Source organism: Urocitellus parryii, chromosome 7 (assembly GCF_045843805.1).
Source record: "Urocitellus parryii isolate mUroPar1 chromosome 7, mUroPar1.hap1, whole genome shotgun sequence".
NCBI lineage: Eukaryota > Metazoa > Chordata > Mammalia > Rodentia > Sciuridae > Urocitellus > Urocitellus parryii.
In genome coordinates, this window is record NC_135537.1 from 120,096,361 (window position 1) to 120,240,539 (window position 144,179).

At 45.8% G+C, this 144,179-nt stretch overlaps 2 protein-coding genes across 6 annotated transcripts; both read right to left on the bottom strand.

The window, feature by feature from the left end:
* Positions 1-3,438: 3,438 nt before the first annotated feature.
* Positions 3,439-90,867, bottom strand: Epn2 (epsin 2). 4 transcript variants are annotated; one of them, XM_026380326.2, is made up of 11 exons: positions 90,721-90,867; positions 89,402-89,454; positions 53,494-53,618; positions 51,865-52,629; positions 27,734-27,846; positions 25,901-25,993; positions 24,778-24,952; positions 11,366-11,539; positions 10,697-10,783; positions 8,098-8,313; positions 3,439-6,077 (listed from the first exon to the last, which is right to left on the bottom strand). In XM_026380326.2, exons 4-11 carry the CDS (start codon positions 52,457-52,459, stop codon positions 5,779-5,781), a joined length of 1,752 nt encoding a protein of 583 aa, XP_026236111.2. In that variant the 5' UTR covers positions 52,460-52,629; positions 53,494-53,618; positions 89,402-89,454; positions 90,721-90,867; the 3' UTR covers positions 3,439-5,778. The 4 variants fall into 4 exon arrangements, with proteins under 4 accessions (XP_026236111.2, XP_026236110.2, XP_077656520.1 ...); XM_026380325.2 differs by lacking the exon at positions 89,402-89,454; XM_077800394.1 differs by lacking the exons at positions 53,494-53,618; positions 89,402-89,454.
* Positions 90,868-119,858: 28,991 nt separating this feature from the next.
* LOC113175950 (ubiquitin-like protein ATG12) lies at positions 119,859-120,484 on the bottom strand. Of its 2 annotated transcripts, XM_026380343.2 has the most exons (2): positions 120,322-120,484; positions 119,859-120,184 (listed from the first exon to the last, which is right to left on the bottom strand). In XM_026380343.2, exons 1-2 carry the CDS (start codon positions 120,482-120,484, stop codon positions 120,123-120,125), a joined length of 225 nt encoding a protein of 74 aa, XP_026236128.1. In that variant the 3' UTR covers positions 119,859-120,122. The 2 variants fall into 2 exon arrangements, with proteins under 2 accessions (XP_026236128.1, XP_026236127.1); XM_026380342.2 differs by having other exon boundaries at positions 119,860-120,484.
* Between the last annotated feature and the right edge of the window lie 23,695 nt (positions 120,485-144,179).

Here is a 144,179-nt window from a genome sequence, read left to right on the forward strand (position 1 = left end):
ATAAGACTTTTTTCTTTCATCATTTCCTAAATAATACAGTATAACAACTATTTTTAAAATATTTTTTAGCTGTAAATGGACACAATACCTTTATTTATTTACTTTCTATGTGGTGCGGAGGATCGAACCCAGTGCCTCACACATGCAAGGTAAGCACTCTATCATTGAGCCACAACCCCAGCCCCATAACAACTATTTGTATATCATCTACATATATAATAAATAATCTAGAGATGATTTAAAGAATATGGGATGATGTGCGATTACTAAACCACTTATGTAAGAGTATTTGTGGGTTAGGGAGTGGCTGGAACACATCCTCCACAGATACTGAGGGACAATGACTATACTTGAATTTTCTTGTCTGTCCAACTGTTCGTCTTTCCTTCAGTCCATCTTGGTTTTAGTGTGCTTCAAAATAAACTGCAGACTTCAGTATACCAGTTGCTTTCTATTTTAGCATGCTTATCATTAACGAGAGTTCAAAATTGTTCTTTTTGTTTTCTTTTTTAAATGTTTATTTGGTTATTGATGAACACACAGTATCTTAATTTATTTTTATGTGTTGCTGAGGATTGAACCTAGTATCTCACACATAGGAGGCAGGCAATTTATCAGTGAGCTACAGCCCCAGCCCTTGTTCTTTCTTTCTTAAAAAAAAATTTTTAGTTGACACAATACCTTTATTTTATTTTTTTATGTGGTGCTGAGGATCCAACCCAGTGCCTCACATGTGCTAGGCAAGTGCTCTACCACTGAGCTATAGCCCCAGCCCATTTTGTTCCTTCTTTTGAAGATTTATATCCAACAAAATACATAAATCCTAAGTGTGCTACATCTGAGTTTTGACAAATGCATACCCCGGTGCTGAGGCAAAGAACATCACCATCAGCTAGGAGAGTCCTTGTGCCCCAGCTAGTCACTGAGAACTATGCAATGGGGAACTTTGGAGATTGACAGCTTGAATATGTGCCTGGGACATGGGAAGTAAGATGGATGAGTAACCATCTACACGAAAAGCAGTCGAGGCATATGGCTCCTTGGTTCACTCCTGTCACAATAATGTGCTCACCAGACCATTTCCGTTTTCTCCTGGGCACACTTTGGAAGACATTGCCCAGGCCTCTTGTAGATCCAGACAAGTGGTTCTGACCAAAAAAATGCTCACTTCTTAGAGGTCTGACCTACTTAACTGCCTGGGTAATCCTTGTTCCTGTCAACAGAGTGAGCCCTTTGAACTATGGGTTGAAGATGGCAGCATCATGAAGGAGAGCTGGGTGTAGTAACCTGTGGCTCTGGAAGCTGAGGCAGGAGGATCGCTAGTTCAAAGCAAACCTCAGCAATTTAGTGAGGCCCTAAGCAATTCAATGAGACACTGTCTCAATAAAATACAAAAAAGGGCTGGGGATGTGGCTCAGTAGTTAAGTGCCTGTGGGTTCAATCCCCAGTGCAAACAAACACAAACACGAGTCTCACAGTTCCCAGCTGTTGGGCATTTTGTGAGAAAAACACTTTTATTGTGTTTAGCCTCAAGGAGTTTGAGATGTGTTTGTTCCTACATAGCCTAGGCATGATAATTGCTATTAGGGGTAGATTTCTGCTGTAACCAAAAACAAAAACTACTCTAAGGAGCACCAATTGGGCAGTCAGGAACTGAGCACAGATAACTGGATGGACAGCAGGAAACTCATACCACACAAGCAGATGATGTCACCCAAGATGAAACTCGGTTTGTGCCAAATCAACAACTCTAGGGGACAGAGACAGATAGTAGAATATACAGTGGGAGCTAGCTGCTGTCAACGATGTTTGTACTCAGGAAAGAACTGACCACTTAGCAAGCAGAAGTGAAAGGGAACAAAAACAATCTCAAGTTTTGGGTCAAAATGTTGAAAAAGGAGACTGTATCTAGAACCAATGAGGAGATAAGATCGAAAATTGCTCTGAATAATAAATTCCTAATAAAAATTACTACTCATTTGAACAAAATAACTAGTCTTTCATTCAGTTGGATGAGGAGGTGGCCCTCCCATGGTGATCCCATAGACCCGTGAGGACTACCATTAAGTTGAGGGAAGAGTGGGGGAAGGGCAGCAAGGGGATTTGGCAGCTCCTGAGAAAGAACTTTGTGTGCTCCTGTAATCTACTGCTGTGTTAACAAATTACCCCCAAACTCTACAATTTAAGACAACTTATTATTGTTGTTCATAGTGATACTATGCTCACTCTTAGGTGCTATTATCTGACAGCTTATCTGGGGTCACTGCCCAGAGCACCTCAGTTCTCCACCACTTGGCCTCTCCACGCATTTGAACTTCTCATAGCCCACTAGCCAGGCTGCCAGTAGGTCATACCATGAGGACCAGCCACATGCAGGCCCTGCTTACCTCTTGTCTGCTCTCATGTCCCACTGGCCACTCCAAGTCTGTAGGAGAAGACCATACTGGGAGACGCAACCACTGGAGGATCAAAAGTAATTCTCTAACCAAAAATAATGCAATTATTTGCATGTGGAACTGATGGGAAGCAGAGAGCTCAGAACACTGCCAAGCAAGACCCACGAGCCTGGTACACTACCTTTGACATGACAGGTCTTGACCAGGAATGTCTACCCGCAGGCAGGGAGCCAAGCCCCCCAGCAGCACACACTGATGCCCACCTTGGCTATAGCAGGCGGAGTACAAAAAGGATGGGCTATTCCTAGAGGACAGAGCCTGGAGTCACGGAGGAAACTGGTCAGGAGACTCTTCCCCTACTACCTCCCTGCCAAAAGAGATACAGCTTTATCAGGTCCTTTCCTGTCTTCTAGACAGGTGACCTCACAGGTCACTGCCAAGGACCAGCAGCTGCCAGTGTCCAACTGGAGCCTACTATGGTCACTTACCCCTGCTGCACCATTTGCTGCTGACAGCGGGGAGGGCGCAGTGACAGTCCTGCCTTGCTGGAGAATGTGCTGCACCCCCCAGAGATCCTTGACTTCTGAGCTGGATGCAGAGATGGAGGGGACCTTCTGGTCTATGTGTGGGAAAAAGAGTAAAGTATTTGATGACACATTAACCAAACCAGTTCCCCACTCCCCTGGGCTCAAAATAAGTCTACCCCAAATGATGAGGTAGCAGCTTCTTCTGGGAGGCCTCTAAGGTAGACGGAAGCCAGGCCTTGGGAAAGGCACACTTGCTGCCGTCTCCTTCAAAACAGGCCTCCACTGGAACACCACTGCAAAGGGGCAGGCAAAGGAAGGGGCAGAGGACTTGAGACCACACTTCACAGCACCCCAAGATGGCAGGCCTCCCCCCAAAGAACACTTGGACTGGGTGATAACCTCATTGATGGTAGGCCAAGCTGTTTATGGGCAGGAATGGGCTCCCTAGCCTGCCCAACCCTCTGTGGCATAGGAGGGACCCTATGGAAGGCAGAAGGACACAGCCAGAAACCGCATCATGATACAAATGATAAATTATATTTATACAGTAAATAAGTATCAACAGTCAACACAAGTTCAAAACCAGCCACTGGCCCACAGGGAAATGGCTGGGTGACTTCCTCCACCATGGTGCTCATCAGGAGGGGGCACAGTAGCATGTGTGCAACACACGTGGCAGCAACTGGTGGCTTCATGATCAGTGCAGTGGGCAACAGGGACAACGTGCACTCAGGATGACCTGTAACAGGAGCGGGGCGGAGGGAGGGCTGCTCTTGGGTGGCCCAGAGGCTTGTTAGGTTGGGGCCTCAGTCACATAAGGAAGGACTCTTGTCTATTACAAAAGAATCACTGACCCCAAGCAGTCTGGTATACCACCCTGTACGCTGGCCCAGGCCCTGCACCTTTTGAGGGAGAGCACCATCCTGGGCAGGCGCCCTGCCTCGGCATCCCATGGTGCCCCCCACCCTCCCCAAGCAGGAGAAACCCAGCCACCTGCCTTCCTGGGCAGCAAATGCACCAAGGCTGGCCTCAGGCCTCCAGTTCTGGGAGGAGTGACCCAAGCAGGCAGTCCTCACTCAGAGCTCGAGTGGCCTCCTGGCAGCCCAGAGACCATTGTGGATCCCTCCCATGCTGGTGCTGAGGGTGGGATCTCTTCCTGGAACAGAGAGGGGCTGGCAGGTGGTCGGCTGCCTCTAGAGCTGGGGGTGAGAAGTCCAAGCTGGGACTCGATTTCAGAAATATCTGCCAGGCAAGTTGCCAGGACACAGGATTCGGGGGAATGTCCATTCCCTGGGGAAAAGCAAGTCTTTTCTAATTTATAATCTGGGACTTAATACTTTTCTTTACAGTGGTGGATGGGGTAAGGACAGCAGGAGGTTGGGAGTGGGAGATATTAGTGCATGTTAAAACTCGATCCTATGTGAGAATGATTTTTTTTTTTCATCTCGAAAATAAGAGATGATTACTTCTCAAACTGCAACCTGTGCCTGGAGTTGGCAGGTAGATGGATCAGGGCCAGCCCTGGTTCCCTGCCTCTATCTCAGCCTGGGGACCATCCCCCAGGGACCTCTGGGACCTGATCCTGTCGTTAACCTGAGCATGGATCGAGTCAGAGGAGAGCATGGTGACAAAAGGCTAAGGGAAATTCCACCACTTCAGATTCCCACTGTAAACAGAAGTCCCTAAATCCCTGCATGACAGTAATTAAAAAAGGAATTAGTTGGTAAAAACTGGTGAGTCACATTCATAAGTTAGTTTTTTTCAATTTTCAAGATGGCATATTGTTAAGAAATAAAAGCCTCTCTCATGAACTAGCCAAAAAGGCTGAGAGTCAACTGGTTTTTGTAAATCACCAAAATAGAGAAAGGAAAAGGCAACTGGAGGCTGTGAGTTTTTGTTGCTGTTGGAGGTTTTTTTGTTTTTTTGTTTTTTTAAATAAACATCATCTTTTTTGTGTAATCAAATTTTCATACTTTCCCCTATAAAGAATTTGCTTTAGTTTTTCCATAAGGCATATTTTTGTCATCCAAACATCTCTTCCTTTTTAAATTTTCTTACAGTTAAAACCATAAATAAGAGGATTTAAACCACTAAAATGACACGTGCCAAGATCTTAAGTCAGCCTGACCTGGTAAATTCTATCAAAACTAGACAGTTAAATAAGAACCACGTTATAAAAATATTAGCCAAAAAAAGACTATTAGATAATTCTGCAAACTCAAATATGAAACTGTACTAAACAAAATATGTGCAAACGTGTACAAGCATAGAGCCACGTGGCAGGGTTATGCTCAGGTTAGTTTTAAAGCTTGCTCTAGTGGATTTAATTCAAGAGTTGTCCACGGTGGTGTTTACTTTGAACTCACACACGAGTCAAAGAAAAAGAAAAATATGCACAACCACTCTCCCACAGGTCAGTGTTGAATGGGAAGGGTGCTTCATCCCATTCACCTTGGGGACAGCCTGCAGTGCCCCTAGGGCTGCGGGGTGGGAGTAAAGACGAGGTGACTGTCCCAAGTTTGGGGCTAGGCAGTAAGCCAGAGACCCTTGGGCTGAGGCTGGGGCCAGAGCAACACTGATGACTTTGCTTCCTTGTCCAAGGCCTCAGAGGAGCTTGGGAGCTGAGCACTTGGGAGGCGGCGGCAAGGGCAGGCCTACCCCACACAGCGTGGACAGCTATGTGCTGCTCAGTCTAAGGGTCGGGGCCATAGGACAACCCTTCAACAGGAAGCTGGAACTGAAAAGCCCTAACACTCCACACTCTCAGCCGCCACCCCACAAACGAGAGTCCCTGCTACGAGTCCTCTGGCACTGGTACTCCAGGCTTTCACTCAGGGAGGTTGGAGCCTGGGGCACTAGAGAAGGAAAGGGTTGGTTGTGCCGGTGGCCTGAGCTGCTGATGGGGGAATGCCCACGCTGCCCACCATGTTCATGGCTGCAGGGCCCAGTGATGTCAAAGAGGAGCCACCAGCCCCCAGAGCTGGATGTGGGGCTGCTGAGGTCATAGGGGCCACAGCCACGGGCTCTACTCCTGAGCCAGGCCCAAAGGATGCGCTGCTCCCCAGGACTGGGCTCCCCCGCAGCTGGTTCAGCGTGAGCGGCTGGGGCTGGTTCACCTGGAAGGGGTTGACTGGGGCCGAGGCAGCAGCTGCACCTGGAGAGAGAGCAAGAGGAACAAGGACTGAGCTTTTCGGAGAATACTATCCAGCACAGCTACCCTCCACAGTCAGCTCTGGTCTAGATTCTGAGCTCCAAGTCAGGGTTTGTATTCTGTTCCTTGCTATGCCCTCAGGGCCCATTACAGTACTGGCTGAGTCCAAAGGAGGCACTAACAAACATCCCCTGACCACAGGGATCACACAGGTGAGAAGACGACAGCTGTGAGAAGCTGTGTCTTATCTGGGGTCACAGAGCTAAACAAGGCACTTCTAGGACAAACCAGGCTCAGAGACTCTAGCTCCTCTGTAGGGCTGGCACCCAGGACACCATCAGCAGTAAACAGCTGCCTGCTCCCTCATTCTGTCTCCCCAGCTGTGACCACAGATGTCTGGGAGAGAGGAGGGTGAGTGGTGGGGAGATGCGGGGAGCAGTACCGAACTGCAGCACATGACCTTCGGTGAATACACGGCACCGTGGGCCCTGTCCACTGGCACTCTGAAGGCTCAGGGAAGTCCTGACATCAAGAAGCTGAAGAGCCCTGTACCACCCAGTCCCTAAACCTCCCTCACACCAGAAAGTCTCTTCTGCTACTAGCAAAACATCTAGTGATTCTTTGCTGAGAGACATAGCACTACCAGCTCTGAGTGTCCAGCCTGGCTGTGTCCAGAAGGCATGCCTGTCAAAGGACAGCCTGAGTCACCACCATGGACACAAGGCTGCTACTCTCTGACCCATACTGGGGGAGATGAGCTCCTCCTCCTCGAGCCTGCAATGGGGGCTTTGTAAGTCAACCCTGATTCACGGTAGAGAAAACAAAAGACTGCAGAGCAGTAGACCCTCACTAAGTGTAGAGCCCAGGACCATGTCTCTGGTCCATGTTAACTACAAAAATGACAGCCAGGACTACCTGCATGGCCTGGAGAATGGGCCTGGAGAATGGCCCTGGATTGCAATAGGGCTGCCCAAACCTGTCTAACTTGTCGAAAGCTCCCAGACCCTGGATGGGTCTCAGATGGCCAAGCTGCCTCAAGGCCCCAACAAGGTGCTCGCAGAGAACTGATGGACATGGTCAGCTCCTCTAGGCCTCTAGGGGCTCCCTGGCAGAAGGGGACAGGAGATTTTCTGGACAGAGAGACACTCCAGGCTGGCTGAGGAGCTCATGTCCTAATCTAGCTTCACCTAAGGGGCCACGCTCCCCTGTGGCCACATCCTCATTCATGAGGACCTCAAGCTGGGTAGGTCCCAGGAACTCCAAGTATAGGTCAATCTGTGCAGCAGGGAAGAAATTCCTAGAAGAGCAAGTCATTTGAGCTAGGTGCTGGAGGAAATCTAGGCTGAGGGAGTGGTGAATCACAGCAGGGAGGTAATGAGGGGTCCTAGTACAGAGTTCAGTGGAGCCAAGGGCATGTGGTCCACAAGAGAAAAGAGGGTGGGGCTAGGCTAGGGAGGCCTTCGCCAGACCTCAGTGATCCTGGATGCTGGATGAAGCAGCCCGGAGCCTGTTCTGCAGCTAATGCAGAGCCCCTAAGAGGACAAGAGCAGAATCCTGCACCAGGGTCTGTGGTGAGGGTCTCTGGGTCCCAAGGCTGGCTTATACTAGAGGGCCAAGTTAAGTTCCCCCTCAAGGAGGGATACTGTGCAGCAAACTTTGGTTGTTCTTTGCCCCAGCACCCTGCCTACTTCTATCTGACCTCATAATGGCCCCTGCCTGAGGGTCCTCTGCCAGGGGCACTGAGTAGGAAGAGCTTCTGCTCAGTGCTCTTAACTAAGAGGAGGAGCCATTTCCCCCATACTCTCCCTGCTTTAAACAGCAGCTTCCATGCCCCACCCCACGTGGCCCTGGAGAGAGGAGACAGCACAGGTTCTGGAGTTCCACTTCCTCCTGGCCACAGGCCATGCAGCCCTAGGTGGGGCACAGCAGGAAGAGTCCCCGAGGTGGGAGAGTCAGGTTTAGAGGCCTGCAGTACACCCACTCTCAGGCAGAACAGCTGGATATGGCCCAGACATGTGCCTACCTGGGGCCAGGAAGGGGTTGAGGGACTGGGCCGCTGGGGCGGGCCTGGTCACCAGTGAGTCCAGGTTCACCAAAGCCGCGTTGGGGCCCAGGAAAGACTCGGGTGTTTTCCGGGCACTGATGGGCTTGCTTGAGGCAACGGTCAGGGGCTGAGACTCAAAGGGGTCAGGGCTTGCAGTTCCATTGTTCTGGGATGGCAGAGAGGCCACAGACTCAGCTGCAAGACAGGGACACAAGTGGCAGAATGAGTGTAGGGGTCTAAGACCATGAACCTAATGCTCTCACCCCCATAAGCATCAATGCCCAATGCCTTGGCTCCCAGGATACATGCAGCTGTGTTCCCTGCAGTCCCTTTCCAGCATCCCCAAATGGAGACAGCCAGCCACGGGCCGTTAAAGAAACCACATATCCATATAACCCAATAGGGACAGAATGATACATAACGAGGAACAAAGAAAACTATCAAAATGGTTAAGTGGAAAAAGCAAGATACAAAAAAGTACATACAGCACAATCCTCAAAAAATATTAAGATGTTATTTGGGGTTAGTGATAAGGCCCAGATAATTTAATTTTTTATATATCATGTTACATTTTCATTTTCTAAGTTTTCAACAGTGAAACATTATGTTCTTTATAGCAAGAAGAAAGTAAACTATGTTTTGAAATTCAGCCGGAAGAGGGTGTGCTGAGACAGGCCAGAGGATATGACTGCTTGCTGGCCAAGGGCTTGGGTTCTCCAAAAGGGTCATGCTCAGGCATCCCACTTGTAGGGATCCAGCCCAAGGAAAAAATGCAAAATGTGAACCAGGACTTAAGTAGACAGGTGTTTACCACAGAATTATTTGCATTAGCACAATTTGAACTCAACCTAAAATTTTCTCCCCCAAATTGATAACTAAAAATATTGCTGAGCCATAGAGGGAAAAACATATATAAATATATACATATATGTATATGTTTTATTTCTATTTCTAATATATTTTAAAGTCATGAAAAAATGTTTCCAATTGGTTATTCCATAAAACTCAGGAAAGCAGGGACAGAACTCAATTCTGATAGCAGATCTGAACAAAAAAGACCAATAAGAGTTCAGAAAGATACTGGAGGGAAATATAGTGGCTGAGAAAAAGATGATTTTATAGGTAATTTTTGTTTTCTTTCATAAACTTTTCCAAATTTTCTACAATAGGAATACTTCTCTAATTGGGAACAAATATTTATAAGTCAACACTTAACAATGGCCAAGCTGCCTTCTCAGAAGCTCAGAGGGAGAGGGTGGGCAAGGACAGATTAGGTTGCACTATGACCTGCACGGATTATACCCAGGGGCGCTTAACAACTGAGTCACATCTCCAGCCCTCTTTTTAAAACATTTATTTAGAGACAGGGTCTTGCTGAATTGCTTAGAGCCTAAGTTGCTGAGGCTGGCTTTGAACTCACAATCCTCCTGCCTCAGCCTCCCAAACCACAGGGATTACAGGCATGCGCCTCCACACCCGGCACAATCTTGTTGTTTTAATGTAGCAAAAGAAAAAAGGTGAAAACAGCAGGGTTGTTTTTATTTTGTTTTTTGGGTACCAGGGACTGAATCGAGGGGCACTCGACCACTGAGCCCCATCCCCAGCCCTATTTTGTATTTTATTTAGAGACAGGGTCTCACTGAGTTGCTTTGCACTTCACTTTTGCTGGGGTTGGCTTTGAACTCGTGATCCTCCTGCCTCAGCCTCTCAAGCTGCTGGATTATAGGCATGTCCCACCCCAAGCCTGGCAAGCAGCAGGGTTTTAAAGCTGCCTCTGGACCTTGGCTGGGAGCCCCTAAGCCCAGGGGCAGGGGATAAGGTGGGGATAGGATTGGGCTGCTGTTCCTTTTATCAGGCCAGGGATTGCAGCTGAGGGGGGGCTTAAACAGAAGGGAGAGGCTCAGAAGGGTAGGAAGGAGTAGGATGGGCAAGTGGGAAGGACAAGGGGAAAGCCAAGGACAGAAGTTGCTGTATGGAGCTTGGAGATAAGGACCAAGATGGACAGAGACTGCCTAGCTCTGTCCTCAGTCTACACAGGGTACATGAGAGTACACCCCAGGACTTCCCTACTGCAGCTTCCAGTCAACCTCAACCCCCATGCCCTCCCAGCCCAGCTGGGTCTGGAATGGATCAGGGTCTCCTGGGCAGAAACTGCCATCTGAGGGAAGTAGACACAGACCATCCCCATTTATACTCAAGGAAACACCTCTGGGAAGCAGGAGGTTGGTGGAAGGAAGGTAACGAGATGTATCAGACCTGGGATGAGTCCACCCTGGCAGGGAGGCCAGAGTGAACACCTGCATGCAGCCTGGGGCTCTGGCCGACATGGATCACAGCCCTGGGAGAAAGGCAACCAGACACAGAACACGGGACTCACCTTGAGGAAAAGTTGAGAAAAACCTCAACCTCTCATGACTTTCCAGCGTCAATGTGTGAGTTCATGAAACTATAAGCTTCAGGCTCTTAAGATCAAAGTACTGAGAAAAGGCATAAAGTCACTGGGTTTCAAGAGCTATTATTTCTGCAATAATGAAGCTAGTCAAATGCACAGAACAGTACAGAAACCACCTTTACCTACCTGATTTTTTTGAAGTTCGGAGGTTGTCAAATTCAGAAAAGTCGTCTTTAATTGTACCATTGAAATTACTGAACAGCTCAAAGGATCCTGGAGGGACAGAAGCCAGTGACTGTGGGGACCTCACAAGACCCTGCAGCACTGCAGTCACCCAGTTTACATCCCGAGGATGGGAAGGCCAGGGGGGCATTTCCCTCTTTACCCTACCTCACAGGGCAGAACTAGAACTAAGAGCTAAAGACAGCAGATAGGCTCCAGTCACCTGGCTGGGAAGGTGACAGCAGGGAGAAGGGAGCCTGTCCACTTGCCACTGCCTCGATGGTCCTTACCCCAAACATAAGGACAAAGGTACATTTAAGCTGTGGCTGGACGCTGGATGCTGATCTGTAGAAGTGACCTGAAGGAGTGCCCAGGGTCAAGAGTACCCATGGCTGGGACCAGAACAGACCTCTCAACACCCTCGTGGGTGGCACACCTGGAGTAAACTGTGGAGCACACAGAGGGGCCTGTGAACTCTCATTCGTACTGGGGTGTTTGGATCTGGGAATCGGGACCCGAGGTCAGTGTAGGGCAAGCAGAGAAGCAAATGCAGCAAACCAATGGGCAGCTGCCAAGGAGCCAGATGGAGCTGCTGGGTGGAGGCTTTCAGAGCTCCAGCAGGGAGGCGCTCACCCGAAGCAGGTATGGGCTTGGTAGCTGAGGCTACACCCCAGGCATCCGTTGTTTTCCCAGCATTGGGGGCAGGCTGTTGCGGAGCTGCCCAGGGATCTGAGGTCTTGGGGACTGTTTGTGTGCTGACTGTGGTGGGCACTCCCCACGGGTCCACAGAGGCAGCTGGCTTGGCACCTGTAGAAAGGTGGGGTCAGAACTCAGAGATACCTTCAGAAAGTTCTGAGCAGCTGGGGTAAGTGGAAAAGGATACTGTGGGCCACAACTGGGTCAGTGCCCTGTGCCAGGTGAGGTGGCCACCAAAAGGGTGCTCTCTCAGACTAGCCAGGCTGGCGGCCAGGGCCCAACACCTGGGGAGAGAAAGTGCTGGGTGGGGAAATCTAGGACAGACCCTCTGGTAGGGATTGGAGAGGAAACAGCTGGGAGATTCTCTGCACATTCTCTTGCCACACAGGGGCAAGCAAGGGGCTCTCTGAGACAATGCCAATCTCAACAGACTATGGGGAACCACAGGAGCCTGTCTCCCCAGAACCCAGGCTCCCCTTCAGTCAAAGAGCCCCAGAGCCACCCACTCTGTCCTGGTTCTCCAAAGGCACCTGAAAGTATCCTCTCCCAGTGCTTTGAGTGGTTTCTGCTTCCTAAAAGGTATGAATACTGAATTAAGAGGAACAACAAAACAGCGAGATACCACCAGCTTAAGCCATTAGACATTTTCAGATGGTGAGTGACAAAACTGATTTAATGGGTCACAAGTGCCTGGCGTGCATCTAATGCTCAGCATCAGTCCTGTCTTGCAGCCACCATGCAAGCACACACGTGAACTAGACCCAGCGTCCCCTTATACTGGAACACCACAACAAACATTCAGACACTGCTGTCACCACAGCATTACACCCACACCTCACTCACTATGAACTGTGTATTAGCCATTCTCTTTCCCTTCTAGTTCATAATTAGGGATACTTTTAAATGCTATGCGCTTAGTTGTGCCTACTTTCTAAACTTCATATAAATAGAAATTGATTATGCTTTTTCGTGGCTGGCTTTTGTTCATTCCACATTTAGGACATTTATCTGTGTTGAGGTGTAGCTGGGATTTGTCATCTGAGTGCTGTGTAGTATCCCTTTCTTTAAAAAAAAAAAAAGCCACAGTTAATAATTCTGTTAATAAAGCCACTGGGTCATTTTGTTTTGGTTCTCATTCACATCCTCTGGAACAGGTGCATACAAGATGACTGTGGGGCCACAGGTCCCTTCTCCTTCACTTGGTAATGCTGAAGGCACCTCCACAATGGTTGTTCAAATCCACACCCCTCAGCAGGGAATGCAAGTCCCGTTGCCCTGGCAGTTGCCTCATAGCCTCTCTGGTGCTTAGCATCGTCTTACTTTTTCATTTGTGTTAATCTGGTAGATGAGAAATATTTTATAGTAGGGTTTTCTGTTTGTTCTGTGGTGCTGGTGCTAGGGACTGAATCCAGGGCCTCGAGCATACCAGGCAAGTGCTCTCCCAAACTGAGCTACATCCTAAGCCCTTAAGGTGGTTTTGATTTGCGCTTCTTTATTGCTTAATGAAGTTGTGCATCCATCCATATGTTCATGTGTCATTCACGAGTCCTCTAATAAGGTGCTTGTTCAAGTCTTTCCTCTACCTTCCTTTGCTTTATTGACTCATCCCAGCAACATGGATTAAAATCTGCTTGGGACTTTGACCAGAATTGCACTGAATTACAGATCAATTGGGGGAGAAGTGTTATAATAATATTGGTTTTTTTAAAAAAAAAAAAAGATCACAGGATTGATTTGTTTACTTAAATCTTTAATATCTTTTCATGAAATTTAATTTTTTTAAATTTTTATCCTCTATCTCCATAAGGGGTTTATATGATCTTTGTAAGATTTATTTCTAGGAACTTGGTATCATCCCTGGGAAGTAATCTCTTTTAAAATTTTGTCCTTGAATCTAGCAATCTTGCTGAACTCTAACAATTTTATAAGCCATTTTAATTTCTAACTCTAATAATTCTAATAACTTAACCTAATTATCTGCCAAATTTTTTATATTACCTGCAAATTTTGACTGTCTAGCACCTTCTTTCTTGTCCTTTACAAATTTTCTCTTTGTTTTACTGCACTGAGTAGAAACCACCAGTTACAACATAAAGTAGAGGGGCAGATCCCTGATATCCTTGGTCTTACTCTTGATCTTACAGGATCAATTTCAACATTTTAGCATTAAGTATAATGTTTGCTATAATTTTTTCTCCTTTTAGAAGTGCTTAATCAAGTTGTGAAGCTCCCCAATGTTCCATTTGCCAAGAATTTTCCAACTAATAGCTAATAAAATGTTATCACATTGTTTCTGCTTCTATTAAGATCATCACATGATTTTTCTTTTTTAATCTGCTAATATGGCATATCAGTAAGTTTTCTGATGACTCAATTCTTTTTTGGGTACCAGGGATTGCACTCAGGGGCGCTTAACCATTGAGCCACACTGCAACCCTTTTCTTATTATTTGAGACAGGATCTTGCTAAATTGCTTAAGGCCTCCCTAAATTGCTGAGGCTGTCCTTGAATTTGCAATCCTCCTGTCTCAGCCTCCCAATTAGACGAGTGTACCACCACACTCAGTGTTGACTCAGTTCTTACAAACCAAGTTTTTCATGATATACTTCATCTTTTTGTACATTTTTCTGGTTTCACAATCTTTCCTTAGAATTTGTGCATCAATATTCATAAGTGAAAGTGGACTAAAATGTTTGTTCTCACACTACGGTCTTTGTCTGGTTTTGTTAAGGTTATGCTAGTCTCATAAAATGAGCAGGAACATTCCTTATTTTCCTGTTCTCTCATGATGTTAGATACAGCTCTCTGGTTAAATCTGGGGATGTGGGTTTTAAGTACTGATTCAATTACTTTCTTGATGATAGGACTATTTTCTACTTATAGGTTTTCTATTATTCTTCAGTCTGTTCTACCACGTTTTCTTTTCTATTTTATCCATATCTAAGTTTTTTGATTTGTAAGCACAGAGTTGATCAGATAGACTCCTGCTATGTATTAACTTTTGTCAGTGGTGGTTATGTTGTTTCATTCCTGTTTGTGCCTTTTCTATTTTTATAAAATTAATCCTACCAGAGATTGACTTATTTTATTACTCTTCAATTGCCAACTCATTTCTGGATACTATTATGTGTTTATGATCTATTTCATTAATTTCTGTTCTTCTCTTTGAAGCCCCCTTCCTTCTGCTTTATTTTGGTGCAATGTCACTATATCCTCATTTATTTTGCAACTTTCTTTATTATTAATGTGAACACTTAAAGATGTAATTTCTTTCTCTTGTTACTTCTTAAACTGTCCCCAAAATTGTTATAAAAATATATAAATTATTTGGTTCTAAATATTTCTGATTTTCATTACAGTTTCTTCTTTCAGTCAAAAATGTAGAAGTGTTTAAGATTTCATCTCACTGCAGTCAGAATGACAATCATCAAGAACACCAGACAGTAATAAATTCTGGTGAATCTCAAGAGAAAAGTACAGTCATACACTGCTGATGGGACCGCAGACTAGTACAACCATTCTGGAAAGCAGTATGGAGGTTCCTCAAAAAACAGGAATAGAACCACCATCCAACCCAGCTGTTCCACTCCTTGGTATTTATCCAAAAGAACTAAAATCGGCATACTAGAGCAATACAGCCACCTCAATATATATAGCAGCACATCACAATAATCAAATTATGGAATCAACCCAGATGCCTAACAGTAGATGAATGTATTGCAAAAATGTGGTTGTATATACACAATGGAGTTTTACTCAGCCAAAGAAAGAATGAAATTATGGCATTTGCTGGTAAGTGGATGGAAATGGAGAGCATCATGCTAAGTGAAATAAGCCAACCTCAGAAAATCAAGGCTCAAATGTTTCCTTATGTGTGGAAGCTAGAGCAACATAAAGGAAAACAGGAGGGGAAGATCAGATATCATAAAGACATAGGGAAGGTCAGTAAAATAGAAAACTGAGAGGAAGAAAGGAGGGATGGGAAAGGGGAGGAAATGTGGGATGCGTTTTTAAAAATCATGCTATATGCATATATAAATATAACAGAAAATTGCACCTTTATGTATAAGTAGAAAGAACCAATCAAAAATAAATAAATAGACTAATGAAAGGAAAATCAGTAGAGTAGAAGTATAAATTTAATATTTGGGGAACAGTGTTAATAAAGTTTTCTCAAAAAAAAAGAATTACAAGTGTTTTTAAAATTTCAAGCACATGGTATTTTCTACTTATCTTTTTGTTATAAATTTTTAACATGTAAGTGCTTTGTGATCAAAAAATGTATCTTACATGATCCCAATTTTCAAAAATTTGTTGAAGATAGCTTTTTCCTTTTTTGCAAGTTATCTTGCATATAACTACAAAAAATATGTGTTCTCCAATTATGGGGAACAACAAATTCATCAATTTATAAGATGTGCCACTCAAAATTTTTTTTTTTGTTTTTACTATACTGACTTTATTTTTGGAACTGCAGATTGAACCCAGGAATACTTTACCACTGAACTACATCCCCAGCCCTTTTGAGACAGGATCCTGCTAAATTGTTGGGGCTGTAAACCTCCTGCTTCAGTCTCCCTAGTAGCTGAGATTACAGGTATGTGTCACTGTGCCCGGCTACAATTTGGGGGTGAGGGAGTAGAACTGGGGATTGAACCTAGTGGTGCCCAACCACTGAGCTATATTCCCTTTTTATTTTCAGACAGGGTTTTGCCAAGTTTCCCAGGCTGGCCTCAAATTTGTGATCTTCCTGCCCAGCCTCCTGAGAAGCTGGGGTTACAGGTGTGCTGTTTCCAGCACATTTTTTTATTACTTCTGAAATATTCTCCTGCATTATTTCCCATTTCCAACACTCTTCATTCTATCCTGAAGATCTGAGTTTCTAATCTGGTTGTTTGATTGTTTGTTTCCTGTTAGCCTGAAGAACTCTCCTCAGAGTCTCTGTGCTAAGGGTAGGAAATTTACTCTAAATTTTCTTAGAGTTCTGTTACCAGGAGGTGCCATCATTTCACCTTCATCAAATACAGAATTCTGGAGGCTGACGTTTTTGTAATTGTTTCCAAATTGAAATGACCTTTTCACCACCATCCTCAGAACAATGATTTTGCTAGGAATGGATGTCTAGGTAAACAGTGTTTTTATTCAGACACACTGAAGACACTTCCACTGTCCTCCATGTCTGTCATGGTCTGGCTGTTATTTAACTGTGCTTCTTCCTACTAGATGGCCAACTCTCTGGGTAACTTAGGTACTCTCTTTCCTTACAGTTTCCAATGATAAGGCTAGGTGGGGATCCAATAGGCTTTCTGAATCTGAGTAGCCCTTTCCATAATTCTTGAAAGCCTCAGTTATTATCTTCTCAAACATGATCTCTTATGGAACTCCAAACAGATGCAAGTTAGACATCCTCATTTCCTCCACCGCCTGCCCCAGTCCCACTGTTCCCCAAGATAATGAAGGCAGCTCTCTGTCTGCTCTTCTGGCTTCCCTCGCCCTTCACCTTCTACCTTCTCTTCCTGTGTTCCTGACTTCTCTGGAATCTTCCACCTCCTTCTTTTAGACTATCACAGAGCACCAAATCTACTTATTTACCTATGGGCCTCTGATCAACTGTGAACTTCTTGGAGTAAAGGGTAACTCCAGCCTGTGACAACCTGGCTAAGCTGAGGCTCAGGGAGGGCCAACAGAAGAAGGCACAGACTACACCTCATGTTAGGAGCAGGGAAATATTCCCCTGAGCTCAGAGAGCTCCCTGGACTCCCATCTCTACACATGCCCCTTATCAGCCCTAGCATTACTGCTCCTGCATGGCAAAGAGACTCCCTGGCTTTCATGAAGATGAACCCACTACTAATTATCTTACCAAGTTTTCAAGTTTCTAAATGCCAAGGGGCTTTTCTCTGGGCCTATGAAACCATCCCAAGACACTGTCCTATTGCCTCTTTAACTTTTGGCTGGATCAACTGGCAAACCGAGGAGTAGTGCAAGGAGAGTGAGGAAGAGAATGCTGCCTTCACTCCTCCCCAGGCTTGCTGTCGTGACCACACCCAGGAGCTTGAGACAGCCAAGGGGAGGGTACCTCCATCTGCAAGCTTCCCTCCCAACACTCCATGGTCAACTTTCATTTTTTCATTGCCTGCCAACTCCTGTTTCACTTGCTCCTGCCCTAGGGCCCATCACCTTTGCCAGAGGCTCCAGAAACCCCTCTTTTCCCCCTAGAAGTTCCTTCTGAACCTTCACAAAAAAGTCTTCCAGCATCTCATGTAGAACCACCTCCCCCAGGGCTGAAATTGCTCTCCAAGGTCCACTTCTGCCTCACATGATGAACAGCTTTTCAGGAAACTGAATCTGGCCCTTGCTGGAACCACACTGATGGGACTGGCCCTCACTCTACTCCCCAAGAAGGCAACTAGCTCTACCGTGGCTCTCCTTACTGACTGGAGAGAGGTAATGTGGTAGAAAGGGCTCACTGGGGAGAGAGTTGGGATGCAAGCCAGAAGAGCTATGTGAAGTGTCTTCAGAACTGCCTGTGATACAACAGAGAGGACAAAGAATGCCACCTGTGAGCCATGGGAACATCAGCACGACTTGCTCCTCTTCATTGCTCACCGGCACCTAAAGAACCACAGGAGCAGGAGAGAGCCTGCTATAAGCCCCACATTCTCTCAGCTGGGCTGCCAATGGAGATCATAGGTGAGAGCTTCAGCTTCCCCTGCAGCCCTAACCACACTGGGCACATCCCCTGTGCAACTGGACAGTTGCTGTCCTTCCCTTATTCTTGCCTCTGTCAGGGGATGTGCCCAGATTACTTCTAGCCCCCACACCCTCATCTCCTGTGAGGAGACCCTAATAATCCTTGGGAGAACTTTCCCTCACCTACTCCCAGTCTGAGGGGAAGACACACTACACTGGCAACTTGGGAGGGTTCTTGGGGGCTCAAGTTAACCCTAATCCCGTAAGTAGTACATAAGCTGCAGAGAGATCTTTATTTTCTATGCTGTGTGGCCAAGAGGGCACTCAAGATGGCCACTATGCTTGCAGCAGAGCAGAACTTGAGCTCCTAAAGCCACATATGGACAGAGGAGAAAAGTAGATTTGGGGGGACAGCGGAGTCAAGCGGATCTGAATCTGGATGAGCATGATGGCCTGAAGACACAGCCACCTGGCTCCTGTCTCCTAAAGCTGACTGCCTCTCCTGACATATACCAAGTGGGTAACTGACAAGGAAGGCAGGGCACCACCACGCAGCCTCCATGCCATCCCATCACATGCCACCCTAAACATTTGGAGCCCTCTTTTTGTGTGTATATGTTCAGTACTGAGGATGGAACCCAGGACCTCATTCATGCTAGGCAAGAGCTCTACCACACAGCTACATCCCCACTCCAACACTCATTCCTGCTTAGAGAAGGGTGCTACTGTCTGCCTTAGAATGTGCACTCCACAAGAACAGGGGCTGGGGCTGCTTTGCATACACTCAGAACTGTGTGAACACCAGGTCTATCAGGAATTGGAGGGAAATAACAGAGAACTGAGAAAAGTCAGGGTCTCAGGAGTTCATCTGCTCTAACCCATCAGTGACCAACAGTGACTACTTCTAGCAGATTCTGATTATATACCTGATGAGACTGCTCCTCATCTCTGTCCTGGCAGTCTAAATGGGGAGTTAACAAAGGTCTCAGATTGAGTGATGTTCACTAACATGGTGCTTGGGGGCACTAAACCAGAGTTTCTCAACCATGGCTGTCCTCGAGAATCTCTTGGGGGACTTTAGTCCCCTCCCCAAATAGTGAACTGTTCTATTCAAGCCATATTTGTTCAGCATTCCCCAACCCCAGCCCCAGCCCCACGACAGTCCCTGTCTGTGAGAGAAATAACAGACACAAGCCACTGCACCAGCCTGCAGACCCTGGGCAGCCCGCAACCAGTGAACAGGACAGGAGGGGGCCAGAAGACAAGGTGACCCTGTCTTCCTGGGGAGGAACACCTAAGCCACATCTTCAAGAATAAACAGAAGTTTTCCAGGCAGACAATGAGACACAACACAAAGATTACACAGTTGAGGGACCCAGATTGTTGCTAGGCCCAGACTGGCCTTGCAACTCTCCTAGGCCATGCCCACCAGACTGGGCCCTTAGTTCCACCTTGAGCCCTCAGCAGGTATGCATGTGCAAAAGTAGGATTTTTTTTCCATCTGGACATACTCTTGCACAATGATGATCTGAACATACAGTTTCCCCCAAACTGATAGGCTTGTATCTTTAAAACAAAGTGTTTTAACATTTCTAGAAAAACTCTTTCCACCCTGAATGCTATGACGCATAGCTGCACCAAAAGGACGTTGTGCTCTCTCCATGAGTCAGCAGGATGTGGAGCCCCTGCCCACCTGAACTCAGAGGCAAGGCTTCTACGTGGAGGGCCCACTGTGCCATGCAGTCCACGTTGTAATTTTTCTAGAGCCTCCTCTGACACTTGCAGTTAGTTCTCATGGCTCTGTCTGCTTTAGAACCTACTACTGAAATGGCCAAATTTTAAGGATCAGTAACCTGTGCAATGCATACTGTTGAATTCAACAAGCTCAGCCTCAGAAGGAACTCCCACTCCACTGCTTGCAGGAACAAAGTCTGTCATAAGTCAGAGGGTTTCAGACACAGAATGATATATGTGCTCAGTTCAGATCCTGGCCACCCCCAAATCACCAGATCACCATGGATAAGCTGCTTAGCCTGGATGAGCTCTATCAGGCTTCCATTCTGCAAATGACACAAGAGACACAGAAGTACTGAATTCTATGAAAGTTTCTGGGTTGAATTTATACAAAATGAACAAAGTACAGTTGACACAGGTAAATGGTTCTGTGGCCAGACAGACTTTCTTCAAAGGTGGCAAGGGGACAGATAACACACCCTCCTCCTTCCAAGGGAAAGCAGCCAGCATGGAGGCCAGGGTTCAGCTGGTCCCCAGGGAACCCTGCTGGCTTGGGGAGGCTCCTCCTCCATGAATGGACAGTAGAGCCATTGCAAGGCTCCTCTGTGCTCTCAGCCTCACAGCCTCCATGGGGTTCAGGCAATGCCACACACCCAATAAATAAATGCTTGTTGAAAGCTCCAGTGAATGAAAGGAGGATGGAACACAGGTCTGAAAGATCAAGCTGTTTCCGGCCTCCTCTGTGGGGTCCATTCACAGGAGCAACATCCCACCAGCCCGGTGCATCTCGCAGATGAATATTCATGTGCACAGGGAGGCAGTTATAGCCATGCAGAGGTCACCAAGAAGTCAGCAGCACCACCTGCTGCTGCTGGGGCGGAAGACAGGGCTCTGTCCTAGTCAGGATGGTGGGCAGTGGGGTGGGCAGAGAGGAGGCCCGGGCTGGCCAAGCCTTCTGAATCACCAGGCTGTGAGGCCTCCTCAGACCAGGTGGCTGCTTTGTGTGTCTAGAAGAAAGGAGGAAGTGCCCTGCTGACCTGGCAGGCTCCAATTTCCCTCCTCTTGGCCCTTAGCATTTCCTCCCAAGGCCACTTGGCCCAGCAGCCCCCTGTACTGCTTTTGGAAAAAACTGGTAATGACAGGGCCAACTACAAATGGTGGCTTTGAAGGGGCCAGGGAGCTAGCTCAGTGGTACAGTGCCTGCCTGGCATACACGAGGCTCTGTTTTTTTTTTTTTTTTTTTAAATATTTATTTTTTAGTATTTGGCGGACACAACATCTTTGTTTGTATGTGGTGCTGAGAATCGAACCCGGGCTGCACGCATGCCAGGCAAGCGCGCTACCGCTTGAGCCACATCCCCAGCCCGAGGCTCTGGTTTTGATCCCTAGTACAGCAAAGGAAAGGAAAAACAAAAAAAAGATGGACAAGTGGTGCTTTTAAAAATGTTTCTTTCATGCTGAGGGTGCGGCTCAGAGTGCTATGGGAACAAGAATCTAATCTTTCTAATTTATGAATGCATCTCAGGACTGAGGGGTGGCCATGAAAAGGCACACGATTGGATTTTACCAGAAGGTGAATGGTAAATCCAACCACACTTCTGCTCTGGAGCTGGGGAGATGACATAAGGAGCAAAGTGCCTGAGAACATGCAGCCCAGAACCTGGAGCTGGCTGAGGCTGTTCTGCTCTGGTAGCACTGCCTCTGAGAAGTCCTCCAAGAATGCTGTGTTATAGCATCTTTTCCTGTTGAAAGCAGAGAGTTGGGACTGTAAAACCGGCTCTGCACAACACTGAGAGAATGATGGCACAGCTATGAAATGCCTTATTAGTGCCACATTATTTGGATTTTTCTAAAGGCCTGGAAATGCTCACGACACACAGCACAAGCTGTAGAAAAATACATGTGTGCATAAATATACACACACACACATGCAAAATCATACTGACAACATGGCCTCAGCTGTGTAAAAACATAATACCAGAAAAAAAAAAACAGGAAGCAAATAAGCTCACATTCTAACAATGGCTCTCTCTTGATGCTGGAATTGGGGGTGACTTTTCCAGGACATGCCAGGGCCACAGAAGGACTTTGTGGCAATCCAGGATGAGGTAATAAGGCCAGGATGTGAAACCATAAGCATTTAGCCTACATCTAATTTGCTGTGGGACCCTGGAGAAATGAATAGCCTTTCTGGGCTTTGATGGTCTGTTTCCTTTTCCAGTCACTGGTTAGAATGCCAAGTATATCAGAACCAAGAAGGCCCTGAGTGGGCAAGTAGCAAGAAATGGCAAACAAGCAGACAAAAGCCCCATGAGGCCATATTCAGAGAGATTTTGATGAACCAACCAGCTGATTTTTTAAAATCACTGACAACATTGAAACATTAATAGATTTCAAAATTTTGGATTTCAATCTTCTCTTTCAAATCTGGATTCACAATTACCAGAAAGCAGAAGCAGCCCAAATATCCATCAGTTCCTGAATGGTTAAACAAAAAGTGGCACAGTCATCCCATGGAATATTATTCAACCACAAAAAGGAATAAAGAACTACCATCTGCTACAACATGGATGAACCTCAAAAGCATGCTAAATAAAAGAAGCAAGTCACAAAAGAGCACATGTTGTATGATTCTATTCATATGAAATGTCCAGAAGAGGCAAATCCTTAAAGACAGAAACCAGTTTGCTGGCTGCCAGAGGCTGGATATGAGGTTTCTTTCTGGTGATATAAACATTCTAGAATTAGAGAGTAGTGGTAAGTGTACAACATTGTGAGTGTATTAAAAGCTACTGGGTTGTCTACTTTAAAATGATTTAAATGGTGAATTTTATCTCTATTTTTTAGAAACTGAAAAGCAAGCCCCAGGTATTGCTTATTCCCACAGGATACTCAGTGCCTCTCCTCAGTGGCCCCTCCTCCTCCAGCATATGGCAGCCTGACATTCTTCTAGCTTCCCACCCTGGAGGTGGTACTGTCCACACCCACCAGGGAGACTCCACAGTTGGACCTCAAGGATTCAGTCCAGGACCCAGACCTCTTCACCAGTCAACAAAAGGACACGACATAAATTGGTCCTTTAAAAATTACTCTTGTTCTGTCTCCCCCGACCAGTTGAACTCATCCCTGGTAAACAAATCAACAGAATGCACAAGTAAAGTGTGAAAGCCAAGTCTCCCTCCTACTCCACCACCATGGAGTGCAACCTTCCTCAACCTCCCTGGCTCTTGGTCGCCGTACTTTCTTCCAGGCACTGATAAGCTCCTCCTCAATGAGCCATCACACAACCCTGAAAGATATTGCACAGTCTTTCCCCAAAACATCCCATCCATGACAAAGTGGCCATTGTTTGACAGAAGAATCATTTTTCAAATTTATAAAGAAAGTCAAAGAAACTCTCTGGAAGGGCCTACTGTCCCTGGGACACACTGTGTATAGCTCCAGCTGACCTGCCTCACACTGTCATGTGTGCTCAGCAAGACCACGACCACCACAGGCTCCCTAGTGCACAAGCACACAGGCCAAAGACTGTGAAAACCAACTTCTAAGCAGCCCTGGAATTGGTTCAGTGAGTGAGAACTCTGGATAATTCCGCCTACCAAAGTGGGTGTGGGGCTCTGTGTGGTCACCAGGGCCAACAGCAATGCCAAAGGGCTGACACCACCTTCTGGACCAAATTCAAGCACTCAGCAAGGCTGAGGTCTGAGTGACCTAGATGCCCCCCTCTCCCCTCAAACCTCCCCTGCTGCCCACTTCACACAGCATAGGTTCCTGCACCTGTAAGACTCTAGCATACCTCGCCTCGGGCCTTCTGATGAAGAGAAAACAGCTGACTCTTACCACCTGTCACCTGTTCTTTACTGGAGACTCTTGGAAGCAGCCCTCCTCCAAGATCCTTGCCTCTGCACACCCTCAGGCCTTTTGGGATGCCTCCCACCCCTGAATGCCCTCAAAAAACCTCTGTGGACGCCTGACTCCACAGAACAGCTCTTCTGCTGTGTTTCTATTCTACCCGCACCTGACTGGAACCTGAAAGAAGGGACCATTCATTACCTGTTCGTCTCAGGGTCATCACATGGCAGGACAGAACCTGGCACTTGGCACACTTTAGCAAACATCCAGGGAACTGAGCTGAATACAAAAGATGGTTCTAGTTTGGGAAAACAAGGACTCTCAAGAGATACAGGCAAGATGCCACAAAATATGCAGCTCAGGGTTCCTAGAAAGAAAGCCCCCAGATCAGCTGTGGCCAACACAGTTCAGAGCACCAGGAAGTTCCCAGAACACCAGGCCAGGAAATCCCCCTGAAGCCTGCAAGGCCAAGCCCCTGCCCAGCAATTAAAAAATTCATGTGCCAGAATCATCACCGAGAGCAAACTAATTCTGTCATGTTCCTGTTTAAAATCTCCTGCCAGATATTCTCTTATACTTAACATTAAGCAAAACTTAGAAATTCACTTACTCTATTATATTGATTCACTATTCCCTTAAATAATAAGTAAGAGCTATAGCAAATGTATCCCCTCTTCATTAACAGCAGTTTTACTTACAGCAACTTGATCTAGATGGTTCATGCTCTGTATTGCTGCTTCTTAAGCTGGGTGCTGGGTGTGATTCTGAAGCAGAGAGAGCTGATATGTGTCCCACAGTAGGGACAAGTCACTTCTAGTGTGTGTGAGGCAGGGAAGAAGCCAGCATTTCTTTTATCCAAGCAGAAAACCATTCAAAACACCAAGAAAGAGTGCAGTGCCTTGATCCCCAGGGAAGAGGGCAAGGGCTTCCTGGGCATCACTGCTAGGAACTGTACAGCCTGTACCCCCACCACAATGGACTAGGACAGGTGAAAGACAGCACAAAGCCCTGCCCTGTTCCCCTCACCCATCCAGCAGGCAAACACAGGAGACCAAGGATGGAGTCTTTACCAAATGATGGCCAGGGGTCCGAAGTGCTCGAGGGAGCCGCCGAACCACCCCAGGGGTTGGTCTGGTTAGCAGAGGCTGCTGGGCCCCAGGGCTCCGCTTTCTGGGCAACAGGGCCTGAACTGGGGAGAGCATCCATTAAATCCAACAGTGTGGTCTGCGGTGGGTGGGAGCCGTGCTTTTGAAACAAAAAGAAGGGGACAGTTTTACTTTGTTACAGTCACATCAAGTACCCATGCATTAGCCCTCTTACTATATATAGTAGAGCCCCTTCAAGAGGGGCCCAGCAGGATTGGGAAATTAAGCCATTTCCTCTCCTGCCCCATCCTCACCAGCTCTTCAATATTACTACTTCCTGGGACAGCTCTGTTCCAGACACACCAAACTATTTCCTGTTTGCCAAATTCCTCACAGGCTTTCAGGGTCCTAGGGGCTCTGAAAACTTCCCCCCAAGATGGCACTGGCTTTTTCCAGGGCTTTGACCTACCCCAAGAATAACATCCCTCTCTGCTCAACTTGCATCTCAGATGCCAGCCACCACTCTGGCCCCATGACCCTCTCTCCTGGGGGGAGGGGATGCTCCCCCCACTCCCATGAATACCACATCCATCATCCCCATCCCTGTTATGACAGGGAAGGCCACTAGAGCCCCCGTCCTTGTGGTGGCAGTGGTGGGGTCTGTATCCTTACTGGACAACAATGATGATGAGCTTGTCAAAAGCAAAGCCATGTCCTGCTCATCTCTATGTCAAAGTGTGGAAGCCTGGCACAGACCATCATAGTGCCAATGATGGAGACCAGCACTACTCCAGGGCTTATCCTGGCCCAGGAGTGCTCCAAAGTATTGCCATTAAATTAATTTAACAGCTACCTTAACTTCAGGAGGCAGGCACCATTGTCATCCTCATTTTATAGATGAGGGTACTCGGGCACTGGGACACTAAATGCCTTCTCTTAATTTGGGTATTTTCAGTATCTCCTTACTTTGCTCTTGCCTGCCACAGACATGCAGGTTATTTGTGGACTCTGGAGAACCCACTGTGCGTCCCACTCACCTGCAGGGTTCAGGGATATTTAGGGCAACAACTTGCACATCTCAAATATTTATCTCCCAGCAAGCTCTTACCTCTTTTTTTTTTGGAACTTTGACTGTGTCTCTTCGGCTTTCTTCTAGGGCCATCTGTAATCTGAGGTCATCACCCCGTCTGAGGCGTTCTTCCTGTAGAGGGACAATGAGACCTTGAAGTTGATGGTAATGATAATAACATCACAAGAGAGAACAAAGCCACCCTGGCCAGCAACAGGAAATGCATACTGTAGTCTGTGTCATTTCAAAGGACTATGTAAAGTCAACTGGTAAAACATAATTACTTTCCAGTCCCAAGTGTTCGTACTTAGCAGGCTCTTCCATTATTGTACCAGTGTGACTTCAACCTCCTTGAGGTCCCATCAAACTGGGGAAAAAGAAGGCTTAATCTAAAATATTTTTTCTCAAAATGAAAACGGCTTTATAATTCTTAATACTTACAGAAGCAGTAGGTCTTATAAACCATACATCTGACTACCCAGGAATGAGTCAGAAAGAGAATGAAAATCATACATCATTCCATTTCCCACTGCAGATGCTCCCAGAAAATAAGTGCATAATTCTGTGACTAATTTTAACAGAAATGATTCACTATATTTATTTAAGGAAAAGTCACTACATGCATAAGATAGGGTTGCCCTAGCTTTATTTGTTTGTTTTCAGTATTGGAGATTGAAACCAGGGATATTTTGCCACTAAGCTACATTTCCAGTACTTTTTATAAGTTAATGAGACTGGTCTCACTTGCTATTCTCCTGCTTCAGCCTCCTGAGTTTCTGGGATCATAGGCATACACCACTACATCCAGCTTGCCTTTGCTTTTATATATTATAATCATTAATTCTATCATTCCCTATATTTTACTTGTTAAAATAGTAACTAAAAATGGATCCAACTATCTGCCCATCCCTGTGCTTCTCAGTGAGCACTTCTGAGCACCTTTCTTCCAGGGTGTGGGCCAGAGAGCCATGTGCCTCTACATGGATAGACCACTGTGAGGACACAGGCCATGAATGAAAAGGTCTATTGTTGTTGAGCTTGAGGATATTTCAGTTACAGACACACAAAAAACGCCAGACAACCATCCCAACATTTTTCTCTGAAAGCCAGCTTCTAAATGAGAGGTATCCCTGAGCTACTCTGGCTCTATCTACACTTTTTTGAAAACTGCAACCAAAGTGATAACTTCTAATGTTACTTTAACTGCTTCTTCCCCTTTTCCCCCATCTTAAAGTAATGCATGCTTATTAAAGAAAAAGGGGTACTAGGGGGGAAAAAAATCCTAAAACTACAACATGGGACTGGAAGTGTGCCTCAGAGGTAGACCGTTTGCCTAACATATGAAAGGATTTGGGTTCCATCCCCAATACCACCAAACAACAAAAATAAATTAATAATACATACTTCTGTCATAGAAAATATGAGCACTTTCATTTCCAGGAAAACTTACTTCTAGCCTTCCCCCCACCCCGCCGGGCACCTGCCATTTGCCTAATTGCCTCCACAGGGGCTAGGCCTTCCTTTCTGTATAGCCTGCATCTCTGCGCCTGACCTGCACAACCCTGGAGGCTATGTTCACTCAAGGGACCCTGGACACTGACTGTGTCTGCATATGTGAGTTTGGGAAGCACTTTTTCTTATTTTCTCCTTTGGCAATGGCATTCCTGAAAACCTTTCCTAAATGTAACTTTGCACAGGCCTCTTTCTGCACTGGGGTCAGTGGATAACAGGAACACACTTGTAGCCATATGAAGTAAACTCACCAAGCACATCAGAAAGTCTTGAAGATGGACTCCCTGGGAACCACCAGGAGTCCATGCCCCATCCCCTGTCCAGAAGTCACTGCAGTGAAGGCACACCCGGGGCACTAACCTGCTCAGCCACTTCTCTGCTCATGGCAAGTGCCAGCTGCAGCTGCAGCTCCTCTTCTCCACTCGTCTGTGGTCGAGCCTGCTCCAGCTCAGAAGACACCCGGGGGGAAGTGGCTGTGGAAGAAGGCAGAGTTACCACAAGCAAAGACAGGGCTGTCCCTCTCAAGCCTAGTAATCCCCTATTCAGAGCACATCCCATTCTCAAACCTTCATGATTTGGAAAGAGCCCAATGATACAGGAGGAGGATAGAAATGGACTATGGATATTCCAAGGTTAAAATCAAGTGATCATCATCAAAACTGGCATCACAACTACTCAAGCCACACGGCACCCATGGAGAGCACCCATGGAGAGAAGAGTCTCTGGGCTGTAAGCCCCAGCTGGCAGTCAGGTCTCAGGAAAATCAGAACTTTGGTCTTCACTGCTCCAAAGAGAGGGACTAACTCAACAGAGACCACGATAGTATTCTGGAAGTGCTGACCTTAAAAATCTCCTGCAATCAGGAACTGGGCACTGGGCACCAAGGCTCCCTTCAAGTTGTAACAAAGTTTGAGAGCTGTACTTCCCATCTTATAGTCTTAAGGACTGGTGAAAATACAGCCCACCTATTTCTGTGGTTACCCTGAACATTTTTGTTTTGAAACACTGTACACAGACTAGAAATGAACACAGGTGCAGGCATTTTTGTGGAAGGTACTCAGCTAGTTTGAACACTTATAAGCAGCTCTGGAAAGACAGTTTTTACTAAAGGGATGAGATGTGAATTTCTAGCAGATATAACAAACCCCCAGTGAAGGAGTCTTTACAATCACAAGACCTAGAGAGGGACTCCCTGGAAACATGCCCGCACTCCACAGAATGCTTGTGGATCAGGGAGTGTAGATGCCTCCAGGAACTGATGTAGAGTTTAGGGAACATGAGTCTAAGTGTTCCATCCTCTGCTCCATCCCAGCTCTTCTAAAGTTCTCAGAGCAAGGCCTGAGACAACGTGGGACTGGAAGTGTGATGGAGCTGCTGGCTCAGCAGGTTCCTGGCTCTGGCCTCCCCTGGATTCTGTGCAGCTCAGAGTACCCACCTCCACCTCCTGCTCCTGGGTTTGCAGATTTAGCCTCCCTCCAGGATATATCAGCCCTCAGGCTGGGCAAACTCTCTCCATCCCTCAGTGCACTTACCCCAGACTGGCAAATACCTACCTGCTGAATGATGGGCGGATGGACAAAGAATTCAATTTCATGGCTTAGGGGTAGTTAGTTGAAAATGTTGTAATTGTGTATTAGTTTACTTCCCTCTTTCATAATATGCATACTAGCAAACCTAACCATCAAGATTTGCTAACCTAAATATTGCTTCTACATTTCCATTCTAAACGTGCTTCCTAGGATCTGCTTTCTTTGGGGGAAAGTAAAAGGTCAGGAATGACTCATGACAAAGGCAGTTTCTAGATGGCCAGGCCCTGGCTACAGTGAATGAAACAGGAGAAGAGAACTAAATGCAGTTTGGGCCACAGAGTTAATCCACAGAATGACCAGGCCAGGTAGCCAGAGAATGCCTCAGGCAGAGGGCTGGGGTGGGATGGGAGACTGTAGACTTTTCTCTACTGTAATATTGCCAAGCAATTTTACTTTGTTGTGAATTTTTTAAAAACATACATCAATAAGATTTAACATGGAATAATACTGGGCATGAAGCATGGTGTATTTGTTGTGCTTTATTGTCATCCCCTGGACCCCCCAAAAAATGTCAGCAAGCAATTACCTCATGTCTCCACTAATCAGTACCAAAAAGCAAATAAATAAATAAATAAATAGGCAAAAAAAACCAAAAAGCTGCAGTTTAAAAAAAAAAAAAGGTTATTTCTCTAAATAAAATAAAGTCAAACCCCATCCTAGTACATTACTTCAATTATATTTTCCACTGTTCTTTAGAAAACAGCTAGATAGTTCTGGAAAGTCCTTTGAATACATCTTAATAATTAGATTTCTTAACAATACACTGAAACAGTTTGGGTTCATTTTGTTTCCGAAGTCTCGATGCCAGCTCAGGTAATGGCTTTCCTATGCTCAGGAAACAAAGATGCTGCCACCTTGGCTGAAGGGAAAAGGCAGCCAGATGTGCTGGGGATACTTCTGGGGGAACTCCCATCCACTAAGCTCTCTGTTCATGTCCTTCATACCCAGCACCTTCTTGATGGCCTCTCTGATGATAAAGAATCTAAAGTGTGGTTCACAAAACCCTAGATTTATATAAGACACAGCATCTGACATGCCCCATTTTTGAACAAATGAAGATCACGAGTGAATAAAGGAGAATGCCCCTTACCAACCTCCAACCCAGAAAGAGTACTGTGGAAAATTAGCATCACCCTGGCAGGAAAAGCTGCTCCTTGCCCACATGGTCAGAGTCAGCTTGTGGTTCTGGGCAAGACCTGGTCCAGCAATGAGGCCTCCCTTGCCCCTGAGCTGTGAAGCACACCTGCAAGGCCAGATTCAAATGCAAATGTCTAAGCTGGTTTCTACCATCACCACCACTGGAGCAGTGAGAATAATGCAAAGCCGGCAGAATCGGAAATAGTTCACCACATCAATGTGGAGAATCAAGACAAAGGGTATTCCCCCTCCACACTGTGGTTTTTATAAACGGATGCAGAGCTCTCAGCTCCACAGGTGGCAGAATTCACAGCCACCAAACCCTAAATATCAGCTGCACACAGCGGGTCTCCAGCAGAGATGCCAGTGCTTTAGTGACAGCATCTCAGTCCACAAAGAGCCTCTTGTGCCTGGGCACATGACAGGGAACACAGATGTCATTGTGAAACAGGCCTGAATGGACCCTTCTGACCACCTGAGCCTGGCCCTGCTATGAGGATCCGAAGGCTCACAACTCACAGGGACCCAAGGAAAGAGCAAGAGCCACTCTCTATATGCTGACTGCTTCCTCCCCGTCACCCTTTGGAGGGAAGAACAGGAATTGCTAGTTTATGTTAATCATACCACCAAATGCATCATGGACCTTCTCCCATCTAAGACAGGCTTCTGTGTTACCAGCTCCACCTGGAATAGCTTCAATGTGGCCAAGAATTGTAACCACGGGTGGGACCACTTTTATTTTTTCCAGTCTGTTACAGAATATTTTCCTCAAAATTCAGTCTGGTAAGAAAGATACAAGAAACACCCTGTTCAGATGGGCCAGGATCTCCCAGATTCAATTCCACCCTGCCTGATCCCAGGATACCCAGGTGGGACCTGGGTGCCTGTACTCTGTGCTGTGAGAAGGTTTTCCTTTCCCTCGTGTGCTCCTAAAACTGAAGTCAAGAGATTTCGTAATGAAGATGATTCAGTTGGCTAACTTCAGGTACTTTCGAAAGAAGTGAATTCAAATTGATTGGAGAAAAAAAAAAAAAAAACAGGAAATCGCTTCTTATCAGCTATATTTTGCAATTTTCCTAGAAAGTACTGAAGCCACTCACATAATATTAAATAAAGGGAACAGATACTGTGTGTGGGACAGGAGCTGTGAGGTCCCCAGCATGCCTCTGTGAGCCTCACACAGACCCCAGGGGAGGCAGAGGAGGGGGCCTGACCCTGTGTGTTCTGGGTTTGGTCTGGTGATGGTGGGCACACAGGTGTTTTGAGCAAGACTGCAAGGTTGTCAAGCCTCAAACACCCAAGAAGATCCATGTGTGTCCAAGTGATGCTGAAATCCCTTCTGCCTCCATGCATGTCAGCTGGGGAAAGACCAGCTAGTAGAAAGAGTACTATCTGGACAAATCTTATTTCTACCATTGACCAACGGTGGAACCACATCCAAATGGCTGACCTCTCTGAGCTCCTACTTCTGTGAAATAGAAACCAACACTGTTTATGGGAGGGGTTAGGAGTACTCAGGACCCAGCTAGACCTTTCCCCAGGATCTGAACTTTACCCCAAGCTGGTACCCTCTTCTCCAACCCCAGGATCCAGAGCACTGTCAGGCACCCACATATTCCACCTCACACAGCAGAAAACCTGCCTTCCTGGCCTCTATGGGAACAATTTGGGCTCTAGCCTGGCTGGTCTCTGACCTTCTCTTTCTGCGTGGATGGTGTCCCTTAGAGGAAGGGAAGGAGGAGCCCACATTGAACCCAGGACCAGCCTCCTCCATTGGATGAACCAGTCTCCAGTCCAAATTCCTTCCTCATTACTGAACTGCAGGGGAATCCATACTCAGTCTTCCTCAATGTTGTGACATCTTCCTGTGATCCCCATGTTACTCCTAAGTCAGCGATGACTTCGGCCACTGAGGACACTCCCACCCAGCAGCTCTTGCCTGAGCTGAGGCTTCTAAACACAGGGGATCTTCCAGAGCCCTCACTTTGTCTAATCACAGGGAGGAGCAGAAAAGATTGCTTTTAATTAAAAGAGATATGAGAAAATAATGTTACTGCCTACCCCCAGTAACATTAAATAAAAAAAAAAAAAAGAAAGAAAAAGGAGGAGGAGGAATATAAATACATGGGGGAAAAAACAAGGAGGTATAAAATGAGAAGCACACTAAAGCTGGATCACAGCCAGATCAGTGTCTAGCGGTAGGGCAGATGTAAGTTACAACAAAGGGACAGGCCATGACTGCCTCCTGCCATGTGGCCAACCCAGGACCCCCAGTGGTAGGATAGCTGCCTATCAGGTGATGTCACATCACCACCTAGGGCTGCCCCAGCAAAATGCTGATGTGAGTGGAATTAAGGCTCTATATCTGATTTCCAGATCACAGGAAGTTCAGGGTGAGAATCAAACTAAGCAAGGCAAGAGGCAGCAGACAGAGACTCAGGCCAGGACTAGACCATAAGCCTGTCGGGGCCCTGAAAAAACTAGGATGAGCTGAAGAGGCAGGACAACCGAGAAACTTATAACCCTAGGTGTTCTTGCTTTGGGCAAACCAGTGGCAAGACACTTTAAGGACAACTATGAGTTCTAAATTTGGCCTGGGGAGTAGGATATTACCAATTCCTGACTTTTTGAGGTGTGAAGTGATTTTGTGACTCTTCTGGAATAGACACATCCTCAAATTTTATGGGTAGGGAGTGACGATGCCCATAACTTATTTTTTTAATACTTCAGCATAAAAGGCAATGAGGGCCGCTCCTCTCACCCTGCTCCCACAACACTGCCCATAGGAAGCAGCTATTCATTTTCCTGTTGATTCCAGGACAGCTTTTTACCACATGCTCTGTATGTGGATGGGTGGGGTGCACTTCCATTCCTGACACTCACTCACATAGAAGGAACTGCATCTATTCTTCAGTGGTAGGACAGCTGCCAATCAGGAGACATCACAACACTGCTTTAGGACTGTTCCAGTGAAGTGCAGAAATGACTATAATCCAGGCCATAGATGTGATTCCCTTATCTGTGTTCTGCATTTCCTCCTCAGATCTGACCTAGGCTGAGCACTGTCAGAGATAGTACTTATTAGCATGGTAGTTGAGTGGGGATGCTCAGGCCCCAACACCTGGGTTTGGATCTGGGCTCTGCTACTTCTTAACATTTGGTCTAGGAGATTAAATTCTCTGTGCCTCAGTTTTCTCATCTGCAGAATGGAGATAGAGTACCCATCTCCTGGGGTTATTGTGAGGATCAAACAAATTACTATGTGAAAAGCAAGTGACATTCCTACAATGTTCATGGTTCTCTTACTGAACTCTCACTCTATACAGACCAGGGCTGAGGCTTAGGGGCCAGTGACTTGCCCAAAGTTACCCAGCTGGGGAGCAATGGAGTCTGACCCTGAAAGGCTCACTCTTGGGGTTTTTTGTTGTGTTTTGTTTTTGTCTTTTTTGGTAGTTTTAGGAATAGAACCCTGGGCCTCATGCACGCTAAGTAATGCTCTACCACTGAGCAACACCCCCAGCCCTATCCCCTATCAACCCTTTTTACAGATGAAGAAACGAGGGTTCAAAAGGATAAAATGGCTTGCATATAGCTGACCAGTGGCAGAATAATAACTCAAAGCCAAATTTTAAAACCTGAATCCCACACCTGTTTCCAGCACCCTGAAGGAGATTTAAGGCCCTCAAGTTGGTGCCACTGAGGTATACTACACCATGCCAGGCCCTCCTCAAGCCTGAAGAAAGGCCCTGTTCCCATGAGGCTTGTGGTCCAGTAAAGCAAGATCAGAAACAAAGCAAAAGAGAAGAAGCAGCAGCCGGGGAGAAAGTCTAGGAGAAGACACTGAGACAGAGATCTGGGGGTCAAGGGGTAGGGGTACTTCTGCTCTGACTCTGGTGTAAGCAGAGGGATCCCCAGGGCACATGAGGGAAGAGTCTTAGAGCTTCCACCTTCAGAGGGGCTGTTGGAGGCTCTAAGCAGAGCAGCAATGCCATCTGACTAGTCTGGGGGGAAGTGATGAGAGCCTGGGCCAGAAGTGGCTTTTAACGAGTTGCAACAGGAAGCTGGATACATTTAATTGAGATTCCCCCAATACCTGCAAATGGTCTGAACAAATGGTCGAGCAAGCCCACAAGAGACTGTCCAGTGTCCTGCCTGGTCCAGCTCAGTTCTTGGTCCAGTAGTCTGCTCCATGTGGTGCTACTGTATGGAGCCGACTCAGCACTTACACAGTGCTTACTTCTGATCATGTTTTGGGGGGCAGAACTGGGTCTCCCACGGAAAATATGTTGAAGTCCTAACTCCCAGTACCTCAGAACATGAACCAATTTGTAAACAGGGTTGTTGCCAGTGTAATTAGTTAAAATGAGGCTACAATGAAGCAGAGTAGATCCTATATTCTGTATGATTGGTATCCTTATAAGAGACACAGAGGTGCAGACAATGAGGGGAGGATGCCACAGGCGATGGAGGCAGAGACAGGAGTAATGCACCAGCCACCACCAGAAGCTAGGAAGGAAAGAAGGAGTGACCCTGCTGATACCTTGATCTTGGACTTCCAGCCTCCAAAACAGTGAGATAATCCATTTCTGCTATATCAGGCTACACTTAAATGGAATTTTGTCAAAGCAGACCTAAGAAGGCAACCAAAGTCCTTTCCAATATTCATCTCAAGGCGTTCCCACTGTCTCATACTGATATGAGCATCCTTGACATGCAGGGAACAGACTGTCTTGTCCCCTGGTGCCAGAACTATAGCTGCCCATGGGGCTGGGGATGTGGCTCAAGCAGTAGCGTGCTCGCCTGGCATGCGTGCGGCCCAGGTTCGATCCTCAGCACCACATACAAACAAAGATGTTGTGTCCGCCGAGAACTAAAAAATAAATAAATAAATATTAAAAAAAAAAAAAAACTATAGCTGCCCACCTCATGGTTACCTTCCCATGCTCCCCAAACACCTGTCACACTATGCTCTTTCCTGCCTTGAGCCCTGTGCCTGCCTGGGCTGCTTCCTTAAGACCATACATTTTCACGATGGTCCCACAATGGGAAAGAGAAGCACATCCTCATCCCTAAAATCCCTAAATGCCACCTCCATTGTTACCTTCTCTGGCTGTGCTACTAACATGGTCTCTCACCAGACCAGGGCCTCCACAGGGCAGGAGGTCATCAGCTATAGTCACCACTGGCATAGGCCCTAGTGGGCTTGGAGGGTTGGCTGGCTGGTGCCCATGCAGTGATAGCTCTGTAGTCTTCATTTCCAACTGTGCATTTCACACTGCCCCCAGACACCCACCTTCCCACGTGACTGTCAGCTCTGAGAAGGCAGGGGCTGCACTGACTTGTTCCTGCACAGAGCAGCACCCAACTGTCTATCAGCTGAACTTCAAGTTTAGTTTCTGCTGAAAACTAATAATGGCTGTTACTTTCGCATTACTACCCTGGGATGTTGGCACTGCCACCTCAGTTTATAGACAAGAAAGCTGAAACCCCAGGAGAAAAAAAGGCAGATCCCAAACAATGGCCACGTTTAGTCCCCAGTGTGAGGGAGACGGGGGAGGGGAGACCAGAGACAAAAGGCAGTCCTTCTGTCTGCATGATTCAAAACCCATCCTCAGTCTGAATAAAAAGCAAGTCTGTGCTGTTCTCTCTGAGCTACAGATTAAACTCTCTCCCTTACAGATCACCAGCTTGTTGGGTAGGAAAGGAAGGGCTTGTCCAAAACATGAAGCACTTTTTCTCAGTGCTTATTACCCAAGGGTCTCTATGCTATGGCTTCTGTCCACAGTAAAAGTAACAAAGGCACAGTGTGTACCTCCTTGGGTGGCGCGCTGGGTGGGAACCTCATGGTGGCTGGGAACCAGTGGCAGGGAAAAGAGACCCTTCATGCCTTGCCTTAGGGGCCCAGCTCTCCTGATAGGAGCCAGGGTGGGAAAAGGGTCACTGGGCATATTCAGCACTAAGCAAGAATAGGCACCCAAGCTTATGAACACACATCAGGTGCAGCAAGAACTTCAACAACACAACTTATCTCTTTTTTTTTTTAACTACAATCATAATCTTAAAGAAATTAAATGCCTATATCACTTTCTTAGAGTAATATAGGTTGAGTGTTCCAAATCCAAAACTCTAAAATCCAAAACATTCTGAGCACTGACATTAGGCCCCAAGTGGAAATTTTCACATCTGACCTCATAGGAGACAGACAGGTCCTGGTCAAAAACACAGGTGCACAAAAAATACTGTACAGAATTACCTTTGGGTTATGTATATAAGGTGTCTATGAAATATTTTTATAAATGAGTTTCATGTTTAGAGTTAGGTCTGATGCATTTGGATAAGGGATATTCAATCTGGACTTCAAAACAGGAAATTCATTTTTTAAAATCAGGGTTTTTTAATTTTGATAATAATTTCCATCTATTAAAATGGTAATCATTTTAAAAATTATAGTACTTAGCCAGGCATGGTGACACACACCTGTAATCTCAGTGACACAGGAGGCTGAAGCAGGAGGATCACAAGTTCAAGGTCAGCCTCAGCAACGCAGTGAGACCCTCAGCAACCTTGTGAGACCCTATTTCAAAATAAAAAATAAAAAGAACTGGGGATGTAGCTCAGTGGTGAAGCAATCCTGGGTTCAATTCCCAATACCAAAATTAAGTAATTAATTAAAATTTTAAAAATATATTAAAAATTATAGTATCCACTATGGGTTCTGGGACAGTCAATAAGCACTCCCATCTGCTACTGGAGACACAATCTACTAAGAAAGCATTTGCAATATTTCAAGAAAGAAGTTTGTTTATATACTTCTCCCATTAATTTCACTGATGAGAATTCTACATAGAAGAAATAATTAGAAGAATCCTTAAAGCTAGATATTGTGGTGCATGTCTATATTCCCAACTACTCAGGAAACAGAGGCAGGAGAATTTCAAGTCCAAGGCCAGCCCAGGCAATTTAGGAAGACTCCATCTCAAAACAAAATAAAAAAAGGCTGGGTAGCTCAGTGATAGAGTACTTGCCTAGCATACATGAGGCCTTGGATTTGATCTCCACTTACACACACACACACACACACACACACACACAGAGAGTGAGAGAGAGAGAGAGAGAGAAAGCTCTGCACAAAGTTTACAACAGATAGAACCTGAAAATAACTCTGATAGTAGGATGATAATGGATAATCCACTTCCGGAGCACCTCCTATGCAAAAACATATTGAAGTGCATGTAATTCACACAATATCCTAGGAGAACGTACTATGGTATATCCATTTCACAGATTAAAGGATTTAAAATTGGAGAAGTAAAGTAACCCAATCAACGTTTACCTTTAACTTGGTGTGAATGCTGGGCATGCTGGCACACCTGCAGTCCCAGCAACTCAGGAGGCTCAGGCAGGAGAATCACAAGTTTGAGGCTAGCCTCAGCAACTTAGTGAGGCCCTAAGCAACTCAGCAAGAGGCTGTCTCAAAATACAAAAATAAAAAGGGCCAGGGATGTGACTCAGTATTAAAGCACCCTGGGTTCCATCCTTGGTACCCCCCACCCCCCCAAAAAAAAACAATCTAGGTGTAACTTAGTAGCAATATGGAAAATTCAGAGAATTAGAGAAAAACAAAAAACAGTCTGCAAAACTGTCTTATTCCAGAGTCACCTGAGTTGTACCCTCTTAAGCCCAGTGTCAGGGGAAGACGGGGACTCTGCTCCTGCACAGCTCCACCCTCCACTCACCTGTCCAGTACCTTGCCCTGTGCCTCGTATTCCCTCATACACACACACACACACACACACACACACACACACACACACAAAGGGTGAGAACAGCTCAGTGGTTGCAGACATTCTGCACCACCTGTCCCAATATCCCACACAGCCCTAGGCTGAATCTGGAGAAGAACCAAAGGCTGACCTGGGCTGGGGCTGAGCTCTGGCAGGTGTCTTCCAGTAGCCTTGGGCACCTGAGTACACTATTGATTGCCTGCCTGTTCTACACTGAGCCCACCCAAGGCAAGATCTCAGTTACCCGTTGCAAACCCCAAGGTAAGATTTCAGTTACCAGCTGCAAGCCCCTCAAAGCTTAGACTGGAACCAAGCATAGTGGAACACACCTGTAATCCCAGTTACTCAGGAGGTTGAGGCAGAAAGATTGCAAGTTTGAGGCCAGCCTGGGCAACATAGTAAGACTGTGTCTTGAAATATAAAGCTAGGGGATGTACCTCAATGGTAGAACACTCCCTGGGTCCAATCCCCAGTTCCACAAAAATGAAACAATAAAATTTTTAAAAAGCTTACGGGTGGCCCTGAAAAACCCAGATTAATATTTTGGGAAATGTCCTTTAAAAATAGCACAAATACTGTCATTTTATCTGTGTAATATACATTTTAGATTTGTTTTTGTAGGACACTCTTCCAAACTGTCATTCAGATGGGTCAGTACAGCTGACTTTAGGGGTGCAGACCCTGACCTGGCCTTTGGTTCTTCTCCAGATTCAGGACCTGCTAGCTGACGGGTATGACAAAACTGCACAGCCTAGTCCAGACATGGAGGCACACACCTGTAATCCCAGCAGCTCAGCAGGCTAAGGCAAGAGGATCAAAAGTTCAAGGCCAGTCTCAGAAACTTAGTGAGGCTCTAAGCAACACAGTGAGAACCTGTGTGAAAATAAAATAAAAAGGGCTGGGGATGTGGCTCAGTGATTAATGCCCTTAGGTTCAATCCCCAGTATTAAAAACAAAACAAAAACACTGCACAACCTGGAAGCTCCCAAAAGCCCTGGGTTTCAGTTCAGGCACCTGGGACCCTATCACTGAAACCTGCTGTCTAGTATGAACATGAGGAGTGACCAACATTTACACATCAGAGCAAGGACAAGTTAGGAACCTCCACCCAGTGGAATACAGCTGGCATTCTGCATCCGCAGGTTCCCCATCAGTGGATTCAACCAAACTTATTTTTTTTTTTTTAAAGAGAGAGTGAGAGAGGAGAGAGAGAGAGAGAGAATTTTTAATATTTATTCTTTAGTTCTCGGCGGACAACATCTTTGTTGGTATGTGGTGCTGAGGATCGAACCCGGGCCGCACACATGCCAGGCGAGCGCGCTACCGCTTGAGCCACATCCCCAGCCCTCAACCAAACTTAGATTGGAAATTTCAGAAAAATAAATTGTACAGACTTTCTTTCTTGTCATAATTCTCTAAACAATAAAGTAAAACAACTATATAAATAACATTTATATCCTATTAGGTGTTATAAGTCATCTGGAGTTGATTTGAAGTACATGGAAGTATGTGCATAGGTTACATGCAAATACTATGCCATTTATATAAGGGACTTAAGCATCTATAGGTTTTGGTGTCCACTGGGGGTTGATAAGCCAACCTTAGCAAAAGTGATGTGCTTGTCTACACATTGTGTGCAGCTGTAAAATGTTCACAGGGTAATGATGTTGGATTCATTCTACTGTCTTTCCTATCCCCAGACCCCCTCCCCTCCCTTCACGCCTTTCCAAATCCAAAGTAACTCAATTCTTCCCTAGCCACCCCGACTATTGTGAATTAACATCCACATATCAGAGAAAACATTTTTTGGCCTTTGGGTTTTTTGGGGGATAGCTTATTTCACGTAACATGATATTGTCAAGCTCCATCCATTTACCAGCAGATGCCATCATTTCATTCTTCTTTAAGGCTGAGTAATATTCCATTGTGTATATATAACACATTTTCTTTATCCATTCATCTATTGAGGGACACCTAGGATAGTTCCATAGTTCAGCTATTGTAAGTTGACCAGTGTGATTCTACATCACATACAACCAGAAGAATGAGAAGTTATGCTCCATTTATGTATGATGTGTCAAAGTGGATTCTACTGTCATGTATAACTAATTAGAAAAAAATTTTAAAAATTGCAATAATGAAATGCAATATCATCAAATTGAACACATAATATGGGGAAAAAAATGTTTACAGGGTTATGTAAGAACCAGAAAAAAAATGCTTCTGTTACAATGTCATGAGACAAAAAGCAGGGATGCAAAGTTACACTCACAGCGCAACAGCAAGGGTAGAAAAGAACAGGCTCAGGCCTGATGCAAGCACCGTGGCACACACCTGTAATCCCAGCAGCTCGCTCGGGAGGCTGAGGCCAGAGAATGGTGAGTTCAAAGCCAACCTTAGCAAAAGTGATGTGCTAAGCAACTCAGTGAGACCCTGTCTTTAAATAAAATACAAAAGCTGGGTGTGGTTGCGCTCTCCTGTAATCCCAGCCTCCAGTTCAAAGCAAACCTCAGCAAAAATCGAGGCACTAGGCAACGCAGTAAGACCCTGTCTCTAAATAAAATACAAAAAAGGGCTGGGGATGTTCAGTGGTTCCGTGCCCCTGAATTCAATCCCTGGTACAAAAAAAAAAAAAAAAAAAGAATATGCTTAGAAAAAAAATACACCAACAAGTAATAGCAGCTGCCTATGTAATAAGATTACAAGGATACTTTGTATTTTTTCCCTGAATTTTCTACACTATCATGAATGCACCTACATTAATTTTACAATGAAAAGTGAGAATTACTTCATGTCCACACCAGGCTTACCAGTCAGAAATGAAGGTGGTAACTGGGTGAATACATTTTAAGGGTGCTGGGCTGAGCTCTCATTAGGAGTCAGCAAGAGGGCTGACTCCAATTTGTAATGCCAATCTCCAAGCTGCTGAGAATTGAATATTGTCTGCAGCCTAAAACTTTTTGAAATGGTCCTAAGCTGAAGTGAGAGGCGAGGAAGACTGCTCCAACTGAATATGGCATGACATGGACTCTGTCTCTGGAGGTATTTTCCAAAGCCTCAATGGAACACTGTAGTCACCTGCCACTATGATGGGCGTGGGAGGTAAGTCTGATTTGAAAGGTGTAGCCACAGGTGAGGTCCATGCTTTGGAACCATTTAAAAGCTCCTGGGCAGCCAACTTGAGAGCCAGTAGTATAGGGAAAAAAGGAAGGGCAAAATAAAGAACAGTATTTTTATTCCTAAATGATAATAATTACAAAACGTGTAGGGGTGCTGAACTTGAACTTAGAGCACTTAAAAACCACACAAATATGGCAGTGTACTGCTCAACTATGGGAACACCTTCTGAGAGATGTATCCCCATGTTGGCATCACAGAGTAAACTTACACAAACCCGGATGGATGGTACAGCCCTATCCATACCTCAGCTACATGGGCTACTGTTCCTCAGCAACAAACCTGTATAGTATGTTTCTGTACTGAACACTGTAGGCAACTGAAACGCAGCATAAGTATTTGTATACATAAACATACCTAAGTATAGAAAGGACCTGGCAAAGACACTAGGTGAGGGCAGGATATATACCTCAGTAGCAGGGTGCACGCTTAGCAGGTGCAAGGCACTGGATTCAATCTCCAGCACAAAGTAAAAAAGAAACAAAATATACTAGATGATAGAAATTTTTCAGCTCCATTATAATCTACAGGTCCACTATCATATATGTGGTCTGTCATTAACCAGTATATGACTGTATAGAAAATGTTTCTGTATTTCTGGAAAAGCTCTTAAATGTATTTTCAAAAGAATAACACTCATGCCTGGGACTTACAGCAACAGAAATAAGCACAGCATATAAAAGGATCACCACAAAAAAAAAGAAAACAACTAAGATTTATTTGCAGTCATCATTCAGGATGTATTTACTAAGCACCTCTCTGGCTCAGGCACGATGCTGGGATGCTAAAGGCACAGCATGGGCATGCAGGGTCCCACTTCAACAGTCAGCTTGTGCAGGAGACAGAAAACAAAATTAACAAGACAATTTAAAATAGTGAAAAGCACTCTGAAGACATTAACAGAGGAAAACGTGAGAGATTATATTCAAATTTTATTTTATTATATTCAAAATATGATCTACCTATGCATGCAAAAAGAAATCTGTCTTTACAATTTCCCTCCTATTTTTATTCACATAACTGTAAATATTCTCTTAAAATTTACTACTAGCTGGGGCTGGGGTTGTGGCTCAGTGGTAGAGCGCAAGACTTGTGCTATGAGGCACTGGGTTCGATCCTCAGTACTACATAAAAATAAATAAAGTTATTGTGTCCATCTACATCTAAAAAAATATATATTTTTTTTTAATTTACTACTAGCAAAACTGCTATCCTGCCAAGTCCATGGCAGTCAGGGGCTGTGTGACCATGTTGTCCACTGGCTAAAAATACTTCCTTATTCCCTACCATATTTATTCAGTTTATTAACAATGGTTTGTTACCTATACTACAAAGAATGCTTAGAAGAAATGTAGATGAATATTATATCAATGATTTCAAGTTTCCATGGAACAAGTCAATGTCAATCATATTATTAATAATACCCAATCTGCAATTTTGATGGCCATGTTTTAACTGAAAATAATGCCATCCTCTGACCATTAAAGAGCACCATAAACTCTAGGTCCAGATTAAGAAGCAGTTTAAATTGTACTCCAGCTCTTAAAAAATTATAAAAACAAGAAATAAAAGCATTACATGAGATAGACCACAATCCTGAAATTTTAACAGATATATATTACATCTCCCTATTTTGTAGAAAAAAATTTTTTAAATGTAATGAAAGGAAAGGGAACTGGTATTCTCCAAAACCCCAGGTGAAATTCTGGCTTTTATCACTTAGACTGAGTGGTTATGGAAGTGATTTCATCTGAGTTTCTGCATTAACCACACCTGCTCTCTCTACCTCCTTAAGGAAGGGTGTGAATAGACTCTTCCTGAGGGAAAAGAGAGGCCCAGGCAAAGGTGATCCATGGGCCTTCTGGCTCTCAGGAAATGATGACTCAGCAACTCACAACATCACACATTCAAATCCCACTTAAGGCCCAAGCCCTTGTGGTAAAAATGAGCATTTTGTATCTGATGTATGGATAGATGTATCAATAAAACCCTTACCTCAAGGGCATATACATGTTACTGACCAGCATCCTCTGTGATTCCATTTTCCACTTGAAGAGATCAAATCTTTATAGCACAACGATGCCCTGCCCCTGCCTCTGCCTCTACCCCAGGACTACCTGCTCCAGAAGACGCAGGACTCCCAGAACATTTATTCCAACAAAATGAATGTCAAATGAGTCTCAATTCCCACCAAATTTCTGGTCCATTCCCAAAGGACCCTGAAGTCTAGGTACCTTTCCCACTGGCAGCTGTCCCTCTTCCTGGCTAGTACCACCTACTGCTTCTCTGTTCCATGTTCCTCTCCACCCTCAGCCCTTACCTTGGAGCTTCGCTGTCCACCCTTCCTCTCTCCTCCCCCCACACTCTTACGATCCCTGGACTGGCCCAGACACCTTCCAAGATCCATCTCAGGAGCACATCTGAGGGATATGCTGGCTGGGTTTTTCTAACAATTACTATGCTTTCTTTCCCATATCCTCAGGTTTTTCAACAACAGGCCTATATAAGACTTCCTTTCTCATATACCTACTTACTGAGCACTCTTGTATGTGAACAAGCTCCAGCTCTACTCCCAGAGTTTCACCAACAGGTGGATACCAGGATGTCAGAGGACCTGCTGACCCTAGAGACTTGCCATACACACACATGAAACACTGTACAAGAAGCCTTCAGATTCTCCAAAGGTACTTCCTATGGGGTTTAAGAACAGCTATTCACCATGGAAGAAACACAATGGCCATGCCACCCTTCCACTCCCAGAGAGATGTGGAAATCCCCTTCGCATTCCTATCAAGCCACTAAAGAGTAAGACACAGACTGCAAGACTCCAGGCTCAGGTCTGGATGCAAGGGCAGCAGATTTGGGGCAACCAGAGGAAAATACCCATCATAGCCGCTATGCATGCTGTTCTGAGGGGCTGCTCAGACCCTGCCCCTCCCACCTGCACAGTAAGCACCTGCCCTCCTATACCTCCATCTAGACCCTGAACACTTGTGTCCAGAAACCACAGAGAATATGTCCTCTTTGGTGTTTGTGGCTAAGAAGTTCAAAGTCAAATTTGGATCCATCTCTAACAACTGTGTATGACTCTAGCTGTTTTATTTTCTCACCTTGTTTCAGGCTGTTCTGATTCACTCTAGGACAATAAGGATTTCTTTTTCTTTCTTTCTTTTTTTTTTTTTTTTGTACAGGGAACAAATCCAGAGGTGCTTTACCACTGAGCTATATCCTCAGTTCTATCTGTTTATTTTGCGGGAGGGAGGTGGCTGGAGACTGAACTCAGGGGGCATTCGACCACTGAGCCACATCCCCAGCCCTATTTTATATATATATATTTTTTATCTTTTGCCCCACTTTATTCTGGTATGTATTTAATCCTATGGCACTGAATGTGTTTTATAAGCCAACTCAAATCCTTTCTGAAGTGAAGCAGGGCAAATACATTAAATGACCATAATCTCCAGTAATCACTTGGTAAGTACTGCCGGGAGGTGTGAGGGGTGCAGCCTTGGCATGAGGAGCCCGAGGGTCTGAAAGATTCCCTGACATTTCCCTACAACACCAGAAACACACAGCTGGCTGAATGTACCAGCTAGAGTGCCAAAAGCATCACCCCAGACAGAAGGGGCTGTCACACAATTTCCAGATGACAAGAAGCAGGTGGCAATTCCCACATAGGGCAAAGCCCATCATCATCACTTTGATTGTAGGATTTCAAGCTGTTCTGGTTCACTCTAGGACAATAAGAATTTCTACTTTTTTTTTTTTTTTTGGTACCTGGTACAAATCCAGAGGTGCTTCACCACTGAGCTACATCCTAAGACCTATTTGTTTGTGGTTTTTGGGAAGGGGACACTCAACCACTGAGCCACATCCCCAGCCCTATTTTATATATATATATGTTTTTATCTAGAGACAGAGTCTCACTGAGTTGCTTAGCGCCTCCAAGTTGCTGAGGCTGGCTTTGAACTGGAGATCCTCTTGCCTCAGGCTCCCAAGCCTCTGGGATTACAGGCATGTGGTACCATGACCAGCTAGTCCTTTTTATTTTGCTTCTTGCTAAGTTGCTTAAGGCCTTTCCAAGTTGCTGAGGTCTCCAACTTGTGACACCCATGACTCAGCCTCTGGAGTCACTGAGATTATAAGCCAAGTACCACCACACACGGCCTTTATCTTTTCTTTACCCTTTTAAAGAACAGGAATGCTGGAGGTTAAAACTCCCACCAAAAACTCCAAAGCATTAGGCTGGTTCCTGATGCATCAGGACAACTGTGGCTCTTGGCTCCAGAGAATGACTCAGGGAGCCCAGCCAAAGGGGGATGCAATTACCAAGCTGGGCTCTGCTTCATTCTACCAGTTTTTAGCAGAAGCCAAGACAGGCAGGAGGAAGAAGCGATCTCTGACCTGACAGCATTCTTAATCAGAAATAGCAGAGATCTTTTTTCCCCCCAAGCCTTCATCTTGACTCACAGGAAAGATTCCTCCATTCAGCTCTACCGTCGTCGAGGTAGGTTCCTACTACCACAAGAACTTCCACAACTTCTTCATGGCCTGCTGAGTGCTATGGCAAGTCCTACAGAACATGAGAGGGTAGCCAGAACCATGGGTGGGGAACAGGTGTATTGTTCACAGCCAGGCTCCAGTTCAAGCCAGATGCCATCTCTGTGATCTTGGACAAATCCCTTCAACTCTCTAGGCCTGAGTAGCCTCCTCTGCACACATCCTGAGCACCAACTGCATACCAGAATCATGTGTGAGGGGCAGCCAACATAGGCAAGCTGAGGCCAGTGTACCCTAAGCCTTCAAGTAAACATGAGTGCCAGAAGTGGCCAAAGAGCTAAAGACCAGAAACACCATTCAAGTACCAATAACTCTCTACCTGCATCTTCATCCCAGAATTTTCTACCAAACTCTAAGCCTCCTGCCATCTCCTCTTGCATGTTAAGAAGATATTTCAAGGGACTGGGGTTGTGGCTCAGTGGTAAAGTGCTTGCCTAGCACGTGTGAGGCACTGGTTCAATCCTCAGCACCATATAAAATATAAATAAATAAAATAAAGGTATTGTGCCCATCTACAACTAAAATAAATTCTTTAAAAAAAAAAGAAGAAGAAGAAGAAGAAGACACTTCAGCATATTTCTCCCTATGCCAGCTCCCCTCCCACACAAAAAAACCTGCCACAACCACAGCTATCTTTACTCCCAGATACTCTGTCCAAGGGTCTCAGAGCTGCCCCCAATTCATTTTCCCTTCATGACAGTCCAGGCCTCCAACAAGTCCTCTTGGATATTCTTTATAATATACCCAAGACCTGAACACTTCCCAGACTTCTGCCATCCACTGGACTATAGGCACCATCATCTCCCACATGGATGAGGCCAGTGACCTCCTTACCAATCTCCTACAGTTGCCCTGCCACATACCCCGCTAGAGGGACACTCCTAAACCTTGTCACTCAATTCAGACCAAGCCTCCCTGAGTTTCAAAGCCTTCCCCTGGCTCCTGATGTAGTAGACTCTTAAAGGCCCCATATCAGTCCACCAAGCTGGACTATGTGGTCTGTGACAAGGAAAGTACAGTGAAAGTATTTAGCAAATTTATAGCCACTTGACATTGCTACAGTATACAAACAATAACACAAAATCCTACAGCTGAAATGGACTGAGAATTTAAGGAATGTTTCCTACCAGTGTAATCACTTGGTAAGCACTGCAGTGGTTTAGTCAGAGAGACCCCACCCTACTACACTCCCTGCAGGCCTGAGGCCCAGGGCTCTATCCTGACCCAATCCACCACTCTCCCTTACTCAGCTTGTCTCCCTGGCTACCTTCTAGTTCTTCAAATACCCTGAGTACACTTCTGCCTCAAGGCTTTTGCACTGCTGCCCCCCTTCCCCAATGTTCTTCCACAAAGCTAACTCCTCCTCCTTCGATGCTTGTGCATACTGCAAACTATCTTCCCTGCTCCTCACAAAAACTTTAAAACATTCCCAGAGTTTTTTTATTGCTGTTTTTTGTTTGTTTGGGGTGTGTGTGTGTGTGTGTGTTTGCTTTTGCTATTTTCCAAGCATGCATCATCACGTAATAGGCTATTTAATTTATTTATGTTGTGTTTTCTTTTCCATTACCATGTAAGTGCCATAAGGAGCTGGGGGCTCTGCTCTGTGCTTGGCACATGGTGCCTGGCAGAATGGAAATGCAATAAACATTGCAATGGAAGAATGTTGGGGCCAGAGTGCAGGGTTGGCCAGCAGAAAGACAGAACACAAAGCCTTGTGTTCAAGTAAACCTGAGGACTGAGGTGCTTCTGTGGGAAGACATGGACCTGCACAGACTTGAGGAGTTGAATGGGCAGAGCTGAAGGACAGTGACCGCAGTTTACCAGGGAAGGCTTTGTCTGCCACAACAAAAGCTTAGAGATGATCCTGCAGGGAACCCAGCATGTAAAGGGGCATCTGGCCCCAGGGCCAGAGTAGTATTTATTTATTTGTTTGCTTGTTTGCTTATTTTTGGTACTGGGGACTAAACTTAGAGCATTTTACACTGAGTTTCATCCCCAGTCCTTTTTTTCTTTTTCCTTTTTTGAGACAGGGTCTCATTAAGTTGCTGAGATTGGCCTCAAACTTTCAATCCTCTTGTCTCAGCCTCCCAAGCTCCTGGCTTTATAGGCATGTACAACCACACAAGCTCAGAGCATCATTTATAAAAATGAGTGATGGATTGGGGGAGGAGGGGGGCAAGGAAACCACTTAGAAGGCTACACTGGACTGAGGCCAAGGAATGAGATTGAGGGACAGAATTTGAGAGATTTCCAAGGTCAGATCTACAAATGTGTGAGGGCAGTGAAGGACAAGGAGGATGAAATGAGATCTGGCTAAAGAAAGCTGTCCTCAAACACCATCACATCACTGTCCATTAGGGTAACAATCCAAGGCTTGAGAGACCTTCCAGCTGTGGCTGTAGTACAAGGTGGGCTTCTCAGCAATCTGCCTCCTCTGCTCCTATACCCCTCACAAATCCCTCTCCAGAGTCAAAGCCCCTGTTTTTCATAAGACCTTTTTCTGAATAGCTTGTATTACTCTGACTTCTCCACTGCTAGACTTCAAGTGGATGTGCTCCAAGGAAATTCATAAGTACACATATCTTAAGCACCTACCTTACTCTCAACACTTTAGGAGGCTCCAAAAGAGAAGAGAAAAGAAACATGGGACAAGGCCCCATCCCCCACCCGTGACAAGGTAGGTGAGAGATGTGGACAGAACCAAACAGTTAAGGATGGAATGCAATTCCACGTAACACTTTTTGCCCAAAATTCATCTGGTGCATGAAAAAGAAAAACATACTCATTTTTATCTTTAATTCATACCAGAGATGAAGAAGAGGAGACATCCCATGGGCTATATACCTTGAGCAACTCACCAGATTTGGGGGGTGGCTATCCAAACACAGGGAACCACACAGGCAGACTGGAGGTACCCAGAAGAGGAGGCAGCAGGCCTGATCTTAGTATGCAAATGTCCCAAGAAAGCCAGCTGACCAAGGGGAAAGCCAGAGGGCAGCTGAACCAAAAACTAATCATCAGGGCTCAAAACAGACCTTATTGATTATTGAATGGGTAGAACATAGAAAATCAGAGGAGCTCCATGGAGTTCTGCGGGAATCTGCCAGAACAGTCCCTTAATCAATAAGGAAGAAATGGACCTATAACCCATGGGCCTTTGGGTAACTCTTCAAAACAAGCTTTGATCCTGACATTCTTGATGGTACAAACCTAGTCCTCCTTACATTGTCTAACATCATTTTAAGAGAAGCCAAAATCATGGCAAAGCCAAACTCCTATATAAACTGTTAGGGGAAGCCAGGGGCATGAAGGAAAACATTCCAGAATTAAATATAGTGATCACACAATCCAAATCAAACAAGCTATTGCATTAATGAGGCATGAAGGAACAGTAACTATCTCCAGGGCTAAATAAAGCATGGCCACCTTATCAGGGAAGGTGCATAAAGGCTTGCTATCAGTACCCTCTACTAAGTAGAAGAGATAATTTTTTTTTCCAAGTGGGAACCCCCGGCTGGAGTAAAGGGAGCTCAGACAGAGCATTTTCTTGTGGATAACAATGCAAATCTCTTTCCAGTTTAACCCACAACAGGGTGAGCTCTGACCAGGATACATTATTAATTAATCAAAAGAGAAGCCCCATTTTTAGTTACCTATTGAATTCAGTATATTCAAATACCTTGACCTAGAATTGACAGTACAGCTAACTCTCTGTTTACCATGATAATGGGGATTTCAGGAATGACAGCAGTTCACTGGGAAACAAAAACAAGCCCACTGGATGCTTAGCAAGGCATCTTTTAACACATTAAAGATGCTTCCAATACCATCAAGTGAGGATCTGGTATTTGCTCAGCATTGTGAGGTTTAAATCATACATTTCCACATCAATAAACCAAGTGGTTTGATCCACCACTACTAGTGGCCATCCAGTTTGTCAGAGTGTGGGGCGCGGGAAGAACAGGAGCCATCACCCCATGCCTACCCCTCCTAAGTGAGTGACATGTGAGCAGATGAGGTGGAGCATGAGCTCCTGAGGAGACAGGCAGGACAGGAGTCAGGAGAGAGTTGGCTGTACTGGATCAACAAGCACCCCCCAGCAAGCCGCCCGGCATTTCTAGGAAGGAGAAAAGCAAACCGCCGTCCCACCTCGGGCTGCGCGGTCACAAGTGAGGCAGGGCTGGGACCAGTCGCCATTTGGGCGGGAGGCCAGCCCCAGGTGCGGCAGGAAAGGGTGGCGCTGGCTCAGTGGCTGCAGCTCCTCACTCTGACCCAGCGGGGCCCCTGTGCGGTGCTGGGGGCACAGCGAGGCCTCAGGCGCTGTTGGGCAGGGACACACACACATACACACAGAGAGAGACACACCATTAGAGGATGCGCAGCAGCCCTACAGGGGGTGTAAGACAAGACCATCCAGGGTCCCAATCACCACACAGTGGTCCCCCTCTGCTCAGAAGCTGTGAAGAGCCCACTGACCACATTCTAACCCTAAATATGCAGCTGAAGCTCAAGGTTTGAGGAAACAGGAAAAATTTAGACCTGGAACATTAGTTTGGTAGGGCCTGTGGTTGAAGACCCAGGGTTTAGTTTAAGGAGAGGCCCAATCAAATGACCAGGCTCCTATGGCGCCATCTCACCCCTGCCCCTGGAATGTTCCACGAACTGTTCATTAAACGTGACACTATTTCAGCTCTGTGCTTTGTATCCTTTGGCTTCTTAAGAATACTGGCTGTGAGAAGCACAGAAAAGAAGAGGGCCATTGCCCCTCGGTCATGCATCTCAACCACAACCTCTTTTGACAGAGGAAGCCAAAGGACTTTCATTTTATTTATTTATTTTTGTATATATGTGCAAATTTAACCCGAAAGGAAACGTCTGCAGATTATAAACCATTTATTTTCTAGGGGTTTCATGAAGGTTACAACCATTGCTTAAACAGAACAGTTTAAACCAAGAGAAAATGACAATAACTAAAAATGGGACAAGAAAACTCTAACTGCTCCAAGTTTGATAATAACTTAGAATTCCTAGAGGCAGAAAAATCTGACTTTGACATGCAAATTTCTCATTTGACACATTTCTCAAAATGCTGTGGTAACGGGACAAAGTCAAATTGAAACCTGCAAAAGCAGGAAATGCTGGCAAGTGGTCTGATGACAGAACCACTGACTAAGCAAGAGTTGACCGGCTTGCCAAACTACAAATAACTCTTCAAAAAAAATGTTTACTGTTATGCTGATATAGTGTTACTAATTCCAGAAAGCATGGGCATAAAAATCTGCATTTTTGTTTTTGTAGTCAGAAAATACAATTTCTGCATTCCTCCAGCTCTATACCTCCCTATCCTTATATAAAAGCCACCAATGCCACCTATCTCAATGTGAGGTTCGCACCATGGCCACAGAGCACTGGGAGGGTGGAGAAGGGGCACTATTCCTAAGACCTTGGCCAGGCTGCCAAACATGGTTCAGGACATTAGCTTCTAACAGGCCTTAAACTCTACTTCTGCTCCCTGAAATCACTTCTGAACGCAGGACAAAGACCCAAAGTGAACTGACATGCAAAACCAGAAAAAAGACCAGCCCTGTCCAGTGCAGAGCCAACCACACAACCAAATCACAGAGCACTCCTTTTGCATGTTTGGAAAAGAGGCTTTGCTCACACTAACAACCTGTAGAGGTTTTTTCGCAATTTTCCCTCTCTACACGAAACAGAAACACCTAATTTCCATGCTCTGTGATGCTGAAGTAGAATACACTGAGCCACTCAAGAGACCTACAGTTCAGTCAACAGAAAAAAAATTTAATACCAGATTAAGGAAACAAGATTACCAAAAAAAGAGCATTCATTTCCTCCTAGTTATCAATCAGCTCCCCATTACTTGAGTAGTAGTAGGCAATTCCTATGCTGGCAAACCTTCTCAGAAGAAAAAGCTAATGAGACCTGCCTTGGTGACCACCTTCTCCGGAGAACCCACGAAGCCACAGGAGCCCCCCTGCCCAGATGCACAGAATGAAACCCACAGAGCAGCCAAGGGACTGAAAGCCCTTTTGTGAGCATAACTCAACCCAGACTAGGGCACTGTTGTCTAGTATGCAAAAGCTGAGAACTGAGGACAGAATCAAGTCCTAGAGTGGCTGCCATATCCTCAGCCCCGGGCAACTCAGGCTACCTGCTGCCCTGGGTACTGCATCTATATAAGGTGCCCATTTGAGTCAGGGTAGGAAGGGCTTAGATTACTCACAGCCATGATAGGAGGCCGGTGACCCCCCAGCCTTGCCATACTCCTGCTCTGAGTAGCTGGTGGAGAGATTGGGCTGGCTGGAGCCGCGGCCAAAGGTGATCTGGTTGCTGCCCATGCCAGTGGCCACCTGGGCCATGCGCTCTTTGGTTTTGAGAGCCTGGGCCCTCTCAGCCTTCAGTCGCTCCTCATCCTTGAGAAGGGCCACCAGCTGCTTAGACTTTTCACGCACATTGATGCCCTGGTCCTTGCCGTCCCGGTCAATATACTGGAAGTCCTTCAAGGTCTGGATGGCAAAGATGTTCTCACGGCACTGCTGGGCCACACGCTCAGAGCCTGTCTTAATGAGGTAGTCCAGCAGGGTTAGCGCCTTATACACATGCCTCCAGTTCTTGCCATGGTCATTGAGCCGTTTCCACACCATACTCATGATCTCCGAGAAGGCAACCACGTTATAAGTCAGGTCAGCAATCTCGGTCATCAGAGAGCTGGATGGTCCCCATGGGTCATTGGAGGTGGCTTCCCGGACTTTGATTTCAGCCTCTGAGTAATTGTTCACAATGTTTTTCATCTGTCGTCTGATAGATGAAGTCGTCATTTTTATTTTCTTTGTTACAAATTTAAAGCCCTTCAAAGAGAAACTTTCCTGTTCTCTCTGTAAGTCCACACCCTATGAAGGTCCAGTTTCCGTAACTGAGCTGGAGCAAGAGCCCGGAACAGTCATTTCCTCCTCTGGAGCCTCAGGTCCAAGAAGCTGGAAGCCATGACCTAGAGAGACAGAAAAAGCACCCTGTGACGGTGATCTGGTTGCTGATGTGAGCACCCTGTGACGGTGGGAGATCCTTGCCCAGACACTTCTGTAAACTGCAGGTATTAGGTAAGAATGGGCAGGTTGTGTGTATAGTCAACATATTCTTGCCTCCTTATGATGTGAGAGAGTCCATTTTGCTTTCAAAACTAAGATAAAATCAATAGTGCCAGTAATAATAAGTAAAATTGATAATGTCAGCTAATAATGAGTAAAATCTAAACTCAAGTAAACATTGTAACTATTGTTCCATTTCCAAGAAAGTCTCCCACTAAAATGGCTATTTGGTGGGTTCTATTTTCACTGCTGGGTACTGTGAAAGAATCAGGATGCTGGGGAAATTGGTCCTGATATGTTTATTTTATATTTTACACTGGGGCTTTAATACAGGGCCTCACACTCTACCACTGAGTTATACCCCAAGCTCAATCCTGATAGTTTTAAAATTATATGTAGCCTCTCAATTTAGGACTATCTTAATCCAAAATGCTCGTTTGTACCTCTAAAACTGCTGAACATTTGGCCTTGGTCCCCTGGCCTTCTTTCTACCTAGGGGAATCTCCTCAAGAGCCTTCTTTTCTGACCTTCCCTGCTGGAGAACTAATGAGGGTTCTCTCTGGTCTTCTAGAGCAAGGATGACAACCAACTTTCCCTCCGCCACTTTCAAGACCCTAGGCATCTGACCCAGCTAACACAGCCTTAAAACTTCTTAGTTGGAGCCCAACCCCCTCAACTCTATAGAGGAGAAAACTGAGGCCCAGAGATATGCATTCATGAACTCCAAACACATGCATCCCCTCTTCCTCCAGATGAGAAACACTTACGGAGTTAAAGCGGGGTCCACATCTCCAACACAAGGCTCTGGTCCTCAAGTTTGGTGACCCCCATCTGCCTCGTTCACAGTGAGTACCCAGCACCTAGCAAGCACTGTGCCCAACACGAAATAACACTGTTGAATAAATAATATCAGAGATTAGAAAGTGTCCTTATCCTCAAGAAGGCCATAATCCTGCAGAGAATAAAGGTTCCTCATCTATAAAATGAGGATTCTAAGGCCCAGAAGACTTCAGAGATGGCCACAGATTAAGCAGAACAGCTGGAGACTAGACAGAAAGTGAGGGGCTCCAACCATCACTACCACTTGCTTGGCCATTTGGGTTCCTTCAGGCCAGGATCTCTGTCTTGCTTATCAAGCTTGTGAAAACTACTGTCTCATAAATAATCTGTTTCTATAACAAAAAAAAAAAGAGAGAGAGAGAAAAAGAAAATCACTGTCAACTGTCTGGCAGAAAAAGTCACCCAGCTGGGCCAGCATCCTTCTCTAGATATATCTCCTGTGTAGTCCAGGACCTGCCACCTCCTTTTGAAATGGCCTTTCCTCTCCACCATGCTGCTGTGCTATTTCTACTAGAGAAACAAAGACAGTCTCAGTTTCCTCATCTAAAGCTCAGATGGGCAATGAACCTATCAAAATAAACAAGTAAACAAAAGGATGGCACAGGAAATATAATGGCCACTTTTCATATCACCACACAAGAAAGGGACAGCTCACAAAGTTTCATCCACTATCTCATGACCTCAAGTATGCTCAGGATTCTGTCTCTGACTCTGTCTCTGCCTCTGTCTATGGCCACAGAACTGGCTTTGGTTGAAGGCAGGCATGTTCTGCCTCTCTGCCCACTTGGCCAGCTCTTGTGAATCCTCCAAAGCCTATCAGAGGACCAGAGATAAAAATATTTTTTTCATAGTGACCTGCCTATTTACTTTAAGTAGGCTTTTCATTCATAGGGCAACATATACTGCTGGCAGAAATGGGACGGGTCTGACAAAGGGAAAAAGAACACTCTGATTTATAGTGAGTATCTCCCAGCTTACAGAGTACATATTGTGTTGATGAGTATGGTAACTCATACCTGTAATTCCAGCAACTGGAGAGGCTGAGGCAGGAGGATGGCTAGTTTGAAGCCAGCCTCAGCAACTTAATAAGATCCTGTCTCAAAATAAAAATTAAAAGGACTGGGGATGTAGCTCAGTGATAAAATGTCCCTGCCCCTAGGTTCAATCCTCAGTATCAAACAAAAGGGGTGGGGGGAGGGGTGATAGCTATGTGTTAAAATCAGTAGTAATGTTCAGATGCACTTATGAGGCCCTACTATATGCAAGGGACCCTAACACTTCTCAGCTGGGCAGGATGACTGCCTCCACTCCAAGAGAAGGAGCTGGGATTCTCCCTTGCAGAGGCCTCAACACCTCTCTCCATAATTCAATTAAGCACTAGAGCAAATAATGTTGGTAAAAAGACCTTGAATGGTTGAGAATACCTTAGGAAAAAAGAATACTTCCCCAAGGGAGAAACATACCCTGGGTTCTGCTACCTCCTCTAGTCCCACCATCTTACAGAGTGCCACGTGGCAGAAGTCTAACAGCTGGGCCCAGCATCCTCTGGCACACTGGGGTAAACTGTGAAGCCCCATCAGGGCTTCCACTGGGCCTAGTAAGCCTGTGACAAAGAAAAGACAGTGACTCCTGTGAGCAAGAGCCAGAGTGCCTTTGTTTCTTTGACACTGACCAAGGAAGGAAAGCTGAACAATTCAGATGTCAGGTCTGTTGACCAAGGTGGGGGTCTTTCTTTAACAGGCTCAAATTGCACAGACACCTGTTGGTGGTCTCTGAAATATTCAAGCTTCCTAAGGAAAAAGCTAATAAAATATGCACTACAGTCTGAAAAATAAAGACCATATAATTGACATAACTTTCTGCTATCTTCTTAAAGCTTATAGAAAGAGCAGCCTTCAGAATTAGCAGATGCTAAGAAGGGAGAGATCTGGGGATAAGAAATGCCCACTAATTGAAAAGACACCAGAGGTGCCTCAGGGACCGTGTTTCCAGGTCAACAGGGCTATGCACCTTTATCCAAGCAAGATGCTGCAAACTGAAACTTCCAATTCCAACTTAGGGTGACCTAAGCCAAGCTGCAGGACCTTGGCAATGACCACAGGCACAGAACACCTGAACCTCCATGACTTTGGCAAACTGAGCCACGTACACCCCAGACTCTAATTTTCCCATTTCAAACTTCTCCTCTTCAACCTCAGGACTGGATTGTAAATACTTAGTGGTTCTTCTTTAGCAAATATCTGCCAAGACACCTTCCCAAAAGCAAGCTCCCACCCTCCAATACGTGTTCCTCTACCTCCCAAGGACATATCCTATTATTCCAAAACCTGAGTTCTGGGTTTTGTTCTCTCTTCTCAATAGTTTGCTTGCTCTACTTTCCAAACTTTCCTTCCCAGTTTGCCAGTTCTTCCATTTCCAGCCTGCTAAGCACATGCAAAAGCCACTAGAACAGGAATTTGTTACCTCCTGGGCTCCTTACTTGGTTTAAACCTAGGAATTATGACCAGTTCACAAATGTGAACCACATCTTCAGGACTCCAGGCCAGATATGGGGAAGACAGCAGGACAAGGAGGAGTTGTGAAAACGAGAGAAAAATAAACTTTGTTAAAAATTCACATCAAAGAGAACTCCCCCACTGAAAGGTGGGAGGATTTTTTACAGATTACATACTGACAAGTAAAAGGACAAAGTCATTGTATGAATTTGTACAGTTCTGTTATACATACATATATTTATTTATGGTACCAAGGACTGAATTCAGGGGCACTCTAATACTGCACTATATTCCCAGTCCTGTTTATTTTTTTATTTTGAGACAAGGCCTCATTAAGTTGCCCAGGCTAGCCTCAAACTTGTGATCCTCCTGCCTATGACTTCCAAGTAGCTGGGATTACAGGTGTGTGCCACCATACCAGGCTGAGATAGCCACTCTTAATCACTGTGAGTCAATAAAATTCCAACCAAAAGCAAAAAAACTGAACATCCTAGCTGGCCTGGGGATGTTGCAGGGGGAGTTAGAATCTGGCCCAGAGCTGGTGGTAAAGATCACTGGCAGAGTGTTTGCCTGGTGTATTGGGTGGCCCTGCATTTAATTCCTAGCACCACAAACAAACAAAAAGAATGATTTGTTAGCCTTTTTGGAAGTCCTTGAGAGTTTTAAGGACTCCACCATCAAAAGCCACAATATTTTCAGTATGGAAAGAAACACTCATTTCTCTACATTTTGTTTCCAGAACTAAAAGCCTTCTTCTAAGCCAAATATTTAATTTTCAGCCTGGAAATGGAATCTACTGGTTTTACCTGTGCAACAACCATCTCCAATTGTCTTGGAAAGGGTGCCTCAGTCATTCTTAGGGATTGGCCAGAAGGAGGCTCTGGTCAATTAAAGCACCAAAGTCCCCCAGCCTGGTGGTATATTGACAATCCAGATTAGGCCACCTGGAACCCTCTCTGGATGGGACCTGAGACAAATGGGAAGCCAGGAGGTTGCTAAGCTGCTAGAAGCCACCACAAGGCCAGGGTCAGAGGTTACCTAAAACTGAAATAAGTATAGGAGAAAGCAAGAAGTGGGTGAAAGAAAGGGTGAAAGACATCACATCATTTGTACCTCTAGGTTCATCTATATCTGAAGCCATTCCTCCCTTCTCATGTAACTGAGAAGTCATTTGTAACTTTCAGTGGGGTTTTTGTCACTTGCAACTGCATGTCCTATGCAACAAGTGCTTGAGGGGACAAGAGGAGGAAAGCCAGCAACAGCCAAAGAGAGAATAGTTGTTCCTTCAGCTCCCAGTGGGCCTCAAGCAGAAGTGTAAAGACAATGCCAGGCTCCCCCGCCGCAGACTGACATAGAGGGCTGTGTATTCCCAGAGATTCTCAGCACTCCCCAGTGATGAAGGATCCCCAAAGTCTGGGATCATCTACTTTTTCATGAGAGCAATGTATGATGGGAACCATAAAGTAACTGAATTAAACAACTAATAGGGGAATAACAACCCAAGGCTGATATGCCCCTGGAGGCAAGAAGTCTATAAAAATGTGCTCCAAGGACATGTAGAGTTGAATAGGGAAATTCCTTTCAAATCTGGTACTCCTGATCATGAGGGACAGATTCTTCTTGGTTCTGAGTCACCCAGGTAGGACACTGTCAAAACATGGTGACTTCACCTGTGCTTCCTAAGGAAATTATGGGCAGTTACTTTTCAGTTCCATTATCAAGGATAAAGCCCTGCTGTGAAGAAATAGCAACATCTGTCCCTCAATACCCTCTCCCTAAACCTAACAGTCACAGGACTCAACAGTGACTGTAGCAAATCAGTCCCAATCAATACATATGATTGAGTGGATTGACTGAACATCCCACATCAGATGGCAGATCCTATGACTTCACACATACTTCATCCTTCTAAAAGCAGATGACAGAGTGAGCTTGAGAACGGACATGTCCATGTTTCCCCAGTGTCACACCTGTATAGTCCACAGCCCATATTTATCAGAACCCCCTAGGAGACTGTTTGAAAATCCAGAAATAGAAAAGAGGTAGAACCAAGAGGATGCTGCATTCTTAACAAGCTCCCCGGATGATTTTAGGCACACTGAAGCAGGGCCAGGGGTCCAGGGTGTTATGCACAGGAACCGGAAATGTGGGTGACACTCTGCAATCCTTGATTAACTGGCTCTGTTTCCCTTTATGTGCCATCTATGAGAAAGCAAACACTTCCATCTTCCTCCTGGGGAAAAGGGTACAAGGCCCTTTACAAGGAGGCCCAGTCAGGAGTAGCTGAGACAGCAGCTCACATGACAGACCCTCCAGAAGACAACAGCCCAGTCAGGACAATATGGACAGTACCACATTCTTTTCAACAGTAATCATTTCAGCCTAAAGAGAAAGGACTATTATGGTTCTGCTTCAGCCACGTTAGCATTAACTTAAAGCCTATGTAGAAACAGGGAGAAATTCCTTTATTTCCCTCACCAGGAAAAACAATGAGCTTCAGCCCAAATGCAACACCTTCTTCACTAATGGAACCTGAGCATCTCCATTCCAATGGCTTCTTGTTGATTTAGAGAAACCAAAACCAAACTTTATATATTAGTATCCGAAAATTGGAATGGAACCATACCATTTGCCCCAGCTATCCCACTCCTTGGTTTATACCCAAAGGACTTAAAACCAGCACACTATAGTGACACAACAACATCAATATTTATGGCAGCTCAACTCACAATAGCTAAACTATGGAAGCAACCTAGGTGCCCTTCAACAGATGAATGAAGAAATAAAATGTGACATATATACAAAATGGAATATTACTCAGCCTTAAAGAAGAATGAAATGATGGCATTTGCTGCTAAGTGAAATAAGTCAATCCTAAAAAACCAAAGGCCAAATATTTTCTCTGATATGCAGATGTCAATTCACAATAAGGGGGTATGTGTGCTAGGGAATAATATTAGGTAGGGAATGGATTAGGTAGAGGGCAATGAAGAGAAGGGAGGGAAGGGGGTGTGGAGTAGGAAGGATAGTAGAATGAATCAGACTTTATCAATCTATATACATATATGACTACATAACCAGTGTGATTCTACATCATGAGCAACCAGAAGAAGTTATACTGCATTTTTGTATGATATGTCAAAAATGCATTCTACTGTCATATATAACTAATTGGAACAAAAAAAAAAACCTTTGCATTCATATATTTAAACATTTTTGAGGGAAAACAAACTTTTGACTTTGCCTTCTATATGGTAGGCCAGGTAAAGTTAAACTGCCCACACTCATTTCTCTCGCCCCAGAACCTTTGTCCAAGTAAGAGAAAGATCCTAAGGAGTATAAGTCCACCTATATCAAGGTGGAGATGTAAAGGGCTGACTGTGTAGGGACAGCCAAGCCCCATGCTAATCAACATCACCTTTCAGGTAAGTAGGAGGCCTTCTAACAAGAAGCCACCTGGGCAGCTTCTCCCAAGATCCGTCAGTCATTCCAACAAGCACAAGAGAGCTCAAGTATATATCATATGGCCTCCTGAAACTTTAAGTGACTTTACTTTTCCTAAAAGCAGCAATCAAGTGCCAAAAAACATGCCAAAGAATTTCACTGTTCTTTACCAACTGTTTTGTCTCTGGGAAGGGCCACCCATGAATACAGATTATATTAGTGGTGAAATGTGGGGTTTTTTTGTTTTTTGTTTTTCTGGGGGGTTTTTTGTTTGTTTGTTTGTTTTGGTACTAAGGCCTGAACTCGGGGCACTCAACTACTGAGCCACATCCCTAGCCCTATTTTGTATTTTATTTAGAGACAGGGTCTCACTGAGTTGCTTAGCACCTTGACATTGCTGAGGATGGCTTTGAACTCACGATCCTCCTGTCTCAGCCTCCCGAGCTACTGCGATTACAGGCATGCACCGGACCCTGCAAAATGTGGTTATTTTTAAACACTGTGTGAAGCAAGGGCAGGGTCAAGAGACCTGGTTCTGGTTGTTGCTGCTGACCCAGGGAATGGGGCATGATGAGCTGCAACCTCCTGAGTCGAGGATCAAACACCCTGACAACTGCACAAAGGGGACACCTAAAGCAGACATTCAAGGAAAACAAGCAAACTTTTAATACTCCTCTACCTCCCTTCCACCCTTCACCCTTATTCAATAGTTTTGCAAATGACCAAATCAAGGACAGTATTCTTTTAAAATCATGAAAAAGGTGCTGGGGTGAAGCTTACTGGCAGAGTGCTTGTCTAGCATGAAGGACACCCTGTTCTCCCCAGCACTGGGAGGGGAGAATAAATCATGCAAAAAAGCAAATGATGTGCATTGGTACAAAGAGACCAGATTTAGGAGAAACAGGGAAACATGCGGACCAAGATGCAATGCTGTAACTGCTCTGCAGCATTAAGGAAGCCAGTGACCAGGGTCCTTGCTTCTAAAATGACAGAGGTAAACCAGATGTTCTTCCCAAACCTTTCAGTTCCAAAAGCCATGGTTCTGACCAGTGGCCCCGTTCCCTGCCATCTCCATGGTGTCATGGGGAGCTCAGCCACAGGTCACAGTCTAAGGGACTAAAACTCAGGCCACAAGCCAATCAGACAGATGTTTCTGTAGGCCTATGGGGCTCCATGGGAGGGCAAAGGAGGGCTTCCCTTTGGACTTTGGAAGTGTGAAGAGCAGCCCTCAGAATTCCTCTCCTCTCCCAGGAAAGCAGCATGTGACCCCCCAAAGAGATTTCTGTTTTTAACACACAGTGACTCTGCCACTGGAAACATCACTGATGAAAGACAATGGGGACACACACACCCAGAGACTGGGTCCCCTCCCCAAAGCAGGCCATGCTATGGATTACCATTGCTAGGCAGTACAACTTTCCAGCCTGAGATGTTTGAAAAAAAGTGACAAGCTGCATGGGAAATTTTCAAGTTCCCATGATTTTGTGCTTAATTTAGACCTGGCTAGTGGTTGTGGTGGTGCTAAGTGCTGGGCTGTCACCATCTCCAGAAGCCAGAGAATGTGGAAGTACACAGGGGTGAGCCACAGGGCCCTCAGCCAGGCGTCCACTGTCTCTGGGTTTCCAACACCACTGTGACTTCACTCTTCTCAGAGGGAGCACAGGATTCGAGCCAAGAAGGAATCTGCCAAGGAGCAGGTGTTTTCACCCTGTGTGCACAAGACCACAGCTCAAGAAAAGTGAATGGTCAGCTCACCTCTACCCTGCAACCAGTACTTCTGGGAGGGGCTTGGATTCCCCACAGCAGCTGTGGAGAAGCCAGAAGGAGCCAGGTAGATTTCTGCAGGCAGCAAAGGGAGCTACTTCCTCAGACTTCTGGTAATGATGGTTAATGTCCACGAGTCTCACAAGCTGACCTTGGTTCCCAACTCATCTCACCATCACTAGGGCTGGAGGGATGAGCCAGAACCTCAGAGATCAAAAGTACAGGCTCATCTCAGATATGCTCAAATGAGCCAAACCATCCTAACTTTGGGCCCCTGGAGTTCCCTGAGGAAGGGCCGGTCCTGAAAGTTAACTCTTTCTGTGCCACCTGTGTGCTATACTCTCTTTTCCAGTCATTTTACTTTTTTTTTTTTTTTTTTTTTTTTTTGGTACTGAGGATTAAACCCAGGGGTGCTTTACCACTGAACCACATCCCAAGCCCTTTTTATTTTGAAACAGGATCTTGCTAAGTTGCTTAGGGCCTTGCTAAATTGTTGAGGCTGGTATCAAACTTGTGATTCTCCTGCCTCTGCCTCCCAAATTGCTGGGATCACAGGGTGTGTGCCACTGCACCCTGCTCCAGTCATTTTTCTTATTATTGGAACAATATGCTGCTGTCACTCCAAAGAAACCTGCCTGCCAGACAGGTTTCTGTCTTGAGTTCTACCGCACCTCCTTTTTCTTCTGCCAGTCCTTGTCCTTCCTGTGACTGTCACAGCCTGGCTCCTTGTCACTCAGATGTCAGCTTAAACACTGCCTCCTCAGAGGCAGTCAATTCACCAGTTCACATTTTCAGCAGAGCCCCTCCTCTATCTGACACTTTCTTGCTTATGTGCCTATTTATCTGTTCATGTCACTCTGGCTCTACCTGCCTTCATGAGGGCAGAGCCCTACCTGACTCTTTACCACTGTCTCTCCAATGCCTAGAACAGCATCTGGCACACAGTAAGTGCTCAATAAGCACCTACCATATGAATGATACAGTAGCAAAAGATTAAAAAAAAAAAAAGCATTATCCCACCCACTCAGGTACACCTTGATGCTATTCTCCTAGTTCTGCTTTCCTTTGGTCTCTCTCTCTCAAGTAAGAAAATAGCTGCTATAATGCCTGCCCAGTAATACACCACCAGGAAACAGGCATGGTCACACCTGGTACTTAATAAGTGCTGACTACAAAATGAACAGCTGTTGAAGCCTGCTCCCAACAAGGTTGGGGCACCAAGGAGCAGCCACCCACTGCCCTTCCCAGCCTGCACTTGGAAGCAACACCAGCTGGCCTGGACAGCATCCAAGGGCTCAAATGGGTAGTCTTTCCTCCCACTACAGGAACCAGCATCCTGCCTTTCCAGCTGTGTGGCCTGAGGCTAGAGGATGCACTCTTCTGAGCTTCTATCTCTACATCTGGAAAGCAGAAGCAATGAACATCAGCTGCTGTGCCAGCTGCTGTGGGACTGACAAATGATAGGCATCCAAATATCTGCTTCCTCTTCCCTGGCCTGTCCAGGTACATATGTCTATAGGGATGCTTCTCAGCAGGTCCCTGAGGCCAATTTGGCAGGACTTGAAGCCCACAGAGGCTTCTCCCTGACAAGAAGCAAGATGGAACTGGCCTGGCAGCACAGTGGATTTACCACGCGAGTCTCTCCTTCCAGACATGCACGCAACCTGCTAACCACCCTCAGTGGTCCTGCCTGGTCTTCTCTGCAGCTGGCATTCCCAAAGTCTCAACTGTGCTAGCTCTCTGATATTAATAAGAGATCAGAACTAGAAGAGTACTAGAAAATAGAAGGGGTTCTCCAAGTAGAAATAGCAAATTCTCTGGCTGTGGCAGCACACACCTATAGTCCTAGTGGCTTGGAAGGCTAAAACAGGAGGATCATGAGTTCTAAGCCAGCCTCAGCAACATAGAGAGACCTGTCTCAAAATAAAGCATAAAAAAAGGGCTGGGGATATGGCTCAGTGGTAAAGCATCCTGGGTTCAATACATAGTACAAAAAAAAAAAAAAAAGCAGCAGCAAGCAAATTCTAACTAAACCCTTACTATGCACTTCACAGGTGTTTACTCTTTGGTTCTTCATAACAATTCTACAGGAAGTTATTCTTATCTGCATTTTACAGAAAAGGAAATTAACAGAAAGGTTAAGCAACTGGCCCAAGGCTGCACTGCCAGCAAATGGTAGACCAGGATCTGATCCCACCTCTGTGGCTTTTGGTCTCACCCTCTTAACCCTTATTCTTTTTTCTTTTTTAGTTTTTGTTTGTTTGTTTCCAGTACTGGAAATTGAATCCAGGGCATATACTAGGAAAACAGGCTACCACTGAACAATCCCCAGTCCAAATCCTATTCTTATTCTTTCTGGCTTTAAATAAATCCGGCAATGAAAACTGTAAGAGCCAGATAGAATGGAGCACATCTGTAATCCCAGCAATTCAAGCAGCTAAGTCAGGAGATCAGAAGATTGAGGCCAGTCTCAGCACGTTAGTGAGACCCTGTGCCCCAGGATTCAATGCCCAGTACCCCAAAAAAGAAAAAAAAAGTCGCAAAAACAACAAATTTTTCCTTGCTAAATCTTCAAGCCTGAAAAGGCCCCTCTTATCTAGATGTTTGGAGCCAGAAGACGTCAGGGAAGCATAAAGTTTTCCTGGTCTGTTCAACAAGCCACAGGAGATTCTTTCCCCAGCTAGCTCACCAAGTCCAGAAAACAGAAGCAAACCTCCTGCAGTGGGCTGGGCCTCAGAACTCACCATGTACAGACAACAAGGCCTAGGGCCGATTAGTGCCAGACCAGGATCAGAACCTGGCATTCCCAGCTCTTTCCAGGGCAGCTGCAAAGGTGAAGGGGCTGTGACATTCTTCGAAGAAGGCTCTCCCTCAAAATACGTAAGGTCTATAGACTGGCAATACTGTGGTCTCAGGAAGAGTCTGAGACACCACCATACAGAGGCTATATGTAGTCCAAAATGGTTCTTGAAAATGTATTTCTCTAAACTTCCATTCTTCAATAAATTATGTCCCTTTGGCTATAATAATGTCTTCTACTAGATCAGTCACATCAAATTTAGTGACCTAAGAAGTCTGCATTGCTCCTTTGAAACGGTTCTTGTCACTCAGAATAAAAAAAAAAAAAAATGGTCCTTTTTATGCTACAAGGTAAACTTCCTTTTTTGGTACAGGATAAAAATATTACTTCCCTCATTCCTCTGCTGCTGGAGACATTCCCAGTGTTTTATTTACTCTGCAACACTGACTGGCTACATTGGGAGGAAATGTTCCTTCCTAAGTCTTAAACGTCAGAGTTGGCCCCAGAAAAGGCGGGAGTCAGCCCTAATGTTTTCTTGTTGCTCTTCTGTTTGCTTAAATGTTTTACTAGGTACTATTGGGTAATTTAAGAGCATATGTGTAGCCAGGCACAATGTCAGACGCCTATAATCCCAGCTTCTCAGGAGGCTGGAGCAGGAGATCAAGACCCTGTCTCAAAATTTTTAAAAGAGGGGCTGGGGATGTGGCTCAAGCAGTAGAGCGCTCGCCTGGCATGTGTGGGGCCTGGGTTCGATCCTCAGCACCACATACAAACAAAGATGTTGTGTCCGCCGAAAACTAAAAAATAAATATTAAAATTCTCTCTCTCTCTCTCTCTCTCTCTCTTTAAAAAAAAAAAATTAAAAGACAGGTGGTGGGGCTGGGGATGTAGCTCAGTGGGAGTACTTAATCCCCAACACTGAAAAAGAGAGGGAGAGAGAGAATATGTGCAAGCCACATATGAAGCACAAATGAAAAGAGCCCACAACCCCTCAAGATCTAGAATACCCACCAGCGTTCACATGGGGCCCCCTTCTCTCCTCACCTCCTCTGCGGGGCAGAGAGCAAACAGTCTGAGTTCTAGGTTTTCACTCTTGTTATTTACTTATTATTTTTATTATTTTGAGGTGGGAGTCTAGCTATGTTGCCCAAGATGGCTCCTGTCTCAGCCTCCTGGATAGCCGGAACTAGAGGCATGCACAACCATGCCCAGTTAGTCCTTTGCTTTTAAGGAAAAAAAAAAAGCTGGTGGTGGTGGCACACTCCTGTAATTCCAGCAACTCGGGAGGCTGAGGCAGGACTATCACGAGTTCAAAGTCAGCCTCGGCAACTTAAGTAACTTAGCAAGACCCTGTGTCAAAACAAAAAGGGCTGGGGATGTAGGCACCCCTGGGCTCAATCCCCAGTACCAAAGAAAGAAAAGCAAAGAATAACTCGATCACAAACATTATAAACCTAAACATCATATGGTCTTCCACCACTTTCTTGTGTTTCTTCCCTATTGCTCCATATAGAAGCTGCAGCTCATCCACTTTCACGCTGTAGAATATGACTGTGTTACTATTTAATGATGTGCCTCTCCTGCTCCTATGGATGACATCTCCGTTTCCTACAGATTTTTGCAATCACAAATACCTCTGTAATATACAGGTGTGTCTCCTGGGATACCTGTAACAAGGTTTTCTAGGAGTATGTTCCTAAGAGGAGAACTGCTCATTCACAGAGGACAAAATGCTCTCTATACTGTTATCTTTTTCTTCTGGTATTAGGAATTGAGCCCAAAAGTGCTCTACCACTGAGCTACACCCTAGTCACTGGGGGGATTACATCACTCCACAAGGCTCTGCACTGCATCTTTTTAAAATAGATTTTTAACCTTTATTTTTTGTTTATTTGGGGGTTTTTTGCTTTTTATTTTTTAACATGGTGCTGAGGATGGAACTCAGTGCCTCACCCATGGTAGGCAAGCACTTCACCACTACCATAGCCTCAGCCCCTGCATCCTATCTTCAAATTATCTTTGCTGTCCTATTTTATAACATTGTTTTGTCATCACAAAGATGTATCAATAGTTAAGATGATACCAGATATGACTTTACACACACTCAAAGAAGTGTGTTAAGAAGGCAACATCAGCAGGCTCAGGGTATTTACAGAAGTACAAGATGTGAACTCCAAATTTGGGTAGGGAACAGCAACCCCTCAAAGGACAACAAAAAGAGACTCCAAACTGGGTGCTCCAGGCAGCTCATGGGAAGACCTGGATAGACATGGGGCCATCAAGTGCACCTGTGGCAATACTATGGACGAATGAGAAGAATAAAAGAGGAGGCAGAGCAGAAGCCCTCAGGGAGTGACACAGAGAAAGCAGAATGGGACAGACACACCAAGACATAGGCCAAGGTTGCATGGCCAGGGCCTCCTCACCAGAGATGCTAAGAAATGTAGACTTGCCAACTCTGGTTATTCACCTTCAAGATTCTTGCCTTCTGGGCTGGGCTGGGGCTCAGCAGTAGAGCACTCGCCCGGCATTTGCGAGACCCTAGGTTCAATTCTCAGCACCACATAAAAATAAATAAGTGAAATAAAGGTATTGTGTCCAACACACAAAAAAAGATTCTTGCCTTCTCCTCCAAAGAATTAAACAGCTACCATTGATAAAGCATTTACTGCATGCCCTACACTTTGGGAATCATTGTCAGTGAATCATTACTACAAGCCATACCACTGTCTGCTGAATATTTTTAAGTTAATATGCTTTTAAATTTAAATATTCATTTGAATGACAACATCTGACATCAGGTATCACTACTATGATATTAGGAGGTATCTTTTTGTTTTTATTGAGACATAACTCTGCATAAAATTCAATAAAGGTGTGCACAATTCAGTGTTTTCCCTCTCTTTCTCCCTCCACACCCTCCCCTCTCTTTAGTATATCCACAATGTTGTGCAAGCATCATGACTTTTTTATTTTTCAATTCTCCTTGTGGTACTGGGGAATGAACACAGGGGCACTTTACCACTGAACTCTACTCCCAGCCCTTTTTTTATTTTTTTGAGACAGGGTCTCACTGAATTGCTCAGATTGGCTCAAACTTGCTATCCTTCGCCTCAGCCTCCCAAGTCACTGGGATTATTACTAATTCCAGAACATTTTCATCATCCCCAGTAGAAACCCACGCGCTTTAGCAGGCACTAGCCACTGCCCACTCCCAGATTCCCTGGCAACTACAAGTCTACTTTCTGAAACTATGGATTTGCCTATTCTGGATATTTCATTTATATAAATGGAATTAAATAATATATGGTCTTCTGTGTGCAGCTTCTTTCACTTAGTATCATGTTTTGTTATTTGTTTTTTGTTATTGGTGTTAATGATTGAACTCAAGGCCTCACACATGCCAGGCAAATACTCTGCTGAGTTACATTCCAAGCCTCTGGAATCATCTTTTAAAGGTTCATCCATGTAGCATTATGTATCAGTACTCCATATTTCTTTTAATGACAGAATAATTTTCCACTGCATGGATATATCACATTTTGTTCATCCATTCTTTAGTTGATGGACATTGGGTTATTTCCAGTTTTTTATCTGTTTTTGTGTGGATATTGTGTTTTCAGCAATCCTGGGTATATATATACTGAAATTGCTGTATTCAATGTTAACTAGATGTGTAATTCTTTGAGGAATTGCCAAAGTACCTTGGCATTTTTAAGATAAAGAACTATTAAAACTAACAACATTCAATTGCATGCCACTTAAACTTATGTTGGGAAATACTGCTAAAGGCAAAGCTACTAAAGCTGGTTTTTGTTTTGTTTGGGAGCAGGGAACTGACGTGGTCAGAACGGTATTTCTGAAATCCTCATCAAGCAATGGGGGAGAAAGGACAGAGGGAGGAGTGAAGACAGGAAGACACTTAGTCGCCAGAACAGAAAGAGAAGACACTGGGGCCTGAATCTGGGTGTGGCAGAGGAATGAGAAAGAGCAGGAGATAGCCAAAAACACAGAATAGGAGAAAGAGCACTGACAACCAAAAGTCAGGATGGGTGGAGTGAAGAGAAGGGAGTGGCAAGGAGGACAAAAAGTTCCCTTAACAGAAAGTAAAGGTGGAGAGGTTTCAGGGGAAGGGAAGAGGCAGACTATTTAGCGTTTTATTTCGGACAAATGTAGCTGGAGGTGCTGGCAAAACAGACAAGGAGAATGAAGACAGCTGGCACCTAAGAGGTGCAGGAGGGGAAATGGGGCCAGCATGTTTATCCAGGTGGATCATGTTGAGGGCCAGGGGAGGGAGCATGGGAAACCTGGGACAAGGAAACAAATCAGGAAAGAGTGAGTGATAGCAAAGGCCAAGAAGGGACAGGAACAAGATGGACACAGGAGAGCCATTCATGGCCAGGGAAGCAGAAGGCAAGAGGGGCACCGCTTTTTGCACCTGTGCAGAGTAGTGCAAGGCTCTGGAGGACCATGCCTTCTCCTACTAATGACCACCAAGAACGGTTCAGATGTCCTTGTACACATCTCTGCGTCATGCCAAGTCTCAGAAGGAAACTGAACCCACCACCCCTGACTACTATGCAGCCCATCCACCCATTTCCTATCCCTCTAGGGGGCCCAGGATCCACCATCTGCTGTCCAGCTGACAGAGTCAGAAGCCTTGGAGCTAGCCTGAACTTCTGGCTCTCAGTCCACACTCCCTCCTTCCTTCCACAACCTGTGAACTGTAGGCTCCTGGGGGACAGCGTCCCCGACTATCTCCTCACTGCTACATGCTGGGCCTAGCACAATGCCTGGCACACATCTGCTATAGGAATGAATGACTCTGCAGTGCCCAAAGTCCCTACCTCCTCACTTCACTCTCCCTCCTCTGAGCTCTCTGGAGCCTCCACACCTTCACCAAACCTCCAAAGCAAGGACCCTTCAAGTGCCCACACTAAATATAAGACATGTGCTATCAACACTGTTATAGCCCTAAAAAAACAAATCAGTGGAAAGATCACAGGTCTGCCCACCACCACTTTTTTAGTCACCTCCATGAACATCAGTGTCCTCATCCATAAAGTAGGAATGGCAGCCTGTGAGCATCATCAAGATAAAGGACCAGAGAGAGCTGTAGGAAATAAGGCTAAATGTTTTCACTTCTGCTATAGGGGTTCCCATGTGCCCCCACAGGTTTTTGATTGGTCTCTTACATCCCACTAGTCCCTTGACCACACAGCTTTACAAGAAAAGCAAAACAGAGCAAGCTGACATGGAACAGGAGAGGAATTTTTTAGTCTACTTCACACTAAATTTAACAAGCATAAACAAACAGAAGTTTGCATACCATATAATTTTTTTAATTCTTAAAAGATTAGAAGTATGCTGCCAAATGTCAAAACACAAAAACCAAAAGGAAATGAAAGTTGTTATTTTCCTTCTGGTTTTATCTCCATTAGCCAAATGCTTTTATTCAATCAGTGTTTTCACTGCCATTGTCCTGCTTTGTTTGGAAAATAATAATTGAGGGGTGCATTTCCAGCACTGACAACTGAGTACATCATGGGGATCTGCCCAGTTGTTCCCATGCCCAGAAAATGTTCTCCTTTAGAAACGTCTTGTGCTGAGAGACCGAGGAAGAACTGTTCACTTGCCCTTGAAATATGCACTGGCCACATGGCTGCCACCAACACCCCACCCCACCTCCGGCACCTCCAGCTGTCCCCTCCTCCTTCAGCCACCAAGGAGATAACCAGCCCAAAAGAACCAGACTGTCCAGGCCTAGTCATGCAGTGCCCAAAGGCTCCACTGTGGCTGGTGAAATATACCAAGGTTAGAGCTGTAATCCTCTGAGTGGTCAGCACTGGCCCAGGTGGCTCACAGCATCAGTCTTGCTATAGTTCTCTTGGTGAAGCATTTTATAAGTGAAGAGAGAAGAGACAAACCACAGAGCTAGGATGAGGTTCTGGGCTCTACTAAGTCACATGGCCTCCAATAAAAATGCAAAATGGCCCAATCCTCAACCTCAGTCCAGTATAGTATTACTTCCATGTGGCTGCCCTTCTCTGCTCCAGATCATCATACTCACCTAGGATGAACCTTGGCAGATATAAAGTCTTCTCACCGGGGCTAAGGTTGTAGCTCAGTGGTAGAGTGCTCGCCTAGCATGCACGAGGCACTGGGTTCAATCCTCAGCACCACATAAATGTAAAATTAAGATATTGTGTCCACCTTAAAAAAAAAAAAACTTAAAAAATAAATAAATAAATAAAAATAAAGTCTTCTCACTAAGCAGCTTTCAAGGTCAGTCAACCCATGTAATATCTGTCCTGGAACCCCAATTTTACTAATGAACCTTTTCCAGAGTGACCTGTGTACACAGAACAAGTCATTCTGGGCCTGGAAATGTCCCTTCTCTTCTAGAATATTAGTTCTCTTTCTTTTTTGGTGTGTGTGTGTGTGTGTGTGTGTGTGTGTGTGTGTACATATACATATATATTTTTTAGTGGTAGGTGGACACAATGCCTTTTTATTTATTTATTTTTTTTTTCTGCTGAGGATCAAACCCAGTGCTTCACCAGCGCTAGGTGATCAAACCCAGTGCTTCACCAGCGCTAGGTGAGGACCCTACCCAAGCCACAACCCCAGCCCCAAGTATTAGTTCTTTTTTTTTTTAGTGGTAGATGGACACAGTATATTTATTTTTATTTATTTATTTTGATGTGGTGCTGAGGATCAAACTCAGGGCCTCACATATGGGAGGCATGTGCTCTACCACTGAGCTACAGCCCCAGCCTGTATTAGTTCTCTTCACCTTGAATTTCCAGCTCACTTCCTTTAGGGCCGTCAACAGTTTTCCCAACCCCTCTGAAGTCAGTCATGGCACTGGACTAGACAATAAGATGAGAGAGAAGTAAGGTGTGTCATTCTCTATCAAACATAAAAGGGAAGGTGCCATTCTCCACATTCCCTTCCCACCATGGAGGTGACAGTGGATGCCTGTGTCAACATGGAGCTTCCTCATCTGCCCAGAGAAAGGAAGGCACAACCACACACAGACTTGTTCACCATGTACATATACAATAAAGAAAAGTGGTCTAGCCTTATGGTGGATTACTATTTAGCTTTAAGAAAGGAATGAAGTCCTGATACTTGCTACAACATGGATGAACGCTGAAATGTGATGCTGAATAGAAGAAGTCAAACCTGAAAGGCCACATATTATGAATCTACTTACATGAACATTCAGAAAAGACAAATCCACAGGAAAACAAAGTAGCCTGACAGTTGCCAGGGGACAGGGAGAAGTGGAAGGAAGAATGACTGCTTACGAGATACAAGGTTTCTTTTTTGGGGTGATGAAATATTCTACAATAATATTGTGCTAATGGTTGCACAACTCTATACTAAAACCACTGAACCATTTACACTACTAAATACCGTTTGCACGCTTCAAATGGGTGAACTTTATTGCATGAAACATAAATCATGTAACAATAAAACACTTAACCAAAAAAAGAAAAAACAGAATGAAAGAAGTTTACATCTCCATCATCATAAAGCAAAGTATCCTGAACACACGGCACCAGGGAGAAATAATCCACACTGTGCCAGGCCACTAGTTAGTCTGCTTGTTTCACATATTGGAGATTAAACACAGGAGTGCCCTACAACTGAGTAACAGCCCCAGTCTTTTTTTATCTTTTTGATTTTGTGACAGGGTCTCACTAAGTTGCTGAGGCTGGCCTCAAACTTGTGATCCTGAATGTGTGATCCTCCTGCCTCAGCCTCCACAGTGGCTGGAATTAGTCATGCACATCATGTCCCACAACTAGAAACTGATATTCTTTCTCTCAGGGTTATGAAATCCAGCCAGACCTGACTCAAGCATGCCTATACTATCACATTCATGTTCAAAATGAGCCTGTAGCTGATTAACATAAATTTCTGGAAGGAACCCAAGATTGTGGTTCTGTCCCAATAGGAACCAACTAGGCTCTGTCCCCAAAGCCATGGTCTGATTTAAACCCAAGGAGATGGGGAGGAAGGTGTTACAAAAAGAATTCTGGCTCAAGCCCGAAAAAATATTTACAACTCATAATACAATGAACCAACCTTCCAAAATTATAAAGAGAACCCAAGAGAAAAATGGGAACAGAGCTGTTCACAAAAAAATAGAAATGGTCCTTAAACATATGACAGCATGATCAGCTCACACTTAAGAAAATGCAAATTAAAATTATATTGAGATACTATTTACCTGTCAGATTAGCAGGAATCCAAACATTTGAGTACACCTGCTGTTAGCAAGGCTGTGGGGAGACAGTCATCTACACTGCTGGTAAGAGGACAACATGGAGCAACCGCTATGGAGGGGAAAATCTGTCAAAATGACAAACTGTCTTCCCTCTGACTCTTTAATGTCCCTGTGGAACACCTGCACACATGAGAAATGACTGCACATGGGAAGACAATGCACTGCAGGTATGTCATGAAACAGCATGACGAAAATGACCCGGACACCTTTATTTATTTATATTAACTTTTTAAAAATTTCAAAAAGAAACAACTTCACAATACTATATTGAAGAGAATGACAATGATCCTTCATATACTGATGAGAAAATCTGTAGTATACAGATAAAATATTAAAAAAAAATAGAAGTGTATGCACTATATATAGGTGAGCCTGTATTTTATTTATTAAATAAAAGCTATCTTATATTTGCATTTGTATTAGCAAAGAAACACTGGAAGAATATTCAAACTGCAAAGATGATTATTAAGAAGAAAGGGAGACAGAGCAGACAAGATCAAAAGTGAGAGCAAGGGGGGGCTGGGTTATGACTCAGTGGTAGAACACTTGCCTAGCATGCATGAGGCACTGGGTGCGATCCTCAGCACCACATTAAAATAAAGGTATTGTGTTCACCTACCACCAAAATATGTGTGTGTGTGTGTGTGTGTGTGTGTGTATATTGTGTGTGTGTGTGTGTGTATATACACACACACACACAGACACATAAAGGTGAAGGGTAATATTTTCCAATGTAAATTTTAAGATCCTTTCATTTTACTTAATTTTTTGAGTTATTAGAGATTGAACCCAGGGGTGCTCTACCACTGAGCTACCTCCCCAGACCCTTCCCTGTCCTCTTTTTTTTATGTATTTTTTAGTTGGACACAAGATCTTTGTTTTATTTATTTATTTTTATGTGGTGCTGAGGATCAAACCCAGGGCCTCGCACACGCTAGGCGAGTGCTCTACCGCTTAGCCACAACCCCAGCACCCCCTTCCTCTTTTTTTTTAAATACATTTATTTTATTTGTGTATTTTTATGTGGTGCCGGGGATCGAACTCAGGGCCTCATGCATGCTAGGCAAGCACTCTGCCCTCTGAGCCACAAGCCTGGCCTCCCCCTCCTCTTTTTAAAAAAAAATTTTTGTAGCTGTAAATGGACAGGATGCCTTCATTTGTTTATTTTTATGTAGTGCTAGGAAGAGAACCCAGTGCCTCACACATGAGAGGCAAGTGCTCTGCCACTGAGCTACAGCCCCAGCCCACTCCCCTGTTTTTTTTTTAAACAGGGTCTCATTAAGTTGTCCAGACTGGCCTTGAACTTTCAATCCTCCTGTCTCAGCCACCCAAGGAGCTGAGGTTATGGATATGCGTACCAAGCCTAATATCTTGCCTATTCAAATGAGTTTTTCATCTTAAAAAAAAATCCATCCTTACAATATATATTTTTATTTATATATCTATTTATATATATATATATATATATATATTATAAATAGATATATAAATACATAAATATAAATATTTATATTTACATCTATCCCAGAATTACAAAATCATGAAAGCCTTTTGGTCAACAGCAGCCCATGAGTGAACACCAGCCAAAGCCCACCTGTATCTTTCTGTATTCACCTGTGTGAGAGCCAAGAAACCAACCACTGTCAACCAGAGGAGAAGGACCCCAGGTCTTCCTGCAGCTGTCCCTTTCTTTCTGGGACTCCCCTCCATGTTTCCCATCTCAGTGACTTCCCCCACTATCAATATCCACATCCAACCTACCATCCACTCTGATATGAGCTTTTCCTCTCCCATGGGCCACCCAGTGTGGCCCTGAGCAAGTCTGTGCCTCCACCATAAGGTGGCAAGGTCAAGCCAGGCAATAACAGCCCTCCAAGCAGCAATTCATGCAGCAGTCCCTTCCCCAGCACCAGTCCTGCCAGCCTCTGGGCATGATGCTGGAGGATGCAGATTCATCAGACACAGCCTATATCTGCAAGAGCTCAAGTGACACCACACACAGCAATGAAACAGATGATAACAAGGGCATGGGACAGCAGCTGGCCAGCATTTGTGTGGAGCATTTGAGGAGCCCAACAATGTAGATGAGCCATGGGCAAAGCACATTCCAAACAAAATAGGTGGCTCAGGACATAGCTTGGCTGGGGAAAGAGTGAAAAGTAAAAGACAGCAAGAGGTAAAGCTGAAAGGGAAGAGAGACCAAATCAGAATAAGCCCTGAATGCCTATGAAGAGGACTTGGGCCTTTCCCCTGGGTATGCAGGGATGAGGGGTCACCATTCCATGATTTTCCCACCCCTCTGACTCAGTTTTTCTCCCAGAGCCTTGCAAACCTGGCCTTCATTAAATCAGGTAATAAGAAAAGTGCAGAAGAGGCAAACAAAAGCTGTAAAGATAAAAGGCTTTGGTTGGCCCTTGGAATGAGATTTTCTGGAACTTTCTCTCTGAAATGACCCAAGGCTCCAAGATGCCAGATCAGCCAGTAACTACTCTCACATTCAACAAAAACAACAGCAAAACTGTATTTCCACATCATCCACCAGAAGGAGAAAACCTCAGACCAACCAATTCCAAATTGTATTTCCATGGGCCTCACAAAAAGGGCAGTTTTAAAAATCTCAAATTTCTAAGAGCTTGATTCACTAGCCAGTGTGTTACAGATTGTTTTTCTTTTAAGGCAGACAACATTTTTCCCACTCCTTTCCAAGTTTTAAACTGATTTTCTTCTAATTAAAAAAAAAAAAAAGTCAAGCATGGTGGTACAGGTCTACAATCTCAGAAAAAATCAGAAATTTAAAACCAATCTTAGCAACTCAATGAGACCCCTCAACTCAAAATAAAAAAGGGCTGGAGATGTAGCTCAATGGTAGAATGCCCCTTCCCTTTCCTTCCATGGTGCTGGGGTCGGAATCCAGTGCCTCACACATGCTTTAGCAAATACTCTACCACTGAGCTAGCTATACCCCCAGCCTTGTTAAAAAAAATTTTTTTTTTCTTAAATCTCCACCAGTTGGTTATGTAATGTGGCATACAAATAAATGCACACTTGTGCTAAACACAAAGCACACAGAAGAGCTTGCTGCCACCCTCCTGGTGGCCACAGCCTTTTGGAAAGATCTGTATCTTCTAATGGGATTGGTTCTGTGACTCATTGGCCAGGTAGGCCTGACCCCTTTGGGCAGTGCACCTACCCTTTCCAATATGGAAGACCTGCTTGTAGGGACTCTCAATCTGTTCAACTACCCACATACAGTGTCAATGCCGAGGGCCCCAAAATAAAATTTCTAGATGAGAGCATATCATAGGTCTCTCTAATGTGACGTGGGTTGACTAAGGTTCTGCTCCTGCTCTCTGGGTTGCCTCAGACTTATCTGTTGAGCCCCAAGCAAACACATTTTCTGAGAAACTAGCCTGTTTTCTCTTCTGCAGGCTCCTGAACAGTGAGACAATAAACTGTGTGGAAAGAACATGCTGATCCATCATCAACATCTCATCATCAATCCAACCCAACTTTAACAAAGTGAAAAGATATTGCCAGAAACCAGACAGCTGTCAGCTGGAATGCTGCCCTTATCTAGGAATGGAAGGTCTTCGGAGACATAGACCACAGCCTGTTGGTATTGAGAAGGATGTGGGAAGGACTATTCATTCTTTTATATAAAATGTGGGTAAACTGAGGCCCAGAGAACATTAAATGATTTTGACCAAGGAGTTGGTCTGCCCCATTCTGAAAGCCTTCAGGGAGGGGAGGGGAGGGGGGATAGTAGAGGATAGGAAAGGTAGCAGAATACAACAATTAAAAGGGCATTATGTAAAATTGTGGATGTGTAACCGACGTGATTCTGCAATCTGCATTTGGGGTAAAATTGGGAGTTCATAACCCACTTCAATCTAATGTATGAAATATGATATGTCAAGAGCTTAGTAATGTTGTGAACAACCAATAAAAATAAATAAATAAATAAATAAATAAGGAAAAAAAAAAAGAAAGCCTTCAAAGTATAGGCAGTGCTGGCACTTTTTTGGTTCCACTGTCTAGCCCTGAAATCATCTTCTCCACCAGACAGGCTCTTCCTCCACACTCCCTGTCTCTGCACAGTACCAACACCCACCCAGGTCAGTGTTTATTCCTCCACCCTCCTCCACCTGCACGCAGGTACTTATCAAACTCTCTTAGTCCAGCAAAGCCTCACCCCTACTAGACAGCTTCCCCCAGGCCTCCTGAAGAAGAATGCAGATCCCCCAGCACCTGGAGCATGGGAGGTGGGGAGCAATAGCTTCCTTGGAAAGAACACAAATCACAAAAGATGACAGACCTCTCCCAGCAAGGCCATTCAAGGGAAAACTCTGAGCCTTGCCATGACAGTTAAATAGATCACAAAGACCTCGGGGTAGTAAAAAACAAACACCAATAATGTAAAGGAAATAAACCAAAATAGCAATAGTAATTACAGTTATAAGACCAAGTTGTAGTTTAGTCCTTTCTACTTACATGTACTTCTAAATTTTCTGATGACCATCACTGGGCTCAAAGAATGATACCCCAAAATATAGCACTTTGGCATGCTGGGTACTTTGAACCAAAAGACACTGGAAAGCCTCAGAACCAAAATCTCTCTGACCTTTTCCTATCTTCCTGTCATCCCTCTTTTTCCCCCAGAGTGAGTTATGGAAATCAGGATTCCTCTTCCCCAAGTCAGGTCGGAGAAACTAGAGAGCCTTTTTCCCCAAAGCCAGCCATAAAAACTAGAAAGATTAGCCTCCTCCCCAGTCAACACATCCCTCTGTCTAGTGATTATAAGATGCTGGCCATAAAGAATTATCTGGCCAGAAACAATGGCACACACCTGTAATCCCAGCAACTCAGAAGGCTGAAACAGAGAACCACAAGTTCTAGGCCAGCCTGCGCAACTTAGCAGAATCAAAATTTAAAAAAAAAAAAAAAAAAAGCAGGGTACTTGAGGATGCAGCTCAGGGATAGAGTGCCCTTACATTCAATTCCTTGTGGTAGATGAGGGGAGAGAAATTCTCTGACCTATTTTGTCCAGTAATAGATCACAACACCCTTATTCCAAAAGGTCTCATCCCAAACGTGAAAGAAGGAATACTACAACTGAGAGGACAAGAATAATCTGAATCTTGTCAGGTTTCCCAGCTCAATCTATTACTATTGGGATCTACCCTTTTTGTCCAATCACATTTCTCATAGCTGTTTCTGCTTCACAGAACCTATGCATGAAATAGACATTTACGCCGGTCATTATGAAGGCTCCCTTGTCATTTAAAACAATGATTATAGAAAGGAGTTGTTTTTCTCTTGTAAACCTGTCTTTTGTTATGGCATGACAGTAGTGACCCTTATGATAAGGAGAGAAGCTAAAGTTCCTCCCTGCCTCTCCACCATTAAAACAGATATCCTTAATAATCTCAGGGCATTTAGCACAAAAAAAAAAATGAAATCTGCCTAGAAATACTATATTGCATATCATCTCTTTTAGTACAGCTGACTTTAACTAGTCTTTAGAAACTAGTGATTATAAGATGGTGGGGAAGAAATAAAGTTAGCAAGATGTTTCTTCAAAGGCAAAAGAACTAAATGAAAATGGAGATTGGAGGAGAGAGGAATTAGGGACTTAGTTTGTTTAAAGAACACCTACTCAATACTTTGCAATCAGGTTACATAGTAATTTGTTGTGCTACCTGCCTTTTTCTTATACTGATAAAATACATTCTTTTAAATGAACAAAGAAAACACACATTATTTCATAATTTCTTATTTTTCTTTAAAAGAGGGATAATAGGATTTTTTCTTCCTTTTTTAAAGCATAGGAGGAATTATATTAGATGCAAAGACCGTGTTTTAAACGTTCTCTTTATATAAAAGGTCTTCTTTATAATTACAACCTATACTAAATGATATAAAGCATAAATTAGGCTCCAAGCAAGGGAAGTGAGTCCTGAATGGCCCAAAATGTTTAAAAAGCCATACCACTGGAAGACAGGCCCAAAGGCTTTAGAGCTGAATCTCAAGAATTGCTCCTACCCAATATGCTGTGAGCTGAGCCTCCAGCAGTTATAGACAAGGAGAAGAGTATCTCAGCATTGTCCTGCAGTGCCATAGGAAGGAAGCCACTGGAAATTATATAATCCTTTTTATTCAGCATCCCTGAGGCTCAGACTACTATCCTTTGGTTTGGCTATTCTCCCAGACTCCAACCTTTTCAAAATAACCTAAGAGGAACAGTTCAAAACAAGGCCAGATGAGTGAACTTTGAGAACTTTGGAAGCATACTTATACTCAGCCCCCATTCTAGAATGATCAAAACAGGAGGAGGTAGGGACCAAGCATTAGTCATTGGTGCTTTAAAAAAAAAAAAAAAAAAAAACTCCCCAGGTCATGCTGATTAATACAACCATAGTTGGCAATCACTAGCTTAAAGAAATTCAGAGAACATAAGCAAGTAAATGAAGAACCCAAGCAACAGGGAAGTGAGGAAAAGACAAAAGTTGGGCCAGAAAGCCAAACTTCAGGTCACACTACAGCTGGAATAGATAAATGACTGGTTCGGAGTTGAGGTTCCTGGTAGTTAAAGTGAAAAGGATTCACATTGTCTACAACGGATAAACCAGATTCAAGAGATTTCCCTTGTCTGGGACCTTAGATGAATGCTCCCTCAGGCCCTCCAAAAAGAGAACATACAGCACGGTATAGCAGAGTATGACCCACCCCAGTTCCATAACTATAACTACCCAAGTTGTGGCATGGGCCACTTTTATCATGTCTTTCAGAATATAGATGGTTCCACAAAATCAGCCTTGAGAAGGGTATCGACCTGTCAGCATCCAGCTACTATTAACAGCTGCCCACTAACTCTCCTGAAATCAATGCCCTGAATAGAAAACACCCTACCAAACCCAGTTCTGTTCCATGACGGTAACAATCCCTCCTGGACTCCAGTACGGCAGATCCCTCCACAGGAGATCATACAAAGGGTTCCTTATAACCAGAACCCTAGTTCATACCACCAAACAGCAGTTCTGAGAGTTTGGCTTGGAACTTCACGCTGCAAACTAACCTGATACCCAGGCCTCTGAGATGCCTGATGAAAATTCAACTATCAGCTGGGTCCAGGCAACGTCTAGAAACGACACTGGATCTTTCAGCAAAATACCTTTAACCCAGTGCAAACAGAGTTTACCTCCAGACTCAGGACTGAAAGAAGCAGAGACTCCTAGATGCAACAGGAAGTAGACAATGTACTTGCCATTTCACTTGGTTCTCCCTATCCCTCTACTAGGACCAGACTTGCAGAGGAGGCAGACAGGGAGTTTCTACCTTGTTTTCTGTTGCATTCCCAGTGTCCAGGAGAGTGCATGCAGAGAGATGTTTAACTACATGCTTGTTATGTCATTCTTTTGATGGTTTTGGCTCTAAAGTTACATTTAAAGACTTGCTTGTTACAAACTCCAATGCAAGACAGAGCAGAAGGTACCAGAATGAACTAGAGTTGGATGCCAAAATAGGAGAGAACCAGGAGACCAGGAGTCATGGCACAAACAATACTACCTAAAATAGCAACAGAGATGCTGTGGAGCATAAAGCCCTTGGTCAAGAAAGGAGATGGTATTGCCAGGCAGAGGCAGAAGAAGGGGTATCAGTGGGGATGAGATAGTGGGGGAGAGAAGGAGGGCACCAAACCGGAAGGTGGAGAACTCAATTGTCCTGAACATGGGACCCTGCCACAACTGAACTCTGTAAGTTCCTTTCTCCCCAGAGTGAAGACCAGAAAACTAAAGGAAATGAGTGGGCACCAGGAGGAGGGCTGGGGCCCACAGAGAACTAGCACACACAAGACCCATCTAGAAATGGCGCCAACACTGGCTCCAACCCACTGTTACCAGGCAACAGTGCAGCCCCCAGCTGCCAAGTGTTCTGATTTGTCTATGAAACCGCAAGAGTGGATAGCTATGCGAGATCTCCTGATTTTCATGTTGGCAAGTACAGTAGGCAAATGATGACCTCTCAAAGATGTCCACATCCTAATCCTGGAAGCTGAGGATATTTTAGGTTACAAGGCAAAGGAGGAACTAAGGTAGCAGACAGAATTACAAATTTCTAATCAGCTGACTTGAAAATAGGGAAAGTATCCTGGAAAACCCAGTGGACCCAATGTAATCACGAGAGAATTTCAAAGTGGAATTGGGAGACAGAAGAATCAGAGTGATGCCATGAGAAAGACAGGACAGTAAAAACGAGCTGTGAGGACAAAAGGGGCATAAACCAAGAAATACAGAAGGTCTAGAAGCTGGAAAAGGCAAGGAGATAGATTCTCCCCTAGAACCTCCAGAAGGAATGCAGCCATTGATGACAGCATGATCTTAGCCTCCTCTACCCTATACAAAAGCATGTTACAGTAGCCATAGGAAATGAAGACAGCACTGTTTAAAAAGAGATGCAGTACATACAGGCAAACAAGACACCTCTGTGGTCTAGATTCACCAAAAGACACCTTTTTTCCAATCCAGACAGAGGAAAGTTAAGGGCTGGGACCATCTCCTCAGCACAAGCAGGAACAGTGGCTCTCTGACATGCATTCCCTTATCTTTACCTTGGTCACAAAATTCTCCAGGGAGTTCTGGAAAACAGAGGAGTTTTAGTCCCAAGGGTTTGGTTCACTGAAGCAAATCCCAGAGGCGTCACCAGGCCCAGAGAAACTGGCCCGGAGGACAGGGTGGGACAGGAACTTCTCTCAACTCCACCCTCCTCACTGCAGAAGGGCTGTTCAGGTCTTCTGAAAGAAGCCTCAGCACCTCCCTCCCAGCCACCCAAAGGGCACTCTGCTCATCCTGGCTCCCCAGTACCCTCAGCAAGGAGGCCACTTTGGCTGTTTACAAACCATACAGAAACACTTTCTAAAGCTCTTTTGAGTTCCCCACCTTCATCAGAGCAGAGCTGCTCTGCTTAGGAGCCTGGTGGAGGACCTGCAACTCTTCCCATTCACCACCAAATGACCGTGTGAAAACATGGACCACAAATCTCACCCAGCTCTCACCAGTCCTGCCTGAACAGCCTGGTCAGCCCACTCCTGGGCCTCTGTCACATGTCCAGCACTTTCTCCTCCTAAATCAGCCCAGGCTGGATAGCAGGCCTCCAGGTCTCTGCACCACACAACACCAATGACCTGGGTTCCTCTATTCTCATTTCAAATTTCTCCTCCACTTTTCCTTCAAGATTTTTTTTTTGGGGGGGGGCAGGGATGTATGAGGGATTGAACCCAGGGGAGCTTAACCAATATCCCCAGCCCTTTTCATTTTTTTATCTTGAGACAGGTTCTTACTAAATTGCTTAGGGCCTTGTTAAATTGCTAAAACTGGCCTCGAATTTACAATCCTGCCTCAGCCTCACAGTCCCTGGGATTACAGGCATGCACCACTGTGCGCAGCTTTCCTTCAAGATTCAACTTCCAGATCATTTCCCCTGAAGCCTTCTCTGATTCCCAGACTCCATCCTTAGTGTCAGATACTAGTTCCTAAACTTCTCTACAAGCACCTCTCTCTCTCCTAGGGATAATGTTACCTGTCCTTACATCAGGAGACACCCTCTTACAGACCCAAAGCTATCTGAAGGCAGTACTTACATCTTATTCATTCACATATCCCAACCTGGTACACATAATATATATGTGCTCAATAAGCATGAAATAGTAAATAAACTGAATTGGACTATGAATGATTTTTTTCCCAAAAAAATCCCATGCATGACCTTATTACATGTATTAAATGTACCAGGTAAAACCTCATTTCCAACCTTTATCTAGTAAAGTGAATCTATCTGAATTAAGAACTCTATAATACAACCATCTTTAATAAAATTACCTTAAAGAAACGCAGTTTTTTAATTTTACAAGCATTGCTTGCTATGGTCATTATAATTCAGGGTGTGGGAAGGAACCTGGCTGGCAAGCTTGAAGGAACAGATAAGAACCTGCTCTGCCTGCTCCATGCCTAGGGCTCAGGTAGAAAGGATTACCAAACAGGTGGCTCACAATCTCTCCTCCTGCTCTCTCTGGCCTTCTTTACAGGCCACTAAACTGACCCCCTCCTCCAAAGCTGGCTCAGAGTTGGCTCAAAGTCTGGGATTGATTGCAAGTTCAAGGCCAGTCTCAGTAGTTTAAGGAGGCCCTAAGCAATTTAGTAAGAACCTGTCTCAAAATAAAAAAATGAGGGCTGGGGTTGCGGCTCAGTAGTAGAGCGTTTGCCTAGCATGCGTGAGGCACTGTGGAAATAAACAAAATAAAGGTATTATGTCCATCTACAAGTAAATTTTTAAAAAATAAAAAATGAAAAGGACTGGGGATATGGCTCAGTGGTTAAGCTCCCCTGGGTTCAATCCCTCAAAGTTGGCTCAAAGTCTGGCTCTAGCCAGATCCCACCTCCTTGGTGGCCCTCCCTCCTCCTTTCTGAACCCATCCACAGTTACTCCAAGACAACTCAGAGCCCCAGCATCCACAACTCATTACTGCAAAAGCTTCCTCCTCTCTGGCTCCATTTACTCCCACATTCCAATCTCTGACATTCCCAGAGGCTCCCCTGAGCACACAGATTCTGCTTCTCAACCCACACAGACCATTAGATTTGTCTGGGGCACTTCTAAAAATTACTGGCTCCACCTTGATTGGTCCGGGGTGGGGCTCCATGGAGCATTTTTAAAAAGCTTTCCAGGCCATGTGGTTTGCAGGTGCAAACCAGAGATAAGATCTGCAGGCTCCCAATGTGTCAAATCCAAATTTCCCAGCCTGCACTGAGGTCCTCACCTCTCCCCAAACAAAGCTGGATTCTGGCCTCCCTGCACACCCTATCATGGAATCTGAATCTAGTCAGACTCTCACTCATAGGAAGTACTCCACTCCACTGGGCCTGCCAGAGGACCCTTCCTCAAACACTAGAGGTGGCACACACTCAAGAACTACCAAACTATCTACTGCCAACAAAACAAAACCCCCAAGGTTGCTGCCACATCAGAGCTGGTGGCCATCTCAGTCTTCACTGCACTCAGAAAGCATATTACTACCAGGCAGAGCTGCTTCAGGAGCTTGCACACATGCCGGTGGATGGATAGAGAAACACACCACCACCTGCACCATGCGCAAGCTCACCTCAAGCTTTGCCTCCTGCTGTTCCTGGATCTAAAATGCCTTCCTATCTGCCTCTTTCCCTTTCCTTCTCCTTCAAGACTCAACTTAAATCCTACCTTCTCCTTTACTCTTCCAGATTTTTTCTCCATTCTTGGCCTCCTGACAAAGAATCAAACTCACAGCTCAACACATTGCTAGTTTCTGTCTCACAAATTTTAATTTTGTCTTCTCAATTAGACTAAGCTCCTAGTGGTCAGAAACATGGTTTTTCATTTACACCCAGCAATTTGACTCCAAAGGCCATGTATTACAAATTTTCCAGGCTGACACTGACCTCAGATATCCTGCCCTACTGTCACAAAACTGTCCTTGAAATGCCTATACTTCTACGTCTCCTGGCTACCTCTTGTAAAGTAGTATAAAAATTCTTTTCTGACATGGTTTTTCAAATTTTTGACCCAAAGTAGAGTCACTATATCCCAGAACAGCTCTGGTATCAAACAGGCACACAGGGAGGACCTGCTTTCAAGAAAAAAATGGGAATCACATTTAGCCTGTCAGCATTCCTTTATACTGCTATGACTGCTGGAGTGGGGGATGGGGCTATCATTTAACAGCAACATTCTGCTCACACTGATTTATTCACTTCAGAGTCCTAGAGTTTACAAAACAACAAACTAATCCAAATCTCCAGAGCCTCTCACAAGTGCAGGACAGGCACCAACACAAAGCTATCTACCATCCTTGGATCAAGAGCTGCAGGCAGTTTTCAAATCTTGGAAAAGTGCCCACACCATAGCCTCCTTAGGACACTGCTGAGAAAACTACCCACTGGCTAGAACACATGTGGTAACTGCCTACCAAGGAAGGGGATTCTTTATATTTTTATTTACATGGAACTTTTTAAGCACACCAAGTTCTTCTGCATGAATTTGATCACCCTTTTAACAACAGCATTACCAGAGCATTATTTTAGTCCTTTGGTACCCATGTGTAATGTTTACAGAACCAGTGTACAGAGCTTCAGGCTTACCAAGAAAAAAGAAAAGTCCCCTTCCCTCAAAGAGCAATTTAGACAATTATTTTAACACAGCTTTGCAAACACAAAAACCCTTACCAGCCCACACAGAGTTCCTCCCAGTCAACCCAGCTGGATTACCCTCAGGTCCCTGTTGCACACATCCAGGCTGCTGAGCATCTCTGAATTTACTTCTGTGATCCTGGACAGGGAGGTGAGCTGTTGTCATAGAAATGACTTCATAAAGCTCCAAAATGAGACAGGTATAGGACTGAATTCAGGTCCTGTGAGTCACTTGGGTAGGTGCACATGGCCAAACTCACCCCCTCAAAATCTCAGCAGGCTCATCTGTGAAATTCCTACTTATGAAGGCTGCTATGAGGGTGAAGTGAGATAATGGGAGCACAATACAGAGTGAAGGAGTGGAAATGATGTGGTTCTGTGTCTGACACAGGTAGGGCACTGATACTAACTGGAGCACTCAAAGGCTGTGTGGCCTGGGGCCACAAATGCAAAAAGAGAAACTTGATAGGCTTTACAGGACAGGCAGAGATACTGTGCATAAAAGGCATAACTAGGGCCTAGCACACAGAAGACATTAAAAAACCAACAGAGCTCACACGCATACCACCCCCAATGTTTGTTTTTGAAGGATAAGCTAACTACTACTAGGCAAAAGGTATATTTTTTCCCAAACTCTAAACATCAAAAAATATTAAATCAATCGGAATTGTTAGGAGTGACTTTCCATTAAACACCAATAGCCCATCACTAATGGCCCCATGAGATTCTGCTCAGAAGCATCACCACCACCATTTTCCCTAACCTCTCTCCAAGCTGCATTTCTAAAAAGCCTCAATAGCGAACATATTGCCAGATGTGTAGGTTTGATGAACCTGCTTTTCCAACAGAAAGGCTAACTGCCTTTTGGTAGGCCACCGACATTCCCTTCTTTAAGGAAAGCGTTCCAACTAATGTACATAATGCTTAATAATGCCTGTGACCACAGTCCCAAGTTACAATCAAGAAATAACAAAGTGAAAACATCTCTCTGAGAACCCAAATTTCCTTTCCAAGTCACACCACCATCTTCAGAGTGAATATTTAGAAGCATTTCAGAAGTAGAAAAGTGTCATTTTGCATTTCCTCTGCACTACTGGTTGGTGCTAGACACCCAAGTGCCTGCTTCGTCAGTCCTCAGGCCAGAGTTCCCAAGTCTGATCCTTTCCAAGGATCAGCAGCACTTGGAAACTAGTTAAAAACACACACTCCAAGGCATCACATACTATATGGAAACACTGCAGTAGAGCCCAGCAATGTGTTGACCCAGCCAGCCTTTGGGTGATTCTGATGCACACTACAGTCTGAGAAACACAGCAAGTCTATTCCATGAAGTGGTCATTGCCAGCCTCACTTTATAGATGAGGAAACCAAACTTCAATGATCGAAGTGCCACAAGTCACCTAGCCAAAAGGCCCCCTAGTACCCATATCTGATTTCAAAGCCATCTGCCACATTGGCCTTTGTAGACAAACTGTGGTGCCATTTGGTGCTCTCAGATACAAAACTGCCATGTTGTGACAACGACAATACCAAAAAGCAGTGGGAGCAAGAGGAAAGATGCAGTCTTGCACTTAGAAGCGATTAATTATAAATGACTTTAAATCTACACCATGCATTAGCCCTAGATGGCCAGCCATTCCCCAGGATGAGCCTATTTTCCCCTGCTCTATTGATCAACTGGGCTACATGAACAGGAGATAGGAGTCCCTTATATTTCAGCCCTCTGTGTGCCCAATTCCTTACACTGCTTTGAATAGAATTAAGTTACCTGTTCTGTGTCTAGAATAGGCTTTAAAGTGCTGCTATACACACTGCCTAGACCAGGACCAACAGGAAATGGAACCAGCCAAAGGCCTTTGTGCACAAAGCAGGCTCCAGTACCTGGAAGCACTGGGGATGAGTCACCCAAAGAATCTAATGCATATAGAGAACATTGTAACAATGCTGCAAATCTGGTTCAAAAAAGGAGGCTTCCCCCCACCCCAATCAAATTCTAATCTAGAGTCCGTCTGATAAAGTGGCCCATTAAATTACTGACATTCAAACTGCAGTGCTTTCATAGATCCTAATGTTAGGAGAAAGCCAGAAATCTCATTCACAATTCCCAATCTTCTGAGAAAATATGATGGTGATTTCCAGATCAGATTTATCCTATAATATAAATGAACAGTCATTATTCTATGGCAGTTTCTACAGGAACTACTAGAATAGAAAGGGACCCAGGTCTGGGAATCATACAGACCTCATTTGAATCCTTGGTTATGCCCAGCAGGTCTTCCTACATTACTTAATCTTTCTGAGTCTCAGTTTTGCCACTCACAGATGGATGGTAATATCTATGCTAAATGCTGATGTGAAATCATAGGGAGTTTTTTTGTTTGTTTTGCTGTTGCTTTCTTTTAAAGGCTGCTGAAACAGCTTTGAAAACTTATACAATGCAAGAAGACTTAATCACTTATCTGGAAATAAGTATGAGCAAACACATCCATAGATGGAAGCAATATTCAATACACACTTACTTTCACATACACTCATGTCAAAGTATTTGTTTTTCTAAATTTCTCTTTTAGACACCATGGAACAAGCTAATTAAGAAATAAAATTCTGCTGGGCACAGTGGCACATAAATGTCTGCAATCTCCACAACTCAGGAGTGAGGCAGAAGGATCACAAGTTTAAGGCCAGTCTCAGCAACTTAGTGAGACACTGTCTCAAAAAATAAAAATAAAAAGGGCTAGAGATATAGCTCAGCAGTACAGCACCCTGGGTTTTATCCTCAGTACCAAAAAAAGAAAAAGAAAAAAAAAAGAGAGAGAGAGAGAGAGAGAAATAAAGAAAACTCCACAGACTATCAAAAAGCTTGTCAATTTTTAAAAACACAACAGATGGACATGGTCATTTCACAAATGCATCTGACAAAAACAAAATGTGAGAATTTCAATTATAACATCCTGCATTACTTGCAGTACATCACTTCTTCCCTGAGACTGGGTTTCTCAATTGAGGGCACAGGTATAATAATATTCTTGAGTCCAACACACCTGTTCAAATGCCAGTCCTGTCACTGGCCATGTGATCTAGGGCACATGACTTAAGCCCACTGGGTCTCAGTTAACTCATCTGTAGAAGGGGAATGTGTGACTGATACATGACTGCTGGACCAACTGTAGTGGTTTATGCAAAAACAAAACAATAGTGGAGCCTGCAGAAGGGATTAATAAAAATGTGTTCCCCTGCCCCAAGGACTACTTGTAACAGACTTTTACTAAGCACTTGCCATATGTCACAGGCTGATCCAGACCCTACAGAAGTAAAGGAAAGAGAGGGCAACCACTGGCTTCAAAGATGTCACAGTATCACAAATGCCTCAGACACAAAGGTGCAAAGTGCTCCAACACTATGTGGGGTGAGGAGTCTAGGAGAGCAGAGGAGAGGGACCCAAATACCAGTGGAGTTCACTGGCAAAGGCTTGATAGAGAGGTTTGTTTGAACTGAACGTATGAGTTAAAAGTTCAACAGACAAATGGAAGTAGAACTACAATTCCTCACATCCTCTCCAATCTCAAACCGCTAAATCCAAGCTCTTTGACTTCCCCAAGGCTCAGATCACCAGGTATTGATGGCACTAAATAATTATTCATACCCCATCAACATGAGAGAAAGGCTCTGGGAAGGAATGAGAACTGCCAAAACACTTAGAAACATTTCTGGCGCATCCCAAAAGCATGACAATGACAATTCCATGGTTCTTCATGGAATTCACTCTCTTAGCACTTTAGTCCACAAAGAACTGAAAGTTACAAGTCCTCCTAATATATTTTCAAAAAAAACAAAAGACCCTTTAACTTTTAGGAAAGCCAAAACATTAAAATAAATCAGTGTCCCAACAACTTTTCAACTACTTTTGCAGGAATCTTCATTCTTGGGAAATCCATGTCTCATTATGAAAGAAGGTTACATAAGAGGCAACCATATTTCTACACTTTCTAAAGGATGGGTCACTTTTCAAGACTGCTAACCATGCTAGTATTATCACATAAAAGTTTCACATTTCCTCACACCTCAAATGCTTGGTGGAAGAGAGTGCCCATAGAGCTACTCATCCCTCCAGCACAGGGTTCAGGGAGGCAAAAAGCCTCAGGAGAGACAGGTACATCCCATAGGACTTGCTCTGGGTCCCGGGGCTTGTAGGATGCAGGCAGCCTGAATCATGCCTTAGAATAATTTATACTTTACCAAACTCTTTATAGATTGTAGTTGTTGTTGTTGTTGTTCTGGGGATTAAACCCAGAGGCACTCTACAACTAGCTACATCCCCACCCCTTCTTAATTTTTTTATTTTGAGACAAGGTCTTGCTAAATTGCTGAGGCTGGCCTCAAACTTGGATCCTTCCTACCTCAGCCTCCCCAGCAGCAGGTGTACATCAATTTGCCCAGCTTACCAAACTTTTTAATAGCCAATGCCCAGGCAGACTGATAAAGATAACCAGCCCACTTTTAAAATAAGGAAACAAACTTTGACAATGTCAAAGTAAAAATGCTGACAAGTAAAAGCTGACATCTAGTTGTATTTCACCAACACAATCATTTGTCCCAAACACAAGCAACTAAACAAGTACCATTCAGAAACTAATTGTAGTTCGTTTTGATGTTTATTTAAATACAGATGAAAACTTAATTATCAGTGCAAACTCAATCACTACTGTGCAGGATTCAGTATATGATTCTGTCAGTACCTATCATTCCATCTCTAGAACTACAAGATGCCAAATCTTCGTTACATTATATAATGGAGGGGTGTAGACAATTAAAATTCACCTTTTTCAAACATTTCAATCCCCTCTTCCAACTCTTCTTTCACAGGGTATTTTCTGCAAGTGGAAAGAAAGCATTCATACCTCTCATCTTTTCCTGCACATTTTCTTGTGCGAATGTTAAAAATAAAAGGCAGGCGGTGGGATGGGGGGGGGGAGTCTAAAATCTCTAAAATTTTCTTAATTGTCATGAGGAGCTAGCTTCCAGCTCTGGCACTGACACAGCATCGCTGTGTGCCCTTGGGCAAATCACTGTATATCTGGGCCTCAGTTTCTTCCATCAGAAACCCAGTGAGGGTTTTTAAGCCCTCTCTTCTTTTTAACACAGATTTCAAATGCGTCCCCAAGGCAGCACACAGTGAAGGGACCTGCGGACTCAGTCAGGGGTCATGGAATGAACTTTCACAGGCTCTGCTGGGGTATCTAGGGAGCTTAAGCTCCCCCCCTGCAAAGCCACTGGGCCAACTTCAGGTCGAAAACAAAAACCTGTTGGCATGGACTCCTCTAGGAAAGGCCTGCCTCTCCCAACGCGCTGGACTCCTGCTCCCAGGGAGCCACCCCAAGGGAAAAGAGATGGCTGGCCCCCACGCACCATTCACCCACCCCGATTAGCCGAGGAAGACCGCCGGGGCCAGGTCTCTGCCATCCCACGCGGAACAAAAGGCAGCTGGAGCTTGGCTCTGCCGCCCCCGTCCCCTCTGTGCTGTGCGAGTGGGGGCTGGGGAGGGGGAAACCTAGTCCTCCGGGAAGGAAAGGGCCCCCCGCCCCGCTCCAGCCAGCAAGAGAAGGATATGAGCCGGGATCCTGGACAGAGAAGGGGACCCTCCCCCCGATTCCTAGAGGGAGGCCGGGCTGTGCTCTGCCTGGAGGCGGGAGGGAGACCTGGCTGGGCTCCGGAGGAAGGGACTTGCCTGGCCCCAGAGAGGAGAGGAATGTGCTCTGGGGAGAGGGGCGGGGTTGTTCCAAACCCAAGAGAGCTCCCAGATCTGAAGAGAAGGGAAGGAAGCCCCGGACTCCCAAGAATATAAAAGGAAGAGCTTCCAGATAGGGAACCGGGGTGGGGGGGGGGGGGGCTGCAGCGGAAAGAGGGATCCAGATGAGGAGGGGTCCACGCTCCAGCTTGTGGGGCGGGCCTACTTAGAAAGAAGACGGTCCCGCCCGGAGTGGTGTCAAGAAGCCGGGGCGGCGGCAGCGGTGCATGCTTCGGGGGGTCTTGCCAGCTTGGGGACAGCCTGCGCTCTGGGGGCGTCCGCGCCCTGGGCGAGGGAGGGCCCGTACCCTGTGGTCCCGCTCCAGCTCCTGAGTCCCTCAGGTCCCACTCACCTCCGCTCTTCCCGGCCGCTGCGAATACGCGGCTGGAGCTCTGGCAGCGCTGGAGAGGCGGGAACCACCGGAACCCGCGGAGCCACCGCTGCAGCCGCGTCTGGCTCGGTTTGACACCCACACACCAGCCAACATGGCGGCCGGGAGGGGGCGCGCCGGCGGCGTGCGCGCGCCCGGCGGCCCCGCCCCTCCGAGCCCGCCGAGGCCCCGCCCCTGAGACCCCGCCGGCGTCCCCACCGAGAGGCCCCACCCACTCGCTCCGAGGGCTAAGCCCACGTGTGGCCGGGCGTGCCAGAGCCGGGGCGGAGGTCCCGCCCACTCACGCGCCACCCCTGGTTTTGTGCTCACAGAACCCACCACGGCCCGCCCCGCACTCCCACGGCGCCCCACGACTTTCGCCCGAATCCCAAAGACGACCCCCCCCCCAAAACCCTGACTCGAACACCAGCCCTGGCAAATTCCTACCCAGACCTAAACCCTCTGCAGTCTTCACTCAGAACCTGGGAAGTCCCGCCGCCCCGTAGGTCCCCTCAATGCCACACACGCATGACCGACACCCACACGCACAGACCCTTGCCCCACCAAAGACTCTTAAAACTCTTGTTATCCTTGCAGTTGAAAGTGTTGTGAGGGTTCAGCCTTCTCTGGGGAGGCGGGGACTGAGAGGGGAGCCTCCCAGGGCACCCTGGTCGTGGATGATTTCTTGAGTTCACAAGTTGTGTCCGCTTTGTGAAAATTCACTCATGGGCCCTTTCGATTTGTATACTTCTAAACGTGTCTCGTATTTCAAAAAATATATATACTAAAAACTATTCTGGGAAGGGGTCCATAGGCTTCAGTAGACTGCCAAAGGGGTTTCCCAGAGGTTTACAGACACCCCTCTTGCAGGCCCGCCTGGGGTGTGTGTGTGTACACGTACACACGGGTACACAAGAACAGCAAACCACCTTTCCTCCTTGGTTCCACCAGCACCTGCTACGTGTCCAACCAGTGTACTGGGACACAGGAAGGGACAACCCCAAATGCCTGGAATGAGAGGGAGCCTGAGAAAGGCTACTGGGGGAGGCTCTTAGAGGGGTGGAGCTGGAGGCTGCACTTTAAAGCTGCTGCTCTAGCCTAGGTGGGAGTTAGCAGAGACCCCGTCACAGGCGGATCTGGGACATGAATCAGGGCTTTTAAGGGAGTAGAGGACACCATCCCTGCTACCAGGGTGACATCACATTTTACCAAGCTCAGACTTCAGGGAAACTTTGCCCAGAAGGCTCATTCTGCCCTTGCTCACTAAGGTAAGTCACTAGACTTCTCTGAGCCACACACTTATTTTTCCTATAAAGAAGTCAAATGGACAATTGTACCCCTTATGGGTCTTATAAGTTGAGATTTAGAATTATTTTCTTTAGCAAAAATACAATAAAATGGGGGTGGAGGGACCCTAACACATCTGCAAACCCACATGACCACTTTTCCTTTGGAAAATCCCAACACTGGGAAGTTTTAGATGCTAGACATCCCTCCCTAGGATTAGCTGTGGCTCCCACTGTTCAGTGTCCCTTCTTCACCAGAACAGTGAATCACACTTCACATGCCTGCCTTGCACTGGGAACTGTCACTCCATTTTAAACTTAATCTACCAGGTAGGGACAGAGAAGTATAAGTGGCTTTCCCTCCCCATCATAAGTTCATAGTCAATGCTCCAAAAGACAGGTTAACAAGAGAAAAGCCTTCAGAATAAAGACTGCAAGGCCCAGGGAAAGTTGTTTATTTTTATGCTTAAGTTTGATAAAGAATGAGCAGCCCTGTAAAAATGTGACCCTGTAGAAATGACCTAATGTAATTGATTGAGTGCAGCAAGTAGCAAAGGCTGTCTAGGTTCTTCTTGGTCTCTGAGTAGCATTCCTTCCTCCAAGGTATAGGACAGGATGCCCTCTAGAATGAGGGTTTTATGACCTACTGTCAGATAAGATAGGTTAGAAGATTTCTCAATGACCAGCTCTTACACACGAAAGAGAAAGTTAGAGTAGTGGGTCTGGGGTTTATGGCTGGCTTTGGTGGAGAGGGGTACTAATTCCTATGACCTGCCTTGGGTGGGGGGTGGAGGAGCTGGAGAAAGAAAGGCAGAAAAAGTTCAGAGAGAGAGAGAGAGACTGCTTATGAGCCTCTCCAATATCCTTCAGTTCAAAGTACTCAGGATGCCAAAGTGCCATACTTCAGAGCATCACTTTCTAAGCCCCAAAAACCCATTTCCAGGAAGAATGTCCCCATCCAGTCCAACATTCCTTATGAGCCCCTGGTCTTTGCTAGAATTTCAAGGAGTGCAGAACTGTGCACAGAAATCACAGAGCTGCCTCATTTTACAACTTTGAATGAGTTATAACACATATCTGATGTGTGGTCCGGAGTCCACATGTATTGTCCCAAACCAGCACTCCTCTGATCTGTATGACAGAGCTCCCCCACCATCCAACTTGGTAGTGTTGGGGATGAAACCCAGGGCCCCCTGCACACGCTAGGCAGAGGCTGTACCACTGAGCCAAACCCCATCCCTAGAACATCCTTCGATGATGAAACTATACCCTATCTGTGCCATCCAGTGGGGTGGTCGCTAGTTACATATGGGTAATAAGCACCTGATTTGTCATGTGTGATTAAGCTGAGGTTTTTTTAAAAACTTTAATTTTCATTTATTTACATTTAAATTAGTCACCTGTAGCTAGATGCTATCATACTGAACAATGCTGGTGAAAAAAAAAAAAAAAAAAAACAACTTATGGGATTCTACAAGGTGCACATTCTTATTGTCCACATTTTAAGAAACCAAAAGAAAAAAAGAAAAAGGGGGGTGGGGAGGGTGTTTGAAGAGCTGTTGGCCACAGGGATAGATTTTTCTCTATACACCACCCGGCAAGCAAGTAGCAAGTGTGTGTAGCCACAAAGATAAGCTGTGTGCTTTGGAAACAGAGCTGGATACAGATAAAGAGGTGGTGGACTAACATACAGGACAGGAAAGTGAGTTGGAGAGGATTGGGCCAGCCTGAGGAGGTGGGGGGAGGGATTCCTGCATCCAGACAGAAGGCCACCACCCTCCCACAAGGTCAGAGGCAACATTCCTACATTCTTCCAAGTCATTCCCCTTTCCCAATCCCCCATTGGAAGCATATCACCCTTCCTCTGGTTCCCTTTCTCAATTCATCCCCATAAAAATTCCTTGAGGTTAATAGCCTTTTGGCCAGGTGAGAAAACTGAGGCAGCGCATGTCAGTCCTGGGATTCAAATTCAGTTTCTGCCAAGTCCAGAGGGTAGAAGCATTCTTGGAGATAAGGGTACAGGATAAGCCAGATGTTTTGCCTGTGCATGAAACATCCAAGCCTACAAAGGCTCTCAAGAATTTGGAGGTTTGTTCCCATGAAGAATGAGGTGGAATGGCTGGGACTGGCCAGAGGGGTGAAGAAGAAGATATAGGCCAGAGATTTCTCTGAGATTAAGAAAGGAGGACTTCAAGGAGGGAGAGACTTGGAAGGAAGATTGGCAGACAGCAGGGAAAGGCTGCTTGCCCAGTGGAAAGCATTGCCTGGTGAAGCAGGGGGTCCCAACCCCAGTGTGGAAATGTAATTCCAGCCACTTAGAACCTGAGGCAGGAGGACTGCAAGTTCAAGGGCAGCCTGGGCATCTTAGTGAGACCTTGTCTCAAAATAAAAAACCAAAAGGATATTTTGTAGTAAAATGAATCTGGGTTCAGTCCTCAGTACCAATAAATAAATAAATTATTATTTTTTTTAAGTGTTGGAGACTGAACCCAGGGCCAAGACCATGCTAACCACCTGCTTTACCACTGAGCTACATTCCTAGGCCCACTAAACCCATAATTCTGCTTGAATTTACGCAATGCTTTTTTTCCAGAGCATTCATCACACCTGATAAACAAGTGTCAATGATCTTCATCAGTTTTCCTCCCTAGAGTGTAATGTGTAATTATAAAAATAGCATCCACATAAGACATACTTTCTGATTCTATGGTGCACCTTTTCTGTCTCTTTCTGACCATTAATCTTCAGGCTTTTTTCCCTACAGAGAAGATTCCAAACAAGACAGATCATTTTTTAAACTTTTTTTTCCCAAGATCTACCTTGAACTATTACATGGACTAAACATGACCATTATTTCATAAACATCCTATGGAAAAGTCACACTTTCCCCATTTTACAGATGAGCAAAGTGAGATGCAGACAGGGGCCATTAGCTGGTGGCCCTGCTAATGATTTTGAGGTTGAGATTTTCACAAAAGTCAGTTCAAGGAGCTGGGGTTGTGGCTCAGTGGTAGAGAGCATGCCTAGCAAGTGTGAGGCAATCGGTTCGATCCTCAGCACTATATAAAAATAAATAAAATAAAGGTATTTTTTAAAAGTCAGTTTGAGTTTCTCCCCACTGTGTACTATGGTGAACCCATTCTTTGGAAATGCACATGCATGGGACCTATCTGCTAGAGACTCGAGGCATGATCTGAGAAGACCATAGTTTCTTTCTGGCTTCAGAAAGGTACTGTGCGTGATTTCTCAGAAATTTTACAGACAAGCTGAACACACTTCATAAAGCTTCCAGTTTGGGTAGACTTAAAACATAGCCACCCAAAACTATGACCCAAAGAAATCTTCTCAGAAGAGTGGCGTTGGAAGCCAAGTGTGGTGGTGCATGACTCTAATCCCAATCACTGGAGAGGCCAAGGCAAGAGGTGCTCAAGTTAGAAGCCAGCCTCAGCAATTTAGTGAGACCCTGTCTCAAAATGAAAAGTAATAACAGGCTGGAGGTGTGATTCAGTGGTAGAGTGCCACTGGGTTCAAACCCCAGTACCTTAAAAAAAAAAAAAAAAAAAAAAAAAAGGATTTGAGCTGAGCCTTTAAGGGTGGCTAATTATTAGCTAAGCAGAGAGGAGGAAGCAATTTAGGCAGAGGGAACAGGCTGAGCGGAGACCAGGAGGCACAAAATCATGGACCAGTGATGCAGTGTAGCGGGACTGTGGGATGGATAGGAGGAGGAAGTGAAACTCGGGAGAGATGGACTAAAGTTGCAGCTTTTGAGGGCACCTTTATCTTTATCATTCCCAGGTGGACATAGTCCTGGCAGAGAATGCCCCATCTCTCTGGCTATAGTGGTCTGGGGATGGGCATGTGACCAAAGGCCAGCCAATAAGAGCTTTCTCTAAGATATTAGCAAAAACCATTGGGAAAGAGGCCCTCTCTGCTTCTGAGATCATGGGCAACAAAGACCCTGGAAGCCTGGAGCTAACAGCAATCTTCTTCATCACCTCACAGAAATAATTCTCCACACCTCCTGTTCAAATAAGCCCAGGAACCAGGGGACCAGAGCCAGCGGGGTCAGGCTAATGTCACTGAAGACTTCTTTCTTTCTTCCTTTTATTTATTTATTTATTTTTGTCCTGGGATTGAACCCAGGAGCACTTTACCAATGAACTACATGACAAGCCCTTTTTAAATTTTGAGACAGGGTCTCATTAAATTGTCCAAACTCGGTTTGAATCTGTAATCCTCCTGCTTCAGCTTCCTGAGTAGCTAGGATCACAGGTGTGTACCACTACACCCAGCACGAATGCAAGATATCTTTGAAGGAAAATAGGAAGAATATTGTCTGATATGTTGGGAAAAATTGCTTGACAGGGGCTGGGATTGTGGCTCAGCAGTGGAGCACTCGCCTAGCACAGGCGGGATCCGGGTTCGATCCTCAGCACCACATAAAAATAAAGGTATTGTGTTGTGTCCATCTACACCTAAAAAATAAATATTAAATAAAAATTTCTTGAGTTCTCCAGCCTCCCGATTTGGTTGCTTTTCTATGCAGACACTGCCATAATCTGGTTCCTTATAGAGGCCACATGGTGATAGTTGAACATATGGGTCCTCAGAACCAAGAGGTCTCTGGGTTCAGATTTAGACTAGTGTCACCCACTTCCCAGCTGTGTGACCAAGATCACACAGGTCATCGTTCCCCTCTGAGCCTCGAATTACCCTTTTCACTCCACTGAGATGATGGACAGAGAATCAATGCAGAGAAGGCACTGATAAATTTATGAGTCAGGGTGGTTAGAGGTTTGCCAAGAGGGTTGGACTTTTTGTGCTGCAAGAGGCTGGAGAAAAAGGCTGGTAGAGTGGAGTGTCAGACTCTACCAGTCAAGCCAGAGGCCGTGGAACATTTCTCCAGGCCAGCCCTCCCTGCTTCCTTTGTGTCTCTGCTCATGCATGCAACCACCACTACCTGAGCTCCTTTTCTTCAATGCTGGGGACCTGGAGCTGAAGTCACAGGTCTGTCCCAGGGGCCATCAGGCTTTAGAAAAGCTTGAGACAAACGTGGATGCTTAAAGACTAACATGTAGGAATCCAGAAAGAGGGCAGGAGGCCAATGACTCAAGAGGTGAGAAAATACACCTATTGGGACTATTTCAACCTAGACAATTTTTTTTTTTTTTAAAAACCAGATCTTTTCCTTTCTTTTGCTTCTTGGTCCCCTTTCTGATTTCCTCTCTCCCTCCTTTTCTCCTTTCCCACTCGTCTCCCTTTCTTCTTCCCTTCATTTCTTTCTTTAATCCAAAAGAAATCCAAGTTGAAGACATATAAAGCGAATGCTGTTATTAATTTTTGTAAAAGTGCTTCACTGAGAGGCTCTGAGCAGAAAGATAAGAACGAAATTACACCTCCATCCTCTCCATCTGGACTGCTAGATAGGAGCCTCCCACACACCCAGGCAAAGGCAGAAGGGACAGGCCAGCCAGCTGGCACCTGTCCCCCCCTCCCCCGCCAGCCCCTTCCAATCCCTGGTTTCAAGTGTTCCTCACGACTACCCATTGAATAGATGGGGAAACCGAGCTCCAGAGTGAGCCTCTCTGGCTCACCTGTTTCCCGGATGTTCTGCACCAGTCCTAGGACCCCTGAGACAGCCCACCTCTGAGCTCTCATGTGTGCTAGTCCCTCTGCCTGGAACAACCTCTCTACTCCCTCATTTGACCTGGCTGATGGCTAACAGGGTTTAGGGTTCAGGCAGGTATCCCGCCCAGGGAGCCACACCCCCACCCCCAATGGTGACATGCTGTTTGGATTCTGTCACCCGGGGATCTGGAAGCTCTGTGAGGGAGGGTGGCGGCTGGTTCTTCCTTATCTGCCTTTCTGAGCCCTGCAGATTTCTGGTCACTGAGAATAATGCCTGAGTATGTGTGTGGAGTCAAGGGAGAAGACAAGACAGTCCCCGTGGGAGCTACTCTGTGAGCCACAGGTTAACTGGATGTAGGTGGAGGCTGCACCTGGCACCCCACAGTATGTCACTGCAGGCTGGAGACAGAGGGATTCCAGAACTGAGTTCCAGTCTCAGCCTTACTGCTAGTGAGGCTGAAAATTTCAGGCACAAGAGCTGGAATGTGCCCTGAGCCTCAGTTTCCTTGTTTTGAATCTGGGGCCCCCCTCTCTGGCTGGCAGGGCTTACAAGAAAGAGCCAATGAGATCATGTTGGCCCCTCCCAATCCCTGATGGCAGTCAGAATCACACCCACCTCCCTTCCATGGCCAGAAAGCCCTGTCTTTCCCACCTCACGCTCTCTACTCCCTTTTAGAGAGAGAGAGAGAGAGAGAGAGAGAGAGAGGGAGGGAGGGAGAGAATGTTAATATTTATATTTTAGTTTTTGGCGGACACAAGATCTTTGTTTGTATGTGGTGCTGAGGATCGAACCCTGGCCTCATGCATGCCAGGCGAGCGTGTTACTGCTTGAGCCTCTCTCCTCCCTTCTTCCCCTTGCAAACTACTTCCCCTACATGACCCTCTGCTTGAAATGCCTTTTCCTTAGACATCTCAGTGCCCATCCCAGCCTGCCCCACCCTCCAGCCCCTCCCTTGCTGTAGAGCATCCTTCCCCACCCCATATCCTGTCATATACTGATCTTTTCACTTTCTCCTCTCCAGGAGGCACGGGCTTGATTTGTCTTGTTCCTGGTGGTGTCCCCCCAAACCTCAATGAAGGCTCAGTGCACAGTGGGTGCTTACACAAAATTTAGCGAGCAGTTCAATAAATGCATGGCCCAGAGAGGCGCTCAGGAACTGTGTTCTCAGCCTCCCCACTGAGACTGCATCCTTCAGGAGTCTAGGTTCTGGCTGCTGGATAGAGTCAGGACCTGGAGCAGCAAAATGTCCCATCCATAGGACAGATGGACCAAGACAACTAACTACCCTTTGTTCATGGTAGGCAGGGCTGGGTTTAGGGATGAGCCTCTAGCTCCCATAGGAGAGTGTGGTTCTATCTTGCATTCCTTTGCTGATAGTTCCAGGATGCCCTGCTAACTGGTAGCCCAAGTCCTCCAAAATCTGAATCCTCTGACTGACAGATCTCTGGGCAGTAAAGGACCAGGAGAGGCCTACTCACCCCAGCAACTTGTCTCTTCTTTATTTTTTTTATTTTTTTTTTTAATTTTTTTTTTTTTGAGAGAGAGAGAGAGAGAGAATTTTTAATATTTATTTTTTAGTTCTCGGTGGACACAACATCTTTGTTGGTATGTGGTGCTGAGGATCGAACCCGGGCCGCACGCATGCCAGGCGAGCGTGCTACCACTTGAGCCACATCCCCAGCCCCGTTGTCTCTTCTTTAGTACCAGAGCCCAGAGAGGTCCATGACTGGGCCTGAAGTCACACAGCAAGTTGGGGCAGAGCTGGAGAGGACTTGGGACTCCTAGACCGTCAGGGGCGTCCCTATGTGCCCTGGGGTTGACCTCCAAATTGCAGCTGCATCTCAGCCAAGGCATCAGCACCCCAGCAGCCATCCAGTTGTTGATGATGCAGAGGGCAGAAGATCCCGTGGGGCCTTGTTCATGTGCTGTGTGAAAGAAAATTTCTAGGCTCCGTCACCGACTGCTACTCAGTTGGGCCGGCCCCAACCACGACGAAGACAGGCCTCACTCCCATTTCTGAGAAAATGGAAGCCATGGCTTCCCCTCAGCTCACCCTAACCTCCTCCTCTTCCTGCAAACTTGAGTCACAGCTGCCTTGTCAGCTCTGGGGATGTCTGAGTCAGCCTGGCCGGGGTTCCAATCCCAGCACCACCCTTACCAGCTGCCACACTCTGGGCAGCCTCCAAACCTTGCTGAACCTCCGTTTGCACATCAATGGAATGAAGGCGTGAAAGTGCCTACCTCCTTTGTTGGGTGACGCAAGGACTGAGTGGGCTGTGAAGGCTGGCTTCCCTGTGCGGGGCCATTGCATGCAATAACAAGAGGGACACCAACAGAGACCACTAGAAGAGTGCCTTGCTGGGCACTTCCATATGCAGTCCTCTTCACCCTTCAATCATCCAATGAGGAAGCCGTACCTTCACGATCCCATTTTACAGATGAGGAAACTGAGACGCGGAAAGGTGAAGTCCCATGACCCTAGTCACAAATGGGCTGGTCACTGATAGGCTGGGGATTTGAGCCCAGAGATTGTGCTTTGCCCCACTTCCTCTATAAATGGGGAGACCCTTGGAGCCCTTCCCCTGTGCCCCACGGTGTGCTGAGAACTTCAGTCTTTGATGAGGCCAATCTTCAGAATGACCTTATACAATGGAGATGATGAAGGGGCTCCATTTTACAAATGGGTGGGTGCTAGGGTTTGAACATGGTTTGTCCCCTCTGAAACCCATGCTGACATCTGACTGCCGTCACATGCTGCCAGAGGACGGGAGGCGGGGGATGAGGACTTTGAGCAGTGATTGGAGGGGCTGGAGATGTAGCTCAGTCATGGAGCTTGGCCCTGGGTTTGACTCCCACCACTGCCAAAAAAAAAAAAAGTTTGAGGATGACTTACGGTTGAGGCAGGAGGATTGCAAGTTTGAGGTCAGCCTTGGCAACTTAGTGAGAACCCATCTCAAAATAGAAAGGGCAAGAGCTATAGCTTAATGGCAGAGAACCCCTGGGGTTGATTCCCAGTACCAAAATGTTTTTAAAAATAGAAAATAAAGGAAGTCATTTGATCATTTTAAAAAATTAATGCTTTTCCCATGGGACTGGGTCAATCCTCCTGGCTGCATATTCTCACTCTCATAGCACTAGATGAGTTACCAAGAGAGCAGATTGCCCTTACATTTGCCTCTTCTGTACCTGCCTATTTGCTTTTCTGCTTTCTGCCTCGAGGAAGCCCTCATGATGCCTGCACTGTGACCTTGGACTTCCCAGCCTCCAGAACCAGGATTCAAAAAACCTCTCTTCTTTAAAAATTACCTAGTCTCCTGTATCTTGTTATAGCAACAGAAAGCAGACAAAGATAGTAAGTTGAGTCACAGAGAAAGGATGTGACTTGTCCCAGATCACATGGCTACTGAGTATTAGAGCCAAGATTAAACCTGTTTGCCTTCCTAGCCCAGAATAACCCTCTTGTTCTCTAATTTCCCTGAAGAAGCCACACTTACCTCTGTCCCTGGCTGTGACTTGGGCTGCTTGCCCCTTCTCTGCCTCCATCCCCTGGCTGTGCCGGGGAGAGAAGGTGGCCCCCTGGAGCCCTCCAATCTCTGAGAAACAGGGCCATGGGGCAATTTAGAGGGTGGGTTTAAAACCCAGTTTCTAACTGGGAAGCCCAGTTTCTAACCCAGTGCTTCTATTTCCTAGCCACAGGATCTTAGTTGAGGTCCTGCATTATGACTCAGTTTCCCCATTTATAAAGAAGTGCCTTGCTTAGGTGAAGGGACCCAATGAATGAAGTGTTCAGCACATTAGCAAGAGTTCCATGTACGTTGAGGCTGCTATCCAGGGTGGGCTCCCCTCATTCTCTGGGGGTTCCAAGGAAGGAAGGGAGAAAGCTGAATCTCTAGAACTTTCCAGAAAAAAAAAAAAGTAGATTTTCTAAAACCGAGTCCTGCCCTTGTTCAAAAACCTTCAGTGGTGGCTCCCCATGACCAGGAAACTTGCTGAGAACCTCCCCACCCGACTCCAAGTCCACCCAGTGAGTCTGACTCCACCCACAATTCTAGGGCCAAGACAAGACGTCAATCAGTCCCTCCTTGATGCTGCTCATGGACTCTGCTGCGTGCTTCTCTCCCCACACTGAGGAAGCCCTTTCCCCAACCCCCCATCCTGCTGGGAAATGCCTCCTGGTCCTTCAAAGTGGGGAACATCTGAGCTGTTAGACCTCCCAGCAGAAGTGGCCACTCTCCCCCCCGGGGGGGGGGACTGGTTGGTCACAGCGTGAACCACATTGGGTTACAGTCTTCTGCTCCTGTTCCTGCCCTGCCTCCCCTACCAGGAAAGGAGTCTGGAGGCCACAGAAGACTTTTGAGTCATGCCCACATCCCCCCCACCCCCAGTGCAGGGCAGGGCCGGGCTCAGGGTAGGAGCACATCCCGTGGGAAAAGCAATGAAATGAATGGGACATTTTTACTGAGCACCCACAGAAGCCCACTCTGGAACAAAGATGCCAGTGGAAGGCTTTTGTTGTTGTTGTTGTTGGATGTGATCTTAGAAGTGACTTTTAAGGAATGAGGGCAATGAGACAGGGAAAGGAAGGAATCATCAAAGGGCGTGTGAATAGTCAGGCATGGTGGTGCACACCCGCAATCCCAGCAACCCCAAAGCCTGAGGGAGAACCAGAGCACAAGTTCAAGGCCAGCCTTGACAACTCAGTAAAACCCTGTCTAAAAATTTTAAAATATGAAAAGGGTTGGAAATATAGCTCAGAAATAGAGTGCCCTGGCGTACCAAAAGAAGGCAGGAAAAAGAAAAGTGAGTAGCCAGGGAATCTATGCATCTTTCAGTGAATGAATGAATACAAGAATGAATGGAGTATTATGGAAAGAGCCACAAATCTCCAAACCTTGAGTAGACAAAGCCCTTCTGCTGTAGGACCCTGGACTAGCCACTGTCCCTCTCTGAACCTGCTCTCTTCTTCAATAAAGCTGGAAGGTCAGCCCTAGCCATTCAGGAGATAAAGGATAGGAGGTCTCCAGAAAGTGAGAAGTGTCCCACGTTATCTCCCAGCCCCAGCTTCAGGAGGTAGGGCATGCAAACACCAACCAGGGCTCTCTGTGGGTGAAGAAGCCACACCAGACAGGCACAGTGCCCAGGTTAGAACCACAGGGGCCCAGGAGAAACCACATCATGGCTACCACAGCCTCCACCATCCCATGGAGACTTCTGCTGCTACTCAGGGCAGGGTCTCCCACCAACACTGGCTTCCCCTGCACCAGCACCTGCCCCTGCAGGCCCTGCAGCCTGGAGATGGCTGTGCAAGGGCAGGCTGACAGCTGTCTCTGCATGCAGCAGTGATGCTTTCCAAAGCCACAAGAATTCCTGTGGTTAGGTGCTCCTGTTTCTGTATCATGGGATCAAATCCCACTGGCACTACTTATGACCTTGGGCAAGTTACTGCACCTCTGGATCCTCTCTGACCTCAGGAATCAAAAGGAACTAACATTCCCTTGTCCATTCACCTGCATGGACATCTCCTGCAGCAGGGCCTTCCTGTGCCCTCCTGACAGCAGGCCTTTGATTTGCTACTGCTTTACCAGGAACTCCTTTCCATCAGGTGTCCTTGCTTTAGTAACCTCTCAGCAGTTGCTTCCTTGCTCTCTCAGGGCCGGGAAGCCCTGACTGACCACCTTCCCTAGACTGGTGCAGGCCCCTTAGATATCCTCTTCTCTCCAGTAACTCTGAGTCTGTAGGATGGTAGTTATTAGCCTATAATCCCTGACTCAGGAGATTGAGTCAGGAGGATCACAAGTTCGAGGCCAGCATCAGCAATTTAGCAAGGCTCTTGGCTCAAATTTATAAAATAAAAGGTGCTGGGGATGTAGTTCAGTGGTAGAGCCCCACTGGGTTCTATCCCCAGTACCTCAAAAACTCATTCATTAAAAAGAGACGGTGGTCATCTTTTTTTTTTTTTTTTTTAAGAAGGGTTCATATTTATTCCTGCATCATTTAATTGACATTTTCAAGATGTGAAGAGACGGCAATCTTTTGCTTTGTTTTTGTCTCATCCACTGCAAGACACACAAGGACACTGGCATATTCTTACCTTAAGCCCAAACCTCTGGGCCAAGAGCAGGGTCTGGCACACAGTAAGGGCTCAATAAAAGCTTTGTCAATAAGTGAATTATTGTCTGAAACATTTATTCCTGGTTAACTTCTTGCTCTTCTGGTTTAGACTGAAACGCCACCTCTTCCAAGCAGCCTTCCTGATGCTTCCCTGCTTTGTATTCTGGATTCTCAAGATCTTCCCAGTCCTTGCTCTTTCCCCCTTTACCAGAGCTTCCAGAATACTGGTTGTCCAGTAGCTGTCCAGTTATGAGGTTCCCCAGACTGCCCCTGCCCCCTCATTCTGCTTTTCCAAGCTTGTCCAGACCAGCCTGCAGCGAGGGAATGAAAGTCTGCAAGGAAGAGGAAGGGTAAGGAGGCCCAGAAGCATCTAGAAGGCTCCTGGTAGTAGCGGGAAATGCGCCACGGTCTGGCCTTAGAGGGCCAGCCTTGCTACGGTGGAGAAGGGAGCTGAGGCCTGAAGGCCGGAAGGAGGAAGGCCGGGCGTGGCGCTGGACTGCAGCTCTGGGTTGGTGACGCCAGGCCCCGCAGGGACAGCAAGGGACGCGGAGGGGGGGAGGAGGAGGGGGAGGAGAAGGGGGGCGGGTCTGGTATTTCCTGAGGTCTGGCAGGAAATGCTTGGGGCCTGCGATGGGACTGGATCGGTGGATGGGAACCGCCTGGGAGGGACCCAGACGCTGCGCCCAGCGCTCCCCTCCACGCGCTGTTTGGGGACTCCGTGCGTCCACATCGCGCTGGGCTTTCCAATCTTCTTTGCGAACCCTGGTCACCGGCCAGGAGATGCTGTGCAATCCTCATTTTACCGAGGAGACTGGAAACTCAGAGGTGGCCACTGGGGTCCCCAGTCACAGTGGCTCTGGCACACTCCAGCTGACTTAGCTTCGGGACCCGGCTGCGCGCTCCAGGTCCGAGGTCCCTGCAGAGGCCGCCTCATCTACACTCATCTACATTCCACCCCGCCTCTAGGAACGCGCCCCCAGTCCATCCCCGCAGGTGATTTCGCAGGCTGGACTCCCTCCCACCAGGAGAAGGGAAGTGGAGACTCGGAGCCAGAGCGAGAGGCGGTTGCGGGGCTGGACGCCCACACACCAGACAGCGCCGCCCCCCCGGCCTGCTGGGACAGCAGGTGCCAGCCGGCAGCGTGGGCACAGAGCAATCTGCGGGCGCGCACTCACACGCCCGCGTCCGTCCTCGTCCTCGCCTGCCTCGGCTCTCACAGCAAGGCGGGCTCCCCAGAGACGCATCACTGAAGCCCGGAGAAGGCAGGTGCACTCATTTATTCGCATTCATTCATCTTCCTTTGAAGAGTCAAAGAATCTATCGTGGGCTGAGTTTCACCTGCCAGTTCAAATTCGGCTTGCACTGCCTATTTAGCTATAGAACCTCCAGACCACTTTGCTTCTCTGGGCATCAGTTGCCTCTGAATCACGGGGATACAGCTGAGCTGTCTCAGAAGGTCGTGACGAGAATTAAATTTGGAGTTGATCCCTGTAAGTTGATCCTGCAACCTGGTATGTGATCAATAAATGTCAGCTATTAGGATAGAACGATGCTGAGAACTCTCCCATTTTCAAACAAGTCTCTCTTCTTGGCCTTTATCCTCCACTGACTCCTGCCCAGCCTCTCTTCTTCCCACTTCATCTGAATTTTATCAAATATCCATCTTCTGTAAAAGATTCTGCAAACAACAACAACAACAACAACAAAAAACAAAAAAACAAAAAAACAAAAAAACAAAAAACCAGATCACAATAGTTTAGACAACTAAGGGTTTATTTTCCCCTATCACAGTGAGCCAGGACACCAACCACGGTCAACATTGTTTCACCAGCCCAGTGACGGCAGAAGAGCCCATCCCCAATGGAATAAAACTCCTTAGATGTTGTTGACCAGAATTGTCACATGACCACTCCTAGCTGCTAGGAAGGCTGAGAAAGTTTTTTATTTTTCCAGTCCCCACAGTGGAAGGAAGCTTGGTGAGAGAGGGATTGAAAATGGCAGTTAGATCAATCAGCCGGTGGTTTCTGCCACACTTTATCCCTGTTTCTCCCTGCAGCCCCACCACTTCCCAGGCCCTTCTCTGCCATCACACCTGATCTCTTCCTTCATCCAATGGCTTCCTGTTCCAACCTCTTTGGAAGTCAGAAGTTGACAACTCTGGGCCTGTGCTCCCACAGGGCAGCCATTGTGGATGCTGAGGAGGGCTGCCTATTTATTTATTTTTGGTACCAGGGATTGAACCCAGGGGTGCTTAACCACTGAGCCACATCCTCAGCCCTTTTTATTTTTTATTATGAGACAGGGTCTTGCTAAGTTTTTAGGGCATCACTACACTGCTGAGGCTGGACTTAGACTTGCAATTCTCCTGCCTCAGCCTCCCGAGTTGCTGGGATTATTGGCAAGCGCCACTGAGCCCAGAAGGGCTGCCCCTTTAGATAAACGGGTTGCCTCTGTTCCTACCACGACCCGTGAGTGAAGCATTCATTTACTTTCCCATCTAGCCCTCTTAGTGTTAGAATTTGAATCCCTGCATTCATGAATTTGTTTTCCCCTCTTGCTTCATTTCAGGGATTTAACACACAAAAAATACCCCTTTTAGGTATTTCATAAGCAAAAATTTTTCTTCAGTCATTGAGCCCAGTCACCCAATTTCCCTGCTGTATGTCAGCTTTTCCTGACTGTGATAAAATACTTGAGACAGTCAACTTGACCTATTATGTCCCATTTATGGAACACCTAACAAAGTTGAGCAACAAATTGACTGACAAATAGACTCATTTATTTCCTACCTAGCTGTCATTGGTGTTAGAATTTGGTAACTTTTAAATAAATATTTGTTTTCAGAGTTCTTTTTTTTTTTTTGAGAAAAATAAAAGGTGAATGATAAAAAGTGTGTGATAATATTCATTAATATTATTAATGACAATAAAGTATGTAGTAAGCTCTTGATGATGATTTCCAACCTATTTTGATGTTCCTGTGTCAGTTTCTTTGAAATATTTGCAGAATTGAAAACTTGTTTTTTTTTTTTTTGTTGTTGTTGTTTGTTTTTGTACCAGGGATTTAACCCAGGATGCTTTACCACTAAGCTATATCCCCAGTCCTTTTTCTTTCTTTATCTTTCTTTCTTTCTTTTCTTTTCTTTTTTTTTTTTTTTTTTTGATACAAGGTCTCACTAAGTTGCTGAGACTGTTCTTGAACTTGTGATCTTCCTTTCTTAGCTTCCCAAATGGCTGGGATTACAGGTATATACCACCACACCCAGCTGAAAATTTGGGATTTAATGGGTTAAAAAGAGGAAAGGTTTATTTTGGCTCACAGTTCTGGAGGCTTCATGGTGGATAGGCCCCATTACTTTGGGGCCTGTTGCAGGGCAGTGTGTCATGGCAGGAAGGTGTGGTTGAGGAACCTGCCATATGGCAGCTGCAAAACTAAGAGAGAGTGCAAGAGGAGGGGCCCTGGTCCTCCAAGCTCCTTCAAGGGCACACCCCAATGACCTAACTTCCTCCCATCAGGCCACCACTTGAAGGTTCCAGCACCTCCTGATAGCACCATAGGCTGGTGACTAAGTCTTTAGCATATAGGTCTTTGGGGGACATAAAAGATCTGAACCCTAGGGCTGGGGTTGTGGCTCAGTGGTAGATTGCTGGCCTGGCATGTGCAAAGCCCTGGGTTGGATCCTCAGCACCACCTTAAATAAATAAATAAATTAAATAAAGGTATTGTGTCCAACTACGACTAAAAAAAAAATAAATATTAAAAAAAAAAAAAGGGATAGATCCAAGCCATCAACAAGCCACAGTGGAAGCCTGTAATCCAAGCACTCAAGAAGCTGAGGCAGGATGATTACAAGTTTGAGGACAGCTTCAGCAACTTATCAAAATGCTGTTTAAAAATTAGAAAATAAAAATAAAAAGCATTGGGGATGTAGTTCAGTTGTAGAACATACTTGGATTCAATTCCCAGTACCCACCCTCCCACACTCCAAACCATAGCACATCCCTATGAATAAATGATATAACAAATCCCGTGTTAGTCTTTAGACATATTTTATGCACATATAGGCAAATTTACCTAGACATGTAATTTGTCTATCTCCTTTATCTATCTCCTTTACTTGTTTATTTATTTATGTACTGAGGATTGATGTACTGGGGATGCTTTGCCTTTGAGATATATCCCCTGCACGTCTTATTTTTTATTTATTTTTATTTTTTTCTTTTTCTTTCTGTGGTGCCGGGGGATTGAACCCAGGGCCTTGGGCATGTGAGGCAAGCACTCTACCAACTGAGCTATATCCCCAGCCCCCCTTATTTTTTTATTTTTTGACAGGGTCTTGCTAAATTGCCCAGGTCAGCCTTAGAACTTGTGATTCTCCTGCCGAAATCTCTCAAGTAGCTGGGATGATAGGCATATACCACCATGCCCAGCTGTCTGGTTGCTTTTGGTCTATCCTTTTTGACTTGTTCTATCATTTTATTATGATATGTCCAGCTGTGAATTTCTTTCTGTTTATCTTGCTTGGGACTCATTGCATTTCTAGAATCTATGGATTTGGTGGTTCACCAAAAGATATAAAATCAGACTTTCTTTTCTTTGCATATTGTCTTTGTCTCATTCTCTCTCCTCCAACTGAAACTACTGTCTGCATTAGATCTTTCTCCTCCATCTTCCCTGGCTCTTAACCAACCAAACCCACCCCAACACCGCATTTATGTGTGTGGGGGTGGGGAGGGGGTACTGGGGATTGAACCTAGAAGTGCTCTACCACTGAGCTATGTCCCCTTTTTAATTTTTTTATTTTGAGACAGTCTCACCAAATTGCCCAGACTGTTCTTGAACTTGTGATCTTCCTTCCTCAGCCTCCTGAGTTGCTAGGATTACAGGTGTGCCCACTGCGCCCAAATTAACTTTTTTTTTTCCCCAAAAAAATGCTTTTATTTATTTATTTAGTAAGTTTTCAGGGTTGCACTCTGGATAATTTCTTTAAACTCATCTTCCAGATCACTGATTCTCTGATGAACTTTGTCTAATCTGCTATTAAAACTATCCTCTGAGTTTTTCGTTTCAGAGACTCTGTTAGCTTCTAGATGTCCTAACTGGTTCTCCTTCACATACTTAGTTCTCATCTCACAGCCTTCTGGCTAATTCCTATACAATCCATTCGTTTCCACTTCCAGGAATGCTCCCCCTGACCTCCAGGCTGGATTAATGGCTTTCTCTAACCCTTCTCAGTCCCTTGGGACCTCTTTTTCACAGTATTGATCATTTGGGGCCATGATTAGCTGTGTCTAGATCTGCCTCCCTCATTGAACCTGTGTCCTCATAAGCAGGAGCCATGTCTGCAACATTTTGCCAGGCCCAGCACACAGTTGATATTCAATAAATTTACATAAAATACCTGGGCACAGTGGTGCACACCTGTAAGTTCCAGAGACTCCAGAGGCTGAGGCAGGAAAATTGCAAGCTTGCAGCAAGACTCTGTTTCAAAAAAAAAAAACATGGGACATAGCTCAGTGGTAAAGCATGTGTTCAATTCCAAGTACTGAAGACTTTAATGAAAAAAAAAAAAAAAGCTGGGCTGGGGGTGTGGCCCAGTGGTAGAGTGCTTGCCTCACATGTGTGAGGCATTGGGTTCAATTCTCAGCACCACATATAAATAAATGAATAAAATAAAGGTCCATCAACACTCAAAAATATTTTTTAAAAAAGCTTATGTAAAATAAAAACAATTGTCTTTCCGTGTTTTTGTTTTTGTTGTTTATTTATTTATTTTTATTTTTTGCAGTGTCAGGGATGAACCCAGGGCTTTGCATATGCTGTGCAAGCACTTACACTGGGTTACACCCCCAGCCCTTTTCCTAAGTTTTCACACTTAGCCTATCCATCAATTCCTGTTATTTGTTGATTCATTTACTTTTTTTTTTTTTTTTCTTTTCTGTGGTGCTGAGGAAGTAACCCAAGGGTTTGGCAGACTAGGCAAATAGCTCTCCCACTGAGCCACACCCCAGATCCATTTACTTGCTTTTAAATTCATGAAGTCACTTCCCCTTCTGTTAACTCAATTCCTTACTCATTCACTCATTCACTCCATAGCCTTTTCTAATTCCTGTGGATGTGGAATAAACTAATAAATTTCCAAGGAAAGATACTGTCAAAAAGCCTAACAGCTGGATCTAGGTTTGTGCTCAGTGGTAGAGCATTCGCTTAGCATGTGCAGTACCCTGGATTTGATCCTCAGCACCACATAAAAATAATACATAAAATAAAGGTATTGTGTACAAATATATATATATATATATATATATATATATATATATATATATATATATATATTTAAGTCTAACAAGCCTTCTGGTTGAAGTGACAGTGGAGTAGGACCTGGAAGGAGGGAAGTGGGGAGGAACCTGTGCTAGGAGCACAAGGCAGTGTAAAAGGGGCCCCAGGACAACCCTGCAGCCTCTGGGATTAAGCTCATGCCCTCTAAATGCTCCAGCACACAAGCAATTTATCATCTTTCTCTTTTTTCCTCAGCTATCAAGAAACTCAGAGCTCAGCTGGGCGCACAACTGTAGCAATTCCTCTTGGCCTGAATGTGTGTGCATGCGTGTGCACATGCAGGTGGGTATTAGGGATTGAACCCAGGAACCCAGTGATGTTCTACCACTGAGCTACATCCGCAGCCTTTTTAGTTTTATTTTTATTGAGACAGGGTCTCAAGAAGTTGCTGATGCTGACCGAGAGCGGTGGTACAAACCTTTTTTCCCAACGGCTTAGGAGGCTAAAACAGGAGGATTGCACATTCAAAACTAGCCTCAGCAATTTAATGAGGCCCCAAGCAATTTAGTGAGATCTTGTTTCTAAATAATATATTAAAAAATAATTAAATAATATATTAAATATATTAATGTATTAAAAATAATTTTAAAAATGGCTCAGTGGTTAAGTGCCCCTGGGTTCAAGCCCCGGTAGCAAATTAAATATTTTTTTTTTTAATTTACTTCTTTTTTTTTCTTTATTTTAGAGAGAGAGAGAGAGAGAGAGAGAGAGAGAGAGAGAGAATTTTTTTTTAATATTTATTTTTTAGTTATTGGCAGACACAACATCTTCGTTTGTATGTGGTGCTGAGGATTGAACCCGGGCCGCACGCATGCCAGGCGAGCGCGCTACCGCTTGAGCCACATCCCCAGCCCATTAAATATTTTTTAAAAAGGTGCTGAGGCTGGCCTTGATACAGCTGGGTGCAGTGATATACACCTGTAATCCCAGAAACTCAGGAGAATGAGGCAGGAGGATCACAAGTTCAAGGCCAATCTGGGCAATTTAGTGAGATCTCAGCAATTTATCAAGACCCTGTCTGTCTCAAAATTTACAAACACACACAAAATGGATTGAGAATGCAGCTCAGTGGTAGAGCACCTTTGGGTTCAATCCCCAGTAACACACACACACACACACACACACACACACACACACACAGGATGGATTCAGAACTTAAGAGCTTAAGAATAATATAAGGTTTGTTTCAGCCAGCTATGGCTGCAATAACACTATGTAACACCCCCAACTCAGAAGCTTAACACCACAATCACGTGATTCTGTCTGATGCACCTGCAGGTTGGCTGAGGTCTGCTGAACTTGACTGGACATGGTTGAACACCTCTGCAACAGGCTTGGCTTGGGCTCTGGCTGCTCAATGTGTCTCATTCTGGGGCAGGGCTGAATGGTTGGCAGCTGTGCAGATGATCTTACAGCAGAAGCAAAGGAAGCACCCACGCAAGCACATCTTAAGCCTTTGGTCTTGTCATATCTGTTGCCACCTCATGCCAATGACCAAAGCAAGTCACCTGGCTGAGCCCAGCATCAAGAGATTGGGAGTGCACTGTGATCACCCTGAGGTTATGGCCTCAGTACCAGATACCCTCCACTCTCATCCGCTCGTTTCTTAAAAGGGTGCCCTGGTGTCCAAGGAATGGTCACCCACAGCGGGTCAGACTGGGATCTAGCAGAGAGTCCTGATTTCTCTTCCCCTTTTCAACAGATAGGCCGTCTGTCCAACAGCCTGACTGATTCCCCTGGACCTGCGGGTAGAAGGACCTGGGTTCTCTCTTGGCTCCTTCACGGCCAGCAGTGGAGTCTTGAGCAAGTTCCCCTCTTTCTCTGAGCCTCAGTTTTCTTCTCTGTAGACTAGATTAATAATAACACACCCAGCAGAACGTGTTGGCTCATACTTGTAGTCTCAGCTACTCTGGAGGCTGAGGCAGGAGGATGGCTTGAACCCAGGAATTCAAGACCAGCTTGGGCAACATAGTGAGACTGTCTCAACCAACCAACCAATCAACTCACGAAGACCAATAGGAGGACTAGAGGATTCAACAGCATTTGCATGTGTGTGTGTGTGTGTGTGCATGTGCGCGTGTGTACAGTACTGGGGATTGAACCCAGAACTCAACCACTGAGCTACATCCCAGTCCTATTGATTTATTTATTTTAAGTTTTTTTAGTTGTAGATGAACACAATATCTTCATTTTATTTATTTATTTTTATGTGGTGAGAGGATTGAACCCAGTACCTCACACAAGCTAGGCAAACGCTCTACCACTGAGCCACAACCCCAGCCCTATTTATTTTTTAATGTTGAGACAGGATCTCTAGATTCCCCTGTTGGACTTAAAATGGACCAGTCTCAGTCTTCTGGAGAGCTGGGATTACGTTGTGCAACACTGTACCCGGCTGTTTTTTGTGTTTTTGTTTTTGCAGTGCTGGGACTTGAATCCGGGTCCTTGTGTGTGCTAGTCAAACTCTACTGTTGATGGGCTGGGGTTGTAGCTCAGTGGTAGAGCGCTCACCTAGCACATGTGAGGCATTGGGCTTGATCCTCGGCACCACATAAAAATAAATAAACAAAATAAAGGTATTGTGTCCATGTACAACTACAAATTAAAAAAAAAATCTACCACTGAGCTACACCCCCAGCCCTGTATTGTTTCTATCTAATCCTCGCCACAGCCTTAGAAAGCAGGTGCTACTATTATCTTCATTCTACCGAATAGGAAACTGAGGCACAGTGCAGTTAGGTAACATTTCAAATCACACAGCAGAGATTGGTATAACTGGGATTTTAACCCGTAGTGACCACTCCAGTGCCAGCACTCAGGGCTTGGCAGTCCTCAGGCCAAAGGAGCCCCGTCTCTGAGCCCTCCAAGTTAGTCTGTCTGGAGGTGACACCTGGGGCCAATGGAAGGTCTCTATGCTCAGAGCAGAGCCAAGAGCTGGGGGTTCTTTCTCCCTGACACGGATCACTGGAGTGATCTCAGGGATCAGAGGCTCAGGAGTCAGGTTGCTCTTTTATGTGGTGAGAGGATTGATGAATTTGGGCAAGTCATGTCCCCTCTCTGAGACTCATTTTCTTCATCTGTAAAAGATTATCATCAAATGCCTCTCACCCATGAGGTTGTGGAGGATTAAGTGGTTAAACGTATATATGAATCATTTCAGAACATTCCTGAAATATAAAACAAAAATAGAAGGTAGAAGAGAAGGAGGAAGAGGAGGAGGAGGAGGTGACAGAGGCTGCCGCAGCAGCATGACATTTACTGACAGCGTTGTTCCTGGAAGCTCTTATAACAGGAGACAATTTGCTGGGGAGGGGACCCTAGGAGCCAGCCCTTCCTGCTGACCTGGGACTCAGAACATCGCAGCCAGATGGGGCCTCACATCATCCCTTAAAACCCCCCTTTGCAGGCGACGAGACAGAGATCTAGGGAGAGACCGCCCCTTGGTCTGGGTCACTTGGCAAAGCAGTCCGGGTGTCCACACTCCTGCTCCCCACAGATCCCCACAGTCCCCAGCCCTGGTGGCTCTAGTCTCTCAGGATGAAGTCACCTCAGCTTCTCCAGCACTGCAGTGACCAGAGGATTTCAGAAGTGCAAACAGTCCCACCAGACTTCCCTTGGGACCTCCATGACCTCCGTGGGTGACAGTGTCATTGATTCTGCCATTATAGCTGCTTCATGCGGGAAAGAGCGTGTGGCCCTGGGGAGCGCTTTCCAGGAGAGCATGAACCCATGGTCTAGGACCTTGTGCTCCAATGGGCTCAGAGTTGGGGTGGAAGGGACAGGGAGGAGGGATGCAGGTGGGCAGACTTCCCTGTGGGAGGCGCCACTGTCCCTCACACAGCCTCCTGTTCTGAGGCCAGGAAGTGTCTGGCTCTTGCTCTCCTCCTCCGGGGAGCTGAGAGTGGCTGCCAGAGGCATCTCTGTAAAAGGACTCAATCTCTGGGCCTTCTTGCCCCCTTTAACGAGCAAGGACTCAGAAAAGCACCCCGGAAATGGCATCAGAAGTCTAGAAAGATTGAATACGGATGCACCCAGAAATTGCTGCGGGTCTCAGTGTCTGGAAGAGGCGGTGGGAGCCCCATCTAGCCCTTAACCCTCCTCACTTCCTCCACATTTGCCTGATGACCATCAGGGATGCCATTGTACGTCTCTGGGGGGCTCCTTCACACTCTCCTGACTAGATTATGGCCCTCGACCAAGTCATACACTCAAACAGTCCCAGAAACCTGCTCTGGGTCTTTGCACGCTCTGTTCCCGCCACCAGAAACAGCACCCCTCCATCTCCCATCTATTTTTCGGGGTACAGCTAAAACGTCAACTTCTGGGAAGACTACCTTCATGCTGCTGGCCAAGGTCCTCCTATTGGCTCCAAGAGCCTCCCTCTGGCCGCAATCTCCCCATCCTGTCGCCTGCACCCAAGGCTCCCTTTTCTTCCTGAGGTTAAACCCGACCCATCCCTTCTTGGGCGCGGTCGCGCATCGCCAGCGCCCTCTACTGGCGACTTCCGATAGCAGCGCAGCCTGCGCACTCCTGGGACCCACCCCTGCCCCAGCTTGGAGTCCAGGTCGCCACCCTGTTGGAATTTCTGGAACAGTGTCATCCCCCAGAGGAACTTCAGTCTTAGAGCTAAAAGATGCCCTGCCCAAATCCCTATCCTTTCTTCTCTTTTTCCTGTGACCTCAGACAAAAACCACCTTTCCTCCTGTAACTCCTGCAACTTTGTCTTGAACATAGTCCTTGCTGCTCAGCAACTTATTTTTAAAAGGGACATGTTTCTTTGTCTTCCTCTCTCTCTCTCTCTCTCTCTCTCTTTCTCTCCTCCTCCTCCTCCTCCTCCTCCTCCTCCTCCTCCTCCCTAGTCTCTCCCCCTCCCAATCTCAGCGGAAACAGGATTATATTTCTTCCCTATCCTAGACTGAATTATCTGTCCTTGAGTACACACCCACCATAGGAATAAAGTCATCCAGCCTTTGGGGATGGTACCAGAAGATCTCAGTTAATATCTGCCTAATAGATTTCTGAGCCAGCCCTGGGCCAGTCTCTAGCATGAGCACTGCTGCTTGCTTTCCACTCTTCTACCAATACCTCTAAGGTCAGCCTTGAGCCAGTCCAAGGCTGGGCAGTGGGGGGGGGGTGCAGTCCTGACACAGGCAGGAATCCTGCCTTCAGGGATCAGTAGTGTGATCAAATGCGGGGAGGCACCCAGGAGGCTACAGGAGGCCAGAGGAGCCTGACTTGCCCAGGGGTGGGTGCAAGGTGGGCCTTTTAGTGCTTGCTGACCCAAGACTTGGAAAGTGGATATGACAAGGAGGAGAGCTGTTCAAGGCAGAAAGAACAGCAATGAAAGACAAGGTGACTGGACAAGGGAGTGCAAGTAGTGGGGGTGACCAGGTCAGGGAAGGTAGTGGATGGATTTCAGCTTGCAGTTTAGAGAAGCAGTGCAGTCTCATGTTAATGAGTGGGTCTTGAGCCCCACTTCCTTCATGTGAATTCTGCTTCTGTTGCTTGGCAGCAATGCGATGTCGAGTAAGCCACGTCACCTCTCTGTGCCTCAGTTTCCATGTGTGTAAAACTGTAACAGTGGTCCCCTTTATGCTTTGAATATAACCCTGGCTGTTCTGCCACTGCAATTTATTTTAATACGGATGTGTTTCTTTCTCTTCCTCTCTCTCTGCTCCTCTCTAATCTCTCCTCCTCCCTAATCTTAGGGGAAATGGGATTTTAACCTTCTTACCCATCCTAGGCAGAGTTATCTGTCCCTGAGTTCACACCCAAGTGAACAAGTTCTAAGCCAGCCTCAGCAAGTTAGCAAGGCCCTAAGCAACTCAGAGAGATCCTGTCTCTAAATAAAATACAAAATAGGGCTGGGGATGTGGCTCAGTGGTCGAGTGCCCTTGAGTTCAATCTCTGGCACTCCTCCCTCCCCCATCAAATCAAAAATAAAAAGGGCTGGGGATGTCATTTAGTGATAAAGCACTTCTGGTTCAGGAAAGAATCAAAAGTTACTAGACCTCTAGAGGTCCTTTTTGGTCAAAATAGCCACAGGGCGAGCTGAAATTCAAGGGGAGAAGAAACAGGCTTTATCTCTTATTGCAGTTTGGATCTCCAGATCTCTCAAAGGGGGAGGCTTCAGGTTGAAGGCTCTGTGTTGAGGGAGCTCAAACTGAGAATGCAACCTGAGAACTGGCCCCTTTGGGGATGTAGAGATGGTCACATAGTGATACTATTGGGAGGCAGCCCAACTCTTAGGAGGTGGAGCCTGGTGGGAATAAGTTAGGTCATTGAAAGGAATATTGGGAGCAAGCCCCTGTTTCTCTTTGCTTCCTCCTTTTGGTCCAGGAAAATGGTTTCTTCCATCATGATGTACTGTGCTGACACTGTGTGTGTGTGTGTGTGTGTGTGTGTGTGTGTGTGTGTAGGTACTGGGGATTGAACCCAGGGACACTCTACCACTGAGCTATATCCCCAACACTTTCTATTTTTTATTTTGAGACAGAGTCTCACTAGATTGCCCCAGGTTTGCTTTCCTGCCTCAATCTCCTAAGGAGTCTATCTACAGCTTGTCTGTCCCGCGGGGCAGTTCCATCCCGGCCTGAGTCTCTGCGTCTGTGGGAACTGGTGAGTAGATAGCAACAGCCCCCCTATTGGGTTCAGATCTGAGCACTGGGGGTCCCCCGGGTTAGCGCAGCTCTGGCTGCGGATCATAACCTCACCGAAAGGCTACCTGTAGTTCCAGAAGACGCCGAAAGGGGGCAGAGGCGGCCGTCGAATAAGGGGTCGGGCTTTGGGGAGCCTCTGGCTGCTACGGGTTTCCGATGAGGAAACCGTGGAGTGAGTCCCGGGAAACCGCGCATCCGGGCGCCCCAGCCCCGGATTCGAACCCAGGCTCCTCCATTTGCCAGGCAAGCTCTTCTCCGCACCCCGCAAACGGGTCCCTGTAAGGAGTAAATAATGTGACTCTAAGGTCCTTAGTTTCTGGACCTGAAGTGGAGAGCCTTGGACCTCTCCTAGGGACTGTGGCATTTACCTGAGAGGAAAGAATTTAAGGAATTTTTATTTAGCCACTGCCTGATACGGAGTGCTGAGCAGGGGGATGGCATGATTAGAAAGTGGTGGAAAAGGTAGAGAGAGGGGGGAAAAGAAAGGAGAAAGGAAGGAAGGAAGGAAAGGGAGGGGGTTAGGATTAGGTTAAAGCAAAACAAAGGAAAGAGAAAACAAAGGAGAGTTAGGGTTTTAGGTCAGTGGTAGAGCCCCCTCCCCCAGCATATGTGAGGTCCTGAGTTCCATTCCTGGTTTTGGGGGCTGGGGCTGGTAAACCACCTCCACCACCATCTACCTACAACCCTGTCTCTCATCAATAACCATAGGAGGTCTTGGCATGTGGATTTACAGTCTTTTTCTCACTGCAAATTCACACACACACACACACACACGAATATATGAATATTTGTCCACAAATTTAGAGGTGAAAGAAAGGTCACCTCATTAACTTTTTAAAATTTTTATATAATGACTTTCTCTTTCTCCACCCCCCCCCTCCCAACTGAGGATTGAACCCAGGGGTGCTCTACCACTGAGCCACACGCCAGCATTTTTTATTTTTTATATTTATTTATTGTACTGGGGATTAAACTCAGGGCCTCATCACTGAGCCGTATCCCCATCCCTACTTTGGATTTTCCATTAGAGGCCAGTGTCTTACTGAGTTGTTTAGCACCTGGCCATTGATGAGACTGGCTTGCACCACCACGCCCAGTCCCCAGCACTTTTTATTTGGAGACAGGGTCTTGTTAAATTGCTGAGGACGTCCTTGAATTTGTGATTCTCCTGCCTTGGCCTCCTGAGAAGCTGGGATCACAGATGTACACACCAGGACTGGCATTATTGTTCTTTTTATAAAAATAATATATGCTTAACAACAACAACAAAAAAAAAAACCCAAGAAATTTAGAAAGTATACAGAAAAAAAAAAGCAACACATCACTTAGGATATGTGGGAAAATCATTATGGAATTCTCTCTATACAGCCTCATTCCGTCTGTACAGGATGAACAGATGGGTGGACAGATATGATTTCTAAGAATTGGGATCATAAGCATGGCCTGTGGCATGTGCTTGTCATCCTATTCACTTAGGAGTCTGAGACAGGGGGATTACAAATTCAAGTCCAGCCTCAGCAAAATAGAATGAGAGTTCTCACTAGACAAGAGCTAAACCGGCTTGTACGGTGAGAACAAGGAAATAGAATAAATAGAAGGAAACCCCAACCGGTTAATACCAGGTAACTTTTTTGAATAGGTTAAAGGGGCTTCCTTATTATGCTGACTCAGGTTAGACTAGAATCTCCCTATTTTTTTTTGACTTGAAAATTTATTTCCATCTTTCAACATATATACACATTTCTCATAATTTTGTACAATTTAACCTGTCAATAATTTTCCACTGCTATTAGCCATATTCATTTATTATAAAGGGTCATTGGTATAAGGGAAATCAAGAATTCACATTCTTAGGCAGAAAATGAGAACTGAATAGCAATTTCTTCACTGTAAAGTGAATTGTTATTTAGCATATCCTCATGCTAATATGTGGCTGAACCCTAGCCATAAAGTGCACCCTGGGATTTAAAGGATGTAAGTGTAGCTCAAGTACTTTCATAAAAATCACATCCTTCCTACCATATTATCTTTGAAAAGAAACACTTGAAATTATAATACAGGGGCTGGGGATGTGGCTCAAGCGATAGCGCGCTCGCCTGGCATGCGTGCGGCCCGGGTTCGATCCTCAGCACTGTGTCCGCTGAGAACTAGAAAATAAATATTGAAAATTCTCTCTCTCTCCCCTCTCTCTTTAAAAAAAAAATTATAGTACATGTCACAAAACCTGTTTGAACATTCTATTCCATTTATGGAATGGCTTTAAATATTATGCATGATAAAGAAAGTACAAAAGAAAAAAAAAGTTAAATCTCACTTCAAGCAATGAGCAGTCTAACCACACCAGTAAAAATGGTACTCTTTTAGTCAAGGCATGACATACACATAAAATTTGAGGCTATTTTACAATTATTCTTTGAATACTTTCAATCTGAATATAATATGAAGTACACAATGATTTTAGGTTTACTCAGCAAGTTCTTTGGACATTGTTTAAATAAGTGATAAAGCAGCACAACACTGGGACTCAATCTTAAATGATAGTACCAAAAAAAAAAAATCCTATAAAACTCATTTGTCTAGAATTTGTAAAATTGTTTCTGTTTCCCAGCATAATTAAATTGTGATTATTTTCTCAAAGTCTTCCAGTTTGTCAACATACTTGCTTTCTTGGCTACATATTGGCCAGAAATTAACAAGAAAAGTCTTATTTCCTTTCACCTGGCAAAGATGTAGAACCGGATTAACCAAACCCTTTTTATCAGCTGGACTGCCCTCTAATGGACTATGTAAGGTATTCAGCTAAGAGGTCAATGCGACTTGGTTTGACAAGGTAATTCAACAGAAAAAATATAAACCTCTTATATCCCTGACGTTTCCTTGAATGAGTTAAAAAGAAATAGAAAAACCTGTTAGTAAATTAATTTTTACCTGAAAGAAATCAGCAGAGTGCTAGTTCTATAAGTAAACAATTTCAATCATTTTGAAAACTGGTAATGAAAGTTCATGTAGTTTCAATCTTTTCAATCTTGGAGGCAGATCTGAAACAATGGTAGTAATAGGCGGGAGTAACAGGCATACTGTGATGTCAATCTTTTATGAAGACTTGTGTATTAATACAAATCATATTTTTGTTAGTCTATTCACTCTACAGAGGTTTTCTTATGTATAAATATGAGTTACAGTAGACACATGCTGAGTAGTTGATTATCTGTTAAGTCTCGTCACAGCATAAGAACTTTATGGAGCCGTTTCCTCTGTGAAAACATCATCTTGAGTAGCAAGCTGTTTTTCTCTGTGACTCATCCCCAGGCCTGAGATTTGCAGTAATGCAGGACCAGTTTACCATCACTGCCAAAACACTCATAGAGGGTCCCGACTTCCTGGTCTGGGGAAGGAGCAAAGGACTGATTCACATAAATAAACAACTGTTCCCAGGCCACAAGTTTAAGGAACTTCTTGATGAAGTCAATGAGTCCTTGGATGGTTCGGGTTTGCTCTACAGCCCACTTCTTTGTTTTCATTATAGGGGTGTCTCCCACAGCCTTCAGTAGGATGTCAATTTTTTTCTTGTTGTTGCCTGAAGGCTCCTCTGTCCCCGGGGAGACTGCAGCAGAAGATGGGGTCTCTGGAGTGGCTGTTTCTGGGGAGACATCCATAAGTCCTTCACCACCAGCAGCAGCAGTTGAAGGGAGTTGCAACACCGACTCAGGCTCCTCCGCCATATTGCACGGTGGAAAGCGAGAGCCGAATCTCCCTATTTTCATGAAAAACAAAAAAAAATCTTTCCAGATCTATTGCTTCCTTTAAGTTTTAATTCCATGAGGTGGCATTTAGCAGGAGTGACACCATTGTGGCTTCATCTGGTCTGTTGGGGTCTAATTCAGGAGCTCAGTCCAAATCAAGGGCCTTCCATCATTTTTATTTAATAAGACTTTTCTTCAGGGAGCGGTTATAGGTTTCCAGAAAATGGGAGCAGAAAATACAGAGAATTCCATGTATCCCCCACCCCCCACCACATCCCATACCTATTTACCTATTATTGACTTTTGCATAATGTGATAACATTTGTTAGAACTGATGTGCTAATATCCAGAGGTAATTATCGAATACAATTCCAGTTTATATTAGAGTTCATTCTTGCTGTAGTACATTCTGTGGGTTTGGACAAATGCATAATGACTCCTCATTATAATATCAGAGAGAGTATTTTCACTGTCTTAAAGATCTTCTGGGGCTGGGAATGTGGCTCAAGCGGTAACACACTCACCTGGCATGCGAGGGGCGCTGGGTTCGATCCTCAGCACCATATAAAAATGTATCCACCCAATACTGAAAAATAAATATTAAGAAATTCTCTCTCTCTCTCTCTCTCAAAAAAAAAAAAAAAAGATCTGTGCTCTCTCCATCCTTCCCTCCTCCTAGCCCCTGGTGACTGCTGATTTAAAAAAGTTATTTTTTACTATTTTTAAGTGACACTTAGTAATTGTGCATTTTTATGGGGTGCAGTGTGACATTCGAATACATGCAGATGGTGTGTAATGATCAGACGATAGCTGGTCTTTTCACTGTCTCCACAGCTTCATCTTCAACAATGTCATATTGTTGGAATCATACAATATGCAGGCTTTCAGAGAGACTTCTTCCACTTGGCAACATGCATTTAACTTTTCTCCATCTCTTTTTGTGGTTTGGTAGCGCATATCTTTTTAGCACTGAATAATTTTCATTGTCTGGATGTGCCACAGTTTATGTTCATTCACCTACTGAGGGACATCTTGGTTGCTTCCGCATTTTGGCAAATATGAAAAAAGCTGCTATAAACATCATGTGCTGGTTTTTGTGTGGACATACGTTTTAAGCTCATTTGGGTAGATACCAAGGGGCACGATTGCTGGACCATATGGTAAGAGTATGTTTAGTTTTGTAAGAAACTGTCTTAGCTCAGACTGCCATACAAAAACATTGTAGACCGGGTGGTTTAGACAACAGAAATTTATTTCTCACAGTTCTGGAAGCTGGAAGTCTTAAGATTGAGGTACCTGCAAGGAAGTCGTATGTAGACTCTTGGCTTATAGATGACTGTCTTTTTGCTATGTCCTTGCATGACAGAGAGTTTTGAATTTTGATATAATTCTTATCCTTGTTCTTCTATAGGTAAGGTGGGACTAGTTTTGTTTGTTTTGATTTTGGCTTTTCTTATTTCCTCTCTAGCTTCTTTTTAAAAAAAATATTTTCCAGTTGCCAATGGATTTTTTTTTTCACTGTATTTGTTTATTCATATGTGGTGCTGAGGATCCAACCCAGAACCTCACACATGGGAGGCAAGCATTCTACCACTGAGCTACAACCTCAGTTCTTCCTCTCTAGCTTCTTTTAAGATTTTTCTTTGTCTTTGATTTTTCTGCCCTTTGAATATAGTGAACCTATATAAATATTTTATTATTTATCCTGATATATATATATATATTTTCATGTACTTGTTGATTGATTGTATGTCCTCCTCTGAGAAGAACAGATACAGAGAATCACAACTTTAAAGAGCAAAAACTTGAGAGCAGAAACTGACATATATATATACACATACAAACTTATTTTTTAGGTGTAGAGAATACAACACAATACCTTTATTTTTATGTGGTGGTGAGAATCGTGCTAGGCGAGCGCTCTACTGCTGAGCCACAATCCCAGCCCCTGATTGATGTTTTTGTTTGTTTCTTTCTTTCTTTTAGGGGCAGGTGCTGGGGTTCAGACGCTGGACCTCATGCATCTCATGCATGCCAGGCAAGTGCTCCTCTATTGAGCTACATCTCCAGTTGATGGGTATTTCTGAGCATCCTGTGCCTGTGGCTTGTTTTCCATCGCTAATTTTGAGAAATTCTCAGTCACTATTGCTTCAAATATTTCTTCTTTTCTCTGTCTCTCTCTCTCTGTCTCTTTCTCTCTCTTGAAATAAAACTCATAAAAACATGCTCTCCCCTACTGGGTCTTCCTAGAATTTTTAACTTTCAAACTTATCTACACTGAATGACCATCCATTTCTCAATTACAGTTCAGGTTTTTCTACCCAACTACTAGTGCTGTCAGTTTCTGCTCTCAAGTTTTTGCTCTTTAAAGTTGTGATTCTCTGTATCTGTTCTTCTCAGAGGAGGACATACAATCAATCAACAAGTACCATCTCTAGCATCTCTAGCAGTCAGAGAAATGCAAATCAAAACCACCCTAAGATACCATCTCACTCCAGTCAGAAAGGCAGCCATTATGAAGTCAAACAACAACTAGTGCTGGCGAGGATGTGGGGAAAAGGGTACACTTGTACATTGCTGGTGGGACTGCAAATTGGTGCAGCCAATTTGGAAAGCAGTATGGAGATTCCTGGGAAAGCTGGGAATGGAACCACCATTTGACCCAGCTATTGCCCTTCTCGGACTATTCCCTGAAGACCTTAAAAGAGTGTACTATAGGGATAGTGCTACATGGATGTTCATAGCAGCACAATTCACAATAGCTTGACTGTGGAAACAACCTAGATGCCCCTCAATAGATGAATGGATAAAAAAATGTGGCATTTATACACAATGGAGTGTTACTCAGCACTAAAAAAATGACAAAATCATGGCATTTGCAGGGAAATGGATGGCACTAGAGCAGATTATGCTAAGTGAAGCTAGCCAATCCCTAAAAAACAAATACCAAATGTCTTCTTTGATATAATGAGAGCAACTAAGAACAGAGCAGGGAGGAAGAGCAGGAAGAAAAGATTAACATTAAACAGAGACATGAGATGGGAGGGAAAGGGAGAGAAAAGGGAAATTGCATGAAAATGAAGGGAGACCCTCATTGCTATACAAAATTACATATAAGAGGTTGTGAGGGGAAAGGGAAAAAAACAAGGGAGAGAAATGAATTACAGTAGATGGGGTAGAGAGAGAAGATGGGAGGGGAGGGGAGGGGAGGGGGGATAGTAGAGGAGAGGAAAGGTAGCAGAATACAACAGTCACTAGTATGGCAATACGTAAAACAGTGGATGTGTAACTGATGCGATTCTGCAATCTGTATATGGGGTAAAAATGGGATTTCATAACCCACTTGAATCAAACGTATGAAATATGAAATGTCAAGAGCTTTGTAATCTTTTGGAAAACTAATAAAAAAACTTAAGAAAAAAAATTTTTAAAAAGTGAATGGCAAACAACTTCTGTTTCTAAAACTAGTATCATGGCTAATGGCAAACTATATATATATATATTTCTTTTTTTTTTAAAGAGAGAGAGAGAGAATTTTTTAATATTTATTTTTTAGTTTTCAGCGGACTCAACATCTTTGTTTGTATGTGGTGCTGAGGATCGAACCCGGGCCGCACGCATGCCAGGTGAGCATGCTATCGCTTGAGCCACATCCCCAGCCCCAATATATTTCTATATATTTTTTCCAACAGAAAAAATATCTAAAAAAGTAGGCAAAATTTAATCTGTTTAAAGGCATCAAGGAGCAATTGAGGCAGTGAGGACTTGAGGGGTGAAGGTCAGGGAAAAGAAACAGCAGAGAAGGTAACCCCAGCCCCAGAGAAACTGATTTAGGTGTAGGCTTTTTCACCAAGAAAGTTGAAGATGTAAGTGATAGAGATCATTTATTATCAAAGAAGAAATAGTTCTGGGTGGAGAAGCACATGCCTGTAATCCTAGGGACTTGGGAGGCTGAGGCAGGAAGATTGCAAATTCAAAAGCCAGCCTCAGCAACTTAACAAGACTCTAAACAACTTAGCAAGGCCCTGTATGAAAATAAGAAATAAAAAGGGCTGGGGATGTGGCTCAGTGGTTAAGTGCCCCCGAGTATAATTCCTGGTACCAAAGAGAAGAAGAAGAAAGAGGAAGAGGAAGGGGAGAGGAAAAGGACAAAGAAAAGAAATAGAAAATATGAATGCAGTAATCTATTAAAATCCAAACCCCAATGAATACATCTGAATGCCAAGGTGATAGATTTCCTTGCAGTTGATACACATGAAATCTTTTGGAGGTGTTAGGATGGACTTAGGTCTGAGCCTAAGCAACTCCATTTTAAAAACTCCAGTTTGAAACCTGCAGTCTCACCAGGCACACCCACAGAGCCCTCCAGTATGGCCTCAGACAAGTTACTTCCCCTCACCCTGATAAACAGAGTGAAGCCTCTGGCAGGCTGTGCTCGCCTGATAAGAGGAAAGGCAAGAAGATCAGGATAGAGACCACCACACCAGATGTTTCTGACCCCAGGGTAGATGATGTCATGGTAGCTGATCAAGATTGAAAGTGGGGTCAAAAGCCCCCAAATTCAGTATAAATAATAGAACTGATAAATAGGGATTCAGCCAGCAGAAACAAGGATGCACTTGAGCTAGAGAGCCTGATGAAGACCTGGACTGACATCCCAACACTTGTCATCGTTTCCTGATTCTCTGCGTGATCCTCCCTGCTCTCAAACTCTACCTGGACCTCGGTGAGAGTTGTAGCTTCTCCCTATGACTCTGCTCAACCAGTCTTTGACTCCACACCAGGAAAAGCCTGCTTTGGTTCTGGACCTGGTCACCGAGGTCTAAGTGAGTTTGCATCTGCTGGACATAAAGCCTAAGGCTTGAGACTTTTGAACTTAGCATGCAGAAGGAATGTCTGTAATTAGTCTGTCATAATTAAGTGTGTTTTGCAGTGCTTAGAATGAATCTAGAATTGTTTGCTGTGAATGAATTAATCTAGAATTGTTTACTGTGAATGGATTATGTCTATCGCCATGCCTAGCATTAAGGATTGTCGTTTTTTTGATTAAGAACCTGCAGAGTGAAATTATATTGAGTAATTTGAGTGAATAAAGCATTGAAAGGGGCAGAAGCTCATGGACATTTTTCATTTCTCCTCTTGACTGCATATGTCACAATTTTGCCCCCTGGCGACAGGAGGTAACAATCACACTGTGAGCCAAGTTACTGGGATCCTACCTACCACACAATTCATTTTTCAAAATAGAAAGAGCTTCAGCCCATTATCCTGACCTTCAGAATAGGTGCAGAAAAAGTTATCCAATCTGGATTTTCTGGCTTCCATTTTCTGTTTTCTAATCACAGATGGAGATTAGTCCTTTAGTTCCCTCAGCTGTAGGTTACGTTCAGAGGTAACATGTCATTTTTGAAAGAAGAATGGATGAAGGAAAAAATTTTCTAACTGCTCAGCTACAGGGTGGGTAGAAACTGTCATTCTGCTTTCTGAAGGTGACAGTGTTAGTTGTTAACGTCAGGGTGAGTTGTGTCTGGTTTTATTCAAGGTATACTTTCCTGGTCAGAGAGTCCAGAGGCTGGGTTGGGCTGCGGGATGCAGGATCAGGCCCCTCACCACCACCCCATTCCCTTTCCTCCCAGCCCGTATTTTTCTTCCTCAGCAGAAATTCTGGCTCAGGCTCAGCTGAGCGGGTGGTGCTCAATCAGCACCCTGCAGCCAGACAGGCGGGCAGCAGCTCTGTGGTCAGTGCACCTGCAATCTCCTGAGTCTGCAGACTCCCGCAGCTCCTGACCACAGCATCCTCGCCCAGCTTTCCCCTGTGGCTGTAGGGTTGAAGGGTGCACCTGAGGCAGATAGCTCTGGTTTTTAGCGAAGGCAGCAGTGGCCGCTCAGAGTTCAGGCCGTCTCAGGGCTCTCACAGCTCCTGGATGAGGAGCTGCTCCTTCTGGAAGCTAAGAGAGTCTTGGCGGTGACCTGTGCTGGGGGCCTAGTGATTGTCTGCTGCTCAGCCTGAATCCAGAGCACGTGAAACTGTCCTTAGAGGGACACAGTGGAGCCCTGTCCTGGCACCCAGCAGGGTTTTCCTGAGCTCAGGGCTGTTCCATGGAGCCTGCAGACAGGCAGTATCAGGAGGTGCTGGCCAGGTTGTCTTGGGGGACCGCGCAGCCTCACGTCTGCTGCTGTGCTGTGTTAAATGGTGCGGTGGCCACGGGCCAGTCTAGCAGAGGAATGGGGTTTCCACAGCATCTGCCCCTCTGGTGTGGAGGCGTCTGTACCAGCTGCTCACTGTCCCTCCTTCCTGACCTGCGGGTGGGGGGCTCGTCTGTGCTCCAGGGGAGAGGACACCCAGGTCGGGGCCCCCCAGCAGCCTCTGAGGACTTGTTCTTCTCAAGAAAGACTTGAGACGGGGAAAAGGTGTCGCTCTCCCATGGAAATTGTCAGGTGTGGCAGCCTGGTGGAAGCCCTGAACGTGGGTGGGAGCAAACCCTCAGCGTTCTGAATCTCATCCTGAATCCCTGTTAATCTCACATAGAAAAAGGCGCTAGGAGATGGCCAGGACGGATGGGGTGAGTGGCAGGGGCAGCTCTGGGTCCTTGCACTCTCCGCCAGTTTACAGGCGGGTAGTGGGCTCAGGGTGAGCGCTCTGGTTCCCCCTACCCCCCTCTCTGGGGTACTAATGCAAGATGTCGATGAATTGTGTCTTGTTCAAGGCTTTGACTCAGATTTGTACTTTGATATATGAAAGGGAATATCAAGCTTGTTTGTACAGAAATAAGACTGTACATAAAAATGAGTCTGTGTTGTGTCTGGTGACATATATTTCATGTTTACCCAACGCTGTCCTAAACTTTGTGCTTGGCTTTGAATTATATATATATTTACACTTGACTTTTTTAGATAAAAAGGAAAATTTAAAGGTTAAAAAAAAACCTGGAGAATGTTGATACCAAAATTCAAAGAAAGCAGCCCAAACATGAATAAAACCAGACAGCTCTGGGGCGGGGCAGGGGCGGAGGGATTCCTGCCATTGCAGGAGCTCCTAGTGGTCAGACTCTCCACCGCCTGCCCCCACCCAAGCAAGACTAGACACCAATGCTAGCTCACACTTTCACAGGGGGGGACAGAGTGTCCAGTGCCAGGCCCAGTGAGCGAGATCCTGGCAAGACTCACAGCTGCCAGTGCTTCACAGTCGCCCCAGGACCCAGGCACGCACCAACTTCACAGTTCAGGTGCCTATCCCGCCTGCATGGGGGGCGGGGTGCACACACAGACTTTGCACGTGCGTGCATCCCTTTGTGATGCGACCCTGTGTTGCACGTGCCCGCGTCATCTACTCAGCCTTTAAAAGCTGGGTCCTGGCCAAGGGTCTGACATTGCCCTTTCGCCTCAAGCAGCGCTGGCAGCAGAAGAAGGACCATTTGTGCTCAGCTCTGGAATCCCTGAATCCCGTCGTCTTCCCTAACCCTTACCGCTGCCATGGGCACTTCCCAGGGTAAGCTTTGTCCCTCACCCCTGCCCCGGCCCTGGCGGGCACGGACCTGCCAGAAGTGTCCCGAATGAAGTCCAGTTACAGAGTCCCCTGACCTTACCTACAGTGGTTGGCCACTCTGGCCAGCCCCGCGGTACAACTCCCAGGTTGTCCTGCTGCCATCCTGGAACTGCACCTCAGCAGTTGAGCAAAGTGCCTCCTGGCTGCTGGTCCCAGGTCCTGGGAGACCTGGACATTACCTCCGCCCTCCACATGCCTGGTCTCCTGAAGATGATGCTGTCAGCTGCACCTTTCACTAACTCCTGCAGCCTAGACCACCCACTCAGCAAACAGATGCCTTGTATGGCACAGGAGCAGAGAGCCACTCCTTGCCAGCTTGTAGCACCATGGTATAGCCGAGAGCCCTGCCCAGGGAAGATTGTGCTCAGTGCCCTTGGAGACAGTGGCCAAGGGTGGATGAGCAAGTGGAAGGCCCTGCATATGGAGAACATCAGAGGGGGAGCCCATATCACTGGAGGAGCACAATAGGACTTTAGGCTCCTGGTGGCCCATAGCCGCCTGCCTTCCTTTGTGCCCAGGCAGGGAATCCTCCACACCCAGAGTTCCCAAGTCAGAGCTGAGATATCCTGGGCCCTCTATATGAGCTCCTGCTCCAAGAGAAAGGCCATCAGAGCTCCTAGAGCTCCACTAGAGGTCTCCAAGCCCTGGAGAGGAGGGCTCCAGGCCCACCCAACAGCAAGCTGCCCCAGGGTACTCTTCATCCCCAGGGATGGCAGCCATTATGAAGTCAAACAACAATAAGTGCTGCCGAGGAGGCTGGGGAAAAAGGTACACTCAATAGAATATTACCCAGCACTAAAAAATAATAAAATCATGGCATTTGCAGGCAAATGGATGGCATTAGAGCAGATGATGCTAAGTGAAGTTAGCCAATCCCTAAAAAACAAATGCTGAATGTCTTCTCTGATATAAGGGGGGTGACTCAAAATGGGATAGGGAGGAAGAGCATGAGAAGACAACCACTAAATAGGGAAGAGAGGTGGGAGGAAAAAAGAGGGAGAAGGGGAGTTGCACAGAAGAGGGAAGGAGAACCTCATTGTTATACAGAATACATATATGATGTTGTAATGAGAAAAAGAAAAAAAAAAGTGTGTCACATTAGATTGGATAGAGAGAAAGGATGGGAGAGGAGGGGAGGAGTAGGGAGGATAGGAAGGGCAGCAGAGTAGAATAGACAATAGGATTGATGTATGTACATTCCATGTATGTATTATATGTCAAAATACATTCTGCTGTCATGTATGACTAAAAAAAATAAATAAAAATTAAAAAAAAAGATGGCAGACTGGAGCTGTCTACAGGTGAGGTCCTGTGAGTACTGTTGGGCTTTGGGCCCTGGAGAGAGAGTAGGAAGTTCCTACTGGAGTCAGATGCAGGCCCCAGATGTGGGGGAAGGGGGACTGTGAAGTCATAATGGTGTTCATGAGGATGGCCCCCAAGGGAGCCACTGGCTGCAGAGCCAAGCCTGCCAAGGTGCTGGGAGAGGGCCTGGGAGGAAGGGCCAAGCAGCAGTTGGCAGGCTGTGGAAGAAGGGGACACAACGTTTGGAGGTGGGAGGGCATCTCTGGGAGGAGAGAGCAGCGCCCACCCACATTGGGTGGGGAGGCAGTGCTGGGGTGGTAGGGCAAGGTCTGGCTGAGGCCCACTGATGGCAGAGGCTTGGCCCCTCCCCAGGTAGAGGGGGCCCACACATGGGCTGGGGTTGGGGGACATGGTATAGCTGTCCCTGATGGCCTGGGACTCACCCATCAGAAGGCAGTTGATGTGCTGCGGAGCTTTCTCTTTCTCCCAGTTGAGGTCCTCAGTGGTGACTGGACAGGCCAGTTCCAGAAGCGATGGCAGCCTCAGAGGTCCCCCTATTGATGTGACAGCAAAGGAAACTTTCATTTCTGTGGCCTACCCGTATTCCCCATGGATGAGCATTTCTTCCTTGGCAATGACTGTCCTGCTCTGCCTACAGCCACCTTCTCACACTGGGCCTTCTTTGCCATCCATTTCCCTGAAAATGCCATGATCTTGTTATTTTTTAGTGCTGAGTAATATTTCATTGTGTATACATGCCACATTTTTAATCCATTCATCTATTGAAAGGCATCTAGGTTGGTTCCACATTCTAGCTATTGCGAATTGTGCTGCTATAAACATTGATGTGGCTGGGTCCCTGTAGTATGCTCTTCTTAGGTCTTTTGGGTATAGTCCAAGAAGGGGAATAGCTGGGTCAAATGGTGGTTCCATTCCCAGCTTTCCAAGGAATCTCCATAGTGCTTTCCAAATTGGCTGCACCAATTTGCAGTCCCACCAGCAATGTATGAGTGTACCTTTTCCTCCCACCCCCCATCCTCGCCAGCACTTATTGTTGTTTGACTTCATAATGGCTGCCTTTCTGACTGGAGTGAGATGGTATCTTAGGGTGGTTTTAATTTGCATTTCTCTGATTGCTAGAGATGGTGAGCATTTTTTCATGTATTTGTTAATTGATTGTATATCCTCTTCGGAGAAGTTTCTGTCCAAGTCCTTGGCCCATTTGTTGATTGGGTTATTTGCTTTTTTATTGTTTAACTTTTTGAGTTATTTGTATACTCTAGAGATCAGAGCTCTATCTGATGTGTAAGGGGTAAAAATTTGTTCCCAGGATGTAGGCTCCCTATTCACCTCGCATATTATTTCTCTTGCTAAAACATTTTTCAGTTTGAATTCGTCCCATTTGTTGATTCTTGGTTTTAACTCTTGTGCTATAGGTGTCTTATTAAGGAATTTGGGGCCTGCCCCCAGGAGATGAAGATGAGGACCAACTTTATCTTCTATTAGACGCAGAGTCTCTGGTCTGATTCCTCAGTCTGCCAACTTGAAAGGTACAGAAACACGCTCCCCGTGGGAAGCAGCCCCTCACCCCTGGAGCCACCATCCACCTGGGGTTTCTGACAGGAAGAAGCCCAGAGCTCCCCCTCTGCCAGCTGTCAATAGTTTGGACACCTGGGAGCTCCAGGTCCAGGGGTAGCTGCATTCCCACCATTGATAGCAGGCCCCCCAGCCTGGGGCAGCCCAAGCCACTCAGCCCTTGGTGGTGACAGACGTAGAAATCCCACCGTGGGGGCCGTGCCAGCACCTGTACACATTCTGCTGGTAGCCAGGCTGCAGGCCCACTGCAGGAACTAGTCCATCAGCCTCTGCAGCTGCTACTCAGAGGCCAGGGCCTGTGACCAGTGTTTGTCCCAAGAATAGGCAGCCCCAGTCAGCATGGGACAACCAAGGTTCATCCCCCTTAATGCTGCCAGGGTCAGTTGCCTCAATGGCAACTTGGAGGACAGATTTGTCCCCGGTTCTTCTATCTCCCATGGCAGAAATGGGCATCTGCTAAAAAAGTAGAGGGACCCCCAAAACCAGAGAACACCATGGGGCAAGCTTGGGACAGAACAGCTCCAGGGCCTGCTCCTAGGCAGAGCACCACCATGAGGACCAAGGGAGGGAAGGGAAAACCAAACCAGGGCAAGCAACCACTGATATTTGTGCAATTCAAGCCATCCCCCAAAGCCTGACCGTGCAGAACCCCTGAAGCTCTCCTGGGGGGAACCATCACCACCTTCAGAAAGGCCACCTCGACTTGTAAGTTTGTCCCCATGCAATCCAGGAACCTGGGAGCCCCAACTAGCTCCCGGGTCTCATATCTGTCTTTGGGGTTCTGTTCATCTCCTCCCCAAGTGAAGGAAAGAGAAGCATGAGACAGCACTTAGAGGGTAACCGGGGCTCCGACATATTCAGCGCCTGTAAAGTGACCATCCCTATAGTGGTCACTTTACAGGGGACAAAAACCAACTCTGTTCTTGGAGCCATGAGGGCCACTCCTTTAAGTGCCAAAAGACGCCCCCTTACAGGAACCCTGAATTCCACCTGGGAGCATCAGTACCTCCATGAACCAGGCTGCATATATTTACAGAGGGAATCATATCTCCCATTTCCCTGGTGGTAAAGGTGAGGCTCTGGGAAAGGACATGAATTATGAGTTAGCCAAGGTCCTGCCTGGAAGAGCTGGGACTGGAATTCTGGAAATCTGGCTCCAGAGCCTCGTGGGCATCACCCTGCAGGGGAGGCCTGATGCCAGGAGCTTGGAAGGGGGGGACCCATCAAGTTGGGGTGTGGGGCTCAGAGAAGAATGAAGAGATGGGTGTGGCTGGGGGATCCATCCAGAGGGGGAGACCAATAGTAGAGGGAGGGGATCAAGTGAGGGGACTGTAGGAGCAAGGCCAGGCAGTGGGAGTGTGTGGGTCAGGCAGAGGAATGACCTGTGAGCAGCTGGGGGTGCAGGGACGGAGGGGGACGGGATTCAGAAGGAAAAGGTTGGGCCACACCATGGAAAGAGCCAGGTCTGGCAGGGAGACTCAGGCTGAGCTCAGGCTCAGCCCAGAACTGACTCCACCCACCTGCAGACACCTCCCTGTTCCATCCTCCAACTGTCTTTGAGTCTCTGTCTTGAACTTCCCCAAATCCTCCCTTCTCACCACCTCCACTGGCCCTATTCCACCCCTCCCAGCTCTCACCTCCTCCCTGCCTCGCCCATAACAAGTCAAAAAGCTCAAAGCTGCTGGCCATTTCCATGTAGGTCTTTTCCCTGCACCTTGTCCCCTCATCTGTCTTAACTTGAACTCCAGGTGGCTCTGTAGGGGCAGTGGTGGGTGACACACAGGATCTCCCTGCTTTAGAGCTGGAGAAACTGAGGCCCAGAGAAGTAATTCCTACTTCTATTTCAGATCTTGGGCCATCACCACCTCCACGAAGCCCTCCCTGCACTCTCTACTACCCTGTCAGGCCTGGTTTTGGGTTATTTGTTCTCAGAGGACCAAGGATCTTTGCTGTAGAGAACTGGCCTCAGGTTGCCACTGTCTATTCCTTCACATGGATTAGTTAGTCTTTCTATCTCACTTGGCATGCAGGAGACACTGGAGAGACACTGAGAGACTGAATGACAGTTTGGGTTCTTGTGACAAGTAACAAGAAGAGGTGTTAGTAGAACGTGGATGGGGCACCACCTGGTCCTCACTTGGGGTATAAAAAGTCTAGGAAGCTTCGATAAGGGGTCATGACCTGGTTGGAGCTTGAAACCTGAGTTGCTGGTATCAGCTGGAACATGCAGAATGGTACCTGGCAGGAGGTGAGCCCCTGGCTCCTGTCACCTTCAGGAACCTGGGTTCAAGGTCCAGTGGTCTAGGTAGCTGGGAATGTGGGCCTGTGAAGGCCTCTGCCCAGAGCTCCATAACCCCAGGTGACCTTGAGGCAGGCAGGGTGGCACACCCTTCCTCTGCTCACTCCCCTTTGTCCAGTGGTAGCCCAGGGGCATCTGACTCACCTCCTCTTTGCCCCACTTCCCCACAGTGAGATTTATTTTTAAGTCACCCCAAAATCCCTCCAGCCTTCCTGATTCAGCCACCCTGTCCTCTGTGATTCTCTTGTGAAGGTCAACTCAGGGTCCCTGGAGGACTGCAGCCCATGCACCTCACTGGCTCAGCTCACCCACCCCACCCTGTGGCTCTCCACTCTCCCCCACCAGGTGGCAGAGGCCTCTGTTTCGGGGCTGGAGGTCTTCCCACCAGGAGTCCAGAACAGGCTTATTTATGTAGAATAGAAAAATTACGTATTTCATCCCATTTTCCTGGTCTTTGACAAAATAATTCTATTTGCATAAGACTGTAATAATTCAGTGACCTCCTTAAAGGCCATTTTTCTCTTGATTCTGGCCCATACAGAGGCCATGTGGGAAATTAATTTTTTCTTGGTCACAGGTTTATAGCTACAAGCACAGCACTCCGTGAAAATTCTTTCCAGTGAGTGGTCTGGGCTTAATATTCCCCATACTTACAAATTACGAAGGAGACCTTCCAAACATTGTGGTTCCTCTGTGCACTGCATATCCCTTCTCATTATCTGGACCACGAGTCAATTTAAAATTTCCCCATCCAAGCAAATGACCTAAGGACAGAGAACTCCAAGGTGCTCAAACAACAAGGAAACCAAAGAGAACAGGCCAGGGCCTCTGTGGTAGTGAGGAGCCTGACCAGAGACCCAAGTAAAATGAGAGCCTCCTGCTACCCAACTCTGAGGGCAAAGCTGCCAGGGAGTGGGAGGGAAGGGGACGTCCTGTCTCTGAGACTCCACTTTGCCCCAGGATTATGGAGATCAAGGTGAGACCTGTGCTATGCATCTAAACAGGCTGCCACCAGGTCCCATGTGGGAGAAGGTGGATGTCATCTTAGCAAAAGTTTTCTCTTGGAGCCACAGGAGTGGGTCCTGCCCTGGAAGAGGATGGTCTGGTGGCTGGTCCAGCAGAGCTGCCAGGGTGAGAGGCCAGCACAGATGTGCACCTAGATGCAGCCTTGCTCATCGTGGTGCTGGTGCCCAGAGGCGAACTTGTGCATTTCTGCTTGGGTGGGCCCCTTGGGGATGGCACTTAAAGGAGAGGCCTAGGTGGCTCCAAGATCATGGTTGCTGTTTGTCCTGTGGAACTTGGTCACCATGGAAATACTCTGGTGGTGGGGGCCACAGAGAGTCAGGCCCAAGCTTGCCTCATAGGTCTGTCTGGGGCTCGAGGGTCCCTCCTCGAGCCCCAGACAGGCTGCTCCCAGGTTCCATTGAGGACACTGCCAAGAGCATAGACATGCAAGTTGGTCTTTCTGGGGTGGTGCTCGCCCCTGAGTTGAAGTTGGGGATTTCTGCTTGGATGGCCTTTGTGTCAAGCACTAAATGGAGGGGCACCGGTGACTCCCTGCTCATGTTTGCTGCTTGTCTTTTGTCCCTTGGTCACTGGAGGTGCTCTGGTTAGAGGTGCTGCAGGTTTTCATGCTCCAGGCTTGCTGTCTGGTGCTTGGGGTCCCTCTTCTTTTGGAGCAGATGCTCAGTGCTCCAAAGGCCAGTATCACATCTGGAGGGAGGTCTGCAGTCCTAGAAGCCAGTGATGCCACAGCATGGACTTTCAAGTGCAGGTGGCCTTTTTGGGGGATGGTGTTGGTCCCCTGCATTGATCTGAAGGGTTTCTGCTTGGGATTACTTTGGAGATGGCACTAAAATTAGAAGCACCCATAGCCAGGGTGTCATAGAAGGTCCAAAGCTGGACCCATGGTGCCCAAGGCCTGGAAAGACCCACAGGGGAGAGTAAGCCAGGGCAGTCCCTGCCAGAACCTGGACTCTCCAGCCTTTGAACCCAAAGGTGCCAGATGCCAGCCTTGCCTGCCTTGAGGGTAGTAGTTATCAAGCGCTTCACAGTCATTTCCCAGGAGCATTGCTGGCACAGTCAGGCATTTCATTGAGATAAATCCAAACCAGGGGAGCAGGTTTTTGAGCAGTATTGGATGTGGGGATATATAATATGACTGGCTTTCTAGAAGGTAACCTCATCCCCACAGTTCCTGATGGGCACTGCTGAAAATACAGAACCATCTGGAGGAGTGAAAATTTGATGAGTCATTCATTTATTTATTTTTCTACCAGATATTGAACCTGGGGGACCTTAACCACTAAGACACATCCTCAGACTTTTTTAAAAAAATATGTTTATTTAGAGACAGAATCTAGCTAAGTTGCTTAAGACCTCTCTAATTTGCTGAGGCTAGTTTTGAACTCCATATTTTCCTGTCCCATCTTCCCCAATGCTTGGACTACAGGTGTGTGCCTCCAAGCCCTGCTGGGCCTTTCATTTTGGCCAGATCTGAGCCTCTTAGTACTTTTGTTAGGAAATGGCCAGGAGGAGGGAGAGTGGATCTTAAATGGATGGTTTGTTATTGTAAAGGGCTGGGAATTATAGTTTGAATTAATGTAACAGTCTTCTTAATATTGTCCTGAGCATTTAATTTACCCATATTGACCCTACCTCTCCCCCTGCCCAATGCCACTGTGGATCACTGAGGGTTCTCTATGGTCCAAGTTCAGCCACAACCCTTTTCTTGGTTACTTCTCATAATGACACACCCATGAACTGCATATCTTGACTGGAAACTAAAGCTTTCGTTGGTGGTGCTTTCAAATATGAAACTATAAATTTGTTATCAAGTGACTTGTCTAGAAATCATTTTCTTCCAATGTTCCAAAGAGGTCAGACTGGAAGAGGACCTAGTCACTTGCCAGGCTGACCTTCTTCAGGTGTTCCAGCCCCTCAGTGATTTCCATCAGTTCCCCCTCTTTGTAAAATCATGCAATAGACTGTGTTTGGGGAAGCAGCAGGCTTAGGATTGAAGCAGGAGTTCAATTGAGGTTTTCAGCAGGAGGCTATGATAGGAGTCCTCAGTGCTTCCCCAGTGAGCTTGCCTTTTAATAGCAGGTAACCCTGGGAATGGGACAGCGATCAAGAACTAATAGGTATCAGTACTCACATGAAGCTGATGTGCTATTCTTTTTTATTTTATTTTTATTTTATTTTTTTAAAGAGAGAGTGAGAGAGGAGAGAGAGAGAGAGGGAGAGAATTTTTTTTTAATATTTATTTTTTTAGTTCTCGGCAGACACAACATCTTTGTTGGTATGTGGTGCTGAGGATCAAACCCAGGCCACACGCATGCCAGGCGAGCACGCTACTGCTTGAGCCACATCCCCAGCCCCATCTTTTTTTTTTAAATACTGTTTTTTAGTTGTCAATGGACCTTTATTTTATTTATTTATATGTGGTGCTGAAAATTGAGCCCAGTGCCTCACACATCCTAGGCAAGCACTCTACCAGCGACCCAAACCCCAGCCCCATCAGCCTATTCTTTAAGAAGAAAGGATGCTCATAACCTGTTAGTGTCAGGAAAGCCAAAGGAGCACCTGTACTAGTCTCTGGGGAGTAGTAGCCTTCTAGGGCAGGCTCCCTGACTGTGTGTTAATTAAGTGTCCTGGTCCATGTGGGCAGGATGAAAGTCAACCTCAGTGTGAACTGGGAAGTGCAGAGCTGATGACCAAAGAGAGCTGTTCTTTGACACTGCATTTCCTTCATCTATCGTGTTTAGCATGAGGAAGATGGGTTTTTTTTCCTTGTGGAAATTGAGTTAATAGGTGGTAAATAAATATCTTAGTTGCTTCTGATGTGCCTGAGGAGCACTTTCAAGTGTTTAAAAAGCTGGTTTCTGTATATCATTGTATACCCAATTGCAATTCTTATGAAACCTTCTCATAGGCTGTTTCTGGTTTTATTGGGATTTTGTTTTTCAGCTGCATTGTGAATTGGATGAAGGAGGACATTTTCCCTTCTTATAAATAGTTTTGTGGAATTTTGAGATTTGGGATTTTATTTTAAGACATTTCATTTCTATTTGAATAAATTCACATTTGAAGGGAATAAATCAACCAGCCTTAAAATGACATCTTTCTGATGGATAGAAGCAATTCAAGGAAGAATAAGGATGATGTCTTTTAGAAATGCTATAGGAATATTTGTTTGGGGGTCAATAAATAACATGCTTAGAGTTTAATAAATATTTTGTTATGTCATCGTAGTTTCTATTTTATCTAGTTTTAATATTTGTTTTTGAGCAGACATCTTTATCTTGAGAGAGATCATTCAGTGTTACTTTTTCAAAACTTGCAGCTGTGTAAATCCAGATGCTTGGTGAAGCTGCTGTGGTGTGAGGAAAGCCTCTCCTGTTAGGCCAGGAGCGTGTAAGGCACCATCAGCACATATGAAACCTGCTGTGTATTAGAAGCAACAGGAAATAGCACAGAAGCTGCAAGTGCATTTAGGTCATTTGGAAGTTGAATTCTTGTCATATCTTTACTTTGCTTAACATATCTTCTCCCCTTTAGTTCTTTCTTATAGTAATTTGAAGCTGATGAATTTACTGGTATTCTCAGGAGAGCATATACAATTAAAATATTTTTAAATTCAGTATCAGTTCAAAGAACTTAGCATCACCTGCCTCTCACCTTTGGTGGGAAGGTCAGGAGCAGCCACTTAGCTCTGTGTGCACAAGGACGATGGTCCTGAGTCTCCTGGGATGGCTAGCTAAATCTGGAAGTTCCTTAGGAGATGGAAAGACATCAGCTTCTTGTGTTCCATTCAAAGTGAGCACAGGGCGCTCAGTGAACATGCATTAGGTTAGTGAGTGTCCCCTGCAGGGACTGGTCTCCTATTCCCTTTCCAGACCTCAAATTGTCTGTCCTTCCCTCTGCTCCAGTAGCCTCAGCTATTGATTACTATTGCCTCTGAGATGCTTCTTGTTCATACTACTGGGATCTTGCCTCCAAAGTTTAGTTGGAAGAATAGGAGGACACTGTTGCTTTAAACTGCACACAAAACAAAAGGAAGTGGCTTCGCCTTTCCCTAAAGACATGGAGAAAGAGAAGTCGTGGCCATGCTATGGAACAAATTCTTGGCCAGTCCACACCATCCTTGCTTCCTATATGTTTTGTGCATCAGTGAATTTTTTAGCCCTAGCATTTTCACCTATGGGAGGCGTGTAGAAACGGAGGCACAGAGATGCCAGCTCCTTGCCATTTCATGGGATCCTTGGGTCTCTGCCTGCTGTCCCGCCATCTTTCCCCACAAACCTCTGGAATTTCAGCAGTGCCCTCTGCTGTGGGCCTGTGGAGCCAGACTAAGTTAGACTTCCCGTGACTCAAACTTGGAAGTGATACCCCATGAGGCTTGTTGATTTCTGTTTCTTAGAAACCAGATGCTGATCTGGATCCCTTGAGAGAGGAGGGAGCTGCAGGCTTTGGGCACAGGATGCTGTGGTGTTTGAAATCCCCTGTAGTGTGCCCCATCATACGACCAGAAGAGACATTGGGGCAATTTGATTTCTCACAGGAATTAGCCTAGAATTCTATCTCTGAAAATAACCCTCCAGTGGTGCAGAGTGGGGACCATGGCCAAGAGAGGAGCTGACTTTCCCTCTGTCACTGTGGGACTCAGGTCATGGTAAAGTTGGATGTCATCCTTTGTCCCTTACCTTCCTATGTCATGTTATCTGTATGTTTGTACATTAGAGACGCATGACTCCTGGATTAGGGTTTCTCAGGGAGTCCATGTATGTGTGGGCACATGTCCCTGATGACAACCTCTAAAGCCGATGTTAGAATGACCCCCGGGGAACATGTTGAGAAGCTATGGAGGCCCTGCAAGGCACAATGACTTCCTCAGGGCCACACACATACCCACAAGAAGGGGAAGGGTCTCAACCAAGCTCTGTCTCCCCAAACCAAGGGAGCTGGCTACACCCGAGCCTGTCTGAGGGCCTGATCCAGGGTGTGTTGGTGTAACTGGGTCCACCTGTGCCTATGTCATGGGAAGACTGCAGCCCAGTGGGCCATTGGAACCATCTTGTGTGAGAAAGGGACTCAGGAAAGGACTTCCTGGGACAGGGACCTCACTTCCTTGGTCATGGAACTCACAGAACTTGGAACCTACCTGGTAGCGAGGCACCCACAGTCCACAAACAGTCCCAGTCTGCTCACTGCTGTTGAGACAGCAAGCCCAGAGCCATGAGTTCTTGTTGTCTACAGATCTGTGGGTGCTTAAGCCTCAGGGCTTTTCCTGAGTGTGGAGGTGCTGGGTCAGCGCTGTGTCCTAACGACTCTGGCAATTTTTCCCAAGGAGAAGTGAGACAGGACAGGGCACCACAGGTGTCCATAGTTTAACCCACATTCAGATTACCCTTTCAAAAGTGCCAGATCTCACCAGGTTTGTGTGTGTGTGTGTGTGTGTGATGTCTCCTGAGAATATGGAGGGAAAATATTTTGTTTTCCCCTGACGTATGGCAGTGATTCCTTTTGCAAATGGCTACCGTTTTCCTGTTGAACTGTCCCTCGTTGATTGCCCATCCTAGGGAGAAGATGACCAAGGTTCATCAGTGGATGTGTCCTGTCTTGTGGAAACCCTCACGGCACTTCTCTGGGAGCTCGAGGACGGCCTGGTGCCTGCCCTGCAGCAGGGGAACACCCCCTATGTCCATGGGGTTTTGTATTTGTACTAAGATTTGGCCAGTACCCAGAAGGCTCTGGAGCTGCTGTGTAAAAGGTGTGTATCACCTCCAAGCCCTGGCCCATGGCCACCTCCTGGCCTGGTGTTGGGAATGCCGGGCATCACTCTGAACCTCCCTCAGCTCTGTGGAAAGTAGGGTTTTTTCAGAGGAGAACTCTGCCTGGGTGTTTAGAAATCCAAGTAGGATGATCCCTAGGAGTGTTTGCCTCAGAGTGGTCCTGGGACACAGGCTGGCGATGGCTCTGGCCTTCCCCTGGGGGCCTGTCCCCTCCCTGAGAGGAAGTTCTCTGCCTCAGACCTCACTCTTCTGAGGCCTCAGGAAAAGCAGTTTCCACATTTGGGAAGGAGTCTGTGGGTTGCATCTGGGAGGGTTCCAACCTGCCTGTAGACAGAACAGGGACCCCTGGGGTCAACTGAGAGGGTCCTGGCCCTGAGGTAGCCAGGCAGCAGGTGGTTGGGTTCATTCATGGCTCAAATATATATGAAGCACCTACCTTTGGCAGGCATTGGCCTATCATTTAGGAATCAGTGCAGACAAACTCTCCCAGCCCTCCTGAGCTCCCGTTATTGTCAGGAAGTTAGTCAAGGCCACCAGGCATCTCCACAGATGAGGGACACAGGATATTAGAGGTCACAGCCTCCTGGTCTTCTCTAGGTATGGACGCCTCCAGGCAGATGTTCAGGAGGAGTACCTTCAAGACAAGAAGTGAGTGGTTTTTGGGCCAAGAGGGAGGGCTCCTGTCTCGAGAGTGGTCACTTGGGGGGCTGTTGTCGAGGATGGCTGGGCAGACCTCAGGGTCTACCCTGTTGTTTCCCAGCAGAGGACAGAGGTCTGGGGCTTACTCTGTAGAAGGAACAAAGCAAGCTGTGGTGGGATTCTGGGTACCCAAGGAAGTGAGGCATGGCTAGAGCCTCAGAGCCAGGCCCTGTGAGGATCCCTGTCCAGCACAGCCAATCCCAGCCTGGATTGCCCATGCTTTTTTGGATAGAGACTGGACAGCAAGTGAAGGGGAGAATCCTACCCACACATGTGCCTCACAGTTTTGCCCCCTTTGCTCTGCTGCTTGTGACCTGCTTGGACACTCTCTGGGAAGACCCCCATGCAGGGGGCCTTGGGAGGTTCCAGCTGAAGGGAGAGGCCCTTTACAACATTATCTTCCAGTTGGTACAGGTGGTGACCCCAGCTGCCCTCCCATTCTTTCAAAGTCAGCCACCTTCCCAGGTAGCTACATAAAATTCACACACACACAAATGCCAGAGGCAGGGGGTCAAGAAGCGATTAGACCAGAAGCCTCCACTTCTCCTAGAATGTTTTCTCGCTGCCCTAGTTCTAAAGTCCTTGAGGGCACCTCCCACATGTGAGCACCTGCGCATTGTGCCAGATGCCCCACCACAGCGACCCTCCTCCTCCCACTAAAACTGTCTATTTTATTTTTTGTGATGGTGGTTTTTTAAAAATGTCTGGGACGGCATTGTAAGTATTTTAGTAACAAACATTTATGTTGACACAATAGTGCTCCATCTATTCACCAGGCTGTGCCACCCCCAGCAATGGGTAGCTGAAGATGGAGCCCCCTTAGAGCACATGGGTCCTGTGGGGAGGACATACCCAGGCCATCTTAGAGGAGGTAAGATAGAGTCTCCTGTGCATGGAGCAGAGATGACTGCCTAAAGGTGGTGAGGATTTCAGGGCATTTTATGCCCTACTGTGTTCTGTGATGTTAACTAGGTTAGATGTCATGTGACACTACAAACCCTGTTCATGTAAGACAGCAAACTTAATATGTGTTTTCTTATTGCTCCACAGATCATGTCTCACCTTCTTCTTATTCCCTAAGAAACAATATTGAAGTTAGACCAGATAATAACTCTGTAATGGACTGAAGAGTTGAAATAAAAAGGAAGAGTCCCATGTTTGGCATTCCAAATAGAAAGCTGTGCCTTGGGCTGGGCTGTAGCTCAGTGGCAGAGTGCTTGCCTAGAATGTATGAGGCACTGAGTTCAATCCCTAGAACTACAAAAAAAAAAAAAAAAAAAAAAAAAAAAAAACTAAGAAAGGCATGCTGTTGATCTAAAACTATTAAAAAAAGAAAGAAAGAAAAGAAAAGAAAAGAAGCTGTGCCTCTTGAATAGTTAGTCCCAATGAGAATGCAAGGGAAATGTTCATAAAGAAAATGAAAGTGCTGCTCCAGGGCCTATGTGAATGATAAGAAAGCAAAACAGCTGATAGGGAGGGATAAAGTTTTCATAGTCTGGAGAACAGATGAAAGGAGCCACGTTTCCTTAAGCCAAAACTGCATCCAGATAAGGCCACACCATTAGATTTTTCTGACGCCAGGAGAAGGGAGAAAGCTCCAGAAGAAGTCTGAAGGTGCCAGAATTTGGTTCATGATGTTCGAGGCAAGAGGCCCATCTCCATATAAGACAGGTACAAGGTGAAGCAGCAAGTGCTGATGTAGAAGCTACAGCAAGTCATGAAGAAGATCTTCTAAGCTCTCTGATGAAGACGTGATTTGGTTGAGTTTCTCAGTGTCCCCCAAAAGCTCATGGGTGAGACAATGCAGGAAGGTTTAGAGGGGAAATGATCCTGTTAGGAGAGCTAAAGCCAATGAGTGAATTAATCCCCTGGCAGGATGAACAGGGGGCACAGATAAAATGGGGTGCCCACACCCTCCCCAAGCCTGGAGGTGTAGCCGCACCTGTGGAGGAGTCCAGGTGCAGGGTGGAAGCCAACAGCAGCCATCCTCAACGTTCCACATTAGGGTTCCACATTGGAGGTTCCCAGCAACCAGCGGCATCCATCTGCGGGCAGGGCGTTGGTCATGGAGCCCAGGCGCCCTGAGGCACTTTGTGGAGTCCAGTGGAATCGGTGGCTGCAGGGAAAGTGGCGTCCAAATAGGAGCATCCTCATCCAGGGGCAGTGGTGGGATTCTGCTTCCAGTGCAGTGGAGGTGTTGGCAGCATATCTGGTGGCCAGGTCGGGACTCCAGTGGCCACAGTGTGGAGCCCTGGCTGTGGCGACAGCGACAGCGTAGGGTAGCGGGCCTCAGAGTCAGAGGGCGACAGAGGCTGGGGTGCCCTGTGCTGTGGCTGTCCCAGGCCACTCGTCTTGCTCCTGGCAGGGCCTGTCTGCTCAGGATGCAGGACGGGGCAGGCGGCGGTACCCACACAGCCTCTGAGGACCTTATGGTGCCCACGCAGGCGGCGCCTGGCACCTGCCCTGAGCCCACCGGGCGGCTGCTCGCCCCGCCCCGGGTTCGCCCTGCCCCTCCCTGGGTTGCGGCCTCTTCTGGGGAGTAGCTCTGCTGCCAGCGGGGGCAGCCTTTGGAGAGGACACCCACCCTCCCCAGCCACATCTCCTCTGGGCTGTGGCCACTGAGAGCAGAGGCAGTGGGGGGTGGGGCTACAAATCCTCCCCCTCAAAGCGCATCCCTGGGGAGAGACAAGGGTGGAGGGCATTGATGGCAGAGGGAAGCCCAAGACATGACCCCATGGTCTTGGTCTTCTGCCGCCCTTAGACACAGAAATGTACTTTAAAACAATTAATTAGCTCTAATGAGTTGTACATAACAGCAGAATTCACTTTGGTTCATTGTACAGAAATGGAGCACAGCTTTTCATTTCTCTGGTAGAACAGAGGTAGAGCTGCACCATATGTGCAGTCCTGCACGTACCTAGGGAAATGATATCCGTCTCATTCCACCTTCTTTCCTACCCCATTCCCGTCCCTCCTATCCTTCCCCTTTGCCCCAAGTTCCTCCATTCTTCCCTTGCCCCCCTCCATTATGGATCAGTATCCACTTATCAGGGAGAACATTCAGCCTCTTGTTTTTAGGGATTAGCTTTTTTCACTTACATAATATTCTCCAACTCCATCCACTTACCTGCAAGTGTCATAATTTTATTCTCTTTTAAAGCTAAGATTCCATTGTGTACATATACCACATTTTCTTTATCGATTTAGCTCTTGAAGGACTTCTAGGTTGGTTCCACAGTTTACCTACTGTGACTTGAGCTGCTATAAACATTGATGTGGCTGCATCACTCCAGTATGCTGATTTTAAGTCTTTTGGGTATAGACTGAGGAGTAGAATTGCTGGGTCAAATGGAGGTTCCATTCCATGTTTTTTGAGGAAGCTCCATACTGCTTTCCAGAGTGGTTGCACCAATTTGCAATGCCACTAGCAATGTATGA

Coding starts and splice junctions, on each gene's coding strand:
- Epn2 (XM_077800394.1), bottom strand. CDS start 52,459: ATGACGACTTCATCTATCAGACGACAGATGAAAAACATTGTGAACAAT. Junction 11,540..24,777: donor GGACCCCTGGCCATCATTTG/GTAAAGACTCCA, acceptor ACCTTTCTACAG/GTGCCAAGCCAGCTGCCTCT. Junction 10,784..11,365: donor CAAGCCCATACCTGCTTCGG/GTGAGCGCCTCC, acceptor CTGTCCCTCCAG/GATCCTTTGAGCTGTTCAGT.
- LOC113175950 (XM_026380342.2), bottom strand. CDS start 120,484: ATGGCGGAGGAGCCTGAGTCGGTGTTGCAACTCCCTTCAACTGCTGCT.